The sequence below is a fragment of the Pipistrellus hanaki genome (assembly GCF_964339955.1).
Source record: "Pipistrellus hanaki genome assembly, chromosome: 5".
Lineage (NCBI taxonomy): Eukaryota > Metazoa > Chordata > Mammalia > Chiroptera > Vespertilionidae > Pipistrellus > Pipistrellus hanaki.
The window spans coordinates 91,871,593-92,013,829 of record NC_140507.1 but is presented as its reverse complement, the minus strand read 5'-3'; the positions used below and the strand labels follow the sequence as shown (position 1 = coordinate 92,013,829).

General features: G+C 49.0%; 2 protein-coding genes and 1 pseudogene across 11 annotated transcripts; 2 read left to right on the top strand and 1 right to left on the bottom strand.

Annotated features, from left to right (window-relative positions):
• The first annotated feature begins 26,505 nt into the window (after window positions 1-26,505).
• Window positions 26,506-66,862, top strand: GFPT2 (glutamine-fructose-6-phosphate transaminase 2). 3 transcript variants are annotated; one of them, XR_014795134.1, is made up of 20 exons: window positions 26,506-26,634; window positions 40,751-40,858; window positions 41,584-41,682; window positions 42,065-42,190; window positions 45,571-45,629; window positions 46,263-46,397; window positions 49,730-49,791; window positions 51,478-51,557; window positions 51,987-52,104; window positions 52,362-52,525; window positions 54,603-54,698; window positions 54,775-54,872; window positions 55,150-55,270; window positions 56,829-56,986; window positions 57,127-57,241; window positions 60,331-60,458; window positions 62,300-62,467; window positions 64,174-64,335; window positions 65,875-66,107; window positions 66,263-66,862. XR_014795134.1 is itself a non-coding variant. In XM_084885223.1 (19 exons), exons 1-19 carry the CDS (start codon window positions 26,628-26,630, stop codon window positions 65,917-65,919), a joined length of 2,049 nt encoding a protein of 682 aa, XP_084741349.1. In that variant the 5' UTR covers window positions 26,506-26,627; the 3' UTR covers window positions 65,920-66,862. The 3 variants fall into 3 exon arrangements, 1 of the variants encoding a protein (XP_084741349.1); XR_014795135.1 differs by having other exon boundaries at window positions 65,875-66,112; window positions 66,238-66,862; XM_084885223.1 differs by having other exon boundaries at window positions 65,875-66,862.
• A 5,850-nt stretch (window positions 66,863-72,712) lies between these two features.
• On the bottom strand, window positions 72,713-73,169 carry LOC311623404 (large ribosomal subunit protein P1-like; annotated as a pseudogene). Its single transcript has one exon. The product of its transcript is annotated as a large ribosomal subunit protein P1-like (transcript).
• A 6,714-nt stretch (window positions 73,170-79,883) lies between these two features.
• Window positions 79,884-133,948, top strand: MAPK9 (mitogen-activated protein kinase 9). Of its 7 annotated transcripts, none has more exons than XM_084885274.1 (12): window positions 79,884-80,093; window positions 92,697-92,862; window positions 104,727-104,856; window positions 107,396-107,454; window positions 109,787-109,925; window positions 120,427-120,592; window positions 121,499-121,570; window positions 125,640-125,822; window positions 126,791-126,915; window positions 128,532-128,595; window positions 129,822-129,893; window positions 131,137-133,948. In XM_084885274.1, the coding sequence occupies exons 2-12, from the start codon at window positions 92,741-92,743 to the stop codon at window positions 131,277-131,279; spliced, it is 1,275 nt and encodes a 424-aa protein (XP_084741400.1). In that variant the 5' UTR covers window positions 79,884-80,093; window positions 92,697-92,740; the 3' UTR covers window positions 131,280-133,948. The 7 variants fall into 7 exon arrangements, with proteins under 7 accessions (XP_084741400.1, XP_084741399.1, XP_084741403.1 ...); XM_084885273.1 differs by lacking the exon at window positions 121,499-121,570 and adding an exon at window positions 121,870-121,941 and having other exon boundaries at window positions 79,885-80,093; window positions 131,137-133,337; XM_084885277.1 differs by lacking the exon at window positions 121,499-121,570 and adding an exon at window positions 121,870-121,941 and having other exon boundaries at window positions 79,885-80,093; window positions 131,132-133,337.
• The last annotated feature ends 8,289 nt before the right edge of the window (window positions 133,949-142,237 follow it).

Below are 142,237 nucleotides of genomic sequence, written 5' to 3'. Positions count from 1 at the left end.
GGGAGGGAGTGAGGCGGCGGAGAAGGGAGCGAAGCCTGCCTTCTCTGCTTCACTCAGGCTGCAGGAAGCCCTATTCTTGCAGGAATCTTCCTGCAACAGGCCTCTAGTATAACATAACATAACATAACATAACATAACATAACATAACAATATAACATAATCCTATATAGTAAAAGAGTAATATGCAAATTGACCATCACTCAAACACACAAGATGGCTGCCCCATGTGGTCAAAGATGGCTGCCCCCATGTGGACATAAGATGGCTGCCCCCATATGGACACAAGATGGCTGCCACAAGATGGCCAGCAGGGGAGGGCAGTGGGAGGAACCAGGTCTGCAAGGAAGGACAGTTGGGGGCAATCAAGCTTGCAGGGTAGGGCAGTTAGGGGTAACTAGACTGGCAGAGGAGGGGAGTTGGGGGTAACCAGGCTTGCAGGGGAGGGCAGTTAGGGGTGACCAGGCCTTCAGGGGAGGGCAGTTAAGGGTGACCAGGCCTGCAGGGGAGAGCAGTTAGGGGTGACCAGGCCTGCAGAGGAGGGCAGTTAGGGGTAATCAGGTTGGCAGGAGAGCAGTTAGGCATCAATCAGGCTGGCAGGGGAGTGGATAGGGTGATCAGACTAGCAGGCAGAAGTGGTTAGGGACAATCAGGCAGCCAGGCAGGTGAGCAGTTGGGAGCCAGCAGTCCTGGTTTGTGAGAGGGATGTCTGACTGCCTGTTTAAATAGGCTGTCGGACATCCCTCCAGGGGTCCCAGATTGGAGAGGGTGCAGGCTGGGCTGAGGGACACCCCCCAACACATTTGCATGAATTTCGTGTACTGGGCCTCTAGTATAATATAATATAATTAATATAATATAATTTTAAAGGCGTGGTGCATAAAAATTTGTGCACTTAGGGGAGGGGGGCCCTCAGCCTGGCCTGTACCCTCTTGCAGCCCAGGACCCCTTGGAGGATGTCTACCTGGCAGCTTAGGCCTGCTCCCGGGGAATTGGGCCTAAGCTGGCAGTCAAACATCCTTCTGGTGCCCTGGGAGCTCTCGGGGATGTCTGACTGACGTGGGGAGTGGTTGGACACAGTTGGACATCCCTCCCACCACCACCGTTGCGCTCACAGCCATCAGCCCAGCTTGTGGCTGAGCAAAGCTTGCCCTGTGGGAGTGCACTGACTACCAAGGGGCAGCTCCTGCATTGAGCATCTGCTCTCTGGTGGTCAGTGCATGTCATAGCAAATAGTTGTTCCCAGTCATTCTGCTATTAGGGTCAATTTACATATTACCATAACATAATAATATATAATATAATATAATATAATATAATATAATATAATATAATATAATATAATATAATATAATGCAATACAATCTATAATAATAAAAGCATAATATACAAATCAACTGAATGGCTGAACTTTGGATGACCTTCCAGATGAAGCTAGGGCTGCAAGGGCCAAGCCCCTTGCACAAATTTCATGCATCGGGCCTCTAGTATAATATAATCTATACTAATAAAAGGGTAATGCCGAAACTGATTTAGCTCAGTGGATAGAGCGTCGGTCTGTGGACTGAAGGGTCCCAGATTTGATTCTGGTCAAGGGCATATACATTGGTTGTGAGCACATCCCTGGTAGGGGGTGTGCAGGAGGCAGCTGGTCAATGTTTCTCTCTCATCGATGTTTCTAGCTCTCTATTCCTTCCCCTTCCTCTCTGTAAAAAATTTAATAAAATATGTATTAAAAAAGGGTAATATGCTAATTAGACTGGACGTCTTCCAGATGTCCTTCTGGACAAAGCCACGGTGACGGGGGCTGAAGCAGAGGCAGTTAGGGGTGATCAGGCTGGCAGGGGAGGGCAGTTAGAGGCAATCAGGCCAGCAGGGGAGCAGTTAGGGGATGATCAGACTGGCAGGGAGAGGCAGCTAGGGGCAATCAGGCAGGCAGGCAGGCGAGTGGTTAGGAGCTAGCAGTCCCAGATTGTAAGAGGGATGTCTAACTGCTGGTTTAGGCCCGATCCCACAGGGCAGTCAGACATCCCCTGAGGGGTCCCAGATTGAAGAGAGTGCAGGCCGGGCTGAGAGACACCCCCACTCCCATGCACAAATTTTGTGCATCGGGCCTCTAGTCTATAATAATAAAGACGTAATATGCTAATTAGACTAGATATCCTTCCCGATGTCCTTCTGGGATGAAACCGGGGCTGCAGCTGCCACGGCTGCAAAGGAGGGATCCAGACAGCTGTGGCTGTGAAGCCTACTCTTGCATGAATTTTGTGTATCAGGCTTCTAGTATAGTATAGTATAATATAATATAATATAATATAATATAATATATGGCTGGTTTCAGTTTTTTATCAACTTTCTATAAATATAATCATAAAAATAAAGTAAAAACAAATTCTAATTCTGCATCATTGCTTCTGGAAGGCTGTGCAGTGTAGTAGTTAGAGAACAGACTTGAGAGCCAGCCTCCTGAGTTTGAATGCCAGCCCCACCAGCGGAGAAGCTACATTTCTCAGCTGCACTTGCAGATGGAAGTGGCCGAACGAGTGGAAGTCTGGGTGGGCCTTTGGTAAATCCTGCCCTCCCTCTCTCTCTCTCTCATCCTCACCCAAAGATATGTTTTTAATGGAGAGAGAAAGAGAGAGAGAAAGAGAGAGAGAAAGAGAGAGAGAGAGAGAGAGAGAGAGAGAGAGAGAGAGAGAGAGAGAGAGAGAAACATTGATGTGAGAAACATTGACTGGTTGGAGATCAAACTTGCAACCTGGGCATGTGCCCTGACAGGGAATTGAACCCGCAACCTTTTGGTGCATGGGATGACACTCCAATCAACTGAGCCACACCAGCCAGAGCAACACTGGCCTTTCATATGTCTGTTCCTTACCATCCTCCCATTTCTTTTGATCTAGACCCCAGGCATGACAGAGGCCTAGCAGCCATCTTGGGATCTTGAGGATGAATGGTACATGTTGACAATGGTGAGCCGGAAGAAGGGAGAAACCTGGATCGGGGTGCACCATGGAGCTGTCACCCCAAATGTAGCATACCTGGGTGTGGACTGCATTTTTGTGAGACAGAAATGCACATCTGTCTTGTTTACACCACCGTCGTTCCCTGGATGTAATCGCCAGCTGGGAGAAGTAACAGAGGATCCAGCTGGCTTTACTCCAGGGACAGAGAAGGCTGGGGAGCCTTGCACACCACACGTGCTGTGCCGGCACTGCCCGCTGTGGGCCAGCCCCCAGCAAGTGGAAGAGGCCTGTGCTGCCCAGCCATGTGGCCCTATGAAATGCAAGAGGCATCAGCATGTCCTGGGAGCCCCCAGGCTGACCAAGGAACCCGCTCATCTGCAGAATGTTCCAGACACCCCAAACCTAGCCTTCTTGGGATATAAAGGTCATGGATGTCTTCAAATTCATCAAGACCCAGCTCCCTTGTGGTCACATCCCTGCTGGCCAGCCAAGCCAGGGCCTCTGGCTCTGAAGTGGGCACCAAAGGTACCCTCTCCCAAAGCTTGGTAGCCTGTGCCGAGGTCCCAGGACAACACGTTAGCCAGGAGCGTCCAGAGCTGCTGGGCCCAGGAAGTCAAAGCAAGGGCTGCCTTATCTGAGTTCTTTGAATTTTCTTGTGCTCAGTGTTCAAAAGCACCAGCCAGCCCTTTCCCCCTAAACCGGAGGGTCCAGGGGCTTCTATATTCTTTTCTAATCCCAGATGCCCCACAGGCACGGTTGGCTGGGAGTCTGCCCAGTCTGCACTCTGAGGCACTAGGAACGCGGTGTCTCTCCCCTCGCCCGGTTTCCCGCAGCCCTGGGCCTGCCCTCCCTCTCTCAGTCAGAGCTCTGCGTCTGCACATCACGCTCCCACTGGGGCTCCCATTTGTCTCTTTATTGGGAGAGCAGGACCCCTGGGACGGAAACACATGGCACCAAACCATACCACATGGCTTTAACAGCAAAAGCGATGTGCTGGGTCAGGAAGCCGAAAGGCCAGCGATGGACTTCAGGTGAGGTTTGCTCCAGATGCTCAGCAGTCTCACTAAGAACCCGACTCTGCTCTGTGGCGATGGCATCCTCCTGGGCGCCTCAGTTCCTCCAGGCTCTTCCCTCACGTTAACAAACAGCTGCAGGAGTCCTGCACTCACATCCTCTCCCCACAGAGGTCTCGTCTTGCGTTCCCACAGAGAGAGCGTCACTCTACAAGAAATCTCAGCCAACGGTTCATGTTGCGTTGGCCCTGCTGGCCTTCCTTGGGGTGAAAGTCCTCCTGGCTTTCCTCTGGGGACCGCTCCTCTCTCTTGTGGCTCAAAGAGGGCTGACCTGAGAAACAGGTGAGCCAGTGGTCTGGGGCCCGGGATACTCAGCGGCTGCCCTTCTCCTCCACACCCCGGGTGCTCCCTCCCGGGAAGGCGGGGAGGCCTTGGGAAGTGGGGGCCCCAGCACAGGTGTGGTGGGCGGAGCTGATACTGGAGGGGTGAAAGGTCCCACTGACAAGTCCCCCGAGGGCCACAGCCTGGGACCAAACTAGCCTGCAGGTCAGAAGAGGAGGCCGCAGGAGACATTGTTAGGGCAGAACCTGGGGGCCCGATGGCCTTGGACACAGAGGGCTTCTCAGAGTAGGCCTTGAGGGAGGGGGGAGGGAGCAGGTTTCCCACAGAGGACACAGCCTGGAAAGCAAGGAATCAGAGACCCATTAGAGGGCCACATGGACCAACAGACGGTGTCGGCAGGGGAAGGGGTCCCGGTGCCCAGCCCTAGCTCCAGCAGGCCTGTGTGTCCTGACCATGTGGCCCTTTCTGCAGCTCCTTTTCCCTTCCAAGTGGCCTGCGCTCCCCCATCCCGGCCCCACCCCTGCCTGGTTTGCTGTTTAGCTCTGTATCAGCGGACAGCAGGACTGGCCTGCTGTCGGTACCCACCTAGGAGGCAAGCAGAACTGCAGCTAGGGGGCATGAAAGTGTGCCCATTCCAGGGCCAGGAAGGAGTGGGAGGATGTACAGATGGAGGCGAGCATCTTTGTAAAGGAGAAAGGGCTCTAAGGCAGCCCAGCAGGGAACAGATGGTGGGCCGGCATGACAAGGGTCCCCACAGGCTGAGTGGACAGAGATCTGTGAAGTGGACATGACCACCTGTCCCTCTCAGAGGAGGACACAGGGTTCAGAAAGGTTAAAGGGCTTCTCTAGGGGGACCTGGTAGGTGGAGCAAAGCTCCACAGCTTCCCGAGACCCCTCTGGGCATTTGGATTCCAAGTCATTGGGGAGGTGATCCACTGAGAGGAGGGAGCAGAGAGGGGCTGTGGGGTGGGACCCAGAGGGACAGGCTGAGAGGGGCCCTAAGGAGGAATGCTGAGGCCTGGCCTGCGGGGTTGCGGGCAGAGGGCGCTGCCCAGACCTCTAACTACTTGGACTTTATTGTTGCACAAGAAACTCAAAGGTTCTGGTTGCCAAACTTAGCTCGTGGTTAAAGGAATAAACAGGCTGGAGTGCCAGCCCGAGGTGCTATCGGTGCATTTTACAGATAGAAAGCTGTGTCTTAGAAATGAGGTCACCCACGAAAGTCACAAGCCAGCGACTCCAGCAGCCAGGGCTCTCCGCAGGCCCCCCAGTCCTGGGAAGGAGGGAGGGGCAGTGTGCTCCTGCAGAGCTTCCTCTGAGAACCCCGGGAGGCTGGGGAGGCCAGCCTGCAGGGCTGCGGAGTGGGGCGGAGTGGACAGCTTCACGGGGAGAGGCAGCCCATCCCTCCTGCCTCCCAGCCCCCACGGTGCTGGCTGATTCCTCCAGCACATTCTTGGCAGCACCTCCTTCAGTCCCCCCAGAGGCAGACCTTTCCCAGTGCCTTCCTGTTCAAGTTCACAGGCATGGGATGCAGACTCACAGTGGAAAGGTCCAGGTGGACAAACTTTGCTGAACAAAGTTTCCTTTCTTCCTCCTCAAGGAGAGGGAAGGCCAGACCTCAGTCCCCATACCAGTGAGGGAAGGGGTTTGGCCCAGCCCAGGGCTCCACTGGAGAAAAGGAGCACAGTGTTCTCAGAGGGCACGCCACTGCAGAAGCTCCTTGTTCCAAGGTTCAAACTAGACTCTGTGTTCATCTTCAAATTTTGGGCGAGGGCTGGCACCAAGATGGCTCTGGGATTCTCTGAGCTGCTCCCCTGGCTCACATAGTGCCCTGAGAACAGAAACACCCCCGGTGCTCACTGGCCTACCCTCTGGAAAAGAACTTTAAAAGTACTAGGTGTTTTGAACTCTGCACCTAGTAGATTGCTTGTCTCAATTTTGTTTAATTCCTTTTCTGGAGTTTTATTCTGTTGTTTCCTTGGGGTCATGCTTCTTTGTCTCCACATTTTGGCTGCCTCCCTGTGTTCATTTCCGTGTATTAGGCAGAGATTTTATTTCTCCCACGCTAGGTTGCATGGCCTTCTCAATCACCCCAGCTGGGCCCCTCATGTGGGCTGTACACCCTTCTGTTGTAGTTGAGTCTTGATTGCTGTTGGTGCATCCATGGGAGGGATTTACCCAGGCCTATCAGCTGTAAGGACTGGCTGAAACCACTGACCACTGATCTCCAACCACCTTGAAGGATCAGCTATGCAAGGACCCACTACATAAAGCAATACTTACTTCAGCAGGGCTCTGGTACCCACTAGTCCACCCTTGAGTATGTTGCTTATGAAAGTGGTTGGGTGGTGGTTCCTCTATGTGATATGAAATTGCCCACTGGACACGCTGGCTCTGGGGCTCTGGGACCTCCTGGTGGGTGCAGGCCAAGGTCAGCCACTGTCTGTGCTCTGCTCAGGGCCACCGGACATAAACTACAAAGTGATCTGCATATAGCTGCTTGTTGTACTGGACTTAGAGGTGCTCAGGTGAGTCCAAACTCTGAACTAATGTCGGCTGCTGCTAGTGGTGGGCCTGAGCCTACTTAGCTAGCAGTACAGGACATGCTGAGGCCAGACAGATGCTGCTTGTTTGAGAGATTTTAGGAAAATCGGAAGTATGAGCCAAGACAGGCCATTCCTATGCTAAAGTCACTGAATACTCAAGGAACTTACCGAGGACTTCAACAGCATGAAAAAGAACCAGTTAGAAATGAAGGGAACACTAACTGAAATAAAGAATAATTTATAGGGAATCAACAGTAGAGCAGATGAAGCTGAGAATCAAATCAGTGATTTGGAATATAAGGAAGCAAAAAACACGCCATCAGAGCAGCAAAAAGAAAAAAAGGATTTAAAAAAATGAAGATAGTATAAGGAGGCTCTGGGACAACTTCAAGTGCACCAACATTTGCATCATGAGGGTACTGGAAAGATAAGAGAGAGCACAAGAAATTAAAAACTTATTCAAAAAATAATTACAGAAAACTTCCCTAACTTGGTGAAGGAAACAAACATAAAGTCCAGGGTGCACAGAGAGTCCCAAACAAGATGCACCCAAAGAGGTCTACACCAAGACACATTATAATGAAAATACAAAAGACTAAAGACAAAGAGAGGATCTTAAAAGCAACAAGAGAAAAGCAATTCGTTACCTACAAGGGAGGTCCATAAGATTGTCAAAATAAAAGTAACTTTGCAGACCAGAAGAGAGTGGCAATAAATATTAAAAGTGATGAAAAGCAAGAACCTACAACCAAGATTAATCTACCCAGCAAAGCTATCATTTAGAATTGAAGGACAAATAAAGAGCTTCACAGATAACAAAAAGCTAACGGAGTTCATCACCACCAAACCAATATATATGAAACAGTTAAAGGATCTTGTTATTTTTTAATTAATATTTTTATTTTTATTGATTTCAGAGAAGAAGAGTGAGGGAGAGAGATAGAAACATCAATGATGAGAGAGAATCATTGATCGGCTGCCTCCTGCATGCCCACTATTGGGGATCGAGCCCGCAACTCAGGCATGTGCCCTTGATCAGAATTAAATCTAAAACCCTTCAGTCTGCAGGCCAACACTCTATCCACTAGAAGGGCTAAAGGGTCTTCTTGAAGAAGTAGTAGAAGATAAAAAACTATGAATAATAAAATGTTAATAAATACATATCTATTAACAATAAATACATATTTATCAACAGTTGAATCTACAAACAAAATGAACAAGCAGAACAGAAACAAAATTATATATATAGAGAACTTTTTGTTGATTGCCAGATGGGAGTGTGGTTGGGGGAATAAGTTAAAAAGGTGAAGGGATTAAGAAGTACACATTGGTTGTTACAGAATAGTTATGGGGACATAGAGCACAGCATAGGAAATATAATCAATAATATTCTAAAAACTAGGCATGGTGTTGGATGGGTGTGGGATTTAATGGGATGAACACATATGAAGTTATGTAATGTCTGGTCACTGGGGTGTACAAAAAATAAAAATAGATAATAAAAAATAAAAGTACTTGGTGATTTTTTTTCTTTGTTGTTTTTGTATAACTTTAATTGATTGCAGTGAATCATGCTTTTATAAAAAATAAAAAGAAAACAAAAAGTTATTTTCAGAAAAAAAAAAAGTTATTTTCAGGCATAATCCCTGTTTGTGTGTGTGTGTGTGTATGTGTGTGGTCTACCTAAAATGGAGCATGAAAAGTTTATACATTGAGAAATTTCTTAATGTATAAACAGACAGAATTTCTCTGTTTCTTCCATCTGAGAAAAATAAAAGAAGCAAGACTTAAGTCTCAAGTAAAAGGTAGACGAAGAGCCTGCTATAGGTCAACACAGGGATGAGGACAGTTAGACTTGGTGGCCAACAAGATGCTGCAGGTCCTAGATTTGATTCTCCACCCCTAGTGTTCAGGCTGGGTTAATCCCCAGGGGTCCTCAATCTCACTCTACCTTCTATCACAACACACCTTCCCCCAACTTCTTAGTCACCATGTTCATTAAGCAGCTACTACAAGTCAGGCACTATTCTAGAATCGCAGGCAGTGGACAAACTCACAGCACCTCCTTCCCTTGCAGAGCTGACGGAATCATGAGGGAGACAGAGTGCAGCTTGCTGACAAGAGGTCTGAAGGGAGTTAGAGCCGAGCGGAAGGGAGGGAGATGACCAGATGTGGGACAGAGCCACCACATCATTAAGCATGATGATCAGGGAGCAGTTTCATCAAGAAGGTAAAGGGAAGCAAAGACCTGAAGAAGTGAGAGAGGATCCTCTAATTCTGAGGGAGGAGACCTGCAGGCAGAGGGGAAAATGTGGGCAGGAATAAGCCCGCCATGTTCCAGAACCACCTAGGAGGCCGGTCCTTCTGCGTGGCTGCAGGGAAGTGATGTGAGAGTGGCAGGAAGGGGGGAAAGGGCTCAGAGGCTCTGAGCAGAGAAGGGACAGGACCCAGTTGCAGCAAGCTCCCCCAAAGAGAGGTCCATGTCCCAGAATCTGCGAGTGTGACTTTACTTGGAAAAAGAGTCTTTGCAGATGTCATCAAGGCTCTCAAGATGGGCCCTAAACACAATGAAAAGTGTCCTTCTCAGAAACCCACAGAGGAGAGACCCCAGAAGAGGAGAGGGCCACGTGAAGAGGGAGGCAGAGGTGAAAGGAAGGCCCCACAAGCTAAGGACGGCCAGAACCACCAGCAGTTGGAAGAGGCAAGGAAGCGGGATGGAGGAGGCAGAGAGAATAGCCAAAGAACACATATGTGTAGCCCATGGATACAGCTGCAGTGTGAGTAGGGCCGGAGGGCGGGGAGGGCGGGATCTGGGTGGAGGGAGTTAAAGGGAAGGGAAATGGGGACATCTGTAATAATGTCAACAATAAATATAAAATCTAACTAAAAAAATGAGTTAGCTCAGTGGGAGGAGGGAATCTTGTAAAATATATCTAAATTGTGCAAAACAAATCATGTTTATTTGAATAATTAAAAGGTACATTAATAAATATTTCTTCCAAAGGAAAAAAATGTTAAAGGAAAAGGGGCAAGGAAGGATCCACCCAGGAGCTTGGGAGAGTGTAGCCCTGACCACACACTGGTTTCAGCCCCGTAGGACTGATTTCAGACCTCAGGCCTCCAGAACTGCGTAGGAGTAAGTGTGTGTTGTTTTAAGTCACCCATTTTGTAGTGATCTGTTAAGTCTACCACAGGAAATGAATATACCACTGTGTGGGGCTGGAACGAAAGTGGGGAGACCAGCCTGGGGGTCATTCCAAGACACAGCCACTGAAGTGGCCCCAGGTCCATGGGCCTGCCCATATCCAGGTTTGACCAGTTTCCCACCTCCTGTTTTTTTTGGTGTGTTTTTTTGGTTGTTTTTTTGGTTGTTTTTATGTCTCTCCTTGTTTCAATTTAAATAAACTTTTAAAAAATTAAATATTAGATCACTATGTTAAATATGAAATTAGATTCATCTATATATATATATAAGAGCCTAATATGCAAAGTGTCCCCTTGGGAGTTTAACCAACCAGGAGTTTGATCACTCACTATGATGTGCGCTGACCGCCAGGGGGTGGCATGGAGGGAAGGAAGGCTCAGCCAGCAGCCATTAGGGATGCTACCCATGTATAGATTGCATGCACTGGGCCTCTAGTTCTCTATAAGTAGAAGGTAACCATGAAAATAAATTTAAGAAAAACGAAACTGTTACTACATTCTAATGACATGCCCCACTGCCAGCCAAGCTCGGGATCTGGCTCCTAGTTGTGTACAACGAGTTCGTGTCAGTGGGCACTCCCAGAGCGCCATTCCTGTCCCTGAGCCCGAGGAGAGTGTGGCTCTGCTTAGCACAGGCTGCAGGTGGCAAGCAGGGTCCTCACCACTCATATCCTCAAGCCCTGGTGTCCCAGCCACTGGAGGTGCTGGCTTTTGCTTCAGACCTGGCAGGTGGGGGAAAGGATTTCAGCGGTGGGGAGGGGGCAGGAGCTTGCTGCCCTAGGAAGGTTGGCAGACAAGGCATCTCAGAGGGAAACATGGGCAGGGCCACAGGAATCAGGCTAGAACCTGGGCCTGCCACAGGAGACCTCTGGGAATGAATGGTTTAAATTGGTGTGAGCCTCCCTTGGACAATAGACAGTTTTGGGATGAGCCAGTATTCCTAGTATTTTTACAAGCTGAGGTACGAGTGAAGTGCCCAGATATGTAGTAACAGATTGACTGTGCTTGCACAGTTTTTAAACCATGCGCACACAAAAGGATAACACCACGGTCACAATTTAAATACTCCCAGGTTCAGAAAAAGTCGTAGGAAACCCAAATCTCCAGCCAGGAGCTCAGAAGTGCAAGAAATGAGAGCTGGTGACTGTGATTTGCCCAGGTACCTGACCTCCAGGGTAAATCACACAGCAACAATCACACACAATCCCAGTGGAGAGCAAAGGGAAGGGCATTTTCTCCCAGGTCCCCTCCCGCAGAGTCATCCCAGTGGCTGGCCTTTGCCAGGGGCCTGGCTCCTGGCTGCTTCCTCCGTGCAGCCCCTCCCTCTCAGGTTTCTGATAAGAGCACTGCTCCCTCCCTGCACTTACCCTATTTGAATGTGCCTCATGAAACACATCCTGAAATGGTCTCTGGGGTTCAGTTGTTACATATTTGGGATCATACAGATCACCCTCTTTGTCAGGGGGAAGGACTTGGGATTCCTGGCATGCAGTGGCATTGTGCTTCTCCAAAGGATGGCTCATGGTGGCATGAAATAAGTGCAAGTGGAGGGCAAGACATTGAGTATCAGATGACTGTGACACTCAATTTCTATAGCAACCATGACCCGGGAATAGTAATGACCCTAGAGCAACATTTATTAAAACGTGGTACTCTGATCTTGGACTGTGCCATTTACTGCTGCTTGTTGCTTGCAGAGAGGGGATAAGTTCAGAAATGGAGCATGCTTGGAAACCTTTGTAGTGTTAGCTGAGCATGGCCCATGCATCCTCTTATTGCACAGGGCAGAGGTGTGTCTGGCATTGTGGAAGTCACACAGTGACTCACGGGTGGTGTAGGCGTGTCCTTGACATGCACAGCAGGACACACTATGTGTGAGGTTTTAAGTTTAGTCTTTACTGCAACACTAGTGTATTTAAAATATGGAATCGTTTCTTTCTTCGAAAGATCATGTAATTACAATTCAGAGAAGAAAGTGTTGGACTGCTACTAATGAAAAATTAGAGATGAATTTTAAAAAATGACATCACTTGCTTCATTTGAGACGAAAATTTAAAAAACAAATATCCTGAGTTTGCTGAAGTTACTTTAAAATCCCTGAGTTTATGCCCAGTTGGCGTCATGATGGAAGACCCAAGTGCCACATGAGCAGCAAGAGTCCCAGGAGATTCCTGGCCATCGTGGCTCCGTGGTTAAGCAGGAACCTGTGAACCAGGAGGTCATGGTTTGACTCCCAGTCAGGGCACATGCCTGGGTTGCAGGCTCAATCACAGTGTGGGGCATGCAGGAGACAGCTGGTCAATGATTTTCTCTCATCAGTGATGTTTCTATCTCTCTTTCCTTCTCCCTTCCTCTCTGAAATCTATCTATCTATCTATCTATCTATCTATCTATCTATCTATCTATCTATCTATGGTTTAATCAGTTGTTTCTCCACGGACCCACCGCCCACTCTTTTCCTGCTATCACACATGAAAAACACTGATGGTGGTGAGCATTTTAGGTTTACAGTATGACCAAACTGAAGACCCAACCCATCTATACTAATAAAAGCATAATATGCAAATAGACCAAATGACCAAACAGCAGAATGACTGTCCGGACAACCTTCCAGATGACCACACTATGACACGCACTGGTGCCAGGCGAGCCAAGGCAGGTGCTAAGCAATTGGTTGGGGGCCCTCCATCAAACCACAATCACCCAGCAGAGGGAGGCCCAGGCCAGCCAAGCGATCGTACCCCACGCCTGCCACCTGTAGAGGGAGGCCACTGGTGGCAGGGGAGAAGGGACAGCACCGCAGAGATGGCAAGCAATGGCAGCGGCCGGGGAAGGAAAGCCCCAATAGGCCCTGATTGCTGGCCAGGCCTAGGGACCCTACCGAAAGGGACCCGGATTGTGAGAGGGCCCAGGCCAGGCTGAAGGACACTCCCTCCTCCAGTGCATGAATTTCATCCACCAGGCCTCTAGACCATAATAATACTATAACTGACTGCTTGGCAAACTTTGGCCTATGAACCAAATCCACCCTGCCACCTGTTTTTGAGTCTGGCGCCTTAGACCACTCGGCCATCCTGACACCGCTGTGCCACCTGTTTTTTGTAAATAAGGTTTTATTGGGACACTGCCACACTCATTGTTTATGGATCATCTGTGGCTGCTGCAGCGGAGTGGAGTTGTAACAAAGATGGTATGGCTCACAAAGACTAAACATTTACTACCAGCCCTTGACAAGAAACGTTGTACTGGCGAGCATGTGGGGGAAAGGGAACCCTTGTGCACTGTTGGTGAGAATGTAAAATAGTGCAGTCACTTCAGAAAATAGTATGGAAGTTCCTCAAAACATTAAAAATAGAACTACCTTATGACCCAGGAATTCTACTTCTGGGTAAGAATGCAAAAAATGGGACCCCTAATTCAAAAAGATATGTGCACCGCCATGTTTACGGCAGCATTATTTACAGAAGCCAAAGCATGGGAGCAACCTAATCATCCCTCAACGGATGAATGGAAAAAAAGATGGGGCATATCTACATATATACATTTATACATGATATACACAGTGGAATGCTCTTCAGCCATAAAAAAAAATAAATTAGTAAATCTTGCTGTATGTGAGAACATGGATAGATCTGGAGGTGTTATGCTGAGTATAATAAATCAGACAATTACCCTAAGATCTTATTTATTTATGGTATCTACACAAACAAAACTGAATTATAGATGTAAAAAAACCAAAACACCAGATTGTGATTGTCAGAAGCAGGGGGTAGGAGGTGGGTGAAATAGGTGAAGGAGGTCAAAAGGCACAAACTTCCACTTAAAAATACGTAAGTCCTCGGGCGATAACGAACAGCATGGCGACTATCGCTAATAATGCCGGGTCTTAAAAAGGGGCTTCTGTCATGAGTGTCAAAATCGACACCAAGAGATTTAGGAAGCATGACATTTTGGAACTTGGGCATCTGGTGATCGTGGGTCCTGGTGCCCACAAAAATAAAATAAAATAAAATAATAAAAAAATAACACTGGGTCTTAAAAGTTCTTATCATAAGAGAAAGATATTGTAACCGTGTGTGGTAATGGGTGTAAAATGTATTGTGGGGATCATTTTTCAGTATCCACAAATACCAAATCATTATGTTATACACCTAAAACCAATATAATGTTATATGTCAATTATACCTCAATGTTTAAAAAAGAAGAAAAAGTTGGCCAATCCCTGCTGTCACTCCTGGGAGTTATGGGGCCCCTGTGGGGACACAAACTTCCCGGAGCGAATGGATGGTGAGGACTGAAGGGCAGGCTGAAGGGGCCTTCCTTTTGGCCATCTCTCCCTTCTCCATCCTGAGGACCCCAGGGGGACAGTCTGCAGGGCCCTCGAAGGGCCCGCCTTGCCTTTGACTTCCTTTGGGCTCAGCAATGGGAAGTTGAGCGGGAGGGCGGAAGGTGAGGGAAGGGTCACCTGCATCCCACAACCCAGGTCACAGCTTCTGGCCAACAGCCTTCCCCCAGCCCTTCCAGGGGGAGAGTTCCGGAAGCCCCGCCCTCCCCCTGCTCCTTCAGGCCCAGGCACAGCAAGGTTCTCTGTGCATTCAGCACCAGAGTGCACGGCAGTATGCCTACACCCTGACAACCTTCAAAAGGGCCCGTTTGTGAAAAGCTTCTCCAACTACCCAGCTCGGGCAGGAACCCTGACTGGTACAAAGTGTAAGTAACTTTGCTCATTTTTTCTACAGCTAAACTTCTTTTGAATCCACAGGATTGGGTTCAATTTTAGCAGCTTTCTAGTAACCTCTGTTAATTCAGGGTTTCACACACAGCTGCCCTGCCTCCCGGGGCTGAATGCAGCAGAATGACTTGTGAGGGATCGTCCCAATCGGCACCTGTGGCCTCAGCGGCATTGCTAGTGGTGCCCTCACTCTCAGAGCCGCTGAGTGAGCGGTTAAGGATCTGGTGGCCTCCACCTGGTGCTGGTGGTCCAGACCTCAGTCTGCCTGAGCTGTCCATCCTTGCCGTTCCTGGCACGACCCTCTTCCTCCTCTCTCTGGACCACAGAGCCTTCCTAATCTGTCTTTATCTTAGATTCTTCTGTCTGACCATCAGTGAACAAAACAGAAAAATGTCTAAACTTATCAAAAAATTCCATGAATGTTCCTTTGTTTTCTCACTCAATCCCTACAGCTCAATCACTCCAACTCACACGTGAGAACGGAGCCCGGACAGGGCCAGCAGTGAGGGTCTCAGGGGCAGAGCGAGGATTCCGCCCTCGCTCAGCAGGCACAAGGACGCTGCTTTCCGGCAGCGAGAGGGGCCCTGCGGGAACCGTCTCTGCTTCCCAGCCCCGGCCCGAGCTTTGCGTTTCGGCGGGTGATAGCAGAACAGGGTTGTCCAGGCAGGATGTGCAGCCACCCTCTGTGGCCTGAAACCCCAGAGGCAGCCCGGCCCATGGCCCTCTCTCCAGTGCAGCAGGGCGGCTGCCACAGCCTCGCTCACTCAGCCCCACCTCCCAGAGGCAGCAGGTGGCCAAAGCCAGGCTGGTCCACAGGGGGGCTGGGGAGGGGAGCACTGGAGTCAGGCTTTGCCTCTACCTGCCACTTTCAGGAGGGAGGCTTGTCTGGTGGGGAGAGGGGGGGAGGAGGGAAGGGGGGAAGGGGGGAAGAAGAGATGAGCCAGTCCTGCATGGCAATTGGGACAGGGGGCCTTCCAGGCTGAGGGAGCAGCAAGGACCAGGGCCTTGAAGAGGGAACAAGTGAGCTGTGTCTTCCACTCCGTGTTACTAGAGAATCAAGCTCACCCTTCTGTTCTTTCACACCATGTGCTAGCTCCAGCTTGTTCTTTGTTCACACACACACACACACACACACACACACACACACGTGCACATATACACACACGTGCACACATACACACACAACTGCCCAGAACATGCTGGACCCCTCTGATCACATGCTGAACCAGCGTGGCCATGGGTAGGTTTGGAGGGTGTTGCAAATGGGCCAGACCTGAGAGTGAGTCCCACCTGAAGAGCCAGTGTCAGCTCCAATGGTGGTCACTTGAGGGCCCCCCAACCAGCCAGATGACGACAGGATGCGCCCAGCCTCTCTTGCCGCGCCCCACCGGTCCAATGGCCAGGATGTCCCAGAGGGCTCCGAGCCCCCACCGCCCAGCATGGTCTGACTCAGCTCACTCTGCAAACAAGCAGCACGCGGCTCACGTTCTTGTCTGTTGATGACAAGACGATCTCCAACCCCCGGAGCTGGGAGGGATGACAGCAAGGTCATCTGGCCAGCACCCGTCGCCATGGCCAGTGGCCATTCATTTCCCAGCTGTGTTTTCGGGAGAAAATAATGAAGGCTCCAAACGCTGCCAGCAGGGTGGCTCTGTGGGCATCCTTAGCAGCGACCCCGCAGCAGACCTCAGTGGTCAGCCTCCCTTGCCCTGGCTGAGGTCCCAGCCGTCGTCCTTGCCAGGGGCGCTTTAGTGCAGCTCACGGGGCACCAGGAGCAGCGTCCCCTCTCCATGGATGGCGCAGCCCCTCCTGGCTGCAGCTCTCATACCCTCCTGGCCTCACCCCTGCCAGCACTTCCCGCTGTCCTCTGAGCACCTACAGTGTGCTTCAGGCTGCAGAGCCCATCCTTGGCTGCCTTAGAACTGCCTGGGAGCCAGTTCTAAGGCTTCCAGGTTTCACAGGTGAGGAAACGGAGGCTAAGAGAGATGAAGGGGCTTGTAAGGTCACAGGCCAGCCAGAGGGGAGCCAGACTCTGAGAAAGCCTCTGGACTCCTCAGCATGGTCCACCTCTTCAAATTCAGATTCCAACTCCAAACCCTGTCTTCAGCGCGGTCTCCGAGCTCCACACTCACATCCAACCGGACCGCCCACGGGAGCGGTTATCCACAGGCACGGGGAGTTCAGCAAGCCCACCGTCCCTCCCCCGAGCTGCTGGCATCGGGTTCCGAAGACCAGGAAGTGGCTCTCCTGTCACCCCCAGAGCTGGATCTGGGGCCAGGCCATGGCTCTCTTCCTCCCCACTGCCTCCTGGTAGACTGCAACCTTTTAGCAGCCCCTCCTACTGCCCCCACACCCCTCCCCCCCCTCCGCCCAGCCAGGCCTCCACCAAAGCCCTCTCTCCCCCTCCCACTGCCCCTCCCCCTGGGCTCCACCTGTCCCCCAACCTGAGGTTTGGTCTCACTGGGCGGTCTCCCCACAGGCCTCCCTCCGCCTGACCTGACCGTCCTGCCCATTTGTGGTGGACAAAAGGTTTTTACAACCCATCAGCCACGCCCTGAGCCTGATGGCAGCGCCTCAGATTTGACTCAGGAATGGCCCCTCATCGCCCCCGCGGTGGTCTGTCACAGCGACCTGTGAGGACATGCACGGGGCCGGACGACACCCTGAGACTTCTGCTGGGCTCTCTGGACAGGATGCTGCTGGGCCTGGAGTGGCCAAGTCAGCAAGAGGCGAGCTTGGCGCTGCCAGAGCCACCAGGGGAAGCAAGCCAATGGGAAACCCACCCAGAGAACAGCAGAGCTGAGGGACTGAAGAGATGGATGCATGCTCTGAGCATCTGGACGCACTGTGCCTGCACCGACCCCTGCCAAGATCGCAGGAGCGCTCAACTGGTGCATTTGCCATCCTGTACCAATGAGCTGCCTCTGTGGCTAGGGACAGAAACGTACCTACCCAGGCCAAGCCAAAAGTCCGCCCGCTCCCACCACTCCCCACATCCACAGAAGGTGCAGGTTATGGTAACAGTGGGCTCACGGTGAGATAAACAGGTGGCAGTGCTGCCCTCATCCTGTGAGGAACTCAGGCCTTTGCAAAGACAAGTGCATGGAGGACCCACCACCGCAGTTCACCGCACAGGGGGAATGTGTGCCTGCTCGGTGACTGGGCAGCTCCTGGAAGCCCCCAAACCTGGCCAAGCGAGGGGCAGCACGGCCAGGGAGAGCACTGTAAACAGTGCAGTAGCCCCTGGGGGGACGGGTCAACCAAACCAGGGAAGCCAGGACCCCACCCAAGCAAGGGCAAAATGCCCAAGAAGCCAGGCGTGCATGCTTTCCGGCAGGGCTGGTCCAGGAGCAGACCTGCTTTCCTCTGTTTACCTTCACTCCCAGATGCGCTCACTGTCAAGCTGGCCACGGTGACACCCAGTCTTACATTCGAATGCTTTAGTAACCTCACGAGGGAGAAAGCTCCTGCAGTATGACACTCATGGGCTCTCACCGGCCCTGCACAAACTCAGTTCCTATGTTCAGGGTTTCGTGTCCTCCTTGAGTAGGCCTGGGTCATGTACCCACCCCAGCAGCCAGGAAGCAAGCCAGCCCCATGTGACCCAACAGGTTGAGAGTAAAGAAGGGGTGATTCCACCGAGGAGTTCAGGCGTTCCCTCAGATGGGAGGGAAATGGGCCCAGATGGCCCCTCTGCCCAATGGTCACTCCAGAAGGCACCATTGTCTACGCCCCTCGACATCCAGCAGCCTCTTGGACGCCTCCTTCCTGAACCAGCGGGGCCTGGGAGGGTCTCGTGTCCCCACTGCCTCAACAAACATGGAAATGAGACCATGCATGAGGTGGGAGTGGCTCCAGGCAGGCCCTATGGTGCTGGGCTGACCCTTCAAAGGATCCCCTCCATCGCCCTGTCTGCGTGGCCCACCTCTCCATGGCCTGATGGAGACATCAGAAGAGTCCTGGGCCCCAAACACTTACCCTCTGTCCTTGTCCTTAGTTTGAAGAATCACAGATCACTTGGAGGGTAGATTCCTCCTCCTTCTCCTTCCCCAGAGATCCCTCTCCACCACCCTCAGGTCTGCAGGGTAGGGCAGCTCAGCTTCCTATGGGACCAGGCAGGAAGCCCCGGCTGGTAGGACAGGCAGTACCAGCCCAGGAGGGAGGACAGGAGAACATGGGGCAAGGCCCTCGAGGGACACAGCCACACTCAGCTCCAGGCAACTGTTGCCCCTCGGGTTGGGGCCAGTTCTTCTATTTGGTCCTGAGAACCGGAAGTCCAGGGCACAGCCCGGAACCTTCTTAACCTCAGATTAGTAGACAAGAAGGCAAGGAAATGTAGGACACAGTCTCTGCAGGAATCTACCCCAGTTTACCCAGGACTGAGAGGTTCAGGGAACATCGGTGCTAAAATCAGGACAGTCCCGGGCGGACTCAGCTGGTCACCCTGGCTGTGCCCTCAGACAGGGAGGCTGAGAGCACTTTCTGAAGGGAGTGTGCAGGGCTGAGAGACACCAGTGGGCTGGCTCCCCAGGCAGAGCATAGCCATCCTGAGACCTGAAGGGGCTGGAACCAGTCAGGGCAGCTGCAGGAGGCCACCAGGCAGACCTGAGGCCCGGGGAGTTGGCAGTCCTGCCTCCTCAGACCCGCTGCTGGTGCCCCCCACTGGCTGGAGCCAAGAAGTCCAGGACCCTAATGCAGACAGCTTCCTGGAGGAGGAGGGAAAGATAAGCGGACCTACAGGGGCAAAGGTTAAACACCTGGCCGAAGCACGAGGCTGGCCACAGGCTCCTCAGAAACAATGCAAACTGGCCCAGGCAGGGTCCACCTTTTATTTTTAATCTGTTTTATTTTTTGTTAATCCTCACCTGGGGATATTTCTCATTGGTTTTTAGAGAAAGTGGAAGGGAGGGGGAGAGACAGAGAGAAAAACATCGATGTGAGAGAGACACGTTGATTGGCTGCTTCCCACATGGCCTGGGCTGGGGATTGAGCCTGCAACTGAGGTACATGCCCTGGGCCTTGATCAAATTCGAACTCGAGACCCTTCAGTCTACAGGCTGACATTCTATCCATTGAGCCAAACCCGCTAGGGCCAGGCAGGGTCCATCTTGATCCCTGACGCCTACCTCTCCCCAACACATGGTAGTTCAAGTGCATGATCCAGGCAATTTCGTGCTCCCCCTGCCTGCTTCAGTGTTCCTCCCCAGAGGAGGTGCTCTGGGAAGACGTGGGTTACCCACACTTGGTGCTCTTTCCCCGGGGGGCCCGGACAGAGCCGCTCTGACTCCCCCTCTCAAATTGCCTACAGAGCGGGCCCAGTAGCATGCACCCCCCCTTCTTGGGAAAGCACCCAGACCTGGTCCTCTGCAGACCGAGGGAGCCCTGGTGCAGCCAGGAGTCCCCTGGCATGTTTGGGGGGACTAAAATAGCCTGCCCCCCCCCCCCCCGTCCCCCATGGATCCTGCTGGCTTCCTGAGTCCACTTTCTCTGACTTCTCACTGAGTGTGTATGCCTCACCCCACCACGAGCAGCTGCCATTGGGGTGGGCACACCACCACGCAGTGGACCAGCGCAACCTGGCTCTTCTGAGCTCTGCCCAGAGCAAGAGGCAGCTAACCGGCCCACAGGCTAAGCCGGCCCTGGCTTGTCTTCCTGCTCCCGTAAGCTATGAATGGTTCATATTTATAAAGCTGGGGCATAAACACACAAAACAAAAAGAACATGCAGCACAGAGAGGTCTCTGTGGCCCACAAAGCCCAACTCACTCGTACTTACCCAATGCACTCTCTGCTGTGTCACTGCACAGCACTGTCCTGGCCGCAGGGCAGCCCTCCCGCTGGGAATCCACAGGGAAACGCCTCAGTTGGGGAAAGCCCCAGAGGTCTAAATTCAGGATAGATCTGAAATAGCTGACATGGAGCCTTGTTCAAACTCATAAGAGCTTTAATAGGAGAAACTTACACATGGTCAATGCAGCTGCTCCCAGTGGTGGCGGCTGGGAACTACCTTCCCCCCACAGGACTGGGTCTTGTGTTTATGAGGGGTTAATAGTCCGGCCATATGGTGGGTAGTCCCACAGACCAGGAGAAGGAACAATGCATTGCTAGGTTAACAGCTAACATCAAGTTATCACACTCCATACATTCATTAACCTCCTTCTCGGGGGCTTGGCGGTTCATCTCTGAGCTACTTTCTGGGTAGTCAGCCAAGCCTGAGGCTGTGGAGAGTTTAACAGTCACAGAGGGTTAAACAGAGGGCCCAGCATTTCCCAGAAGCCTTTGCCACTGATGCCATATTGCATCTCTAAGTGAGTTCCCTGCAGTCCAACAGAGAAGAGGCTGTGGTGGGGCTGGGGCTAGCTTGCCCTGTGCCCACCACGCTCCATCTTTCTGAGTGTCAAACTGCAGGGCTTCCTGGCTGCTCCATGGGCCATCGCTTGCGCCAGAGCCCTGCTCCAGGAGCACCTGCTTCGGCCTCGCAGGAGAGACCTACTTATAAATAAAACTTGAAACACCTACCTTGAGTTATTTTAAAGAGTCTCTAATAAGATTTTGGGTCTTCCTTCCCCTAGTTCAGTGGTCGGCAAACTCATTCATCAACAGTACAATGATTGAAATTTCTTTTGAGAGCCAAATTTTTTAAACTTAAAATATATAGGTAGGTACATTGTTATTAACTTAATCAGGGTACTCCTAAGCTGGTCTTTGCTAAAAACTCAAGAGGCCAAAGAGCCGCATGTGGCTCGCGAGCTGCAGTTTGCTGACCGCTGCCCTAGTTAATCCCTGCTCCATGGCCAGTGTGAATGAAAAAGGGGCCACAAATCCTCGCCTGTTTGGCTCAGAGGATAGAGCATTGGTCTGCGGACTAAGGGTCTCGGGTCCGATTCCGGCCAAGGGCACATGCCTGGGTTGCAGGCTCGATCCTCCCCAGTGGGAGGCGTGCAGGAGGTGGCCGACCGGTGGTTCTCTTTCATCATTGATGTTTCTATCTCTCTCCCTTCCTCTCTGAAATTAATTAAAAAAAAAAAAATTAAAAAAAATAGTTTAAAAAAGAAGAAAAGAAAAAGGGGCCACAAACTAAATTTGACTAGCTCAGGGAAGGCTTGTGCGGTGAGCCCTACAAACTTGGAGACCTAAAGGAACCACATAGGCTGGTCTGAAATGAAAACTTCCCAACAAAAAACAAGCCATGGAGTAGCCATGTCCTAGGCCCGAACCTCCCCTGACAAAGGGATCTTTGCCTGTAGGAAGCCTGCCCGCCTCTCTCTGCATCTAGATCACATACTGCGGAATGCCGGGTGCTTCCCTTTGCCCAGACCCTCAGGCCATAGTCACTGTTCCAGAACACAGACCTGGGAACCCCGTGATGATGTTCATTGTTTTAACTGTTAACCATCCTGCACCTACGTAAGTACCGTGTTTCCCCGAAAATAAAACATCCTCCCAAAATAAGACCTACTTACAGGTTTCCTTCTGAGTGAAATATAAGGCATCTCCCCAAAAAAGAGGCCCCCCCCCCCCCCGAGGCTCTATCTCCGAATGAAAATTAATTTCCCGTAAACTGGTCACTAGGGCCGCCCCGACTGGCTTCTAGCAACCAGTGACATTACTCGGAGTCCTGACATCACTGCTGTGTGGAGGCGGAGCGGAGGTCAGAGTGAGCAGTGAGCGCTGGGTGGGAGAGAGGAGGAGACTTTCCCAGATGCGTGTAGAAGAACAGGAGGATTAGAGCGGACAGGACGCTGCAAAGGTGCTGAGTGCTGGTCTGTCTCTGGTGACACTACCTGATGCTCGCCCTGATGGCCGCCCTCATGATGACTGAAGGGTCTCAGTCAGTGGCAGACCCTGCTCCAGCCCAGATCCAAGCCCCAGCAAGCCCAGTGACAGTCCCCAGGCAGGCCCCAGGGCGTAAATGTCTGATAAAGGGGTACAGGGGATGTCTGCTGAAGGTGTTCAGTGGCACAGGGCTGGGGGGAGGGGGATCACTTAAAATGACACAGGAGCATCAGAGGGGGCAATCAAAATGACACAGGAGGATCAAAAGAGGTTACTAAAATGGTAATCCCCCCTCTGATTCTCCTGTGCCATTTTGATTCCCCCTTCTGATCCCCCCGTGTCATTCTAAGTGATCCCCCTCCCCCCACCTTGATACCCCAATTCCTTTTTTTTACCCCTAGAAATGAGCGCAAAAAGAAAAAGCTACTCCGTGGAGTACAAGAAAGGAATCGTGGAAGACTCTTGGGGCCAAAATCTTACTGCTTTCTGCAAAGAGAAGATGTTGAGTATCCGATTGGTCCGAAAATGGCGAGCAGAGTATGGTAACCTCATTGAACAAGTGGACAAGGGAAATGCTAAAAAGCGCAAGTGTGGATCAGGTTGGCAACCATTATTTTCTGAGCTGGAAGACCTGATCTGTGAATGGGCTGTTGACAGGAGAGCAAAGGCTTTGGTTGTGAATAGGGCTCAGATTCAAGAATTTGCCCTTGCAATGGCACCACAGTTTGAATAGCCCCCGAAGACTTCAAAGCATCACAACACTGGCTGGAAAATTTCCTTCAGCAAAGTGAACTGTCTTTAAGAAGATCTACAACATTGTTTAGGTTGGAAGATACTCAAGTTATTAAGTGAGCACTTGCATTCAAGTCCTTTATTGATGATGCTGACTTCTCTAAATACAATCTTTATTTTGACCTTTTTTGGCTACTTCCAGTTCCCTTGTCTTATGGAAAGACTCCTGTTGCTGCTTCCTTGTCTTATGTAAATAGCACTGTTGCTGCTCTTTTGTCTTGTGGGAATGAACCTTCTCCCCCTCAATAGCCCCACGTCTTTTCCCTGGACCCCAATTCTACAAATTCCCTACACCTGCCTCTGTTCCCCTGAAATTCCTGTTCCCCAGCAGGTCCTGTGTGCCTGTCTCCAGATGCCCAGGCTCACCCTCATGAAAGCATGAGTGTGGGGCCAGGCGGGGGAGACATTTACGCCAGGTCCCCTCTCCTCCTCCCCCTGACAGGGGCCTCCTGTCCAGACTAGCCCCCAACTTCCCAGCTGGGTGACTTTGGGCAGATTGTGTAATCTCCCCAAACCCCAGGGGCTGGGGCTGTACCCAGGCAGGAGGAAGCTTCAGCCTGCAGGACCTATGGTCTGGGCCACCAGTTGCTGACCACTCCTTGGACCTCAGCTTGCAGTTCCAGGTTGAAGTAATCAGGACTTTACTTGGCTGTAAATGGAAGAAGTCGCTTCAGAGTGCCCCAAGCAAACAGGAACTTTCTGAGAAGTTCAGGGATAGTCTTGGCTTCCAAACTGGCTGGATCGAGGGCCTCCAAAAATGACAAGAGGGTCCCCAGCATCACGTCCACCCTGCGGCCAGCTGCACCACCATGAAGGGGATCAACTCATCTCTCCTGGTTTCCCCATCAGGATGCTGCGTGGCCGGCCCAGGCCTCTGTCCTCCCCAGGAGCTCCCGGGGGCTGGCCTCCCTCGCAGTGGGGATGCTTCAGGTGCCTCCGCAGGGGTCCTAGCATTCCTGCTCTCCACAAAGGAGAGCTGTGAATCCCAGAGAAGGATGGGGGCAGAGCTGGACCCTGCTAGAAGCCCGGGGCTCCCTAACATCAGAGGGTCCGCTGACATCACCCGTCCTCACCTCAGTCACAGAGGGCGGAGGCTGGCCCGGGTAGAACGGCCTGGCCTACAGACTGGAGCTCTAGCCCCCCGCTGGGACCTTTGCACATGCCTGTTCCTGCCTCCCTCCTGGAATCTGTTCCCTTGGTTACTGCCCTGGCTCTCCATGGACCTGTACCAATCCCCTGCCAACCCCAGCCCAGTCCTGGCAGAGCCTGGCACCCTCCTCTTACCCCAACCGGAACTGTCTGGCTTAGTGTGACACTGGACACTGGAAAGTGCAGGAGGGCCGGGCTGGACCTGTTTCCACTCAGTGTTGAACCCCTAGCACCAGGACAGGCAGGAAGCGCTCAGGAATGAGGGCGACCCTGCAAGTGGAGGCTGAGGGGCGAGTGCAGAGGCTGCGCTACACCCATCAGGACGATCCAGCCAAACTCCCTCCGCCGGCCTCTGAGCCCCGTTCCCCACTGGGCAAATGTGGGCGGCCGACACCCCTCCCCTGGGGCTGCAGAGCCAGCGGGAGCTAAGGAGAGATCACATCGGAAACGCTCTAGACTGTGATGTAAAAAGTCTCATTTTGTTCTCCACCGTGACCGGGAGGGTCTGTTAAGAGTTTCAGGATTTTTCTTTTTTTCAGTAAAAAACACCAGATGACTTCAAAGTGCGCAAATGTTGGGCCAGTGCTCGAACCTCCCACGGGAGACCGCGGCAGGAGCGCATCGGGAGGGGAGGGGACAGCCGGGAAGCAGGGCGGGGAGCACGGCCGCGGTGAGTCACGGGCGGGATGGGCTCTGGGCTGGGCCAGGGGCGCAGACAGCGGTGGGACCGCCGCCGGCCGCTGGGGTGGGGGGGAGGGGAGGGGGGGAGGGGGGGCGGCTCCCCCGGCCCCGCTGCGCACGGACCCGGACGTCCTGGCCTCGGGTTCCAGCTGAGCAGCGGGACAGGGCGCGAACGCTGCCACCGCCGGCGCGGCCTAATTGTTTTGTTTGTTTGTTTTAAATGAAATGTAAGCCTCAGCCAAGGATATGTTTTTATTGAGTTTTGGAGAAAGGAGAGAGAGAGAGAGAGAGAGAGAGAGAGAGAGAGAGAGAGAGAGAGAGAGAGAGAGAGAGAGAGAGAGAGAGAGAGAGAGAGAGGCGCATCCATCAATTACTCCTGTAGGCGCCCGACCCGGAATGGAGCCGCGTCCTTTCGGAGTAGGAACTGCTCCCCCGCCCGCCCCCTGCTGCCCCCCGCCCGGGCTCTGCTCCCGGTTCGTCCCGTCCCTCTCCCCCCAGAGCCTCGGTCTCCTCCGCCGCTCGGGCCGCTCCCCCTCTGGGCGGGCGGGCCGGGCTGCGGGTTCCGTGTGCGCGTCCAGGTGCGCAAAGCGGAGTACCGGCCGCGGTCACCCCGACGGCTCCGAGCCTTCCACCCACGGTCCCGCTCCTCCCCGCGACAGGGGTCCACCGCCGCCGGTTTATCCACTGGGAAGCAGGCACCTGCCCCAGCCCCCTGCCCCAGCCCCCAGCCCGAGCCCCCAGCCCCAGCCCCAGCCCCGAGCCCCCAGCCCCAGCCCCAGCACTAGCCCCGAGCGCCCAGCCCCAGCCCCCAGCCCCGAGCCCCAGCCCCGAGCCCCCAGCCCCAAGCCCCGAGCTCCCAACCCCGAGCCCCGAGCCCCGAGCCCCCAGCCCCGAGCCCCCAGCCCCGAGCCCCCAACCCCCAGCCCTGAGCCCCGAGCCCCCAGCCCCAGCCCCGAGCCCCCAGCCTCCAGCCCCCAGCCCCGAGCCCCCAGCCCCCAGCCCCCAGCCCCGAGCCCCCAGCTCCCAGCCCCCAGCCCCCAGCCCCGAGCCCCCAGCTCCCAGCCCCGAGCCCCCAACCCCCAGCCCTGAGCCCCGAGCCCCCAGCCCCCAGCCCCGAGCCCCGAGCCCCGAGTCCCCAGCTCCCAGCCCCAACCCCAGCCCCCAGCTCCTCCCCAGGCCCCGGTGCCCACCGCCCGCTTTCCAGACGGGACTGGCGCCTGACCCCCTTCCTAGACTCCAGGGGACCCCATCCCACCGTTGTCACGACAACCGAAGGCCAATGGGGAGCAGGGAGGGAGGAGGCTCCGCCCCGCTCGGCCCCGCCCCGGCGGCGGCTCGGGCTATAAGGCGGCGGCGGAGCCCGGGAGCCCAGAGCGCGGGGCGCGGGGAGCAGTGAGCGGAGCGGAGCGGGGCCCGAGGAGAGCGGCGCCATGTGCGGTGAGTGCGGCCCGCGGCCCCGGCCTCCGCGCCCAGCCCGCCGTGGGCGCCGGGCCGGGAGGGGCGCGGCGCTGGTCTGGCCCCGGTGGCTGGGGGAGGGGATGCCCGGCCCCGGCTTGTGCTCGGAGAGGCAGCCGTCCGCTCCGAGGGCGCTCCTGGACGCCGCTCCCCGGCGGTCCGCACCCCTGCCCGGGAGGCGCTTCCTCTTCTTGCCCCCGGTCTCCCACAAGGGCGGCCGCGCCATCCCGGCGCGGGGTGCGGGCCCCGGAGACGCGCCCCACCGCCCCCTCCCCGCCCGCGGCAGAGCCACGCGGGGCTCCGGGTGCGCCCGCCCCGGCCCGCGCCCCACCCCGCGCCCCGTCGCGAACCTCTGGTCCCTGGAGGCGGGACTCGGCACGGCCGCCGCTCTGCTGGATGGAGCTCTGGGCGAGGCGCGGGGACGGGCACGACCGCCAGCTCAGCTGCGCCCGGAGGGAGGGCGGGCCGGAGGGCCGGGCTCAGGCGCCCTCGGTCCCGGCGCCCCGGGTCCCGGCGCCCCGCCGTCGGGCGAGGCGGCACCCCGAGGGGCGGGCATCCCCACTCCTCGCCCCCGGCCGCCGGGAGCTCCGCCGGACGGAAGGGCTCTGTGCCACTCCGGGGGTTCGGTCACCGCTCCGGCCCGGCGGTGGCGCCCGGGGGCTTTGGAAGCCGGGAAAGGCCTGTCTGACTGCGGAGGGCGGCGGGGTGCAGTCTGCGGACGCATCTCCCGGCCGGGCTCCCCTGGAAAAGCGGGAAGGGAGCCACCAGCTGGAGCGGGCGGTGGCCTGGGCGCAGCCTTCGGGGCCAAGCAGCACCGATTCAATGCCCAGTCCTCAGCGGAAACGTGTGGGTTCCCAGCGCCATAGGTAACGTGTGGGGCTGCCCGCGGGCAGGTCTGAGGAGAGAGCCGGGCCAAGGTGCCGTTTGGTGAGAAGCCATTGAGTTCCAAACCCGTCAGCGTGGCAGTCAAGGCCTGTGGCCAACTGTGGCCTTAGAGCCAAACTAGTGCTCCGAGACCCTGGCCCCGGGAGGTACCCTCCGCCCTCACCCTTCCACCGCACCGTCCTGGCCCTCCATCCTAACGCATCTGGCACCCCCTTTCTCCAGACTTGCCCTCCGACCCTGGGCTGGGGTGTCCCCCACCTTCTCCAGCTCGCAAATTACGAATTTTCGGCTTTACGGAAGGACTCCACGCTCTGTCCCCTGGAGAACGGACGAGCGGACAGTCCAAACTCGGACCTCACCTCAGGGCATGGCCTTCGCCACACCCCACGCTGCAGCCCTCAGGAAGTCGGGGAGCTCCCGTGGAACCCCCAAGGGGAAAGCTGTGCTTTTCCAGTGGCCGGGGAGCCTCCGCTGTGCTCGGTGTCTGCCTCTCTCTGACACCTGCCCTCAGTCACTGCGCGTCTGGCTGGAACTGAGCATACTGGTCTGGTTCTCTGGAGTCTGGTCCGTGTGTGTAAGGCAGATGATACAAGTTTTCCTTTTACGGCTGTTTTGTGTTGAATTCATTTTAGTTTTCAAAAGTATAGTCAATTTTACAGAAAAACATTAAAGAAATGTTTGTACATTTGGTACAAGGATGTGGCAGAAATTTCGAAGGTGCACCTGGAATGAGCTGCTGATGCTCTTCATTTTACATTTGGGGAAACTGAGGCCCAGAGAGGTCTGTGCACACCTGTGTCTGAGCAGGAGTTGCTTGAAGTCTTTTCTGTGGGCTGGCTGTGGCCTGCCGCCTCGGCAGTCAGCAGGCACCCTCCGCTGGCCTCCGTTAGGTGCTGGTGACCGGGCTCAGACTGGCCCTGCTTCTCCACAGAAAGCTGGACCCAGGACCGGTTGACCCCACACCAGTAAGCAGATGCTCACAGCTTCAGTGCTCTAAGCCTTCAGCTAGGTGGCACACAAGGGTGGTGTTATTGACATCTGGGAGGTGCTGGCATTTTGCTTACTTTCTGCCAATGGATAGGTTATTCATGGTATAGTCCCGCCCCACCTCCTTCCTTTCCCTCTGTCCTTTCTTCATGCAGCCACGAGTGGCTGAGACCCATGTTTTCCCAGCCCTGGGGAGACTTGTTTATAGAGAATTGGAGGATTCTTAGTTTTTGCGTGGATAAGGGGTCCATAGTTGGGCAGTCCAGAGGCAGATCCCGGACCAGGGACCAGGTAACTCCTGAGGTAAATGCCATCACAGAGAGCAGGATGGGCACAAGCTGCAGCCTGGCAGCCTCAGGCCAAACCAGCAGGCAGACATCTCCCTGTTTGGTGCACAGGATTTAAACTTTATTCTTTAAATTAGTTACCAAATTAGAAAATAGGGGAGATTGCTCATAAGGAGGTGGAATTTTTTACTTCTCTTGAAAAAAATCCAGAGATGAGTAACCCTGAGTCCATATTTCTGAATAGTGCATCGTGTCCCCTAGGCTGAGGTGTGCAAGCCCCCCAGTTTTCCCAGCCCCCACCAGCTGTTGGTGCCCATGTAGTCTGAGCTTCAGGGCGTACTGACTTGTCAGGAAGAGAGGGTACTGGGGCAGTGCCACAAGGTCCTGGCCTCAAGTGTGAGCTCTGCAGAGAGGAGGGGGTGAGAGGTATGCCAGGCTGAGGGCAGAGCATCTGCAAGGGCGTGGCAGCATGCACATGTACACATGGGGATCTTACTGCGAGGACGGCACTTCCTACCACGAGTTCTTAAATCTCGCCTCTCCTTCGCTGCTGGGCAGTGGGGAGGGGAGACTTGTTCATAGAGAATTGGAGGATTCTTAGTTTTTGCTAAAAGGTAAAGCCCTTACCCTGAATTCGTCCTTTGTCTTGGTTAATGTATTAGTTTCCTCTGGCTGCTGTAACAAGTTACCATAAACTTGGCTGGTTTCAAACAACATACATTTATTCTCTCACAGATCTGGAAACTGGAAGTTCAGAAATCAGTCTTACTGCGCTCTCCGTAGGCCCCCTTCCTCTGGAGGCCTAGAGGAGAATCTGTTCCTTCCTCTTCCGCTCTGCCTGCCAGTTTTTCTTGGCTTGTGTTCCTCACTCCGATCTCCGCCTCTGTGGTCACATCACTCCTCTTCCAGGAGAAGCTCCCTCTTAGAAGCATCCTGATGACTGCATTTAGGGTCCACTCAGATAATTCAGGATAAGCTTCCATCTCCAGACACTTAACTTAATCACCTTATTTATTATTTAAAAATATATATATATATATATATATATATATATATATATATATATATATATTGATTTCAGAGAGGAAGAAAGAGAGAGAAACATCAATGATGAGAGAGAATCATTGATCGACTGCCTCCTGCATGCCCCACACTGGGGACGGAGCCTGCAACCAGGGCATGTGCCCTGACCAGGAATTGAACTGTGACCTCCTGGTTCAACCACTGAGCCACACCAGTTGGACTAAATACCTTTTTTGATGAGAAATCAGGTGTCATCCTTATGGGAACTCCTTTGTAGGTCACAGTTTTCCTTTTTCTTGCTGCCTTTATGATTCTCTCTTTGTCTTTAATTTTTGGCATTTTAATTATGATGTGTCTGGGTGGGGGCCTGTTTGGGTTCTTCTTGTTTGGGGTTCTCTGTGCCTCCTGCACTGGTATGACTTTGTCCTCTTGAATTGCTCCCAGGCATTGTCTTCAGGGGCGGGGAGAGTTGTTTTTTTCAACAGGGAGGGGCAGTTGCTTCTGCCTGGAGGCTAATTATTATTTTTAATCTCTTAAGCAGCCAGGGCAAGGTGCTTTCCAATAGGGTACTTAGACTGTTTCCCCCAGACAAGGCAGATGTCTCTGTGGAGAGATGTCCTCTGCTGCAAGAGGGAATGACTCAGCCCAGGAAACTTGGGGTGTCTGCCTTCTGAGTTATATATCCCCCCCACCCCCCGCCACCCCCGGTCCCCTGTCCTGGCTTCTGCTCTCACAACCCCAGTCCGCTTCACCCTCCCTTTGCCGGAGCACAAGATATGTGGCTCCACAGGGAGTTAGTGTGTTGGCCCTTTAAGAGGGTGCCTGAATTTTCAGCTGTTATTCCCTGGCAGACAGCACCCCACTGCTTTTCACAGCCAGATGTTATGTGGATACCCTTCCAGTTTGGATGCTCTCTGCTTGGAGATTAGATCCCAGAGCTCTCAGTGGCACCCCCCCCCCCCCCCCCCAGCTGAGATATCTCTCCGGGACTTTGGTTGCTGTCTGTGGGTGCCCTGCCAGCCCTTTCGCGCTCCGCACCTCCTACCAGTCTCCATGCGGTCTCCACCTTGGTCCTCGGTATCAGGGTTCTCTCCTGCGAGTTTCCGTTGATATTCAGGAAGTGTTTTTGTATTTTAGTTGTAATTCCAGTTTGTTCCTGGGAGCTTGTCCGTGCAGCATCCACTTACTCTGAGATTCTCTTGTCCTATTCAATGTCCCTAAATACCCTTTTCAATAGGAAGACTCACAGAGAAATTCTAGCAGTCAGGACCTGATGTTTTTGAAGGCCGTTAATCATCCTGAGACAATTGGGTGTTGCTTTCAGGTGCCTTCCCCAAGAGAAGCCCAGTGCTGCCATCCTCGATGCCCACGCTGTGGCCACAAGGGTACTGCCCGCATCCCTCCCCACCCCACTCCACACACCAAGTGCCCTGGGTCCCTCCCCACCCCACTCCTCACACCAAGTGCCCTGGGCCCAGCACGCTCAGCCGGACTGCCACAGTCAGAGATGGACCTAGGCCTTTCCCTGGATGGTGTGACATGCCGTCTGACCAGACAGTTTTCGGTCCCTGTGCCATGTAAGCGTGGCCCTTCTTATAGGCACAAACCCTTCCCACTTATCCCTTCCTGGCGGAAAGCAGGCTTGGTCTTACCACCTGGATCCCTCGGGGCCAAGACACCCACACGCCGTCTGCTTGCTTGAGCTGGCACTTCGGGGCCCAGCGGAGGAAGCAGCAGTCCAGGGAGGTGCTGTGACTCAGGGCAGAGCTCACCCGTTTGTCGCCAGCTCCGTCCAGCCCAGGGCCCTTTCCTCCCGTCACAGTTCAGTGTGTGGACAGATGTCTCAGGGGGACTGGGCTGGAGTTGATGGGGCACAGACACTGGAGTCAGGTCCAGTGGCTTGTTACCTCTTAAGCCATAGGAGCCTCAGGAGCCCAGAACTCAGTGATGGCAGCTAAATACGTGACAACAATCCCTAGCTGGTGTGGCTCAGTGGATAGAGTGTCGGCCTGCAGACCAGAGGATCCCATGTTGGATTCCAGTCAAGGGCACATGCCCGGATTGTGAACTTGATCCCCGGTAGGGGGTGTGCAGGATGATTCTCTCATTGATGTTTCTATCTCTCCCTCTCCCTTCCTGTCTGAAATCAATAAAAAAAAATCAATGAAAAATACTTAACCAGCTCTCCAGTTTGCCAGTTTCTGTGGGGAAAACACTCGCCTGGCTAAGTTCAGGTCCTCAGCGAGCCCCTGAGCCCACGTTTGGGGAGAGGTGCCAGGGCTCTGGGGGCAGTCCGAGCCGCTCCCTCGTGCGGCCGCACGGAAGACCGGACTCCGTGGCGCCCTTTCCTCACCCCGAACCACGCCATTCCCCACTGCTCAGCCTTATTTATCAGGCCTCCCCAAGTTCTGAGAAACCTTCCGGAACTTGTGCGATATAGCATTAGTAAACAGTGCTTTTAAACTAAGGGATTATTTTTATATTTAGTAAAATTCACTTATAAAGGGAGATTAACTTGAGGTTATAAACATTATTGGAGAAAATGCTGAAAATTAGTTCAGTGCAGAAACAGTTAAGCAATTTGATCATCTGCCTCTTTCTCATTTTCAACAGAAGTATTTCTCTCACTGAAAATCAAGCCTGTGTGTTTTTTGTGTTTTTTTAAATAACCAAATGTTGGCAGTTTAAACAGGACTTCTCTTTTCTCTTTACAATGCAGAGTGTATGCTGCTTGCCCTTTGGTGCCTGTGAAATCCTAGCCTGTCAGGGACACCAGGCTTTTATTAGACACAGAAATGCCTCGCCTTTGCTCACTGCAGGGAGCACCCCTGCTCTCTCAGGGCTCCAGTGGGGGCACAGCTATAGCCCCTGCCGTCCACGGAGGCGTGAGGCGGTGCAAGGCTGTCTCCAGAGGGACAGCCCCCTCCTGACCCTGAGCCAGTGGGCGCCCCCCCATGGGGCCTCTGCTCCTCCCGCTCGGGAAGAGAGTGGCCTCCCCAGGCTGTGTGAGAGGACTGGGCGTCCGGGAGCCCTGCCGTCGGCCCAGGGAGCCCCTCCGGGGCCTCGCACTGAAGACTGGACAGCTCCCCCCATGCCACACACACACACTCTCACTCACACTCACACTCACACACAGATGTCTGCTTAGGAATTTCTGGCCATGTCCTCTGTCTGGGCAACGACTGATCCATTTGGAACTTAAAACATTAGCGTAATGATGTGGCTCATGGACCAAGAAGCTTCGACCCTTCAGTTCTAAGGCACGTTGGGTGGCAGTGGAAAGGGCGCCCTGTTTCTGGGGAGGGAGCCGCGGTGACTACCTCCCACAGTGCAACCCCATCTGTGTGTGGGACAGGCTGGCCCTCCAGCGGGACTGCCCACTCTCGGGCACAGCGGGCAGTGCTTTATTCATAGCTGATGCTCAGGGAGATGGAGTTTTGGACAGCCGCAGAATGAGGATGCGGCCCCAGCCAGCCCATGGTGAACTTGACCTCTCTCCTCATCCTCGAGGCCCCAAATAATCTCTCCCCCTGCAGCATCTGGAGCTCTCCAGGGTTTGTAGAGAAGATTCCAGGCGTTCGGCACTTCTGGTTCTGGCCAGGGGTCCTGATGTGGTCGTTGTCGTTACCTGTCACTTGGAGATTGAGGCGACTTCTTTGGGACACCAGGGGTTACAGTTCTGGGATGTTATGGGAGCCAGCCTTGTGTGGTTGCTGGCCCAGGGGGTGGGGGTGGGGGTGGGAGTGGTGGTGGGGGTGGGAGTGGGGGTGGAGGTGGGGGGGGGTGGGGGTGGGGGGGGTGTAGGGGTGGGGTGGGGTTGGGGGTAGGGTGGGTGTAGGGGTGGGAGTGGGGTGGGGGTGGGGTGGGTGTAGGGGTGGGGTGGGGTTGGGGGTAGGGTGGGTGTAGGGGTGGGAGTGGGGTGGGGGTAGGGGTGGGAGTGGTGGTGGGGGTGGGAGTGGGGGTGGAGGTGGGGGGGGTGGGGGGGGTGTAGGGGTGGGGTGGGGTTGGGGGTAGGGTGGGTGTAGGGGTGGGAGTGGGGTGGGGGTGGGGTGGGTGTAGGGGTGGGGTGGGGTTGGGGGTGGGGTGGGGGTAGGGGTGGGAGTGGGGGTGGGGGTGGGGGGCTGGATGGGAAGAGAAAGGCGGAGTCAGAAGCAGAAGTGTCCCATGGCTGGTGAGGGGGTGGGGTGGGCGGGAGGGTCTCCCAGGGGCCAGGGGAGATGTCATCGGGGCCTGAACCCGGCCAGGAGAGCTCAGAGGTGTGTCCATAGGAGCGGGCCAGGCCTCCTCTGTGCCAGCTGCTGCTCACCCCGGGGGGACGATTCTAAGACAGGTTTTAAAGACTGATTCTTTTTTTTTTTTTAAAGGAAGAGAGAGGGGTAGAGTTAGAAACATCAGTGAGAGAGAATCATTGATCAGCTGCCTCCTGCACACCCGCCCGCCCTTGACCAGAATCGAATCCGGGACCTTTGAGTCTGCAGGCCGACGCTCTATCCACTGAGCCAAACCGGTTTCGGCTTTAAAGACTGATTCTAAGACTGATTTGGGGCGGCAGCAGTGACGAGTGCCTGCAGTCTGACACCGGCTGGGAATGACTGAGTCTCGGGCCTTAGAGCCACACAGGCCCTGTCTGTCCCGGAGCCACAGGCTCGCAGGGCCCTGAGGCCCGGGTGAGGGAGGCTCCGGGAGAACTGGCCGTGGGAGCCGCCGTCGGTGCTGTGCCCTCGTCGGGTGTAGTTCCGGGGCTCTCGCAGGGGCAGTCACAGGCCTCTGGTGCTGGGGGCATCACACCTGGGGGCAGAGAGGGGGCAGTGTGGGGACATAAGCCTTGTGCTTGGGGGTCTTGGGATGACCCCTGGACACTGGGGTCCCGAGCTCAGCACTACCCCACCCTGCCTCTCTGTCTCATACTCACTCTGACGTTTCAGAGAGCAGTCTGCTGTGCACCATTGATCATGGCTGTCTTGGGCCCAACTCAAAGGTCACTTTCTCTAATCACCCTGCATCCATCCATCCATCCATTCATTTCTTCAACATATAGTTACAGAGCACCTAAGCTGTGCCAGGCTCTGGGCCAGGGGCACAGCGATGACTAAGACAGATAGACAGACAGATGTGTTCCATACTGTGAAGGTTACCGTCCCGCGGGAAGTCAGACAAAAGACAGGAAGCAAGTGCTCCGTCGGCGGTTAATATACAGGACCGCGTGTGCATTAGGCCCAGTGGGCGGTGACCAGCCAGCTACCACCTTGCAGAAGGAGTTGGGCCACCTGTGCACAGGCCACCCAGGAACTCTGCCCTCCCGCCCGCAGCCCCAGCCCTTGGCCTGCAAATCCCTGGAGGGGAGAAGAGGTTCCTAAGCATCATGCCCTCTCCACCCACCTGCCAGGTCCCTCCACCTCAGAACTCCCAGCAGTGGTGAGGCCTCCATGGGCCAGAGAAAGGTTTTGAGGATGAATTAAATCTTGACCAAGTTGCTGCTGGATCACCCACTGGTTTAACCATCACTTCCCTGAGTAGAAGGCCAAGGAGAAATACTGTAAACGAGTCTTCTCCCTGGTGTTAGCATCTGCTCATTCCTGCAGGGTTCTGAGGATGCCTCACGGGCTGCAGGCGGCCTCTCACCCAGGAGGGACGCTCTATGTCCTCGGGGCTTTGCAAAGGCTCCTAGGTGCTCAGCGACTTGCTGCAGGCCACACCGGAAGCGGCCGCTGGCGTTGGAGACGGTATTGGCGCAGGCTGCAGGTGTCAGTCGCTGCCCTCGGGGCTTGTGCTGCCCCAGACCGGTGATGGCCAGAAGCCTGAGGGAGGAGGCTCCCAGGGGGCCCTGGATGGAAAGGGTACTCACTCGGACGGTGCTTTCCCGGGGGTGGCTGTCCTCCTCCGGTGAGGGGCTGCAGCCACCGTGAGGTCAGTGAAGTGGGTTTGGGCGGATGGCCATCTGTGGCCGCACTGATGCAGAGCGGCCTGTGCTGCGCCGCACATGCAGGCCGTGTGCACGGGGAGCACACGCAGCGGGAGGACGTGTCTGCCCTCCGTCCAGTGCCCTCCCTGGAGGGAGCCCCCAGCCCTGCGTCTTGGGTGCCCTCCCAGTACTGTCTGCATCTCCCGCCCCCACCCCTCGCCCCCCATTCCTGCATAGTCCATGCATGTCCTACCGTCTGCGTGTTCCCCGGGCACTTCCTGGAGAGGCGCTGGTTCTCTTCCCGGGCTCCTGTGGACGGCTGCCTGCGCGGCTCCGCGGCCTGGGCGCTGCCACTTAGCCCGGCCCCTGCCAGGCCGCAGGCTGTCCACCACCAGCCCGGGGGGCTGCAGAGGTCTCTGTGGAGACAGTCCGAGAAGTGCGAGAGCTCTGGCTAGCAGGTGTGCGAACACCTCTAATGCTGCCACTGCCACTGCCCTCCCAAGACCTTGCATGGTTTCCCCTCCCCTTCACTGGCCAGCTAGTGGTTAGGGGTCTCACAGGTAGAACTGGATTCTCTAGCGTTTTTCATGGGGGGGAGGGACTCCAGTAGGGAATTCTGATGTGAATAGCACCGGAAATCCCTGGGGAGGCAGTTTTTTTACGTCATTATTTGTAAAAACAGCAAAAGCATGGTGTGCATGCTGGCTTCTTCACTTCAGCTCAGTCGAGTGCAGGGACAGCCAGGAGGCTGGCGGCACGGGGAGAGGCTGTGCTTGGTTAAGGACTTGCTGAATAGATGTTGAAAATTAGATTTATGCCTCCTTGCGCCAAGATCTTAAAAACCAGTCCTCGGCCCCTCACCACGATAACCTGCACACCCGTGCCCTCCTGGCTGCCAGGACTCCTGGCTGGGGTGGACACAGCTGGTGACCCCGCCAACCAGAAGCTTTCACTGTCCCAGCCCAGGTGGGGGCAGCCCCACCCCACCCACCACAGAGGCCGCTCTGGACCTGAGAGCCCAGCCCCTGGAAGAACCTCCGGCCCTGAGTCCCACAGAGTTCGGCCCTGAGTTCCACAGAGTTCGGCCCTGACTTCGGAGCAGAGTTCGGCCCCGAGTCCCACAGAGTTCGGCCCTGACTTCGGAGCAGAGTTCGGCCGAGGGGGGCACGGCCCGCAGAACTGTGAGCCCAGCCTGCGCCTCTGCAGAGTGCCTCCGTTAACTCCCGGGTTGGGGGCCTTGTGCACCTGCAGGGTCGGCTTCTCTTCGGGCGCGTGTCGCTGCAGGACAGCGAGATGCTTCGCTTAAAACCCTTCGGAAATGACCCGAGTTGCCCCAGTTCACGCGACCTCCTCCCAAAGCTGGGTGGCTTTCCACGGGACTGGAATTTGATCGTGTCCCCACAGCAAACTTTCTGAATTTTTGAAGAAAAACGAACGTTATGAAAGTTTCACCTAGACAGATTGAGCTGATAGCTGTACAACTCTGTAAATACACCAAACGCCGTAGCCTCTTGTCCTTTAAATAAGAAACCACTATGGCACGTGACCCAGGAACACTGTTAGCATTCTTTAAATGTTTGCATTGGAGGGTAGTTGTCATTTCTATAAGCGAGGTGACTGTGCCCCGCGCCCGGTGCCCCGGCTGGCGTGGAGGGAGGGCGCTCTGGGCTCCGCGGGCACCTCGCGGGGACTCGCCGGCTGCACACACAGCCTGCCATTCAGCACCGCACCCGCTCAGGCACCGGGAGGCAAAAATAGCGGCTGTCAACATCACCCTTGGCCATTTTTAACAGAAAACGCCTGTCACCGCTCAGAAAGCACAGAGTGCGGCTGTCCCTTAGGGTGCGAGTGGAAGCAGCCCGAGCACAGTGCTACAGTGCGCGGTTTGCAGGAGAGGGTGGTGCTGTGTAATTTTGTGACCTATTTTTGACGGAGTGTGTCTGGATGGAATTTTAGCAAGCTAAATATTATGAGATTGGACCCCACGTTTAATTGAAATTATATCATTCATTCAGATATACCGTATTGAATTAAATCAACTAAACACCAGGGGATATTACAGGTGGTTTGTGTATAATCGTGCTCAGCTCTCAGATATCCTCAGGCAGCTTATCTGAGGTTCATGTTTGGGAAAACTTTCTGGTTTTATTGAGATATTAGTGATATAACATGGTATAAGGCTAAGGTGTACAGCATGATTTCTATAGAGAGATAGATATATATGATGACATAATAAGACTACTTAACATTCATCACCTCACATAGGTAAGTTTTTTTCCTTATTATGAGAACTTTTAAGACCTACTCTGTGAGTAACTTGGGAATGTATGATGGAGTGTTAACTACAGTTGCCATGCTGTAAGTTACATCCCCAGAACTTACTTGTCTTGTAACTGGAAGTTTGTAATTTTTGACCACATTTACCTAATTTCTCCATCTCCCACCCCACCTGGCAGTCACCAGCCTGATCTCTGTGTCTGGAGTTCGTTTTTTTAGATCCCACATATACGTGTTTGTCTTTCTTCGTCTGACTTGTCTCATTTAGCATAACACTCGCCAGGCCCACCCCTGCTGTCACAATTGGCAGGACTTCCCTGTTCCTGGCCGAGTAACATTCCTTTGTGGAGGTGTACCGTGTCTTCTCTATCCGTCCACTGGTCAGGGGGCACTTGTGCCGTGGCCATTGTAAACGATGCTGTAATTTGGGGGCAGATATAGGGCAGGTCTTTAATCTTGGTCAGACTTTCCTGTCATCCAGGAAAATGTTAGAAAATAAAAGTAACGAAATAACCGTCAGCCAGTGGTTGTTGTCCCCAATCTGGGGCTGGGGGAGAAGGGAACGCCGTTCAGTGCATACAGCTCCATGTGATCGCACGCCATGGCACAGCTCTGAAGCAACGGCTGCGACGTGGCCCTGGGCAAGGCCCCTCTCGGGCCAGACGGCTCGGCTCTGCTCCGCCTCTTTGCTCCCCGCTGGTCTGTGCCAGTCTGAAAACTTGAGCCAGGGCAATGGTCGGCAAACTGCGGCTCGAGAGCCACATGCGGCTCTTTGGCCCCTTGAGTGTGGCTCTTCCACAAAATACCACGTGCGGGCACGCACGGACAGTGCGATCGAAACTTCGTGGCCCATGTGCAGAAGTTTTTGGCTCAAAAGAAATGTCAGTCGTACTGTGGATATTTGGTTCTGCAGGCTAATGAGTGTGCTGACCACTGAGCCAGGGGAACAGTCTCCAGGGGAAAGGGAAAGTGGCTCTCGGAGCCAGTGGGGAACTGACGGGCGTGGACAGAATCCCCGTCCTGGTCCCCGACTGGTCCATCCTTGTGCGAATGCGGACTCCAAAGCCTGGCGGTGGGTTGGCTCAGAAAGCACCGTCCTCGCTGGGCAGATGGAGCCGCTCTGACTGTGGCTGAAGGTGCGGGTGGGCAGGCAGCTGCGCAGTCTGACCGGACGGGAGGTTTCAGGCCTCTGGATCCGGCGCAGGCAGGCAGGGGTGCAGGGCAAGCTTCTCTGACGTGCAGCGTGCACGAGAGGCCCCGTTTGGAAACGGCTGCGAGGCTCCGCTTTATTTATTTTCACTTTGATCCCAGTGAGCCGCCGGAAGCTTCTTGGTAGGCATCTTCGTCCCCAAAATTAAAATTGGGAAAATAAGCCTTTTACCTCTACGGGTCCCGAGGCAGCGGTGCTCAGTGCTGGGAGCATTAACGTCCCCAGTCGGGTCTGCTTGTCTCCGCTCCTGGCTCTTGCCCAGTCACAGCCTCCGGGCTTCTGGGTGACGCAGCCTGACCTCTAAGGCTGCTGTGAGCTTTGATCGGCATCTGTGTGGGAGCGCGTGGCCATGCCGGATCCATGGTGAGCTCTCAGGAAGATGAGTTGCTATGAATATGCCTGAATGCTTTCAGGATCCATGCTGTCGCTTCCCTGATTAGTGCAGACTCTGTTTCACATCTACTGACCAAGGACTGTGCTGAGACAGTGATAATAGAAAGGCCCGGCAGGGGGATAGCTGTCCCGGACGGAAGGCCTCTGTGGTGGCTTGTGGGTGGGAGCACTGGGCCTGGACCAGGCTGCTCTGGGAGCGGGGCTGGAGCTGAGCTGTGAGGAGGGCAGGGCGGGAGCGAGGACGGAAGAATGGCTGGATGGGCACTCACAGGGCAGGACAGACAGACCAGGGGAGTGCAGGGTTTGGATAGAACCAGCATGGCAGCCGGTACTCCCTAGCTAGGAAAGTATCATTTTGCAATGTGAATACAGAACATAAAGCCAAACAGATTGTCTGGGCCTTCCTTAGAGAGGATTCTCCAGGCACCGGGAGATGGTTCCACTCTTGCTGCTGTAGAATGACACTTATTGATCAGGCAGCAGAGCCGAGTGGGAAGTGGGGCAGAGGCCACAGGGCCCGCTCTCACCTGCTGCCGGGGCTGCTGTGACTCCGTGTGACTCCCCAGGCGCCGCTGTGCCAGTCCAGGAGTCCACATGGGGGCCGCCCCAATGCCGTGGCTGGCTGGGTGGTTTGCTGGTCTTGGCTGTTATAGGCGTTGCTGCAGTGAATGCCTCAGTCCCTGGGAAACTTCTCCAAGGCCGGGGTGTGAGGGTGTTCTGCCTGCATCTGTGTCACGGACGGAGGGATGCCTCAACTCCGGCCAGAAACGGGGGGCGGGTGGCGCGCGTGGCTCTTCCTCTGCTCAGCCTGGACACCTCCTCAGTGCGGTCTGTCCACATGCCCAGACCGAGTTCTTTTTTAAAAATATATTTTTTTATTGATTTCAGAAAGTAAGGGAGAGAGAGGGAGAGAGATAAACATCCTTGATGAGAATCATTGATTGGCTGCCTCCTGCACGCCCCCTACTGGGGATCCAGCCTACAACCTGGGCATGCGCCCTTGACCGGAATCGAACCCAGGACCCTTCAGTCTGCAGGCTGATGCTCTATCCACTGAGCCCAACCAGCTAGGGCCAGACCGTGTTCTAAGCATGAACCGTGGCGTGTTTAACGTGCAGTGTCCGCTCTCCCCAGGAATCTTTGCCTACATGAACTACAGAGTGCCCCGCACCCGGAAGGAGATTTTTGAAACCCTCGTCAGGGGCCTGCAGCGGCTGGAGTACAGAGGCTACGACTCGGCAGGTGGGCCCGAGGCTTCTGCCTGAGACCTCACGCTGCTTGTTACACTTGAAACCGGAAAAGTCGAAAGAGGAGACAGGGAAAAGAGATCTGCATGCGAAGTGCCCCTTGGTATCTCTGTGTCCCCTCCAGTCATGTGGGGGCCGGGGGAGGGGGCAGTGCATAGACGTCCGTGGTCCCAGCTAGTCATGACGACAGGATTTTGTACTTTCATACTCTTCACTTAGTCAGCCTTTCCCGTCATCCTAACTTCCTCCTAACGGGCTCAGAGCTGCCCAGCCCTCCACTGGGTGGGCGTCTCGGGGCTCACTCCTCCCCAGCCCGGCCGGTGGACCCGCCTCTGTCCCCACGCTCCCCTCAGCCGCCGTGGGAGACAGAGAGCCAGATCCGCTCACATCCCTCCGTGCTGAGCAGAAGGCAAGGCGGGGAGATGGAGGGCCCTGAGCAGAGGTTCCATTGGAAGCAGCAGGATGTCAAGCGCACAGCAAGGCCAATGCCCTTAGGTGCCCGGGCCCCTGGTGGCGGGGTGGGTCCAGGCCCTCACTCCCTGCAGGCTGTTCCTGATGCCACAGGCACAGCCGCCTCTTTCCAAGTCAAACGCGCCAGGGGAGCGAGAACTAATAAATTGTGTAGCCCCCTTCGTCCCCGCCCCCCCCTCCGCCCACCCCGGAGCCTGTGACGCAGTGTGCGACAAGCCTTCACCGACACAGAAAACCGTGTCCCTGCAGGCGTGGCGATCGATGGGAACAACAATGAAGACAAAGAAAGGCACATCCGGCTGGTCAAGAAACGGGGGAAAGTCCAGGCTCTGGACCAGGAACTTTACAGTAAGTGGGGACATGACCCCGGCCGGCGTGGCTCCTTGGAAATCTTTATTCCAGCGGCATTGAAACTGAACGCGTGGCTTTCTGTGCATGGGACGTGAAGAAATACAGTTTCAAATACTTGGTACATTAGTATTTATTTTAATTTTTCTGGCAAGCGCTATTGCTTTTCCACGTGTAGTAGTGATACAGACTTGCTTTTTAAAGGTGGAGCGGATTAGGTGGGAAGGACTCGGTGACCCCAGCGGGGCCGGCAGGAGCCTGCGCGGTGCCCTGCGGCCCCGCGAGGCGGGCCGGCCCGTCTCCGGCAGCCGCCGCCGCGCAGAGCCGTGCTGTGCCCGTGCTGGCTTTGTCAGTGTGGCAACTGGATTTCTCTCTCGTCTAGACCAAGACAGCATGGACTTAGAGGTGGAGTTCGAAACCCACTTCGGCATCGCTCACACGCGCTGGGCCACCCACGGGGCCCCGAGTGCCATCAACAGCCACCCGCAGCGATCGGACAAAGGCAACGGTAGGTACCAGGCCTCTCTCCCGTCCGGGTTCCGCCTGGCCTGGCTGGCAGGCCGGCCCGCACCACCACCCCCCCCCCCCCGGTGGGCTCCTCTGCCAGCCCGTCTCCCTGAGGACCCAGCTGCTGGCGCCGGCCCCGGCCCGACAGGAGGCAGACCCCCTGCCCGGGCAGCGCTGCCCGCAGCACGCGAGGCGCCTCCTGTGCGGACTGCCAGCTGCGGGGAGCCCAGCCCGAGGGGACGAGGCAGGTGAGGGAGGCGGGCCCTGAGGGAAAGATAGCGTTCCTTCCTCAAACCCAAACCCCTGCCCCTGAAGAGAGCGGTCCTGGGCAAGGGCAGGGAGCGGGGTGCCCCGCAGGGAGGCCCCGGCAGCTGGCAGCCCAGGAGCGCCTCCCAGCAGCAGAGCCCTCCATCAGCTCCTTTGCTTTGGTAAGAATGAGAGTGATGGTGTGGGAAAGTCCCCACATCTGGCATCCCTGGGCAGAGTGGATGGACAGACAGCAGGCCAGGCCAGAGAGCGTGGGCACAGTCACTGCCCACGGCCGCCCCGCAGCAGCCCCACAGCACCAGGCCCTGTTTGGTGGGCTGGGCTCCCCACCCTCCCCAATGCCTCCGGTGCCAGCCCCAGCTCTTGGGGCCTCATCACGCGTCTGGCCCCCAGGACAGTTATCCTGCCTCGTACCCTCCCCCTTTCGTGGGTGGCCTGGGAGGTCCGGGGCTCCAGTGGGAGTTTGGGGTTCCGTGGTCAGCCCCCGGGGTGTCGGTGGGCATGTGAGGTGGGGGAAGCATGGCCCTCGGTCCCTCCAGGGCTCCGGAAAGTGCCTGAGACATCGCCTGGGCCCTCACATGGGTCCCCACTCGGGGTTGAGCCTGGTCAGGTCAGGGGCCCTGAAGACTCACACTGGGCATGATGGGCGAGGGTGCCGGTAGAGAACCATCTTTGGAGTCAGCCAGAACCCCCTCCGAGACATCGGCCCCCGTGCAGGGCCCCGCCATGCCCACGTCAGAGTGAGGCTCAGACACTTGGGGGGCTGTGGGGTGTTACCGGCAGCCTCACCGCAGGGCCTCCTCCTGGAAGGCGGGCTGCAGAGTGGCACCTCCCTGCCCTGTGCCTGCGGACACTGCAGTCCCCGAGGCAGCCGCCTGCCCGGCGAGGAAAAGAAGGCCTCCTCCGGCACAGGAGGGCCCAGCCCTCAGCGCAGCGGCAGCACAGGGGCCGGCTGCGCGTGCGCCCACCTGGTCCGAGTGCGGGGAGCGAGGCTTTTGCTGAGGACTTCTCCCCGGATCTGGCCCACGCCCCGGACCACAGGGCATCCCACTACTGCGGCAGGCACCCTGCACCCTGCACCCTGCACCCTGGACCACAGGGTGGGAGACAGCAGACCCCATAGCACACTGTGGACCTAGACGGCACATCCAGCCAGACCCACGCCAGACACGGTGGTCGCTGGGGCGGCAGTGCTGGCTGAGGAAACATTGCACCAGGCCCTTGTGCCCAGACACATGCCCAGCCACAGCCCTCTGCCCCCCGGTGAGGTGTGAACCCCTGCTTCAGAGCCATGACGGTTCTGCGCCCCAGAGCAGGCAGGCTCCCCGGAGACGCCCCCACACCCAGACTCGCAATGCCCGCTCTGACTCAGGATGAGTAATTAAAAACAAACAACATGGGAAGTAAGGGAAGATTCGTAACATTTCTTCAGCAACTCAGCTGTGATAGCTGGAGAGCACGCTTTTAAGGAAGGCTTACACCCAGCAAGGACATTGGGAAGAAAATTATGCAAAGGCGTTTTCTCAAAGAAAACAGATTCTCTGAAGCAAATTAACGCTGAGAATTCAGCAGAACGAGATGAAAGAGAAGTTACTGGTAAGAAAGGAGTGTAGGAAACGACGTCACAGGAGACACGAAAGCATCGGAGAAGGCATGGCCATGAGGCAGCTAACAGGAGAGGACCAGAAGTCCTGCTGGTGTAGCAAACACAGCGACACTGTAAGCCCGGTGTGCCGGGCTAGCTCTCCTGCTGAAATGGCTTTTTAAGAATTTGTTTTATTGATTTCAGAGAGAGGGAGGGAGGGAGGATGGGAGAACAGAGAGAGAGAGAGAAACATCAACAATAAGAGAGAATCATCCATCGGCTTCCTCTTGCACGCCCCCTGCTGGAGATGAAGCTCACAGCCCAGGCTGTGCCCGGACCGGGAATCGATTGTGACCTGGTTGAGGTTCAGCCGGGGAGCCACACTGGTCGGCGGAAAATGGCTGTTTTTATTCGAGCCATCTCATTTTTTGTGCTACCACACAAAAGTATACAACATATTGTAAGAAATATAGAGAAGAAAGTATGGTAAAAATGGAAACATTTTCCTGCTACATTTAAAAGATGTAGCAGGAAAAACATCTGTCCTGTACTGAAAAAAACTTGGGTTGGAGATCCAAACGTTCCCTGAATAATAGTCAATACTTATGACAAACGCCCCACATGTGGACACGTCCTCCTGGGATTGCTGACTCTCCAGGATGACAGCCTCTTCGTTCTCCAGACTGAGCGGGAAGAGGCCTGCTTGCCCGGGAAAACTTTCAGGTTGGCCTCAGACCTTCTTAGCTGTTGGCTGAGCTGTGCAGTGCAGCAAAGCCCCTCCCCCAGTTCAGCGGCTCTGGAGCCACCCAGCGGCCGGGCTGCTGCTGGGCCGAGGAAGGTGGGAACAGCAGGCAGACCCTGCAAAGGAGACGTGTGGTGGCCACGCAGGAGTGCCAGAACCTCTGGGGATTTTCCTAGAAGAAAACCAGGGTTTTAAAGTGAACCCTCAAAATTTTCAGCTAGCCGAAACCAGTTTGGCTCAGTGGATAGAGCGTCAGCCTGCAGACTGAAAGGTCCCAGGTTTGATTCCACATCCCCAGTAGGGGGTGTGCAGGAGGCAGCTGATCGATGATTCTCTCTCATCGATGTTTCTAACTCTCTATCCCTCTCCCTTCCTCTCTGTAAAAAAATCAATAAAATATATATTTTATTAAAAAAATTCAGCTCAGGCGTGGTCACACAGAAGCCTTTGTGAGGACCACTAGCGGGACCTGTTGGAGCGGTTGGGAATTCCTGGAATTGTTTCTGGGTAATGAAGGATTAATCAACCCTTCAACATAAATAGCAGCACTAATGGTGACCCTGCAGGCGACAAGCAGAGCTCTGCCCTGGTCCGATCAGGGGATGCTTCTCCTGGGAGAGGAACGTTTTCCTCAGGCTGGAGCTGTAGGCACCGCCGGCATCCGCGCTGACGGTGAATGACGTGCTCAGCAGGCAGCTGTAGGAGCCAGGCTTGTCGTTTCCCTTAAGGCACGTCTGACTGGATCCTCACGCCTTCATAGCATTTCTGTCTGAAACTTTTCTTCCAGAATTCGTTGTCATCCACAACGGGATCATCACAAATTACAAAGACCTGAAGAAATTTCTGGTAAGACCCTTCCCCTGGGTAACATCTAAGTCCAGTGCTCTTGGCCTCCCCCCGGAAACTTTCCAACCAGCTCGTTTCCCTCCGGAAACAAAAGCAGGAGCTGAGTGAGAGCCACTCTTGGCCACGTCAACGCATTGGACGCAAACCTCAGCCCAGCTCGGCGGCTCCTCAGATCTTGCTGGAGCAGATAGCTGGGCATGCACAGGGTCCGCTGCAGAGTCACAGAATCAAAAGAACACGGATTTCCTTTTATTAAAAGTGTCTGCACTCATACACCAAATGGAATGTGGGGCAGGAAGGCAGATGGCCAGTGTCTAAAGGTTGTGGTGTTGGCTGAGATGTGGGTGGATTTGACTCAACTCATTTGATTGCTCTGACTGCCGTTATTTTGCAATGTTCAGATTCATGGCAGGGACCGGCTTCGGAGGCGGGCGTTCTCAGGGAGTTCTGGATGACTCAGCCGTGTTTGCTGTGTGATTCTGGCAAACATTTCTCATCCCTTTCACATTTTCCTTGTCACTCTGACAGCTCCTTAAGTCACTCCGAGGGCAAGTCATAGGGAGGAGAGGGAGCTGGCCGGCCAGCATTTCGCAATGACCATTACCTGCCTCTGTGTCCAATCCAATATTCCAGGAAAGCAAAGGATATGAGTTTGAGTCAGAGACGGACACGGAGACTATCGCCAAGCTGATCAAATACGTGTTCGACAACCGAGAGGTCGAGGACATCTCATTTTCAACACTGGTGGAGAGAGTCATTCAGCAGTTGGTGAGTTACAGGTCACACCTTCTCAATCATCCCTTCATTTTGCATAAGCATTAGGCAAATACATGCCAAGTACCGAGAATTCAAGTTGGCTCACCTACAGCATCTGGCGTTGAGATATCAGATCCTTGTGAGATCCAGAAAAGTCCTGAGGTTTGAGTGGTGAACACCAAGTGGAAGTGCCTTGCCTCGTTTTAGTGCCTCAGATTGTGACTGGCCTTGGAACTGTGGCTGCTGCCCACTGCCGGTGCACACAGGACCTTGGTGGTGGGGTTCACATGGTCATCTTTTCGTCTGAGATATTTGTGCCATTAGATACATAACCTCGATGCATCTCATTGATGTTGACTTAGAATTGTCCCAGGAGAGAAATGGCCCAGCATCCTTCTGGGGGGGGGGGGGGGGGAGTGGGGAGGGAGGGGAAGTGAAGAGTTGGTGCAAATTGTCAGGAAGTTGGATTGGAGAGGAAGGGCGCAAAGATTTGGCCCAGTGGCCAGAGGGTTGCAGTTCCAAGGGAGTATTGTGCTCCGGGAATGGACGTCAGATCAGGTCTGTGCTGAAGGCAGAGACCCAGGAGAGAGATTCATGATGTCCCAGAGGGCTGGACCCACTGGACAGAGTCCCTGCTAAGGGAATTACCCAAGAGAGGCCCCTCCTTGGAGGAGGAGGTGGAGCAGACCGGGCCTGGGGGCTGGTCGGGGAGGAGGAGAGGTCTCCGGACGCCCAGGGCACCAGTGCCCCCGGCAGCGCCTCGGAGCGGGGCAGCCTGCAGACAGCGCTCAGGGCCGAGAAAGGGGAGTCCACCCCTCCCCCCGCGCCAGTCCGCGCTCGTGGCCACCACAACGTGATTTAAAACTCATCGCCCTTCGGTGCTTTCAGTCTTTTTAAAAAGGCCGTCTGTCGCAGAGCCCTTTGCTCCGTGACTCCCGTGTGGGCGAAGATGCAGAGGACGTTGATAAACGGGAGTTGGGCCGAACATAAAGTACAATGTGCTGCGCGTAAGGGGCAGGAAGGCGATTTGGCTTTGCAGCATGGTGCTCTCCCTTTGCCATTTGTAATTTTAAATTTCGGAAATACCTCCCCAGTGACGGCACTTTTAACTTTCAACGACGTCTCTCCACAACTCTTTAGGGCAGAGAATGAGAAGTGTATTCTATTCAGTCCTACGTGGTTGTAGACCAGCGATTTTCAACTTGTGAGCTGCAAGAATTTTTAAAACATGCAATACCTGATTGCTTAGTCAGGGGCACTGACTTCTTTCCTTAAAATGTCAAATAAAAGCATGATAACAGTGCAGCCACCGTGGAGAACAGTGTGGAGTTTCCTCAAAAAACTAAAAATGAAACTGCCATTTGACCCAGTGATCCCACTTCTAGGGCTCTTTCCCAAGAAATCAGAAACACCAATCGGAAAGGACATATGCACCCCTTTGTTCATAGCAGCACAATTTACAATAAGTAATATTTGGAGACAGAATAAGTGCTCATCAGCAGATGAGTGGATTAAAAACTTGTGGTACATCTACACAATGGAATACTACGCTGCTGTAAAAAAGAAAGAACTCTTACCATTTGTAACAGCATGGACGTACCTGGAGAGCATTATGCTAAGCGAAATAAGTCAGTCAGAGAAAGATAAATATCACATGATCTCACTCATTTGTGGACTGTGATGAACAACATAAACTAATAAACAAAAATAGACCCAGAGACAGAGAAGCATCAAACAGACTGTCCAACCTCAGAGAGACTTGTATGTGTGCATATAAGCATAACCAATGGACAGGCACTAGGGGGGTGAGGGCATGTGCTGGGGGATGGGGTGGCTGGGGAGAGGTCAATGGGGGGGAACAGGAGACATATGTGATACTATATGTAATTCTGTTTTTAAAATTTTTATGTTATTGTTTAAAGTATTACAAATAGTAGTACGTATATCTCCTTTTTGTATGTAATTCTTTAAACAATAAAGAATTTTAAAAAATGATAACAGCTGCCCTGGCTGGCATGGTTCAGTGGTTAGAACATTGGCTTGTGCACAAAGGTCACAGGTTCGATTCCAGCACATACCAGCACATACCTGGGTTACAGATTTAATCCCCAGCCCCAACAGCCCGCATGCAGGAGACAACCTATCTATTTATCCATCCCTCCCCCTCTCACTTTCCCCTTCTCTTCCTCCTTTCCCCTTTCCCCTCCCTCCTCCTTTTTCCTCCCTTCCACTCTCTCTAAAAAACAACAGCAGCAATGGAATAAAATGCCTTAAGGAACTGTCAATGGAATAAAATGACAACAGCCAACACAAAAATGGCCATCCAGTGTGAATGGATCAAAAATACACCTAATTTTTTTGGTCTGATTGGCAAAAATGTATTCTGTATGCTGCAGAATCATAGTAATTAGTTTACGTGTGTCATGAGATGAAAATCTCTGTTGTAGACAAAACCTGCAGGGTGCACATCGGGCTGCTTGGGTCTGCCTGGGGCCCTTCGTTTGGGGTGGTGTGAAAGGCCCTCAGAGGCGGGGGAGGGGGTGCGCTGACCTGGGGTCCCCTGGTTGTGTGACTGAGTCAGCAAACTGGTCATAGCACGCTGGCTGCAGGGGGCCTTAGTCTTCCCAGGGTTGCCAACCTTGGGGGATTTCACATGAAAGTCTAGATTTACAGCTGGTTATTTCTAACCAACGTCTACAAGAATTAGAGCAAAGTTGTGTAGGCGGGTAGAATGTAGAAGACAGAATTATGAACTAAGGACTTAAATGGAAAGAGCATTTGGAATCTTGAGTAAGGATAACTGGATTTTAGCTCTGGTTTAATTCCAATTATTACTTAATCCTCACCACAGAAATAATAATTGCATAATAGTAACTCATGCTTCTATTGGGTTCTCTATATGGCATTGGTTCCCAGAAGCCATACAAAGTCTTATTTTTGTTCACCTTGAGGAAAATGTGGCACCGCAGGGCGATGTGCGCTGAGCTAAGCACAGGTCCTGGAGCACTAGCCCCTTGGACCCTCCGGGTGCTCCCTGAGTCCTAGGAGATGCTGCTCCCGGGACAGGAGCCCTGGCCCTGGTTCTCACCAGCTCACCCGGTTCATCGCAGAGCTGGGACTTGTCCCCCGGGGCCTCGGCAGGTGTGGCTACAGGTCTGGTCTGTGTCACTTTCCTCCTGATGTCACCCTGCTGTCCTATGTCCGGAGCCCTGAGTGAGCACTGCCGGCCTGTGCCCAGGTCGCTCACAGGGAAGGGGGGCCCAGGGAGCCCGCCAGGGGCATCAGGCTGCAGCGGCCGGCTGAGCCGGTGAGCTGTTCCTCACTTCTCATCCCTGTGCTTTCAGGAAGGAGCATTCGCGTTGGTTTTCAAGAGCGTCCACTACCCGGGAGAGGCCGTTGCCACAAGGTAAGGCAAACACGTGACTATTTGCAGTAGCAAATAACTAGAATACAGTCACTCAGCTTGAGGCACAAGGGCCTAGGCCTCTGGACAAGTGGAAGGCACTTGCTCTATCCAGAGGACAGCTGTGGCTTAGCCACAGAGAATGCACCCCATCATCTCTTTGGCCAGAGCTTTGCCAGGTTAACAGAAAAAAGCAGAGTTGGATTTTTATTTGCAACCTCCATATTTTTAGAAGTTGACAACAAATTCAAATTTCAAACAAAATTATATAAAGGCACATTTAGCTTTATATATAACTAGAGGCCCGGTGCATGAAATCCATGCACGGGTAGGGTCCCTAGGCTTGGCCTGCGATCAGGACTGATTGGTGGGGCAATTGCCCACCTTGGCTGGCCTGGGGCCTGTGGGCTGGGGGCAACTCCTGTGTTGAACGTCTACCCCCTAGTGGTCAGTGCACATCATAGTGACTGGATGTTCCTCCGGTGATTCTGCCATTTGATTGATTTGCATATTAGGATAAAAGATGGTCCAAAATATTCAAGGCACTCACAGCACGTTCTGCAAAGACAAACTTTGTCTCCCTACTTGGAGAAATCAAAATGAGGTCCAAATAGGCAACAAGATCTATTACAAATGAAGAAATACTTAGGGCCTGTATTGCGTCAGGATAGCAGGCCAAGTGGATATATGTGGGGTGGACTCAGGCAGACTTAGTCATTTATGAGTTCATTGATCTAAGTTAGCAAGAAACTGGTTGATGTAAAATATTATCCCATTGTCTTCTAATTAATGTGTTCAAGACAGTGCTCTCTAATTGCCTTGTTAATACATCCCAGTGTTTCCTTCCTATTAGCCAGCTAGCATGCCGGAGGAAGGCATGTGTTCTTGGAAGGCCTGGGGTTCCTGAGTTCAGAAGTGAACACCCGCTGGGAGTTCGATTTGAGTGCTGTAATTTATAAGAACAAACAAACAATTGGGTTTTGGAGGCAGGATGCCATTCAATTCATGGAACAGTGCTTGTAAGCACATGGTCTGTAGAAGTTGTGAGCCAGAGAGGAATGCCATAAAGCACTTTGCTGAAGACCCTTCTGTGCCAGGGGCTGAGCTGGGCGGGGGACCGGGCCTTGAGTTGGGAGCCCTCACTCAGTGCACTGCAGGAATTGCCCATCACCTTTGGGAGGAGTCCCCTTGTGCAGGTTGGAGATTCCAAACTTCGCCAAGGTGTCCCTTAGGCAGGAACACACTGCCCTCGGAGGCACTGTAAGCGGCCCCCAAGGCTGAGCGGCCCAGAGCCAGCCGGATGCTCCCGAGGCCGGAGGACTCAGCGAGGCGGAAGGGGCAGAGAGTGTGTGTGCAGAGCGGGGCTCCCTCAGAGATGGGTGGGAGCAGAGGCAGGTGGAGACCCCCCAGCCTGCTGCCGTCGGGACCTACCAGGGACTTGGCTTCGGAGGCCAGCACCGAGTGGGGTCTCCTGGGCAGGGGGGTGGCACCACAGGGGCGAGCTGGGGCTCTGCCCTGGCCTGCTGGGCCTGCAGCGAGCCTGGGAGCATCCTTCTGTGGCCCGGCGTCCCCCGTGGGGCCTTTGCCACCGGGACAGGCGAGCTGTGGGGGCTGTCCTCAGTGCTCCGAGGACAGCCAGCCCCATCCAGGTGTCAAGGTGCGGCTAACCCGACCCCCTCGTCCCTGCAGGAGAGGCAGCCCCCTGCTCATCGGGGTGCGGAGCGAGCACAAGCTCTCCACCGAACAGGTCCCCGTCCTGTACACGACACGTAAGTCCCTCCAGGAGGACAGACAGTGCTGCTGCAGCCGGGGCCCTGCCCCGGAGGCTCGGTGCCCTCACCACGTCTAGGTGGCCCTCACGTGGCACCAGATCCAGAAGGTTCTCAGGCAACTGAGCCTCGGCTCCGTCTTTCCAAAAGCGTTTTGACTCTGGACCCTTCACACCATTCTCCCGCGCCCAGGGCTGGCGAGCTGCTCTGGTTCGCGCAGGAGCCTGCCCGGTTCCGGCCGCCCGGGGAGCTCTCTGCGGCAGCTTAAATGCTCTTGCTATTTGGGGATCTCTCACGCTGTTTGGCTGACGCAGCCGAAGCTAAAAATTGCACATTTCTCCCACTCGCATTCAAGGGGAAATGGGCCCTGTGCTCGTGGTATTCAAACCGAAGCGTTTACGGGGCGTGCGGTCCTCTCTGCATCCACAGGCAACATCGAGAACGTGAATACCATCCGCAAACCGAGGGTGCAGAGGCTGGACAGCTCCACCTGCCTGCACGCCGTGGGCAACAAGGCCGTGGAGTTCTTCTTCGCCTCCGACGCCAGGTAGCCGAGCCCCCCGTCCCTTCTGGGGCTGTGTGACCAGCATGACAGGCTGCTCCGCCGTTTCTGTTCACCCCACGTGAGCTGTTCCCCCCGCCAGCAGGGCGGGCTGCTGTCCCATCTCAGTCAGGGCGGCCTTCCCGGGCACTAAGCCAGTGCGCGATGCCCCTCCCTCCTGAAACGCCATCGGTGCCGACTGGACAGCGGGGAGGCGGCGGCCGGCCGCGAGCACAGCCCGGTGACGCGTCTGCCTTCCCCAGCGCCATCATCGAGCACACCAACCGCGTCATCTTCCTGGAGGACGATGACATCGCCGCCGCGGCCGACGGGAAGCTCTCCATCCACCGGGTCAAGCGCGCGGCCAGTGACGACCCGTCGCGAGCCATCCAGACGCTGCAGATGGAACTGCAGCAGATCATGAAAGGCAGGTGTCCTCGGAGAGGCGGCCGCAGCCTCGGGCAGGTGCTCCCTGGGCCCCCCTGAGCCCGCGCTGGCCCGTGGGCGCCACAGCGGGGCCTCCGCGAAGGGGCTCGGTGACCGCAAGGGTGGGGAGCCTGCCTGGGCCTGCCGGGGAGCCTCGGGTGTGTCCGGCGCCAGGTCCCCTGCTCAGTCTGACTGACCACCTGCTGCCTCCCTCCACTGCCTCCGGACCCGTCTGTGCCCCAGCTCCATTGCTTCTCTGCGCAGACCTGCGGGGACGAGGAAACTGGACCCCTTTCTCCTTTCGAGGACAGCCTCTCTTCCTGCACCCACACTGCCTCCTGCACCCACACTGCCTCCCGCACCCACACTGCCTCCCGCACCCACACTGCCTCCCGCACCCACACTGCCTCCCGCACCCACACTGCCTCCCGCACCCACACTGCCTCCCGCACCCACACTGCCTCCCGCACCCACACTGCCTCCCGCACCCACACTGCATCCCGCACCCACACTGCCTCCCGCACCCACACTGCCTCCCGCACCCACACTGCCTCCCGCACCCACACTGCCTCCCGCACCCACACTGCCTCCCGCACCCACACTGCCTCCCGCACCCACACTGCCTCCCGCACCCACACTGCCTCCCGCACCCACACTGCCTCCCGCACCCACACTGCATCCCGCACCCACACTGCATCCCGCACCCACACTGTCTCCCGCACCCACGCCTGCCTCCCGCACCCACGCCTGCCTCCCGCACCCACGCCTGCCTCCCTGCACCCACTCCGCCTCCCCCACCCACTCCGCCTCCCCGCACCCACTCCGCCTCCCCCACCCACACCTGCCTCCCCGCACCCACTCCACCTCCCCGCACCCACTCCGCCTCCCCCACCCACTCCGCCTCCCCGCACCCACGCCTGCCTCCCGCACCCACACTGCCTCCCCGCACCCACTCCACCTCCCTGCACCCACTCCGCCTCCCCCACCCACTCCGCCTCCCCGCACCCACTCCGCCTCCCCCACCCACACCTGCCTCCCCGCACCCACTCCACCTCCCCGCACCCACTCCGCCTCCCGCACCCACTCTGCCTCCCCCACCCACACCTGCCTCCCCCACCCACACCTGCCTCCCCGCACCCACTCCGCCTCCCCCACCCACGCCTGCCTCCCCGCACCCTCTGCTCCACAGGGCAGCCTGGGTAAACTTAAGAACATCAGAACTTTGTCCTGCTGCCTAACACCCTCCATGGCTTCCTACTGCTCTGAAAATAAAGTGTACCCCCCTCACACACATGCAGTCTGGCCGCACCTCACCTAGCCTTTCCCACGATGCCCTGCCACCCGTGCGGCCTGTTACTCAGACAGGCCCTGGGCTTGCCCTGTGGGCAAGTGACTGCACTTACTGCTCTCACAGGAGAGTTCTTTAGATCATGCCACGGAAATGTCAGGCCCTCCGAGAGCCCCCGACCCCGTGTCTGCAGTGGCCCACGCTCCTCCCTGTCTTACTTGCTTCGTGGCTTTTGGTACAGGTCTCTGCTGAAGGTGGCAGGCGGGGACACTGCAATGGCATGTCTGCACCCCGAGAACGCCCCCCCCCTGTCTATTCACCTGCAGCCAGCGGGCCAATGTACCGCAGCCACATGGTCACTCTGCCCTCGTCCAGCCCCATTCACATCGGGCCCCGCAAATGCATGTGTGACTGGAAAGGTTTTTCTTTAACCCGGAAGCTAGGAGGCATGTGTTTAAAAGAAAGTGGCCTGTTTCTTTGGGCCTGGCTAATTTGTACTTCCCTAGAGAAGTGAGCTTTTACTTCCTTCTGGCCTCGCAAAGGGGAGTGTGACCCCATAAGACCAGCCCCAGTTGGTTCCTCTCATCCCGCCCGCCCCCGTGAGGGCCGGTGTGTAACCGGAGGTCCGAGTGCTGCTTCCCCCTCACCTGCCACGAGCATCGCGAACAGCCTGCAGGGTCTTTACCTGGGTCATGCTGACTAACTGCAGAACAGCCTGGTCTTGATGACAAGTTAAGCCTGGACATAAAACTAAACGAAAGAGACCTGTCTTGTTGCTTTCACCGAGCAGGTAACTTCAGTGCATTCATGCAGAAGGAGATCTTCGAACAGCCGGAGTCCGTTTTCAACACTATGAGGGGGCGCGTGAACTTTGAGACCAGCCAAGGTAATCCATCCCTGGACCTCGCCCCAGCCCTGCGCAGCCCTGTTAGGGCTCAGGCTGACACCCGTGTGCCCCGCAGTGCTCCTGGGCGGCCTGAAGGCCCACTTGAAGGAGATCCGACGGTGCCGACGGCTCATCCTGATTGGCTGTGGAACCAGCTACCACGCTGCTGTGGCTGTAAGTGCCGAGCGTGGCCTCAACGGCCAGGGAGGTAGTGGCGGCCTAGGACTAGAGGCATCCTACGTGCTGCAGGCGTCCGGCCATCGGGATTTGGCTCCTGTGAGCCAGTGTGAGCGCGGGCAGCGTCCTTTCTCCTGCGGTTCTGCCCTGGGTGCCTGAGGGTCCCTCCCCACTGGATACGAAGGCTCCGGGTCACAAGTTCCTGTAGGAACCCAGCTGCCTGTGTCCCTGCGGTGTCATGACTGACTTGAGTCCCCATTGTCGTTGGCTTCAGACTCGGCAAGTTTTGGAGGAACTTACCGAACTCCCCGTGATGGTTGAACTTGCTAGCGACTTTCTGGACAGGAACACGCCCGTGTTCAGGGATGACGTTTGCTTCTTCATAAGCCAGTCAGGTAAGGGGTCCTGGCTGTTAGCTCGCCTCGGCTCTGTCCCCTCATGACCCACCGAAGTTCTCATGCTCCAGCCACATGCATCTGTCATTGCACCCTCAGCACCTTCGGTGACCGTCCCATTTTATGGAAGGACCGGCAGCAGGGCTTCTTCCTCCTCCTGGCATTTCAAGTCCAAGGCTTATGGGACCACCCATCAGGGCTCTGGTTTAATTGAGAAAGTTCTTCAAAATTCTGCCGGTTCAAAGGCTGTGTGGTTGCTCGGCAGTGGCCACACCACCAGCGGGGGATAGAGTTAGAAACATCAATGAGAGAGAAACATCGATCAGCTGCCTCCTGCACACCTCCTAACTGGGGATGTGCCCACAACCAAGGTACATGCCCTTGACCGGAATCTAATCTGGGACCCTTCAGTCCTCAGACCTTCACTCTATCCACTGAGCCAAACCGGTTAGGCCCATTTTGGAATCTTAATCCTACTCCTGTCTCAATGACAAACACTCACACCCACATCCAGCTGAGCACCACGTACCCAGGTCCTGCCATGTGACGTCAACTGCCAACATTGCTAGCTAATGGCTCCATCAAAATCCAAACGTGTTTCATGAGTTGGTGGGAGCCACACACCAAAGAACAGAAGTGGGTTTAGTGTGAAAAGAATGGAGGGGCAGCTCCTGAGTATCTTCACCAAAGGGTTTTAAAGTTCCCTTTTGTTTAGCCTTTTCCATTGAGTTGAAACATGCTACACCAGAAACGGGGGGGAGGGGGGGGGCAGAGCTAGTGAGGCTGGAGGCATCCTGCTCTCCCCTCTAAGCCCCGAGCCCGGTTGGCACTGGGGAAGGGCAGGTGACACCCCAGAGTGCTGGATGCGAGGTGGAGGGGAAAGGGAGAGAAGGGTCGGACCAGCCTGCACTGCGGGAGAGCTGGGAGGGGCACGGCCGAGAGCAGCGGCTGCGTGGACATCGGATGTGTTGGGTTGTATGGCCTGGCTCGTGCTGAATTCACTTGGACTTCTTTAGGATTTGCAAGCTTAGGGAGTTGGTGCTGGCTTATGTGTGAACCTATTTAAGTAGTTTTAGTGTAAAAATAATTTCTGTCCACACTGCAAGGCTGCTAGAAGTGCTTTTCTTTATAACAAGGTTTATTTGAGACATGCTGTTTGGGGGCATGCTTGCTTTTTTAAATGTCAAATCTGGGCACATTCTGAACAAGACGGCTCAGAGCTATTGACAGGGCACGGGGCCCAGGCCCACCCCGGTTGGTGCTGTCTCGTGGCCTTGAGCGAGCAGGCGTTGATGTCCTCTGCTGGTCCTCCAGGGGAGAGAGGACAGGGGCCTCACAGCACCGCCAGGAGAGGCGGTGGGAAGCGGGGAGAGAGCGCTTGCCACATAAAGAGCAGTGGAAGCTCGGATCTAAGAACCAACCAGCAAAACTGTGGAGCATGCATTTCCTTTCTGGGCGCAAGCGGGCGTGTCTGGACACTGTGTCGGAGCGGGGAGTGAACGGTGGGGGCAGAGCCTTGCGCCCGTGAACACAGCTGAGAGGAGGGTCTGTGTGGCAGGCGAGACGGCGGACACCCTCCTGGCACTGCGTTACTGCAAGGACCGCGGGGCCCTGACCGTGGGCGTCACCAACACCGTGGGCAGCTCCATCTCTCGAGAGACCGACTGCGGGGTGCACATCAACGCGGGCCCGGAGGTCGGCGTGGCCAGCACCAAGGTAAAGGAGCCGCCTGGCCTGAGGGAGGCCTCGGCTCGGCTGCGGGCGGACGGGGCCGAGAAGGGCCCGGTGATCTGCCCCCTCACGTGGCTGCCACCCGCTCATTCGCCCCCTCGGTCAGCACTGCCGTCTGTCCGCAGGCTTACACCAGCCAGTTCATCTCCCTGGTGATGTTTGGCCTGATGATGTCGGAAGACCGCGTTTCACTGCAAGATCGTCGGTGTGAGATCATCCGTGGCCTGCAGTCGCTACCTGGTATGGCCCTTCAAGTCCGTGGGCTGTTCTTGGTGCTTTCTTCCCACCTCCCGCTGCTGTTAGTGATGCTGTTATTCACACCCGCCCTTCTCCTCCAACTCCCTCCTCCCCACTGCATGCCTGCAGCTCCCACAGGGCCAAGAGCAAAGCCACACTCCTCACCCATCTCTGAGCCCTGCCTGCTGGGCCCCTGCTGCCTCTGACCTCACAGAATGCCCTTCTCCAGCCCCCTCTTTTGGGAGCGGGTCTCACAGACCTTGATCCTCAGCAATGGAAAGCTCTTTTCACCCCAGGGTCTTTGCATTCTCTTTCCTTTAGAAACCTTCCTCCATCTCTTTAAGTGGCCAATGGCTTCTCATTACAAGTCACAACTCAAATGTCACTTCCTGGGTCCCTCCCTGGCCACCCTGAGGGTCTACTCTCCCGCCCCAGCTCGCTATGAAATGTTAGCCTGTTTCATTTCTTTTTTTAATCCTCCCCTGAGGACATGCTTAGAGAGAGGAAGAAGGGTGTGGGAGGAGGGGGGGGGGGAGAGAGAGAGAGAAATGAGAGAAACATCAATGTGAGAGGAACATTGATCGATTGCCTTCCATATGTTCCCTGACTGGGGATTGAACCTGCAACCCAGGTATGTGCCCCGACCATGAATCAAACTGGCAGCTCTTCAGTGCATAGGACAATGGTCAGACAGCTGAGCCACTCCAGCCAGGCCAGCCAGTTTCTTTTTGGTATAGCTCATGCTGTGATCCAAATTTACCTGCTCACCTATGTACTGGCTTGTCTTCCCAACTAACACGTCAGCTCAGTGAGCACACAGTCAGCCTTGTCAGTCACTGCTGGGCACCAGGTGCCAAGCACACAGTAGGTGCGCGGGAAATGCCTGAGAAAGAACAGAGCTGAGTCTCTTCCTGTCCCGACAGCTCCTTTACAGCCTCACCAAACTCCTCTTTTGCTAGGTCCCATCTTTCGCTGTTGGTGAGATATGGTGTCTGTCGCACAAAATTCCAAGCTCTTTGGTTTCAATCACTCACTCATCCACAGCAGCTCCTTTCCCTCAGCCACTTACACGCCAGGGAAGGAAAGAGACCTCTTAGGTTTGCTTTGTGCAGGCCTCAGAATAGGAAATGGAAAGACCTCACCCCATGGATGCCATGCGGCTGGGCAGCCCCTTTAAGAGATGGGCAGTCCTGGGTCCTCCCCGAGAGCCAGGGGCCAATCCCAGAGAAGGCAATGAGGGAAGCCACCATCTGTCTGTACAAAGCCTAGGGATCTGAATCTGCCCAACACAACATGCTGGAAATTTATTGCCAAGAAAAACACTCTTAACTTTAAGCAGGTAATAACCCTGGAAAAGCAGGACCTTATCCTGACGACTAAGTCCGCAGTTCCTAAGATGTGGTCCACGGGCCCTAGGCATCTGCAAGGCCCTTGCAGTCAAAACTATATTCATTAGTGATGCCTTCTTTACACTGATAAAAGAAAAAGGTGCAAATTGACCATACCTTTGTGAAGCCCATCAGCCAATCAGGAGTGAGTATGCAAATTAACCAAACAAAGATAGCAGGTTAATTTGCATATGCAGGCAGCTCCATGCCCCTAGGCAGCATGGGAAGACAGAAAGGCAGCTCTTGCAAGAGCAAAGGCAGTGCTGGCAGCCAGGAGAAGGAAGGCCCATTCTTGCACGAATCTTCGTGCATCGGGCTCTAGTCATAAATAAGACATGTTTGCCTTCTGCCACGTGGACATTTGAAAGGCAGCAGTACCACCCCTGGCCCCTCAGCGCACCTCCCTGCAGAGGCGCCATGCTCTCAGCCACCGCGCACCCGCTTCACTTACGGTTGCCCTTGATGGCGCAGGAGAGTGCATCAGTCTTCTTAAAGCGCAGTGCTTTTTAATGTGCTGTGTAGCCACACGGAAGGATGCGCTAAGTACTTCTACTGGGCCCTGAAGCACGAGGTTTGTCTCAAAGACACATGGTTGTTGGAGCAGCAAGCTGACTTGGGTATGTGGCAGGCATTCTCTCAAAAAGGAACAAAGGTGGCCCGACATGCTGGGAAAACTGACTGCATCGTTACCAATGATAAACTTCCAGCTTTCAACCGTACTTCAGATTTTGGAAAAAACGGATAGCTTGACTCCATTTCTTGCACTTGTACCAATGCATGATGGTACAAGATTATGCATGTGTAAAAGACCCATTAAAAGAAATGCAAGTTTTAATATAGCAAGGGAGGAAAAGTTTATTGATATGATTTCAGATTCCACTCTGCAAGCACTTTTTTTAGGAAGTTGTTCCTTCTTGAGTTTAGTATAGTATGAAAGAACATTCACAATGATTTGGAAAAGCTATTTAAACATTCCTCCCTTTCCCAACTACAAATTTCATTCTTTTCCTATACTTTAACCAAAAGATTATCACAACAGGTTGAATGAGGAAGGAGATATGAGAACCTGTTTTTTATTTCAAAGTCAAATACTAAGATTTGCAGAAAACAATGCTACTATTCTTACTGATGTGTGTGTGTGTGTTTTGTGTTTTTATATAAGTGAATAAATACCTTTAATTTTACCAGTTTCTAATCTGACAAATATTGATAGATATAGCTCACAAAAACAAAGGCTCTTAGGGATTTGCAATAATTTTTAAGTGTTTACAGGAATTCTAAGACCAAAAAGTTTGAGAGCCGTTGATACAACTTACACTGGCTTTGTCTTGAGACGTGACATGGGGCCGGACGAAGGCCTTGATTTGGAGTGTCAGCTCTGCAACCGGCAGCTGGGAATTAGCCTCTCTGACCTCCGCTGCCTTACCTGTGAAATGGAGCCAGAAGTACACTCACTTTCTTGCTTATCTTATATGCTCAGGAAAGAGTGATCACAGATATGGATCATCATCCCAACAAAACCCTGGCCAATAATCCAACTTATATATTACATTCTAAGTTTAAACCCTTTTTAATTAATGAATGCAAAGAAGCCAAGTGTACTAAGTGATGTGAGTTCCTAAACCTTGTCTTCCGCACTCTACGTTATGATTGCGAATCTTGTCTAAAATCGGTGTAACTGGCTCCCTCTGCTGTGCACGACAGAGCTGATCAAGGAGGTGTTGTCGCTGGACCAGAAGATCCACGACCTGGCCCTGGAGCTCTACACGCAGAGGTCGCTCCTGGTCATGGGGCGGGGCTACAACTATGCCACATGCCTGGAAGGAGCCCTGGTGAGCACCCTCGGCCCAGCCCTGACACCACCACCCCTGCAGAGGGCACCGCCACCCGGAGACACCAGCAAGGAGGACAGGGCACTGAGCAAGGATAGGGGCCGCTGAGGCCTGCTGTCCGCGTGTGAGGCTGCATTGAGCACCTGCCCACTACCACGTGTTCTAGCGCTGGGGATACAGAGAGAGGGGCTCCCACTCTTTATTCTCCCAGGATAAACGTGTAGGACACCCCTGGTGAGCCCCAGAGCTGCCAGCCTGTGCGGGCCTCATCTAGATTAGCCCATTTATACCTCACCAGAGTCTTCTGAGAGGAGACAGCCTCCAAAAAATTCATCTTGCTGAGAGTCACACAGCAGAAGTGATCAGCCTGAGATTCGAACCCAGGTCCACATCAACTTTGCTTTTCTTTCCCTACTACAAGCAGTCTGCATGGGAGGGTGTGGGCAGACCAGGACCGCAGGGTGGGGCCTCTGCAGAATTTCCCTGTTACCCCTCTAACTTTCAAGGGGAGCTGCAGATCTTGCAGAAATGAGCCAGGCAGGCCCTGCACTGTTTAAACCAGCAAAGAGCCATACTGGCTGGTGGGAGAGAGCTGGTGGCGTGGGGCGAGGTGCAGGACGCGGACACGGGGCTGTGGAGAGGGTGGGCATTCTTGCCCAAGGACCTGGGCCCAGAGCTCGCCCTTGACTCACTGTCTGCTGCTGTTTATGTTCAACTGAGGTAAATGGGACAAGTCAGTGTCAATCAATCTGTCACAGCTAAGGCAGCACATGGTACCCAGACAAGGGCCTCATGCAAGACCAGCTGGCTGCCCTCTTCCTAGGGGAGCAAGTGGCTACTTCTTTCCTACCACCTCTCCCCCCATTTTACAGACAATGCAATTCCCAATACGTTCACAAGAAACATTCACAGAATAGTGGGGGTGGGGGTGGGACTGGGTGCGAGCTATAAGGAGCCTGACCGCAGTGTGCTCCAGCTTCCACACCTGCCCCTGGAGGCTCCGGCCCTTGCAAAGGCAGGAAGGCACGCTGCTCTCGGCACAGGACGGCAGGGCCCGGGAGGGTGTGCCTTCAGTCTGCCGCCACGCCTCTGCCGTCTGGGGGCTCGGCTGCAGGCGGAGGGTGCTGGTGAGCGGTGTGTATTCAGCTGCACCTCAGCTTAGTGTTTGAGGGGAAGGGAGCTTTCATGCTGCTGCTGGCCCCAGCCGGTGACCCCTCTGACCCCGTGGGGGCCGGCACGCAGATGTCCATGGCATTCAGGATGGAGCCAGTCTTCCTACAGCATTTCCCGACCCGAAGGAGTGGGTGAGAAAGGAATTCTCGATCACGCTCACCGGTCCAGTGACCGGGCGTGAGTGTAACGGGACAGAATGGGTCTTCCCAAACACAGGCAGATTCCAGTGACAGCCCCATTGTGTGTGATGCTGTTGATGGAGCAACCCTTTGCAGTTTATTAATGGTCTAGGACTGGGGAAATGATTAACCAGATAATTGAATGGAGGCGTATCTAGACAGAATACAAATCCATCATTATAAACCCTCATTGTGGGAGGGCCTGGGGCCTGGGGAGAGCTAGATTGACACTGACTTGTCCATCCCAGGGGGCTGACTGCCCAGGGGCTGGTCGGGAACACAGCTGCATGCTGGGCTTTGTATTTGCTCTGGATAGCTGCCGCCCCCTCCCTCGGACCTGACCTTGCCGTTGCCCTCTGTGCTGTTGACTGCTCCTTGTGTCCATCTGCCTTGTGGCCTCAACTCCTTGCCTCCCAGCTGATTCTCCCTCTGGTTGGTGTGTTCTAGCCCCGTGTCTGCCTAGTGTGACTGATCCCTCCTTCTCCCCAGAAAATTAAAGAGATAACCTACATGCACTCAGAAGGCATCCTGGCCGGGGAGCTGAAGCACGGGCCCCTGGCTCTGATCGACAAGCAGATGCCCATCATCATGGTCATCATGAAGGACCCTTGCTTTGCCAAATGCCAGAACGCCCTGCAGCAGATCACGGCCCGCCAGGTGAGGGCTCTCCGTGGGGCTGGGCCACCTGGCTGCTCCTCTCCCAGGCCTGCCGCCGCAGCCGCCAGCAGCAGCTGTGCTGGGTCCTGCCAGTGAGCAGGGGTGACCACAGTCTCCTCAGTCCCCTCATGAGTGGCACACACATTCAGAAAGGGACTGGCCAGCTTTCGGTCATGCCCTCAACAGCTCCTTAGTGAGGGCCAGTGACCCAGAGCGCCGGCAGCTGTGCTGGTCCCAGGCCCGGAGACCAGAGGGGGTACTCCTGGCGGGGAGTGCTGAGGGCAGTCCTGGCACTGCCCACCTGCCTTTAGGTCCTATTTCACAGCTGGAGGGCGCTGCAAGTTCAGGGGTTCTCAGATTACCCCCACTTCAGGATTTCCTGGTAGCCGCTCAGTTCAGTAATTCCCCGGAATGACTCACAGAACTCAGGAAAACATTATATCCTATTGCAGTTTTATTATGCAGGATACGAACCAGGGCCAGCAAAGGAAGAGACTGGGGCAAGGGCCCAAAACACAAAGCTCACACGTCCTCAGGGCGCTTCCCCTCCCACACAGCAGGGGGCACTGCAGCCCGGGAGCCTGAGCTTCTGCCCCAGGGCCCGGAGTTTTTATTGGGGTTTCATTACATAGACACATAGATTGCATCATTGGCACGTGATTGAACTCAATTTCCAGCACCTCTTCTGTTCCTGGAACTCAGACTGGTATCACTTGGCTCAAAGCCCCAATTCTCTAACTACATGGCCTGTCTTCCCGCACGGTCATCCCCCATCCTGAAGCTATCCTCGGGCCCATCCTGTGTCACCTCATTAGCATAAACTCAGAGTCAACGCACCAGGTGAAAACCAACGGTCTGTCACTCAGGAAAGCCCAAGAGGGTAGAGGTCCCCTCCCAGGAGCCAGGGACAGATCAGCGAAGTCTGTTAGACCGCAGCTGTCCGGAGTGGGAGGGTGGAACCTCCACACATCCATCCTGGAAGCCTAGGGACTTACAGGAGGTAAAATCCGGCAGGGCACTGAGCCAGCTGCTGCCACTCCTGGCTCAGCGTGGTGGTCAGAAGTTCTAGAACACCTCGTTGCTTAAAACCTTCCAGTGGCTTCCAAAAGCTATCGTGACCACGAACCTGCATTACCCAGCTTCTTCCCTTTGTTTCTCACTCATGCCAGCTCCTTCCTGCCTTAGCCTTGGCGTTGGCAGTTCCCTCTGCCCCACATGTTCTTTCCACACACCGTCAGCTGGCTCTCGTCATCCAGGTCTCAACCCAATGTCCCCTGTTAGAGGCCATCCCAGACTTCAGCCTCCCCCAAGCACACCCCCTTTTTTATCGCCTTTGCGAGCCTCCTGAAGTTCAGTGTTACTTACTGGCTTCTTGTCTGCTTTTGGTTCCCACCGCTCCCCGTGAGCCCCATTAGAGCAAGGAGTGGACGAGCTCTGCCCTTTGCAAGGCGCGTGGGAGTCACACAGAAATGGGCGCTGAGTGAAGCAGGAGGACCATCACCGGGCCAGGGAGGGGAAGGAAACTCACCAAAAAGCATCAGAAACACTTGGTCCTTTACAGGAATCATACATAGCACTCACCCAGAATTCCAGCAAACACCCAGGGTGACTGTCTTCATTGCAATAATGTGGATCTCAGAAACATAATGCGAGGGATGCTTCTTTCAGGGACGAGCTGCATTTGTGACCGCCTCTCTCTGCTTCAGGGTCGCCCGATTATCCTGTGCTCCAAGGATGACACTGAGAGTTCCAAGTTTGCGTATAAGATGATCGAGCTGCCCCCCACAGTGGACTGCCTGCAGGGCATCCTCAGCGTGATCCCCCTGCAGCTCCTGTCCTTCCACCTGGCCGTTCTCCGAGGATATGACGTACGTCTGGAAGCTGCCTAACCCCGCCAGGGCAGGATGGAACCCCAGAATTCCCTTTTGTTTTTACATACTTATTTGGCATGTCTCCTAAAATAATAATATCGACTAGGTGTTACATCACCAAGCAGGATTTACTTGGGGAGGAAGGAATGGTTGCCCCTCTGTGCATGCAGGCATGGCAGTCTAGGCTGTGCGCCACGATGGATGAGTGTTTGTGTAAGGGAAAACAGAAATTAAGGGAAAGGGAAGCTAGAACCATCATTTTATTAGCACAGAGTTCCCCCTGTAGGGTTCTCATGATTACATAAGAGTGCAAAACTGCCATAAGCCCTAGCTCCTCCCACAGACCCTCCCAATTGATACATTTTCTTAAAGTTCCAGTTCGTCTTTATCAAGTATAAATATTGATAGGACAAATACATTCATTTTTTCAAATAACTATTTTTAAAGTAACGTATCCCTGAAAAGAAGCTTGGGAACTGCAAGATGTGTAAAGACCATATCGTTAAACAATAAGCTCATCATCAGTCAATGCTAAAGCAAATTCAGTATCTCATTCCAGTTTTCCTGTGGATGTGAGTTTTTTTGTTTGTTTGTTTTTTGTTTTAATTTTCCAAGATTATATCAAAGGTGAAATTTTTATTTTCCTTTTGATATATTGTATTTTCTTACATTTTGAACTTGTTGCAAGCAACATTTAATCACTGCATAATATTCCACCACAATCTTATAGCATGGGTTTTAACAATTACTAAGCCAATCTTCTATTATTTGAAGTGTTTCTAATTTTTCAGAACATTTGCATAAATAACACTTGCAGTGAACATCTTTGTACACACAATTTCACCCCACGTTTAAGACTTGTCCTCAGCCTAGCATATGAGTTAACATTTTGGGACCCTTAACATCGATTGTCTTCTTATGTTCCAGAAAGAACCAATTTATGATCTCACCAGCAAGTGTAAGAACACAATTTTTTGTGCAAAGGAATAGAAGTTTGATTATAATTTATCTTAAGAAGCTTTAAAAAATACAAAACATGAAATACACATTAAGAAACACCTGATGGTGTCATTCAGAAGTGACATATGCTAACATTTTGTCATAGTTCTTAAAAAAACAAAACATTATTATAAACAAAATAAGACATCGCAAATAAAGGTGAAGTTATTTATCCGCCAGCCTGTCACATTTCCTTCCCAACCCCCACCCTGTACTAACAAGTCTCATGGGTGTAGTGCGGATCCTCTCAAGAAAAGTATTTCACAGTACAATTTGGGCTGTCTTTAATAGCGTTGGATTGTGTCCTGTTACTGGTGCCACCGCTTGAAACATAGCAGGTGCCCTGTAAGTGTTTATTGAGTCAACTAAACAGTCTACAGCTGAAGTTTCTGGAGCAACCACTTCCAGGATGCAAGCATCACGGGAGCTCTGACCAGAAACACAGTCTCCTTTCCAGGTTCTCTGGTCCGAGGTTTTACAATACAGCACGCTGCTGAGGTCTGCAGGATCCTGAGCGCCTGCTTTCTGTTCCTGTAGGTTGACTTCCCTAGAAATCTGGCCAAGTCTGTAACTGTGGAGTGAGAAGGCGAGGCGACCATCACCACGTCCGATCTGGTTCAAGACCCAGCGACGCCACCTCCATCTCCTCAATTCCAGCAGAGCTTGGCAGCCTCCACGTGCCTTGTACCCAAGTGCTTCGCTTCCAGCAGATCCTGTTTCTCCGAGTCCTGAGGTCGCCGGAGGAGAAGGGACTCATTGTTTACACATAGGTAAGGTGACCAGATGTCCCGCTTTTGGCGGGACAGTCCCGATTTTTAACCATTTGTCCCGTGTCCCACGGTGTTTTGAAAAAGTCCTGGGGCAAATTGTTAAAAATCAGGACTGTCCCGCCAAAAGCAGGACGTCTGGTCGCCTTACACATGAGAATCTGAGCAAACGTGTCCACCGCCGTGCAATATACAGCTCTCTCCGAGTAACTGTGAACCTTTTTAACCAGCACTAGTTAGTTTAAAAGACAAAATATTTATAATGAAGATTGTATAGCTTTAAGTTATTTTTCTAGTATATAGCTTTCTGTAGCCAGGGTCATGCCCAGACTGCCCCTGGCTACCCAGTGCACCCAGTCTCCTGTCGGGGGGCATTCATCTCAGATTTGAGCACAGGCACTGCCTCTTGACTCCTTCCTCCTTCCTCCTCCTCGCTGGCCGCTCCTGAATCCAGTCTCCATGTCAGGGAAACTCCGGCAGCTCCCCTTGCCTCCTACCAGTCCTGTCGGATGGAATCGCAGCTTCCTTCAATGGTTCCCTCTGGTCTAATTCCTCTAACTCTACAACTTCTTTTTCATCTGATCGTGGTTCTTTTTAAGCCCAAGCAGCATTTTGGTCCCTGCTCTTGCCGTAGTAAAAAAGCTTGAAATACCCCCTGCAAGAAAGTAGTTTTCAAGTGGGTTCCCTTGTCCCCTATTTAAAAGTGTGCACAATCAAAGAACTATGCAATTTTAAGACAATAAAGACAGTATACTTTCCTTATCTTGTGCGTTTGGATTTGTTCATCACTTTCTTTGTCCTGAGATTTTGAGGGCTCCTCCAAACAGGGCTCAGCGGTGTCTGGCGGGAGCAGCCTGTTTGCTGGTACCTGTACTCATGACCTTCGTGCTTCCAGCATGGGAATGGGGACTGTTGTACAGGATGTAACAACATGTGGGAGATGTGAGACTCTCCTGAGAGTCTACTGAGCAGTTGGTGGACAGGGTGGACCACGTGCTGTCGCTTGAGATGGCTGCCCAGAGCCTGAAGGCAGCAGACGGGAGTGCTCCCCCCGACCCCTCCCCTCCATGAGTCACCCTGTTCCACTCATGGATTCTGTTGGTATAATCAGATGGGAACGCAGAAAGCCAAAGATAGGGTTCTGAAGGTTTGTAGGGTCAAAGTTTAGACTCTCCCTGGAAGTGCTGCCGCAGGGGCTTGCATGGTGTCTTCAGGATAGCTAGCGAGTGTGCGCTCGAGTACCGCATCCAACCTTTCTTCTGGGTCCCCTGTGAGCCACTGAGCAGCCTTCCCGTTCCTCTGTGTGCTCCGCTGTGTCAGGGTCCGGGAGCCGAATCTCCAGGTTAAAGCCCGCCAGTGAATGCACTCCTGGCACATCTGGAAGGTAGTTTAGAAATTATATTATTCGCCGAAACCGGTTTGGCTCAGCGGTAGAGCGTCGGTCTGCGGACTGAAAGGTCCCAGGTTTGATTCCGGTCAAGGGCATGTACATTGGTTGCGGGCACATCCCCGGTAGGGAGTGTGCAAGAGGCAGCTGGTCGATGATTCTCTCTCATTGACGTTTCTAGCTCTCTATCACTCTCCCTTCCACTCTGTAAAAAATCAATAAAATATATTTTTTTTAAAAAAGAAATTATATTATTCATTGAGAAATCATTTGCTTCTCTGGCAGAGCAAGCAGAAGCTTTAGCAGACAGGAGGTCCCACTATGGTGGTGCTCCCCAAACTCACCCGCCACTCAGTGCTCCAGGCGGCGGGGGCCACTGCAGAGGTTTCCTGCACTCCCAAGTCCCAGTCCTGAGAGCTGGCAGGGACGCAGGGTGGCGGTGGCCCTGCCTGACCTCCATTCGCCTGCTCTTCTCCCAGATTTACCAGGTGTGAGTCCTGCTGGGACTGGCCACCCTGGTTTCTGTCTTCCTGACCAAACCACAGCCAACATGACTCCTGGTGTTAGGAAATTTTTTACAACAAGCCAGAATATTGTTATTGGACAGGAACCAGAAAAATGAATTTTATCCTTATGTCCGAGAGGTGATGACCATCCTGACTTTTGTATTTGTTTTTATTTATTTTCCTACCACCCTCGTGTAATCTACCCCAAGCAATAAACCACAAGGTCTTGAAGGTGGAGGGCAAGAGCACACCAGCAGTGCAAGGAGAGGGCAGCACTGTCCCTGCTGGACAGAGGGTCCAGGGAGAGGCCAGAGGCCGTGGTCTGACTTCTGCTTCTCTGGGAGGTGATGAGATCCCTCCGGGGAAGACATGAGCAAGGTCATGGGTGAGTCTTGGGAAACAGGGTTGTCCAGTCAGATGCCTGACAAGACAGCCATGTGGACCAGGCACTGGACGTGCAGCAGAATGGTGTTAGCAGGAGTGGGCTGCTCAGCACTCCCCACTCCCAGCCCATCTTTCCTACCTCCAGCCACCAGGGAGAACTGAGGACTCCTGTGAGTGACGTGTGTCCTCAGTAGAGCACGAGGGGAGAGACCCTCGACAGGAAGTGGTTACAGTGAGCTAACTACTGATGGGGATCTGGGCATAGTTCTCCTGGGCATCAGTCCTCAGGTTAAGAAGACAGCCCGATGGAAGTGGGGTTCTTGGCGGTTACAGTCCATCTCTGGGTGACACTGCTGCAGTGTGCTCAGTTGCCCTCCAGTCTGCAGGGATATGTTGGGGTCACCTTTTACCATCCGCTAAAGGATCCCTTGTCATCTCTCATGTTGGTCTCCCACTTCCTGTCTCTCATGTCTTCCTTCTGAGTTGCACTTTTGTTTTGGGGGAGTACATCCTTCTAGAGCAGTGTTTCCCAAAGTGTGGAAGAGTTTGGTGGGGGTACGCGTTGCACCGAAGTTTGGTGGGGATATGCAGTGCACCGTGCTTAGCTGCGCCTAATTCTACGTTCTCATGAGTACAAGGGGTACTCAGCATTATGAAAATTATGGAAGGGGTACACATATGTCAAAAGTTTGGGAAACACTGTTCTAGAGTAATGGTGATTGAAGTAAGGTTTTTGAGACCCTGTATGTCTGGAAATGACTTTATTTCTCACACTTGAGGGTTTAGCTAAATATATAGAGTTCAAGGTCAAAACATTTTTTTACTTCAGAATTGTAAAGGTAGTGCTCCCTTTCCTTGTTTGCAGTGCTGCAGTCAAGGGGTGCAAAGTCTCTCCGATGTGCCTTTGTCGGTGACCTTTCATTGTCTTTTGTTCTCTGTGTTCTGAAATATCCCAGTGAGGTGTCTAGTCTCTTTTCAGTGAATATTGGTTTCAGTTTGGTAACCCATGGTCTTTAGGCCTCGGACATTTCCTTTTTGTGCTTTTAAAAAATTAGGTGCACAACTAAGTCAGAGATTAGATATTATAAAATTTATTAAATGATCATCCCTAAGTTCATTGAGCATCCTTAGAGCCAGTATTCTGAACTCTCTTTGCATCAAGTAGATTGTTTGTCTCCATAATGTTTAGTTCTTTTTCTGGAGTTTTATTCTATTTGGCTGTCTCCCTGTGTTTGTTTCTATGTATAGGTAGAGCTGCTACCTCTCCCGGTCTTATGTAGTAGGTGTCTTGTAGGGCCCGGTGGCCCATCCTCCCCAATCACCAAGATGGGTACTCCAGGTTTGCCCCCATCCCATGTGGGCTGTATGCACACTCTTGTTGTAGTTGAGCCTTGATTGCTATTGGCACATCAATGGAGGAACTTCCCCCCAGGACAATTTGCTGGAAGAACTGGCTGTGACCACGGTGGAGCATCAGCTGTGCCAGGACTGATCCCATGGAGCAGGACTTACTTTAGGGGGGCTCTGGTGCCTCTAAATCCGCCCCATGAGTGTGTCTCTAGTGGAGGATGTTGAACGGTTCTTCAACAGTCTGAAGCTGTCCACAGGGCGTGCTGGCTCTGGGGCCTCCCAGAAGGTGCAGGCCAAGACAAGCCACCCACCTGTACCCTGCCTCAGGCCACCTGGCATGAGCTACAAAGCAATCTGCAGATGGCTGCTGCTTGTCCTGGGCTTAGGAGAGGCCAAACTGCGAAGTGAGGTCAGCTGCTGCTAGTGCTGGGCCTGGGGCCACTTAATGAGAAGTATATAGCACACTGAAGCCATGAGTCCAGATGAGCTGTTTTTATGGAAAAGCCACTGGATGGGGCAGGGACTCAGGGAATCCCAAGGGCAGGGAAAACAATGTTAGGCAGGTTGATGAAGACTCAGATATGGTGCCCGCCTGCTGGCTCTGTGGGGAGAAGGCCTGAAAAAGGAACAGTAGTCTCTACCAGGACTTCTGTATGGGAGAAAGTTTCCCCTACAGCTTTCGTCCTGATACCAGACAATCTAGTTCTTCCTCTTATGTCCCTGGTGCCCAGCGCTGGATTTCAGAGCCAGTGAGTCTAAATCCACGCACAGGCCCTTTAAAGGGCCAGGGACTCCAGTAGCCCTCTGTCTCACTCAGCCACCATCCAAGCTGGCTTTCGCAGCCAGAAGTTATGGGGACTTCTCTTCCTGGCACAGGAACCAGGGCATGGGGGACCTCTGCACTGAGATATCCCTCCCAATTTTTGTCTGACCCAAGTGAGTGTGGAACTAGTCCATTCTGCCTTTCCACCCCTCCTTCCAGTTTCGATGTGGCTTCTTTATGTTGTTAGTTGCAGGACTTGTCTTAATGTGTCTTCTTTATAGCCTTAGTTGTAGGACTTCAGCTAGATTTCAGGTGGTTCTGAATGGTTGTTGTTCTGTAGTTTCAGAGAGGAAGAGAGAGGGAGAGATAGAAACATCAATGATGAGAATCATTGATCGGCTGCCTCCTGTACACCCCCTACTGGGGATCAAGCCTACAACCCGGGCATGTGTCCTTGACTGGAATTGAATCTGGGACCCTTCAGTCTGCAGGTTGTCACTTTATCCACTGACCCAAACCAGCTAGGGCTAGTTGTACTTTTGATGTGGTTGTGGGAGAATTTTAGGACAGCATTTACCTACGCCACCATCTTGATGGGAAATTCTTGAATTACTTTTTGGTGGATTTCTTTTCCCGTTTTTCTGGCATCACTGTTATTCAGATTTCAAAGCTGCTGGAATGACCTTTTAATTTCTTATATTTTCTATTGCACATCTTGTTGTCTTTTCACTCTATCAAGTGGGAGGTTGCATGTTTCAATTTTCTCTCCCAACCTGTCCACTACAAATATATATATATTTTTTCTTTTTTTAAAAAAATATTTTATTGATTTTTTACAGAGAGGAGGAGAGAGGGATAGAGAGCCCGAAACATCGATGAGAGAGAAACATCGATCAGTCGCCCCCTGCTCACCCTCCACTGGGGATGCGCCCGCAACCAAGGCACATGCCCCTGACCGGAATCGAACCCAGGACCCTCCAGTCTGCAGGCCGACACTCTATCTGCCGAGCCAAACCTGTCTTGGCCAAATATATTTCTTTTTTCATTTTTGCCACCATAATTTACTTTCCAAGAGTCCTTTCTTATTCTCTAAGTATATAAATACTAGAGGCCTGGTGCATGAAATTTGTGCATGGGTAGGGTTCCTGGGTCTGGCCTGCATTCAGGGCCATCTTCCCAGGCTGCTGGCAGTTGGCCCCACCCCCCACTGCCAGTTGCCCTCTGTGTGTGGGGCAACCGAGGGCCCCGCTGGCTCACACCTGCCTTGGCCTGGAGCTGTCTGCATCTGGTGCCACCTTCCCCTGGCTCCCCATTCCCCATTGGGCAATTAGGGCCTATGGACAGCTCCTGTGTTGAGCATCTGCCCACCCCTGGTGGTCAGTGTGCATCATAGCAACCAGTCATTCCACTGTCCGGTCAATTTGCATATATGTAGACTAGAGGCCCAGTGCACAAAATTTGTGTATGGATAGGACCCTAGGTTTGACCGGCAATCAGGCCTGACGTGTGGGGTGACTGGCAGGGTAATCAGGGGGCTCCCACTGACACCAGCCTTAGCTGGCCTGGGGCCTGCAGACTGGGGGCAGCTCCTGCATTGAGTGTCTGCCCCCTGGTGGTCAGTGTGCATCATAGCAACTAGTCATTCTGCCCTTCAGTTAATTTGCACATTGGGCTTTCATTATATAGGATGTGTTTTATAATACATATATTCGTGTCCATACTTTATTCATATTTTCTTAGTTTGTATCTAATGCCCTTTTTCTATTCTAGGACACCACATTACATGTCTCCTTGGATTTTTCTAGGCTCTGCCAGTTTCTCAGACTTTCTTTGCTTTTTTTTATAACTTTGACTGTTTTTAGGATTATTGGTAGCTGTTTTATAGACTGCCCCACATTTGGGTTTGATGCCTTTTTTTTTTTATATTAGCAACAATCACACCTCAGATAAACCTCATTAGCTACGATACTGCCATTGTGCAAAGCTTGATGCTTTTTAAAATTTTTTAATATATTTTTATTTATTTCAGAGGTAGAGAGAGAAACAATAATGAGAGAGAATCATTATTCTGCTACTTCCTGCACACCCCTTACTGTGGATTGAGCCCACAACCTGGGCATGTGCCCTTGACCAGAATCAAACCCAGGACCCTTCAGTCCTCTGGCAGACACTCTATCCACTGAGCCAAACCATCTAGAACTGCTTTTTTTTTTTTTTTTTAGTTCAGCTTTTTATTGACTGTGTTACAAAAGAGGTTTAGTAAAAAAAGCCCAAAGTCCAAGTCATCATCAGACTCCTCAGATTCTTCCTTCTTAGCTTCCACTTTCTTCTCTTCAGCTCTGGCAGCAGTCGTGGAGGGGACAGCACCTCCTGGGGCAGCACCAGCTGCTGGGCAGGTCCCCCAGCCCCTACATTGCAGATGCGACTCCCAGTGCTGACACTGGCCAGAGCCTGTGCAAACAAGCCTGGCCAGAAGGGTTCAGCATTCATACCAGGTGCTTTAAAGGGGGCTTTGATCTTATTCTCCATCACTGTCACTCCATTGTTGTGCAGAAGGGCCGGCAGATGCAGGTGAGCTCGGAGATGGAGGCCATGGTGAGGGCCAGTCCTGGCGAAGGGTGCTAGCTGCTGAATGAAGTGAGGGCCTCACCCCAAAGCGGCTTAGCTTCATGAGGACCGAGCACCTTACTCGGCAGCTGGGGAAGGAAAGCTGTCTGATGCCTTTTAATTGATTTCAGAGACAGGAATGGAGATAAAAACATTGATCAACTGCCTCCTGCACACCCCCTAGTTGGGCTCAAGCACACAAACTGAGCATAAACTGGGAATTAAACTTGCAATCTCCTGGTGCATGGGTTGATGCTCGACCATTGAGCCACACCAGCCTGGCTATCTGATGCTTTTCTCAGGTTAGACTAGGGTTATGTTTTTTAAGAAGGAAGACTAAGAAATAGAGTGCCCCTCTCATCACTTTATATCAGGGAGCATACCATCTACATGCCTTATCACTATGGTAAGTGGTTGCCTGACTTACCATATAAGTCAATCCTGACTTACCTGACTGAGGTTGTGTTGTCAGGATTCTATTCCCTGCCCCCTTCCCATGCTTATCCTCCACATACAGGGAGAGCTATGCTTCATCTCTAAAGGAGAGTATCGCCATTAGTTATTTGGAATTTGGTACAGATATTTTGTTCTCCATTTATTTATTTTACTATGAACTCTCAGATATTTTATATTGAGTCATAACCCAACACTGTTATTTTGTTGCTCAAAATGTTCCAGTTCTTTCAGTTGGCTCTTGTCCCTATGACGTGCCCCGGATTGCCCGTGTGTCCTTTATAAGCTCACCCTGACTTCTGGCATTACAGGAGCCCGGCTCATCTTGTACACCCCGTCCTGAGTCTGGAGTCAGCCATTTCCTTTATTGGGGATACACCTGGGCTTGAGCTGCACTTTTGCTACTGGGATGTGATTGCTTTTAGGCCACATCAGTTGAGAGAGCAAGGACATCATTTGTGTGCCGAGTAATTTAAAAAAATATATTTTTTATTGATTTCAGAGAGGAAGGGAGAGGAAGAGAGAGATGGAAACATCAATGATGAGAATCACTGATTGGCTGCCTCCTGCACGCCCCACACTGGGGATCAAGCCCACAACCTGGGCATATGCCCTGACTGGGAATCGAACTGGTGATCTCTTGGTTCCTGGGTCAACACTCAACCGCTGAGCCACACCCAGCTGGGCATGAGTAATTTTTTAATGGCTGGTTCTCGTTCCAAGGACACACCAGTTTTTCATTCTCTCTGGAGCCTTCGGTGATTCCCACCGCCACCCCCTTTGGGAATTTTCATCGCCACATGGTCTGTTTCTTTCCAGATGCAGTTTTCTGTTCAGTTCTCTTGGCTCTCTTCGCCACGTCACCTTGGGCTGTCGTCAGATTCAAGGTGCAGGGACAGTTCTGAGCACACAGGTGGGCCTATTGACGGTGAGATTCATGCTGAGCCATGAGTTAGGGGCTGGCTTGTTTTTGTTTTGTTGGGAGGGAGGTAGAGGCCTTTTCCTTGGGCTTCCAGAGAGCAGCAAGGGTCCAGAGCTGGTGCTCCGTGAGCTGCCTGGAGGAGGCAGGCTGGGAGCCACAGAAGTCAGCATTTGCTCACAGAGCCACCCTACAGGCCTGTTTTCATAGTTCGCAGGCCCTCAGCTGTGCCCGTGGCTCAGTCACTCTATTTCCTATCACCAGAAAATACCCCTGACTCCTGCCTTTCCCAACTGTTTCCGCCTTTTCTCCTGCCACGTCCTTCCTGAGCCTGACTGCCAGGCCCAGGAGTAGAAGCCCTACCCAGGTGGCCAGCTGAGCCCTTCCCCGGGACTTTCAAACTTGATTTGGGACAGAGGACCCATCCCCTGTGGGCGGTGGAAGAGCAGATGAAACAGGAAGAAGGAAGACAACACAGAGAGGAGCAGAACATATGGATAGTTTGCCCATGACCTCCAAGGTCCTGGGCTGGTCCTCCAGCCTGCAGTCCTGTGGCCAGCTCCACCCCGCCTCCCACCCCACCCATCCTGTGCGACAAACCTCAAAAAGGGTCCCCACTGGTGGAAGCGCAGTGTGGCCTCTATAACACACCACTGAAACTGTCATGACTTGAACCCCTTCCTAGTAAAGACTTCAGGAAGAAACTGGGGGAGGCCAGTATGAGGACACCCATCCCACTGCATGCATGATCTGCACCCCACTCCCCGAGTCCTAGCAGCACCCCCATAAGGCCGAGACCGCCACTCACACCCTCCTCACAAGGCTGAGACTTGGAGAAGTGAATGCTTTGGCCACAAGAGCATGACTAAGCGGGAGCCCTGTTGGAACCCCGCCTGTGAAGGGGGAATGATGGACACCTGTCAGCCCTTGGCACTCCCCTCCCCTCTTCCTTCCTCCCGCACGCTCTTCTCCCGGGTATCGGCCCCTGTGCGTGGGGAGGTGGCCTCTGACACTGTGCAATCAAGGAGCCAAGTCCAGGCGAGGAGAGGGACAGGGAGGGATCAGAAGGGAAGGGCCAGTGCTTTCGTCCGGAGGGTCCACAGCCGGGACCACAAGGGGAAGGTGGGTGGCAGCTGGGGTGCAGGCTGGAAAAGGTCATCTCAGCAGAAGGCTGAGCAGGCTAAGGCAGAGGGCCCACACTGAAAACCGAGGCAGGGGCCCTGGTGTCCTTGTTGACCTGTCCTCCCTCACCTTACCCCTAACACTTGACAATTCCACCTCTTAAAACAATTTTTTTCCTTTATATCACTTTAGTATAATTTCACATACATTAACCTGTTAACTGGGGAGTTCCCTTTTTAATGACGCAACCTGTAACGGGCGCGTACTCTTTCACTAGGACGTGTCAGTACGTCACGCCCGGAGGACGTGATTTCATATTATTTTTTTTATTTATACTTAATGAAAATAAATGAAATATATATTTTATCATTTATTTATATATATAAAGCACAAAGGAAAATACAAAATTACAAAAAAAATAGGAAAGAATACCGACAAAAAAAAATGGACACGTCGAATTAAAAAATTATAAATTTTACAAACAATGATAAAGATTACAAAAAATAGCTGAAACCGGTTTGGCTCAGTGGTAGAGCGTCGGTCTGCAGACTGAAAGGTCCCGGGTTCGATTCCGGTCAAGGGCATGTACCTTGGTTGCCGGCACATCCCCAGTGGAGGGTGTGCAAGAGGCAGCTGATCGATGTTTCTCTCATCTCATCGATATTTCTAACTCTCTATCCTTCCCCTTTCCTTCCTCTCTGTAAAAAATCAATAAAATATTTTAAAAAAAAGATTACAAAAAATATATACCGTCCCTCTCGGGGTGCAACATATATTTCAAGGACGTATTCATTTGTCCTACCTGTTCCCGATATTGTTTACGTTTGACGTATTTATAGGTCCCGCTCGGTTAAGAGGTTAAAAGTCACCTTTTTATATACACAGCTCTGAATTTTGATGAGTATGTAGTCCTATAACCACCATCATAATCAGAATATAGAGTACACTCACCTTCCCAGAAAATTCCCATGTGGCCCCTGGCAGTCATTCCTCTGCTCCCACTTGACCTTGGGCAACCACTGATCTGATTTTGCTTTTCCAGAAAGTCACCTGAGTGGACTAATAGACAATGCAGCCTAACGTTTGACTGCTTTCACTCAGCATGATGTTTTTGTCACTTCTCCATTTGTGTTCTTGTCAGCAGGCCAGCCTTCCCGTTGTCAGATAATTGCCCACTGGATGGCAGTACCAGTTCATCCACTCACTGGATTATGGACACACGGGAGCAGAACAGGAGTGTTTATGGCAGCTTTAGGAGCCACTGAAAGGCCTTCGAAAGAGAAGGTGAGGCGTGGCCTGGGCCATGGCAGCGGGTGTCAAGAGGAAGGGACTGATTTTAAAACAATTTCAAGAGTTTAGGGAAATCAAAATCTCAAAGAGCGACCACTCCACACCCACTAGGATGGCTACAATGGAAAGGACAGACAGTGCCAGTGGCGATGATGTGCAGCGACTGGAAGTCTTACACACTATTGGTGGCAAAGCTGCCAGAAACATTCCCGTACCGCTGTGTGCTTTTCCTCTCAGACAACAACCAGGACTAGGAGAGCTGTGGGGTATAACTGGTGTGTGTCTAATGTCATCAGAAACTGCCACCGCTTCCCAAGGTGGATATACCGTTTGGCTTTGCCACCAATTGAGTATGAGACTTCCAGTCGCTGCACATCACCGCCACTGGCACTGTCTGTCCTTTCCATTGTAGCCATCCTAGTGGGTGTGGAGTGGTCGCTCTTTGAGATTTTGATTTCCCTAAACTCTTGAAATTGTTTTAAAATCAGTCCCTTCCTCTTGACACCCGCTGCCACGGCCCAGGCCAAGCCTCACCTTCTCTTACAAAGGCCTTTCCGTAGCTGCCTCACTGGTCTTGTGGCCTTAAGCCCTTATCCCTGCAACTTAATGAGGCCTAGTAATCTCCACAACTCACACCACTCACTTCCTTTCTTAGCACTCCTCACCAGCAGTCCTTCCCTCCACAGCCAGGCCCCCAGCGCCAGCAGAGAGGGGTGTGGGAGGTTGCAGCCAGGTGTGGGTAATAGGGAGTGGTGGGCACTGTGGTAAACTGGGAGCTTTACCGAAATGACAGCTGCCACTCAGTTCCAGCTGACCACTGCCTCTGGGAATGCAGGCCCCATGTTGACAGAGCGTCTAATTATCAAGTGAAAGCAACAGTTGAGATATTTCAAGTGGAAGCGATAAAAACAACTCTCTGGGCTAATCAAACCATTTCAGTGAGTTGAAGCCAGCTCAGTGCTGTCCACCCCCTCAAGGTCCTCATAACTCTCCTACCTCCAGTACGACAGGTGATATGTGGTTCCCTGAATGCAGGTCCTCACTTCTTTTTTTTTTTTTAAACTATATTTTATTGATTTAAAAATATATATATATTCTATTGATTTTTTTTTTTTTTTTTTTTACAGAGAGGAAGGGAGAAGGATAGAGAGTTAGAACATCGATGAGAGAGAAACATCGATCAGATGCCTTCTGCACACCCCCCACCAGGGATGTGCCCGCAACCAAGGTACATGCCCTAGACCGGAATCGAACCTGGGATCTTTCGGTCCACAGGCCGACACTCTATCCACCATCAGCATGGTCCTCACTTCTGAACCTTTGGTGCTGAGTGCTCTTTCCATCTAAACTACTGGCCCAGCTCCCTCTGGGCTTCCTCCTGACCGAGGCCTTCCTCACCTGCTCCTCCCCACCTGGCAGGCTATGTCAGCTGTCAGCCTGGCTCATGTGGCCTCCCCAAATTCTCATCGCACTTGCGGCAGGATCCCCTCAGGTCTTGGCCTTTCACAAAGTTCTGTACACTCTTCCGAGCATGGACCAGTGCCTGGCCTGTCTCCTCAGTTCTGTTCACTGTATTTCATAAACAAAAAAAAGCAGAATTCTTTCAGAAAACTCAACATGAAATACGTACAGGTGTGTGTGTACACTGGTTTTTGGTGCTCACTTTGCTGGGGGTGAGTGCTGTGGACTCAGGGCTGGGGTGTTTGGGAATGGGTGTCCCCTTCCTATTCTGAAGGAAGCTCCCACAAGTGCTTCCTGGTAAAACCACCACAGTTCTGGCAGCCAGACTCATTGGCTTCCCATGAGCCTGATGGTGGAAACGCTGCGTCCCGTTTTCTGTTTGCACCTGCAGCAGGTGGCTGGTGAGGCGGAGCGGAGGGGTAGGAGCTGCGATTTCCAGCAGGACCGAGGCCATGCTCAAGTTCAGGAAACGCCCTCTGGTGGCCAAGGTGTGTGTAGCCTAAGAGGGATACCACGCCGGATGCCTTCCTCTCCTCTACCCCACCCTTCCGTAGAGGTTCTGGTGCCCCCCCAGCCTGGCTCTGGATCACAGGCTTGGCGCCCTCCCCAAATTCTGCCACCACTTTCCATATCCTCCTGCCCCCTGACCTCCCCGCATGCAGAATCCTGCTCCTTTCCCCCATTTTGGCCCCCACTTGGCCACCCTGTAGGACCAGGCGTCCTGTGACAGCTGCTCCTTCCCCACAGCCCGCCCACGCCACTAACGGACCTCTGCGCCCCACCCCCAGCTCTTCTCACGCCGTGCGCCCAGCCTCCGAGCCTCTCTCCCACCCTCGCTTATCCAAACGATCCGGAGTTTATCCAAAAGAAGCGGCAACACCCAGTACTCCGGCCTTCCCCACCTTTTCATAGGATCCCAGGCCTGCTGGAGCCTGATCGAGGGAACGGAGGGCTGCGGCCCCAGCCCCAGGGAGCCCTGGGCACGGCACTCCTTCCTCCCACTTATGACCCTGCCCTTCCTTCTCCGAGGCTGGTCTGACCCCGGCCCAAGTGCCCCAGCCTATTCCTGCTTCCCCTCCGCCTCTGGCCGACAAGGAACACCCGTCTGCACTCGGCCATCCCCAGAGCACCCCCTTTCCCAGGCCCGATTTCTGGCCGCACCCCTAGAAGCCCGTTCAGAGAGGGCAGCGGAGTCCGGGGCCCCGCCTCGGCTCTCCACTCCCTCGCCGTCCGCCTCCCGGAGGCCGTCACACGCCGAGCCCTGGCTCTTCCCCATAACGGGCCTGCTCCGTCCCCGTTCAGACCTCCCGCCTTTGCACCTGCAGCCTCGAGGCCCGCTCTCCGCCCCGCGGGGCACCCCCGCCGGCTCCGCGCCCGGCCGCGCGCCGGACCACAGGGACCGCGGGCTCCGCACCGCACCTGAGGCCGCGGACCCCCAGCGCCCCAGCCGGTGCTCCGCCCTCGCCCCCAGCGGCCCGCCCCCGGGCGCCATTGGCCGCGCCAGCCCGGGTCCCTGCGCGCTGATTGGTTGGCGTGAGGGTCGCTCAGGCCGGGCGCCGCGGCGGCGGCGAAGGGAGCCGGACCGGAAGGGTCGAAGCGCCCCCGCGCCCCTCACACCCACGGCGGCGGCTGCGGCGGCGGCGGCGGCGGGGCTGAGCGGCGGGGCGGCTGGCCGAGCCCGGGCAGGAGCCGCCAGCGCCGCCAGTCGCCCGCCCTCCCTGTCCCCGGCGCAGCGGCGGGAGGCGAGGTGAGCCCGGCGGCAGTCTAGGCCCGTGGGGGCTGCGTGGGCCTTGCCCCGCCCGCCAGGGAGGGCGCCGGAGGCCTCGCGGCCCGGGTCCGCCGGTGGGGTCCGCTGTGGGGGCGGGCGCGGGACCCGGCTCTGCGGTGCGGCCGACGCCCCAGGCTCCGGCTGCCGCAGTCGCCCCGCCCGCGGCTGTCGGCCCGCCTGGCCCGGCCGGGCCCGGGGACCTGCGTGGGCTGCTGGGGGCCCGCAGCTGCACCCGCGCTGGGATGCTCAGGGGCCGGGACCTGGTCCCCGCGACGTTGGCGGAGGCACTGGCTCGGTGCTCCTCTCGGGAAAGCGGGGGAATGCCTGCCCTTTGGGACGGGCCCAGTGAGCGTGTGGGCAGGCGCCTGGCCGGAGCCCGGGCTCAGATGCGGGAAGCTGGGCTGCAACTGCCTCTTGCCGGTGTGAATGTGGCAGGAACCCCCTCTTCACCGCCCGGGTCCCCATCAGGTCCCCTCCAGTGCCTTGTCATTGCCGCTCTGGGCCCTGGGCCCACGCCAGCCAGGGCGGGCCCTGCCCACCTCCGCTCGCACCCAGCACCGCTGTCCCCTCCCCTCCCGGGCTTCTCACCGGCTGGGACCTGGCAGCCCGCTCCTTTGCCTTGGCACCTTTGCGCTTGCTGTGTCCGGGGCTTGCAGCTGTCTCTGGGTTTGGGCACAGCTGGCTCCTTCTGGTTCTTCTGTGGCCAGAGGTCTCCTTTAACACCAGGCCTTCCTCGACGACCCTCTTTCATCCCTTAGGCTTTCAATAATTATTTTGTTTAAATCCCCTCCCTCCCCCCAGCATTCCCCAGCGTTCTGTTTATTTCCTGTTTGTTTTTTGTCTCCAGTACTAGGATGCAGCTGAGTGAAAACAGGTAGCTGTCTGCTTTGTCCCCAGTGCTTAGAAAGCATCAGTTCGGAGGATGACTGACCCTGCCTGCCTGTTGTCTGCTTTATCTGTTCACGTAGTGGCTTCTGACTAACTTGTGAAACATGGAAGCAGGTGGATGCTTGTTCTCATTTTTGAAACATGTTAATGTCCTTGACCCCTTTATTTGGTAACACTCAGAACAAGCTGTGATATAAAAATCTTACATTTTAATAACGCGTTAGCTTTAATTTCCTTCCACCCTTCAGGAGACATTTTCTGAAGTCTCCATTATTTAGGTCAGCTTTCTGCTGAGCCTTGGGGACAGAAATATGATAGCAACGGGGCCCCTTCCTCCAGAGGGCCCGAGCGCCCGCGGTGAAGGCGGACACACCCAGTCAGCGTGGGGAGTGTGGTCCGAGCTCGGCAGTGGAGGGGCTGTGCGTGAGAGGATGGCAGTTGGTGCTGTAGTTGGCCTTGAAGGGTGTGAGAAATTGCCAGGGAGGCCGAGGCCCAGAGTGGGAAAGGGCAGGGTGCAGCACAGACCTTAGCCAGCCTGGGGTTCGGAGTCAGCCTGCTGAGCCAGGTGGAAGAGACGGCGGCCAGAAGCCTGGAGAAGCAGTCCTCACCTAGCAGTTCCAAAAAGATGTCTGAACTCCATATTTGTTAACTTCCCTCTCTGGGTTTTTAAACGTTGGCAGTGGCTAATTAAAAAAAAAATTTAATGTTGTGAGCCAAGCAAAATACAGACCTGATCCAGCTTGGTTGCGGGTAGTAGGCCTCCGGGCCGGGCAGCAGAGGGAGGACGGATGCAGAGGGGAGGGCAGCCTGAGGCGGGGAGCTGGCTGGGCCGGTGCCTCAGGGTCACAGCCCTGAGGGCTCCGCAGCTGCACAGCAGCACTGGGGGGCCCCCGGTCAGTGTGCGTTCTTGAGTCCCTCAACTCCAAGTATTCTCTTTTGACTTTTAATTTGTTCTGGAAAAACAATATTTGATCTAGACAGTGTTTTTCATTTAACCTTTTTTTTCCCTGTCAGAAGGATCCATGGGGTTAAACATAATCCTATTTGGCATAGTATCATTTTTGGAGAGTTTTGATTTTTTTTTTTTTTTTTTTTTTTTTTTTTTTTTTTTTAGGATTTAATTTTCAGGATACCAGGATTTTAAATAATTTGTTGATAGATTAGAGTGTGTTTATTTGCCCCCCCCCCCATAATGTTAGAGGGTACACTTCAATTTGTCTATTTAAAATAAATTTTAATTTTTTAGATAAAGAAAAAGTGCCAGATGAAGCAAGTAATAGTGAATAAAACATTTATTTTCATGATGTATAAGGTAAAACAGAAAGCACATTATTTTCTTTTCTTTTCTTTTTTTTTTTTAAATATATTGTATTGATTTTTTACAGAGAAGAAGGGAGAGGATAGAGAGAAACATTGATGAGAGAGAAACTTCAATCAGCTGCCTTTTGCACCCCTCTATTGGGGATGTGCCCGAAACCAAGGTACATGCCCTTGACCAGAATCGAACCTGGGAGCTTTCATTCCACAGGCCGACGCTCTGTCCACTGAGCCAAACTGGTTCGGCATGGCACCACTTCTGAACCTTTGGTTCTGAGTGCTCTTTCCACCTAAACCACTGCCAAACCGGTTAGGGCTGCACATTTTTTTCTTAACACTGTTGTTTCAGCAGTAGGGCAGCTATGTTTGGTCTAAATATATAGTTAACTCATAGCTAAGAAGTGACATTTTTACATAATTTCCTTTGAGAATAATTAAATTTGTGCTTAGCCTTTTGTGATTGTGTGAACTAATTTCAATATCAGTCTTTATATCAGCTGTTTATTATGATTACCTTCAAACATGTATTTAAAAAACAGCAGAATAGCATCCAGCTTCAACAATTATAAACTCCTAGCCAATCTTGTATTATCCCTAACCTCATCTACTTATACTCTCACCCCCTCATATTATTTTCAAGCAAATCCTAAATATGTAATTTCATTCATGAATTTTTCAGTATGTCTCTAAAAGTGAATGACTTTTAAACTTGGAAAACCAATACTTTCTTTTCTTTTTTAAAATATATTTTTGTTGATTTCAGAGTGTAAGGAAGAGCTAGAGAGAGATAGAAACATCAATAATGAGAGAGAATCATTGACTGGTTGCCTCCTGCACTCCCCCCACTGGGGATCCAGCCTGTAACCAGGCCTATGCCCTCACCAGGAATTGAACCATGACCTCCTGGTTCATAGGTAGATGCTCAACCACAGAGCCATGCCAGTTGGGCACTAATCTTCTATAATGATAAAAGTGTAGTATGCTAATTAGACCGGATGTCCTTCCTTCCGGACAAAGCCGCAGCAGGGGTGGGGGGTGGAGGGGTGCTAAGACAGAGGTGGCAGAGGCCCCCGGCTGTGGTGGTGGCAGGTGGGGCCAGAGTCAAGGCCATTGCACGAATTTCATGCATCGGGCCTCTATTTCTATACAATAAATGGGTACTATGGAAATTGACCCTAAGGGCAGAGCAACTGCTCGACCAGTCACTGTGAGACACACTGACCACTTCTTGGTCCTTCCCCCCAGTGGGCTCCATGGCAAACGGAACTGGGGGGGGGGGGGGGGGCGGAAATGCAGGTGGCACCAGGCCAAGGCCCCCTTCCCATTGTTTGCCCCACACACAGAGGGCGACCTGCGGTGGGGGCGGGAACAGGCTACCTCTTTGTCCCTCCCCCCAGCTGGCAGGCTCCAATCGCCCAATGGAGAATGGGGAACTGGGGATGGGTGGCAGCGGGGGGTGGGGCCAGCTATGGGCAACCAGGAAATATGGCGGTGATCACAGGCCAGGCCTAGGGACCTTACCCATGCACAAATTTCATGCTCCGGGCCTCTGTTGGTCTTAATATAACCAATGACCAGTCAATACTCAGATTTCCCATTGTCCCATACATTTTATAGTTTCTTTAATTGTTTATTTATTGGAATCAGGATCCAGATAAGGTCCATACTTTGTGATTGGTTGATAGGTCTTTTAAGTGACTTTCAACCCGTATATCTCCCCTCTAAGTTTTTGTTTGTTTTCTTTGTAGTTTACTTTTTGAAGCGATTAGGTTGTTGTATAGCATTTCCATGATTGGGTGTTACAGATTGCATCTCTACAGTGTAATTTAATGTGTTTCTCTGTATAGTTCCTGAAAATTTATAATTGGATGTAGATGAGGTTTGGTCAGATTCAGGGTGCCTTCCCGAGTGAGGTGTGGTCTCCTGTCTGGTCACATCGCTTGGCTCCCTGAGATACTAACAGCAGCTGATGCTCAGTACTAGACCCACTGAGTCATTAGGAGGATGTATTATTTGGGAGGCAAGTATGTATATCTTTTGTCCAATAAGAACTAATATAAAAAAAAAGAACTGTGGATCTCCAATTTTATATAGGCCTTTGAATTGACACTTAAAATATTTTTATTTCATTGATGCCTCAAATCCTCTTTGGAAAACATTGGGGTATAAATTAGTAGATACAAAAACATTGAGTGAGTATAATCACCATTTTAACATAGGAATTCCTTAGAGCTAAGGAAGTTCACTAAATGTTTGAAGGTAAAATTGATAAATTTAATTAATTTGCTTTTTTGTTTGTTGTTTGGTTTTTTGTTTTGTTTTTTTGTCCTATAAAATATTCCACTACCATCAGTAGGCCCCTTCCAGCTAATTTTACCTTAGTATCTTTCTTAAGCAAAGACTACATACTCTAAAACATTTCAGAAATAGTAAATATAGTTTCTAAGAATAAATGGATTTAAAATGAGGGGTGTTTTTTTTTCCTTAAAAATGAGGCATTAATATTAACTTCTTTATATTAAACTAAACTGAAGCATGAAATTTGTGCACAGAGGGGCAGGGTCCCCTCAGCCCAGCCTGCACTCTCTCCAATCCGGGACCCTTTGGGGGATGTCTGACCGCTGGGCCTAAACAAACAGTCGGACATCCCTCTCACAATCCAGGATCTCTGGTTCCTAATTGTTGTCACCTAACCGCTTCTGCCTGCCAGCCTGATCACACACTAACCACTCCCCTGCCAGCCTGATCAACACCTAACTGCTCCCCTGCCGGCCTGATTGCCCCCAACTGTCCTCCCCTGCCTGTCTAGTTGCTCCCAACTTCCCTCCCCTGCCAGTCTCGTCGCCCCTAACTGTCCTCTGCTGGCCTGGTCACCCCTAACTGCCCTCCCCTGCTGGCCTGATTGCCAACAATTGCCCTCACCAGCCACCCATCTTGTGGTGGCCAGCTTGTGACCACATGGGGGCGGCCATCATGTGAGAGGGCAGGATGTTCAATTTGCATATTACTTCTTTAATATATAGGAAGATTTCTATGAAAAGTGCCATGGGAATTTTTATAGGGATTGCATTTGCATTGAATTTGTAGATTGCTTTGGGTAGTATGGACGTTACTTAACAATACTGAGTCTTCCAGTACATGAGAATGGACTCTTTTCATTTGTTTGTTTTCTTTAATTTCTTTCATTAATATAATAAATACCACAGATATTTAACTTTTTTGGTTAAATTTATTCCTAAGTATTTTAGTCTTTTTGATGCAATTGTAAATGGGATTGTTATTTTAATTTCTGTTTCTCATAGCTTATTGCTATACATGAAAACAATAGTCTTTTATGTATTGATTTTGTATACTACAGCTGTACTGATTTCTGAATTAGTTATAACAATTTTTTTGAAGGAATCTGCCCTCTAGCTCCATAGACCTGATCTTAACCACTCTTCCCACACTGACCTATCCATTATTCTCCCACTTAGTTTTGCCTTTAACAAATGGTTACTGGGCACCCACTATGTAATTAGTAGGAGATTGAAAAATGAATCAGACACATTTTCTTCCCTCAAGGCACGCACAGCATAGAAGTAGAGATCGACTTGAAATGCAAAATATGATTAACACAGGTGGTGGTGGCAAAAAAGAAGGCATGCCTGGCACAGTTTGAAGGGGAAAATTAGAGGGCAAAACTTGTAGATTTTGAAGGAGGCTGAAAGTTGGCCGGAAAAAGGACAGGGAAGTCATTGCAGGCCGTCTGCCCAGCTCAGGCAGAGGCGGGAAGGGGTGCAGTAGTCAGCGTGTCTGCGGGTCCCAGTGGATTGGCAGAGGGCCTGCAGACCATGCTGGCTAAGTATTAGAATTCTACTCTCCAAGCCCCGGGCAGGTTAGATAGAGCATTGTCCCAGTACGCCTACGTTGCAGGTTCAGTCCCCAGTCAGCACTCATACAAGAATCAGTCAGTGAATGCATAGATAAATGGAGCAACACATTGATGTTTCTCTCACTCTCTCCTTTCTCCTTCCTCCTCCCCCTCCCCCTCTCCATTCCTTTCTCTCTCTAAAAAAATATACTTTTACGCTTAAGGCAGTTGGCACTATTGAAGGAATTTAAATGGAGAGCAGTATGATCACTGCATATTTTCAGCAGATCTCTTTTTTCTTTTTTAATTCCTTATTTTGAAATATAGACTCACGAAAAGTTGCAAAAATAGTAGAGGTCCCTGCACCTGTCACCCAATTTCCCTCAATGGTTGTATATTTGCATAACAATATATCGATAGAACTTCAAAACCAGGAAAGTGGCATTGATACAATGAGCACTTACAATACCGCCATTTTATCACATGTGGAGATTTGTATAATCACACCACAATCGGGATACAAAACTGTTTCATCATCCCAAAGGTCTTCCGTGTACCACCCCTTTATAATCACACCACCCTCTTCCCCCTCGCCATCCATAACCTCTGGCAATTGCTAATCTATTCTGCAGCTCTACTTTTGTCATTTTAAGAATGTTGTATAAATGGAATTACACAGTATGATCTTTTGCGATTGGCTTTTTTGCTAAGTATAGCCTTAAGGTCCACCCAAGTTGCATTTTTCAGTAGTTTGCCCATTTGATTGCTGAGCGGTGTGCCATGGTGTGGATGCACAGCACCCTGGTTAACCATTCACCCACTGATGGACACCGGGATTGTTTCCAGTGTTGAGTTATTACAAATACAGCTGCTATGAGCATTTGTGTACAGGTTTTCATGTGGATGTGTGTCTCTTCATGTGGACAGAGGGTAATTGTGAAAATTTGCTTTTAATCACAGCAGTCAGTCAGTTTATATATTGCATGTTCTGGGTATTCTAAAGCCTTCGTGTGATCAGAGGTCTAATTGAGTCTGTGAGTGACAGTTGTCTTCCTCAGAAGAAAAAGTGGCTAAGTGGAGTGAAGCCAACAGGATGAAATGTGAAGACCTGTGTTTTTCTGGCCTGGTCCTGACCAGTCCTTGGACATATCACTCTATTTTCTAACTAAAATTAGAGATATTAGAGTGATGTACTGGAAAAAACACAAATATTATAGTCAAACACACCTAACTTCACACCCAGGCCATGCCACTTGGAGCTCTCCAGGCTGTTTCCTCGTTTGCAGAGGGGGTAGCACTGCACACAACCAATGCTGATAGGAGAGCGTTTGTAACTGCGAGCTCAGAGCCTCCAGTCTCACCTGTCTTCACCTGTCTCCACCCCATCCTCCCCAAACTGTCAAAGTGACCCTTCTGCAGCTTTTCATTTTTAAATTGAACTTTCATGATTAAATTATTTAACTAGTGTTTTTTTAAAATGTGAAATATGTTCAAGGCTACCAAAAAACCCACATCAGCAGAACAATAAGTTACCATTATAAGTGAAAGAATCATTTCCCTCTATGTCTGTACACTTGCTAGCATGTTGTGTGTGTGTGTGTGTGTGTGTGTGTGTGTGTATTTCTCTGTAGATTGACATTTACTAGTGTATTCTGCTTGAATTTGCCTTATTTCCTTTATTTTAGGTGTCATTTCATATCAATACACAATTTTCCTACATTGTTTATAATGGCTTTATTTTACTTTCATGCCATAATTCAATCTTTCTTAAATTCATGTTTATAAGAAGTGCTGCAAACATCTTTGAATATTTGTGCACATATTTGTGGAATATATTTGTAGAATTGTAGTTGACAGGTTAAGAGTCATGTGCATTTCAAATTTTCATTAGATATTATCTTATTAGATATTTTCTTCCCCAAAAAATCTTTTGCCAGTTTATACTTCCCACCGGCGTGTATGAAAGTACCCTTCCCTCAGACCGGGGCTGATGCTGTGAACAGACTTGCTTTCAAGTGTTGCCTCCTTCAGAGCCTCCTGCACACCCACCTCTCTCTCGTACAGTCCACCCACCCGCGCACACCGTTCTGCCTGCGGCCTGTGCACACAGACCCTCGGGCGCAGTGCGGTAATGCTGCTGCTGGTGGCTGAGGGAGGGACTGTCTGGTTAGTGCTCGCTCTCACAGCCCCTACCTCATACTTAGCACAAGCGTGTTTGCTGGGAGAGCTCCGTGGATGGCACATGACGTCCCCACAAGATGGGACTGTATGCTCTGCACTGTTCTTTCCCACTTTAAGATTTGAGAACCATGTAAAGCTGTAGTTGGAGCAATTTTTAAATTTTATTAAAAGTAACCAGGGATTTAATATTTGCAATACCTAAATTGCTTATATTTAGAGGCTATAGTTAGATTTTTTTAAAGGAGTTCTTACTCTCGGTTCGGTTCTAAGCAGGTAGGAATGTTCTTCCCCACCAGGATTTATGGAGTGGGTATTTATGGAATGGGTAGTATTTATGGAATGGGTAGTTTGCTCCAGTATTTGAAGGGGGTCCTACAGGGGCCTCAGTCTTAGAGAAATAGAGAGTTTAGATGAGAGCATTTCATTCAGCAAGCATTCGGGAAGCAGCATGGCAGGCAGGAAGGCCATGGGCGGGAGCCAGGCGCCTTTAGCAAAGGCCATGCTTACTCCTTTCCTCTAGGCGTCCACTGACCACATGGGTCTGAGGAGTCCCAGAAGCAGAGCAGAGTGTGTCCCCAGGAGCGTTGTCAGTGGGTCATTGGAGGGCTTTAGACATTCCCTTACGTTTACCAGGCAGTGCTGTGCGAGAGGGCAGACAGGCCGCCCGGCTTGGGCGGAGCTCCTGCTGTGGGCACCAGGTCTCCCTGCCAGGAGCAGGGCGAGGAGCCAGCACCCACCTGGAGGGACGGCGGAGGCGACCACAGCTCCATTGTGCTGGAATGTGGTTTCACGAGGAATGCCTGTGCTCCCCCTTTTGTGAACTTTTCTGAAACCCAGCTGAGATCCATTTTGTTGACATATAATCGCAGGAGTTGATTTAATTAATTACTAAATTATATGTTTTCTCAGGTTGCCTGGAGGCTTTTTCTCCTGCTCTGGAGGCCCAAGCTTGACAGAGAAGGTAGCTTTGACAGGTTTTTTCTTAGGTGCTTTGTTCTCTGCGTAATAAGGACAACTTATTTGAATTATTTTAAATCTTTAGATGAAATTATATGAATAATTTGAACCTAATGATGTAATGTAGCATATGACTCAAATTTACAAAAGCTATATTATGTACAATATTATGTACAATCGAACTATAAGTTGCAGCAGCTGTAGCAAAGGGAGTCCCCAACTTGCTCAACAAGGTTGGGATTAACTTGTGCCAGTCTCATTGTGGGCATGGGGACCAGATTGGCGCGTCTGTGCCACCAGATCATTCAGGATGCTGGCTGGTGGGGGGCTTTAGCATGTGGCTTCCATCTGTGGATCTGTGTCAGCTCATCCCCCAGCCAGCAGCAAGGAAAAAAGGTAGATTGGATAGCAAGTGGCTTTCTGTTGAAAAAAAAAAAAAAAAAAAAAAAAAAAAGATCTGGAAGTAGCATGGCATCTATTACTTCTGTTCACATCTCATTAGCCGGAAGTTCTTGGTCATCTGGCCACACCTGGCCCCGGGGGAGTAGGCAGATGTCATCCCTAGCTGGGCAGCTGGAACAGGAAGGAAGGCTTCTGTTACTGAAACAAAGAAGGGAGGAGGGTCCTGGGTGCATTAGGAGCCCGGGCCTTTCATGCTGCTTGTCCCTTCGCACTTCAGACTCAGAGCTGACCTCACTGACTCAGCATGGGTCTCCAGACGTCTCACCTCCCTTCTGTCTCCTCTGAGGGCTGTGAGCTGTCTGTGTACTTCTTCCTCCAAACCATGCCTCTTTCCCCCCACCTGCCATGATGCAGTCATTTTTGCCAGGTCCCTTCGTCTTCAGTCCTTCCCACTTAAATCTACCCCTTTTGCAGCTTCCCAGATGAGCTCTCCGACTAGCAGGTCCGCGCACATGCCTCCCACGCTGTGATGGCTCCACAGCCCTCCAGCTCAGGCCCAGGCGGCCCTAGTGGCTGATGGGCCTGTGGTGATCTGGCCTCATTTCCTCCCTCCAGCTGCTTTCCCTCAGCGTTCAGGAGACTAAATCTCAAATGATTTGTCATGCTCAGAGGCACCTCCAGCTCTCTGACATGCTGCTTTCCTTCCCTGCACCCCAAACCTCCTCTGGGTTTAGGGCATTCCCGGCCTGGGTCTCTTCCTGAGTGTGCCCACCGGCCGTGCTCTCACACCAACTGCTCTGGCAGGCCCTTGCCCACAGTGGTGCTCAGGACATGCTTCATGAGCGGCCAGCATTGCTAACACATTCCAGTGTGGCAAAGAAACAGCAGTTTGCAGGCTCCCCGCCTCTTTGCCACGCCTGTCTCTTCTCCTTGTATTTGTACCCCACTAGCCCAGCTGAGCAATTCACCGTGTTTGAGCAGTCAGCTTGAGCTCTGTGCCTCTACTGTCTGTCTCTGGCAAAACAGTCCAGGTCAGATGCCGTCTCCTCCAGGAAGCTTTCCTTGTCTTCTTCACTCCTGCTCATGGGTAGGATCTCTTTTGGTTTTGTTTACATTTTGCTTATGGCCCTTACTTCATTGTAACTTGTACTATAGTATAGATAGCGGGTACATTCCTCACACTTCTTCCCCAAATGGTGAACTACATGCTGCTTCAAGACTGCTGTATCTCCTGTTGTCACTTTCTTGTACAAAGGCACCCCAAAAATGTTGAGTACAATTGCCTATAAACAAATCAATCTTTAGAAAAGGATATTCTTTCAGATGTTAGTAAAATGGAGAAGCGTTGTGAGGAAATCATTAGATGCTGTATTAAGGGTTAGATCAACAAAGTCTATTGAATGACTGTTGTCCCAGGGGCCAGACTCCCTTTCCTCCTATCCTATGAGTGTGGGATGCCACGATGAGTTTGACAGACCTATCCCCGCCGAGGCATTGGCCCCCTCCTCAAGCAGCACGGACACGTTAGCACAGTGCCACCTGGGCTGGCCGTCCTGCGTGCTGTCATGAGCAGTGTGATGGTTCATGTCATGCGGTGCTGGCCTTCCCGACGCACACCTTGGGGGGTGCATAGCTGTCAGGCGCAATGGCTGGAGATGCTGACAGCTGTGCTCAGCCTCTGCCTGAAAACAGAAAATGTGAAGCAATGGTCAGTTGGAGAAACTATTCATTTGACTTAAGTTTTTTGTTTAGGCTTCTTATTAATCAATACATTTCCATGTTTAATGGAAATCCTAGACATCACTGTATTGAAATACAAATCATCACTCCAAAAAACTCAGTGGATAGACATTAAGTATTAGATGATAGAACAAACAGGCGGGATTATGCTGGTAGTGTAGATTAAAATTTAAATTCTGTGTTTTTAAACAGTATAAAATGTTAATACCTCTATGATTTAAAAGTTGACTTATTTTTTAAAAAAAGACAAACTTAAATATCCTTTTAAAAAATATTTTATTGATTTTTACAGAGAGGAAGGGAGAGGGATAGAGGTTTAGAAACTGATGAGAGAGAAACATCAATAAGCTGCGTCTGCACATCCCCACTGGGGATGTGCCCGCAACCAAGGTACATGCCCGTGAGCAGAATCAAACCTGGGACACTTGAGTCCACAGACCAATGCTCTATCCACTGAGCCAAACTGGTTAGGGCAACAAATTTAAATACCTTGCTGACCTTCTGAAAACATCATCAAACAAGAGCCAGGGAACCATGTGACTAAGGGTGGCTGCCTGACAGTTTTCTGTGCGCTTGTCTTTCGTACAGTTATGTGGGCTCCTGCGGTGGGCATCCCCTGTGGGGAGGCTGCTTCAAGGCTGCCAGCTTACACTCAGACCTCATGAGAGAACATCATGGCTTCCATGTTATTGACTGCCATCAGTGATTGGGGTGCAGGGACACGGCTGGCTCCAGGACCGCTCTCACCAGCCTCTACCAGCCGCTCTTTAACTCCCCTTCTTCCCCTTTGACATAGGACTTGCTTTCTGGTTCGCCACTTTAACCTGCATTTGTGGACTTGAAAGAAGACTGGTCCATTTGTTTCTCTGCGGGAATTGTGGCGTGATGGTCTGAAACAGTGTGTTCTCTCTGGCTGAGACAGCTTTCTGTAAGCTGGTCCCACAGGCAGCAGCTAATGAGAATCATGTAGGGACATAATCTATTCATAGCTAGAAAAAAGTGTGCAGTTACTTTTCTCCAAAGGATGTTATTTTTACTCCAGTCATGTAAAATGTGGTCATGCAGGCCTCAAATTGTCTTCCTTTCATAATAGTCTCATCCCATTTCATATTTCACGTGTTGCTTAAGTTTAGAACTTGGTCAAACTGAGTTTATGAACTACAGCCACATTGTCTTGTATACCAATCAACTTGAAACACTATGTAATTTTAGTAAGAATGCATATTCATTGTGTTTCTTTTAAGGATCTGACGACTACAGCCTTTGGAATATCACATGACACTACACCATGAGTGACAGTAAATGTGATAGTCAGTTTTACAGTGTGCAAGTGGCAGACTCAACTTTCACTGTCCTAAAGCGTTACCAGCAATTGAAACCAATTGGCTCGGGAGCCCAAGGAATTGTTTGGTGAGTACAGTCTATTTCAATAGCATGGACTGAGTTGTTTTGGTAATAAAAATGAAATAAAACTATATCATCAGGTTTTAGAAATGCTGATGATGAAAATACTATTTTCTTTGCTATCGGTTTATGAGCTAAATTGAGTTCCCCTCTTGCTCTATTTATATGTAGTCAGATTGTAGGATACGAACCCACATTCTTAGGATGTTGCGTAAGTTAAATAGGTAGCAGGTTTTCTCTCTTTCTCCCTCTCTCTCTCTCTCTCTCTCTCTCTTTCCCCCCCCCCCCCCATTGCCCCTGTCATTACGATATTAGAGTAATAGGCATGACAGTGAGTTGTAACAGAAATTTGGAGTTTTATTCATTTCTTCATCCTGGCCACCTTCCCCCTCCCCTTTTATTCCCATTCACTCCTATTCATTTCTAGGCGCCGCCATTGCAGTGCTTTGCCTTCATTGGCAGGATGAGGCCAGTCAGTGTCATTATCATCTCATGGATTAACCAGGAAGGGATGCTGTGTGAGGGGTTGGGCTGGCCATCTCTTCCTTGGTGTCTCACTTCAACTGTGCGTCCAGCCCAGGACGTCAGAACCGTTGGTCTGACCCTGAACCTTAGTCTCTTGCATGGTAAGACAGTCAGCTGCAGCGACATCACTGGCCAGCTCAAGGTAAAGTTTTTCACATGTTTTCTAGATTACCCTTCTCAGCACTTCCCAAACTTTTTATCCCTTAGTTTTCTGGGCTAAACTTTTTTCCCCCTTATTTGGGGCAGTAAAAACAAAATTGTCTTGCATATAAAAGAAACTGCGATGAAGCTAAGCACCCAGTGTTTATATCGGGGTTCAAGATGAAAGAGAACTCTTGGGTATTGTGGTAGGGGAGTTCGTTTTTCTTAGAGGTTTTGGGTTTAGAGAATCTTCACCAGCGTTTGTAACTAATTCTGTATTGTAGAGACATGACCAAAGAAATCAGCTCTTTTCTTTGGACTAGGTGGCTGGAAGCCCTGCAGGCTAAGAGGAGATGCAGGCAGTTCAGAGCTTCCTGGTCAAACTGACGTGGGAGAAGAGGCCGTTTGGAAGGAATGCCCAATTGTATCTAAAATAGTGGTGATGCCACACTATACTGGGACTGAAATCCAGTGGGTCAAGAAAAATCATAAAGTCAATGGATGGTTCCTATTGGGACACTTTGATGTTAATACAAAATTCTAGACGATAAAACCTATTTTTCTTTAATATGTTTTTATTGATTTTTTGAGAGAGAGGAAGGAAAAGGGATAGAGATAGAAATATTGATTGGCTGCCTCCTGCATGCCTCCTATTGGGGATCAAGCCCACAACCCAGGCATGTGCCTTGACCAGGAATTGAACTGATGACCTTTTGGTTTATGGGTCAAAGCTCAACCATTGAACCACCCTGGCCAGTCAATAAAGCATTCTTTTGTTATAAAATCCATCTCTTATTTGGAATTGGACCGTAATTTAACACAGGTAATTCCTCAAGACTGATATCAAGGACATTTAATGTGATACCTACATTAAGAGCTGACTAGAAGTTTATAATTAAGTGTAAAACAGAAGGCTGTATAAAGGGTATGCAATTAAAATTAATGATTTCTTTTAAAAAAATATATTTTATTGATTTTTTACAGAGAGGAAGGGAGAGAGAGAGAGAGCTAGAAACGTCAATGAGAGAGAAACATCTATCAGCTGCCTCCTGCACACCACCTATTGGGGATGTGCCTGCAACCAATGTACATGCCCTTGACCAGAATTGAACCTGGGTCCTTTCAGTCTGCAGGCCGACGCTCTAGTCCCTGAGCCAAACTGGTTAGGGCTACACATTAATCTAATAACAATAAAATCACATGCTACTTTACAAAATAGGATTTTGCAGAGATTGGTTTTGATTTTCAGTTTGCATATGCTACTTCTCATTTTTATTTTTTAAAGAATGTTTAATAAGGAAATTATATATGTTCATTATGGATATATATTTCTTATTTAAAAATTCTAGTTTTGAAACAAAAGTTTCTAATATGCCATTATAAACTAAATCTTCTCTGATGAAAGCAGTGATAGAATTATAAGATGGGAAGTTAATGAATTTATAAAAAATTTTAAATAAACCCATACATCCATGGCCCAATTTTTAAAAAGGGTCCTGAGATTATTCATTGGGGAAAAAAGTCTCTTCAAGAAATGATGTTGGGATGACATGCAAAAGAATGAAGATGGTCTCTTACCTCACATTGTGTTAAAGGTAACTCAGAATGGGTCAGTGATGCCCGGCTGGCATGGCTGAGTAGTTGAGTGTCAGCTTATGAACCAGGAGGATTCCAGTCAGGCACTTGCTCGGTTTGCAGGTTCAATCCCCTAATCCTCTGAATAGGCAGACGATCAATGATTCTCTCTCTTCATAGATGTGTGTTGTTTTTTTTAAAAAAATACATAATTTTAAAATTTATTTTAGAGAGAAAGAATCATCACTGAGCCACACTGGCCGAATCATCGTTGTTGTTCTTTCTCTCCCTCTTCCTTCCTCTCTGAAATAAATTTTTAAAATATATATATTTTAAAAATGGGTCAATGACCTAAATATAAGGGCTAAAACTATAAAGTTCTTAGAAGAAAGCATATGGGGAAAACTTCATGACTTTGAATCCTTCGAAATGATACCAAAAGTGTGAGCCATAAAGTTTAGAAATTGGCCTTCATCAAATTGTACATCAAAGATACTATTAGAAGAGTGAAAAAACAACAATAACCTATAAAATGGGAGAAGAGTTGCAAGTAATATATCTGATAAGAGTCTAGTATCCAGAATACATACAGAACTTTTACAACTCAGCAACAAGAACAAAAATACAATTTAAAAAAATATAGGCAAAGAATTTGAATAGACCTTTCCCCAAAGAAGATATATAAATGGTCAATATGAAATGATGCTCAGCATTAGTCATTTGGGAAATGTAAACCAAAACCACAATGAGAGACCACCTCACACCCATTGGGATGATCATAATCAAAACCAAAAATAATAAATGTTGATAAGGATGTGAAGAAATTGGAACCCTGTACATCGCTGGTGAGAATGTAAAATGGTGCAGCCACTTACGGAAAATATTTTAAAGTTCTTCAATGTATTAAACATAGGATTACCATATAACTTATTAAATACTCCTAGATAAATACCCAAAAGACTTAAAAACAAATGTTCAAAACTAAGACTTGTACACAAATGTTTATAGCAGCACTATTTGCAATAGTCAGAAGGTGGAACTAGCTCACATATTCACCAATGAATGAATGGATACAGAAATTATGTAATGTACATACATGGAATCCTATATAATAAAAGCATAATATGCAAATCGACCAAAAGGAGGAACAACTGATCACTATGACATGCACTGACCACCAGGGGGCAGATGCTCAACACAGGAGCTGCCCCTAGTAATCAGTGCGCTCCCACAGGGGGAGTGCTGCTCAGCCAGAAGCCATGCTCACAACTGGCGAGCACAGCGGTGGTGATGGGAGTCTCTCCTGCCTCTGCTGCAGGTGAGCGGTGAGGAGCGAGGGGTCCTGAACTGTAAGAGAGTGCAGGCCGGGCTGAGGGCCCCCCCCCCTTCTAGTGCACAAATCTCATGCACCGGGCCTCTAGTGTTATTTATAAAGAGGAATGAAGCACTGATGCATGCTACAAATGGGTAATCCTAAGAAACATGCTGAGTGAAAGAAGCCAGACATAAGGTAGCACATGAGTCTATGTGAAATATCCAAAGTTGGTAAATCCATAGAGATAGACACAGATTGGTAGTTAACAAGGGCAAGGGGGAAGGAGTAGTGGGTAGCAACTGCTTCATGGGCATGGGGTTTTATTTTGAGGTGATGAACACCTTTTGAAATTACATAGACATGATGATTGTTTAACATTGTGAATGTACTTTAAAATGCTTAATTTTATGTCTGTGGGAATCTTAGCTCCATAAAAATTATTTTTAATAAAAGTAAACTGGAAAGATATTGGTCATTTTAATGGATACTTAACTCCTAATACTATTGTATTGCATATAATGATATTTTTGTTAATATTATGTATAAAATATGTTGTAATTTTCTTATAGTAGCTTGTTATATAGACATTGACAGAATCTTAATAGTAATTTCACTTAACTCTTAATATTTTTATTTAAATGATTTTATGACAATTTTGTTAGTATTTGTAGGAGCAGTTTTCATCTCACATACAGAAAGGTAGGAAAAAAGAAATATGTGGAACTGAAACCGGTTTGGCTCAATGGATAGAGCGTCGGCTTGGGGACTGAAAGGTCCCGGGTTCGATTCCGGTCAAGGGCATGTACCTTTGTTGCGGGCATATCCCCAGTAGGGTGTGTGCAAGAGGCAGCTGATCGATGACTCTCTCTCATCGATGTTTCTAACTCTCTATCTTTCTCCCTTCCTCTCTGTAAAAAATCAATAAAATATATTTTAAAAAAAAAGAAAAGAAAGAAATATGTAGAGACTAAAATTTTTATACCATCCTAAGTCTCATCTCATCTTAAGTTCATACCCTAAGTTTTGATTCTAAGGAAAGGTCAAAAAATATGTTTTGCTCTTTTCTGCTCAAGAAAGAAGTTATTACTTTAAATTGATTATGACAGTCCTTTACGAACCCATGCACAGCTAACAGTCATGATCTTTAATGCCAGTAGTTAACTTTGTGACCCAAGCCAGTTATTCATTACCAAATTAAAATGTTTTTGCTTGGTTTATTTTTACTGGATACATGGAAAAGAAACTAGTTAGTTAACTTGATTCACATTATTGATATTTCCTTTTAGAGATGTTTATACAATTATGAAAATTACTAGAGGCCCAGTGCACAAAATTCATGCATGGCAGGTTGTCCCTCAGCCCCATTTGTACCCTCTCCAATCTGGGATTCCTCGAAGGATGTCCTACTGCTAGTTTACAGGGATCAAGTCTAAACCGGCAGTCGGATATCCCTCTCACAACTAGGAATGCTGGCTCCTAACCACTAACCTGCCTGCCTGTCTGATTGCCCCTAACCACTCTGCCTGCCGGCCTGCTCACCCCCAACTGGCCCCTCCCCCGCCGGCCTGATCACCCCCAACTGCCCACCGTGCCATTGTGCTCACCCCCAACTGTCCCCCCTGCTAGCCTGCTTGCCCTCACCCTCCCTTCCACTGGCCTGCTTCCCCAACTGCCCCCCCTGCTGGCCTGCTCACTCCAGTCTGCCCCCTGTCACTGTCTTGTTCACCTTCAACTGACCCCTACTGATAGCGAGAGGATCTGATGGCTGTTTTCAGGCTGGCCACACCCCCCAGTGGGGACCCTTACCCCATGGGAGTGTGGCCAGCCTAGGTGAGGAGCTGAGGCAATCCAGGTCCCATCCCCTCCTTTTTTTTCTTTTCTTTTTTTTCAGCGCCTCCTTGAGCGGAGGCCAGAGCTGGCTGGAAGCAGGTATCTGGGATTTATTTATTTTCTACAATTGAAACTTTGTAGCCTTGAGCGGAGGCCAGGGTCGGCCAGGGCAGGCGGGAAGCTTGGCTTCCTCCATTGCTGGGGGTAACCCAAACCTCCTGCTTGCTCCAGCTCTGTGGCTGCCGCCATTTTGGTTGGGCTAATATGCATACTGGCTCCCGATTGGCTGTGTGTGTAGGGGAGTGATGGTTAATTTGTATGTTTCTCTTTTACTAGTGTAGATTCTTAGACTCTTGGGATGTTTCATCTTTTGGTCTTTTGATGAAGTGCCATCACAGAAGATGGTCTTAGATGGTTGGAGACCTGGTCTCCATGATTAATTACTTTATTACCCCCTTTCCCTGGAGCCTGTGCTGGCTGTGGGGAGCTGGGCAATTGGCTGCTTGTCTGCCGTCTGGCCTTGAGGCTTTGTCGGCCTGCTGAGTGCAGCAGAGGTGGTGTGGGGACTGGTAGTCCTTGGGTTGACAGGAGAGAAACCTTTCCCATGATACTCCCCCCCCCACGTGTCCTCTGAGGATTTTTTTCCTGGCTCTGTTTTGCACAGCATCTCGGATATTAGCATTATGTGCTGAGTTTCTAGTAAGAAAAGTATTTTGTGCATGGAGCAAGAAGGAGGTCTGTTATTACCTCCTCCTGCTGTTTGGATAGAGTAAGAAACTCCACTGGTGCCAGCCACACCCTTTCCTTCCCCTCAGTGTCCCTGTCATCCAGCCTTAACTTTCAGTAACCTTTTCTCTTTAGTGATCCCTTCCCTGCAGGTATGGCAGGTTTTTCCTGGGTCCCCCTGTGGTAATCTGTTACAGCAGCAATAGGAAAGTTTTACGTTTTTGAGGAATATAGTAGCAATAATAACTTGTTTACAAAACTTGTTAATCATCTATTTAAACCAAAGCTTTATAAAGTCTTAGGGACAGTGTTTAAGTAAACCAAAATACAGATACAAAATATAGGATTTAATGGAAGAGCTGGAATTAGAATAAAGTATTTCAGTCCTAATTTTGAATTGTTTTTATAATTGTCTTTGATTTATTGTTTCTGTTGTTCATTAAACTGTTAGTAAAATTAATTAGGAAATAAGTTTTAAAATGTTTATCATTTTCAAATACTCATAAATATCAGCAAGCCATACAATAAAATTAAGTAATTCCAAGACTTTGCAGCTTTAGTGGGGAAAATGTGTCTACATTTCTTTCATATATATTCAGTTTTCCTTTTGCCTTCTAAAATCTCGATCAACCAAAATAATAAAGATTATTTATTTTAGGAAATAATCCTATGAAGTATTGAACATTTTTTGTATACATTTTTATTGATTTTAGAGAAAGAGGAAGGGAGAAGGATAGAGAGATAGAAACATCAAAGAGAGAGAAACATCATCGATTGATTGTCTCCTGCACACCCCCCATTGGGGACTGAGCCCTCAACCCGGGCATGTGCCCTGATTGGGGATCGAACCAGCAATGGTTCTGTGCTCAACCACTAAGCCTGGGTGTATTGACTTTTTTTTAAAAATGTCTTTAATTTTAGAGCTAGCACCATTTAAAACCTTAACATGGAGTGGTTGATAGAGCTCTTTTATTTTTTTGCTTTTTCTAGTTCTGTACAGCAGGAATGTTTTATTTTCTCTGTATTAATATAAATAAAAACAATGTCTATAGTAAAATTTCTGTGAATAAAGAAGATGTGTGGTATAAGGCATAGAAAGGCTGTGATTCAAGAGACTTGAGTTCTAAATTTAGCTCTGATCCTCATAGTGGTAGTTTTTGGTGACCTTGGTAAATAATGTGTCTTTTGGGGCCTTAATAGTTTCACCCCTGAAATGAGTGGTTTGGAACTTCGGATTTAAGATAGTGGATTACACACCTAAACGAGAACAAGAGGACAGTAATCGGTGGATGAGAGCCTTTAACCAGTTTCTGAAATAATATGATAAGTAATTAGAAACTTGTGCAGATAGAACAGCAGAGGAAGAGAGAATAAGTGGATGGGACATTTGCAACAAGGAAGAGAACCTGTCTGTAGTGGAGCACCAAAGAGACGCTGGATACAGCGATGACAGATACAGCAATGAAGGTGAAACGAAATAGGGGTGTTAATTACTATCCCTCTCTCTTCCTCTCTGTAAAAAATCAATAAAATATATATTTAAAAAAAAAATAAAATAAAGTGCGTCTCTGACACATTGTGTTGGTTGGCTCTTAACATCCTCATCCTCACTCCAAACCCAGTGTTCAGCATTTGCCCTAGAGAGTGTGTAGGTGAGTGAAGAAGTATTAGGCCAGGATTTGTGGAAGGACAGAAGTCTAAAGAGGGGAGCCAGGATTTGGGCTGTCTTTCCCTAGAGGGCAATTGAAAATTCGGCAGTGGGCCACTGCGAGATTGAGTGGTGCTTTGGACTATCTGTGTGGTGTGGAGACAGGATTTGAGAGAACACAACATATAACACAAGACAGTCTAAAGGGGTGCAGTGAACTTCCTTTGCTTTGAATTGGGACCAATAAAGGGCTGCATCCTAGAAATAAGAATGAGCCAGAGAGAAAGAGGCGCTTGCGGGTACTACCACTCTTCTCACTTGTGATCTTGAACTTAAGGTGACCTCCAGCAGAAGTAAATGTAAATTCTCTCTGGAGGAAGATAGCATCATACTACATATCAAATTACTTCTTGATGGCAAACCGTTTACAGTACTAAGTGCGAGCTTCAGCACACAATCAAAGACAAGGAGATAGACAACAGCACAAACAACAGAGAAAAGAACCAGATCCACGGGGGTACTGGGATTATTGGATCCAAACTTTAAAATAGATATGATGTTATGTTCAGGATAGTAAAAGGCAAGATGAAAAAATTTTGATGGGAAACTGAAAACTTAAAAAAACTTAATAGAAATTTTAGAATTGAAAGATACAGTAACCCAATTATGAAGTTAATTGATAGGCTTAACAGCATATTAGACATAACTGAAGAAAGAATTAATGGTCTGAAAGATAGGTAGAAAAAAATAGAGTAAAGAGTAGAAAAATACATAAGAGAAGATGTATTAGCTTTCTGTTGCTACATAACAAATTACCACAAACTCGTGGTTTAAAACAGCACCCAGTTCTGTAGACCAGAAATCTGTGGGCGTGCCCAGGTTCCCTGCTCAGCATCACACAGCTGAGCCGGAGGTCCCGGCCTGGGCTGTAAGCTGCAGGCTCTTGGGGAAGAATCTGCTTTCCGGTTATTGGCAGCTGTAGGCCTGAGCCCCCATTCCCTTGCTGTCCGTTAGCAGGGGCCACTCTGCTCCTGGAGACCCCACATTCCTTCTCACATGACCATTTAAAGGTAGCAATGCACAGCTAGTCCTTCTCAAGAGTCAAATCTTTCTGACCCCTCTTCTCACCAGCCACAACAAACTTCTTCTAAAGAGCTCTTGGGATTAAATTAGCTCTCTTGTAGGACACAGGATCAGTATACAGAAAAATAATAATGAAATGCCTAGAAATTGGTAGAACGAACCACTTTGAAAAATAGCTTAGTATTATCTACTAAACTAAAATATATGCAGTTCCACTGTTAGCTATCTACTCATCAAAAATGCATGCATAGGGGCTCAGAGCCATGTATGAGAATATTTATGACTGTGTTTTTTGTAATTCCTTGCAAACTGAAAACAGCAGCAGTATGTCATATAGTCATGTAAAGGAATATACAGCAATGATGCAGAATGAATTATAGCTGTGGAAAACAACAGTGGATGAATCTCACAAATATAATATTGAGTGAAAGAAGTCAGACACAGATGATTTCAAAATCCAGGCTAAAATAAACCATGGGGTGGGGCTCAAAGATGCTTGTTTAACTGGTAAAAGCAAGCAGTGATTATCATAAAAGTCAAAGCAGTTAAGGGAAGAGAGGGACAGTGATCAGTAGGAGGTGTGGGACGATTCAGGAATGCTGACAAAGCATGCTGTTTGTGATAAACCATTGAGTTAAGGAACAAAAAAGGAAGCAAAGGAATGATATCAGACTGGCATAATCTTGTCTCCAATAGCGCTTAAATCTGGGGAGTTCCGGGAGGAAATTTGTTTTGGATTTAGAAGACAAGCTTCATGGATACGGCAGAGGAAGATTATCTATCTCCCGTAGCCTTTTCCTGAGGAAATGTCTTTCTAAGAAAGAGAACACAACATGTAACACAAGACACAGTGACGGTCATTGAGAAGTCCCCGGTGATAGCTGTGCAGCAGGCCTTGAAAGAAACTCAAGACAATGTCTTCAGAAAGAATGGAATAGATTCCAAACAATAGATAATGTGAGTGATAAGGTAGGAAGTACTGGTAATAGGCTTAAAACGGTATGTTTTTCTTCTCTTAATAAGGAAAAAACACATGTATTAGAAATGTACAGTGGAAAAGCTAAAAAAGTTCATGGTCTAAATATAAAACAGATTTAAAAGAACATGATGTTTGAGCAATTGGTGGAATGTAAGAAAAGAGGTCCATTTGACCTCAATGCTGGAAACAACCTCACTCTTTTATGACCAGCAACAAGTTATGTGCTCTTTAGAAAATGAAATGTAATCCCAGCTCTGCAGTCAGTAATACTTAAATGCACATACTCTGTCTTGATTTTCAACTTTCAGTCACATCCTAAGTAAGAAACACGGAAGACTTAGTTGTAGAAGTCATAGAGTGTGTTATCAGGCTTGACCGAGTAAGAAGTTTGGAGGGAAGAGAGAAAAGAGTTGGAGGAAAAAGGACATGAATCTAATAATCTAATTTTACATATGGGGGAGTGAAGAGGGTTCTTTGGAAGTTGATGGAGCATAAGTTTGGAAATGTTATTTAAAGTTCGTGGATAATCAAGGGAAAGTTAAAGATAACATGAGAGCAAAAAACTAGGAGGAGTTGAGGTTTCAATAAGTGACCAAGTTATCAGTTTTTATAATGGGAAGTGAATAGATAATTTCTAAAGTTTATAAATGAGGAAATAGTAATAAAAGTATGTTCTTGGAGTTGAAAAGTAACTGCAAGAAGTAAAACCTGGAAGGTAGTCACTCCTAGAGTGGGGAAGTATGTGTCTGCTGAGATGCTCAGAATTGGTCTATTTGGCTCATTTTGGACAAAAACTATTAAAGCCAAAAAAGATGTGTTTATTTTTCACATTCCTAGACAGAAATATATGTAGGTACAAATACATATGTATGTAGTAGTACATTAATTAATGATTCACTTCACAAATGGATTTCTCTAACATTTTATAATTTATATGAATGGTACATTTACATATGAACATGTGAATTTACATGTGTGTAAACATGTATACATAATGTGAACAGAATTAGATAAGAAAAAGAATTCCAAAGGGACACGAAATTTCTAATCATTCTTAACCAAATGCTGTTCTCGCCTTAAATTTAAAAGCAGGTTGAGTTAAGTTAGGGTTGTTTGGCAGAAAACATTATTCACAGGAGTGACTAAGTATAAGCCATGCTGTAAACTGAAGAGGATAAAGACAAGAAACAATGTTTTAGGCAGTGCCTGGGTTTGCAGGTGGTCTTTAGCAGCTGTGAGCCCCTGGAGGGTAGCCGAAGGATAATAACATGAATGTACTATTGGTACTTGTTTGAAATTAGTTCAAAATGTGCAATCAGGCTACTCAGGTTTTTCTGTTTTTCTGGAAGAAAATGAACCATAAATTTTAACTAGGAACTTGGGATGCTGGAAACACAGGCTCTGGAAGATTCTATTCTTACTACCCTAGTATGATGTGGTGTTTCTAGTGGAATTTTATACGTAGCGATTGTTTACATTAGAGTTTTGTATCTTGGGGATTTACCCTGAGCTGAGATTTTGGTTTCTGTTTTCTTTTTAGATATTTCGTCTGGGAAAAACACTCAATCAAAACTTAGATTTATTATATTCTTCCATGAGCTCAACTATTTCCTCCTCTTTGTTGCTCCAAAATATACTTACATTTTATCCTGTGATAACCAGTGACTTTCCCCTCACTTACTGGCATGTTTAAACTGAAGATTTCATTTCTTGACCTGTGTTACATGCTGTATGTTAAATTACTTGGTTCTGAATATAATAATCTCAACTAATGTAATGAGAAGTCAACATGCCCGGGATGGCTGACCCCCATCCCACCTGCAGCGGCCTCGGCCGCACCTCTGCAGAGGAGTCCAGGCAGCCTGCACCTCAGCCAGCTCCCCGGCTCTGCAGGTGCACAAGCACCTCACGTGGAAGCAAGCAGGAAGATTTTTCTTATTGTTACTCAGTTAAAAGGATTGTACTTTGTACATTTTGCATTGCTATATTTTCCAAAATCATTCTAATGGGTTGCTTATTATAGCACTTATTCTATTTCCTAATTTTAGTGCTGCTTTTGATACAGTTCTTGGGATAAATGTTGCAGTCAAGAAACTCAGCCGGCCTTTTCAAAATCAGACGCATGCAAAGAGAGCTTATCGTGAACTCGTGCTCCTGAAATGTGTCAATCATAAAAATGTGAGTTCGTGTGTTTCCTCAGTGTATGTGAATGTTGTCAGTGACATGGTAATCTTGTGGGTCACACTGAGTTCAGACCTAGAGTAACCTAATGATTAATATAACTATTTAAATGGTTATAGTTTATTGATAAAATTCTTCTCAACATTTGGGAAATTGAAGTCAGCAAGAGGCATCAGGTCCATAGGAACTTGGGTCACTCAGCAGGGATAGGAATGTCCATTAACCCTGCTTCAATACGGTGATATCAGCACTGACCTAGCAAATTGAGAAACAGCTAAATATTTATAAAACATCATTCTCTAAGTAGCTTTTTACCTTATAATACAGACATTGCAGTTTTAAAAAAATGTTGGATGATGTTACATTTATGATAGCTGTGCTTGGCATCTCCACAGAAATCAAAGCACTGTACATTTTAAGGAGAAAAAGCCTCTCTAGAAAAGGTTTACATTCCATTCTTGGTCTCTGAGCATCTTTTATAACCTTACCACATTATGAACCCACCAAAGGTTCAGTCAGGAAGAGCCTTTGGAGATGCCCCCATGTGACCTGACCTCTTTTTGTTAGGATTGGGAGGTGGTGATTAAGATGACACTTAACTCTATATGGCTCCCTTCGTTTTAACACTTATTCTGGGTCTTTCTGGCATGCACAACTGAGATAGTTTTTCTTCTGAGTCTGTGCTTTGAGTTTTTAATTTTTTCGATGCATGCTTTATTTTACTTTTTGTTTTTAAAAATTATTTTCAGGTTACAAAAAAGTATGGTTATTTTTTTTTAATATATATTTTATTGGTTTTGTACAGAGAGGAAGGGAGGGAGATACAGAGTTAGAAACATCGATGAGAGAGAGTCATCGATCAGCTGCCTCTTGCACACTCCCTATCGGGGATATGCCTGCAACCAAGGTACATGCCCTTGACCAGAATCGAACCCGGGACCCTTCAGTCCCGAGCTGACGCTCTATCCATTGAGCCAAACCAGTTTCGGCTATTTTTTTTTTTTTTTTAATTTAAACAATGTAAACAAGAAAGTGAAAATCCTTGATTACCACCCACAGATCACTGTCTTTAACATTTGGTGAGCATCCTCATGCATATGTGAACATACACACACTCTTAAACAAGATCAGCCGTGCTATCACGCATCCTGCTTTTTTCCTCATGGAAAGTTGCTAGGTCTCATACACATTAGGAACATAGATATAATCCATTTTAATATAGCTGCATAGTACAGATGTGCAGTAATTTATTTGACCAATCACCTATTATTGAATAGTTAGGTGGTCTCCAGTTTTCCCCTATTATAAACAGTACTGCAGTGAACATCCTTCTCCACACATCTGTATACATTGTCCAGCTGAATTTTTTGACCAAGATTGTTGGGTCAGAGAGTATGCACACTTCTGACAAATTGACCTCAAGGAAGACTGTCAGTTTTACGCTTTCATTAGGAGCATCTGAGAATGCCTCTATTTCAAAATTCCCCTGCACTGCATACTACTGATCCTGTGTTTTACTTTATTAGTCTGACAGATGACAAATGAAATGTTATTTGTGAGGTTGAGTATCTCTATTAGCCATTTATTTTTATTTCTTGAGAATTTTTATTCTTTGCCCTTTTTTTTTCCCCTCTTGAACTGTTGGTCTCTTCCTTATGGATTTACAGAAAATCTTTTGTATGTTAGAGCTATCAACCCTCCCTTCTTTCCACTTGACCTTATTTAGGTTGTTGTTGCCCTACTGATTTTATTTTTGTTGGGTTGATTTTGGTTTTGGTTTAATGGTTTAAACCTCCTAGGTTCTCTGTCATGCTTAGAAAAGGCTTTTCTACACCACGATTATATAAATGTTTACCCATATTTTAACGTTTCATGTTTTAGATTTAAATATTCTATTTCAAGTTTATCTTGGTATAAATAAGATTGAAGTGTTGATCCAGTTTTCTTTTTTACTTGGCTAGCCAGCCACCCCAATTCTGTCTATACTGAATCATTTCCCTTTCTCTCAGTCATTTGAAATGATTGAGGCTGTGTGTTTGATGCTCAAGCAGCCTTAGACTGCAGGACCAAAGCCTACAGTGGGGTCCATTCCAGAACACTCTTTAAGTAAATACATAATGCTACAAGGCATTTCATCTTTATCATACCAAAAATGCAAACATAGCCTTCATTTAAAACCTTTTTAGAAATTTGTACATAGAATTTAAGTTTTCAGAGTTAATATATTGCTTTATTTAGTGTGGTGTTCCCCCCCCCATTTCTACTTTTTTATGTTCAGAGTTAGAAAGACATTTAATGTTAGAATTCTTTAATAATAAATTACGAGGAACACATAGAAGTGAATTATGAAAAGTACATTCTATTTTTAAGGTAAGAATCCTAATCATTTAACTTTTTTCAAATACCATGTAATATGTTTTTAGTAAAAATACTGAGCTCTGCTGTGATTCCCCCCCCCCCATTTTTGATATGTTAATGTTAAACTTAATTTTTAGTCATCTGAAATTCTGAGGTTTAAATAATTTTCTCTTTTCAGATAATTAGTTTGTTAAATGTGTTTACACCACAAAAAACTCTAGAAGAATTTCAAGATGTGTAAGTACCATTTTTATTCAGTAATGTACTATGCATCAAAGACTGAATATTTAGAAAAGAAAATAACTGCATGTTTGTTTGTTTTTTTATTTAGGAAAGTAACTGCTTTTTTTTTTTTCACTTAAGATGACAATACATTTTTAATTATATCTTAGCCAGTTTTCTCTGTGGAAGAGAAATATTAAGAAATTGAATAATAATTGATAATAATATTCAACTATTTTTATACCTAGATGATTATAATCTCTATAACAGATAAAAAATAACTGGAAATAATTCTTCAGAGCAGACAGTGGCCATTAATGCTAGTAATTTGCTTTACTGAAATAGAAAACATTTTCTATAGTCCCTTGAAAGCCAGAATTATAAGGTTCAGGTGTTTACAGTTATTATTTGAAATGGTTAAATTATTGGATATTGTGTGTTTCCAAAATCTGAAATAGAATTATCTTACTAACAATGAAATGAAATATTAATTTATTATATTGAGATATAATACCCAACATTATCCTAAATGTATTGTATTCACTCATTCAACAAGTATTTGATGGCTAGCCCTCTCTTGGACTTGACATACCTTAGTGACCAAAACAAACAAAAATCCTTTTATTATTTAAGAATTGCTGGTGGGCATCCTCCTTCCTAGAGCTTGCAGGAAAGCCTGGGAAAAGAGAGAATCAACATAAGAAATAGGAAATGATGTCATTCTTTAGGATGAGGCCAGTGCTGTGGGAGAAGTGGAGCTGTGTGGGGGTCTGGAGTGCTGGGTGTTAGGAGTCAGGTTGCAGTTTTAAGTGGGATGTTTGGTGTTGGAGAAAGACCTCCCTGGATTGGTGAAGTTTGAAGAAAGGCTTGAAGGAGGTAAGAAGGTTAGTCTGCAGAAATCTACAGGAAGAATGAATGAAATGGAAGGAACAGGCAGCACAAAGGAGTGGAAGTGGGAGGATGGATGATGTGCTCAAGAACAGCAAGAGGTCAGTGTGGCTGGAGCTCAAACAGCAGAGGAGAGAGGAAGTCTATTGTAAGGATTTCCTTTTATTCTAAGGCACTTCAGTAAGACTTTGATCAGAGGAGTGAGCTCACCTGACTTTCATTTTAAAAGAATAATTGGTTTCTGGGTTGAGAATCCGCCATAAGATGTGGGCATCCAGAAGACCAGTTGGGAGGTGATTGTACAGTTCAGGTGAGAGGTCATGGTGCTTACTTAGACCAGAAGGGAATGATGAGGGGAAGGGGTGAGCCTGGGGCTGAAACTGTCTTGAAGGTAGAACCACGGTGTTTGCGGAGGGTGATGTGCGGAGGGTGCTGCCTGGAATTCTGCCTGATCCCCGAAGGTGAAAGTGCTCTCACCTGAGACGAGGAAGGCTGCAGGGAGAGGTATCAGAGGCAGGTATGAGAGGGATCAGGAGCAGATTTTTGGACATGACTTGGAGTTGTCTGTTGGACACCCAAGTGGAACTGTGCAGTGGGAAGTTAGGATAGAGGTCTGAGTTGAAGGTAAGAATTTGTAGTTGATGGTCTTGAAACCAGAGGCCAGAGATCACCCAGACGGTGACAGAGACAGGAAGGACAGGAAGTGAGCGGGAGCGAGGAGGGCACTGGCAGCTGGGATTTCGCAGCAGGGAAGTCTGGGGCCTTGAGGACAGTGTCCGCAGAGGGATGAGCAAGTGGGATTAGGATAAAATGGGAAAGAATTGGAAATGGTGAGTCTAAGACACCTCTTTGGGGAGTTTTGCTTACAAAGCGGATAAAGATAAGGGCAGAAGATCCTGGGGGAAGTGAGGTGAAGTTATTTTATTAAAAAGTTATTCCCAATTTCAGATGACATACAATGTTATATTAATCTTAGGTATATAATATAGAATCAGACACTTATATACCTCATGAGTAATGACCCTGCCCACCTGGCACCCTATGTAGTTATTGAAATATTATTGACCATTTTCCTTTTATATCCCTGGGGATCAAGTTTCCTTAAGATGAGAGAAATAATAGCATGGCTTCTAGACTGATAAGAATGATTCCATAGCAAAAAAATTAAGATGTAGGAGAAGTAGGATGTTTGAGATTCTATTTACTATGATATATATAAATTGTTTTATTTTTAACTTGAAAAACATTAGTTTAAAAAAAAAACTCATAAAGTTCCATTATATGTTTACTTCAAGATACCTTATAAAATGTTTAGAGAAAAACAAATTATTGTTTTACCTCAGCCAGTACATTGAGTTGGTAGTAAGTTATTACTGTTTCATAAAATTTCTGGTTTAATATCCACAAAGGAATTTTGGATGCTTTTCATGTGTACATGGCTGGTCTTTTTCCCCCTCAGGTATTTAGTTATGGAATTAATGGATGCTAACTTATGTCAGGTTATTCATATGGAGTTGGACCATGAGAGAATGTCCTATCTTCTTTACCAGATGCTCTGTGGTATTAAACACCTTCATTCAGCCGGTATCATTCATCGAGTAAGTAGTGATGCCATATTAATTTTATTTTAAAAATCATAATAATTTTGTTGCCAGAATCCTCCAGATCAATTTTTTTTTAATTTGTCAATGTTGAAAATCCAAATAAAGTATAGGGTTGTGTTGAGTTTCCAAACATTGTTAGATCAGAAGACATCTGGGGAATGCCTGGTCGGCCAGGTGCTCAGCTGGATTCCGCAGAAGAGCAGGACAGAGAACGCCCTGGTACTGTTTATCACCTGCTGTCGGTATTTTTGCCATATTTGAAATCCCATTTTTAGTGAATCAAGGGATTAGATTTGGGGTGGGAGAAATTGGAGACCAAGTGGAAAATAATATAGTATTTGTTTGAGAAATCTTACATGAATTATAACCTAAACATTTGTTTCTTCTATTGTAAAATTCTGCCATCCAGCATCCTGGCCCTACTGGGAGAGCTTCTGGAATGGCCTGTGATGGGCCTCTGGACTGGATTAAGACTGGGATTTGAATGACAGATTCCTGTACTATTGAGAAGATACAGTGTAATACTCTAAGCTAGTTGTATGAGTTTTTACTTTTTTTTTTTTAATTTGAACTACTGTATGAATAGAACATCATGATAGAATTTTTTGAAACAACTAAAATGTTGAGTGAGATTAGAGGCAGAAATAATGTAATTTTATTGGGATAATTCATAGCATTCTCTGAATTATTACCATACTAATATTGTTCACAGATTATTTTTAGGTACTGTGTTTCAACATCAATAAGTTATTTTCTTGGAACTAAATCTGTACGGAGGGGAAGATAGTGAGACTAGAACAATGCAGCCTATTGGTAACAGAAAAGTAGATTTCCAGTGACATAGCAGATCCATCAGGTGCCAGGAGAGGTTGATTCCATCACAGCTGCTGAATGAAGGTCTCCGTGGGCCCAGCCCTTGCCCCTTTCATGACCCTCAGGTCTGCCGCCCGAGGCCAGGAGGCGGGCGGCATCCATGGCCTGACCTGTTGGCTGATGAGCACTTGGCTCCAGACCAGTGAGTTGTTACAGCCTTTGCTGCCACCAAGTGTTCAGTTACAATAATACAAATTCTGTTGACAAATTTGCTTTAAAAATAGTAATTTTTTAAAAATTAAAAATGAAGATTTTCCAACATACTGTTCTATTTCTCTTTCTAAAATTTTTACAGTTTTATATAAACTAAGACACTTTTAATGTCTCCTAAGTACATCTTATATTCACACTTTAGTAAGTGCCAGATTCTGTGAAGCCTTATGAACTGTGTAAAGGGAAATGGTTTACCGTGTTTGTCCCTTCCCTCCGGAGCCCGGAGATTTGCAGGGCAGCGGCTCTCCCGGCACCCGGTGAGGGCTGCGGCCGGCACAGTGTGGCCCTTCCTGGCCTTGGCCCGTGTACAGATACACACTTGCAGTTTTGCTCATGAAGATAGTTTTGTACTTCGCATAAAATGTTAATTATTTAAAATAAAACACCCACAATCTCACCACTTTTTACTTTATATAATTCAAGAAATTAAAAGAAATGAGAGTCCCCCAGCTCTCCACTGCCACCTGGAGGTGGCCGGTGAGCAACTGGGGTGTCTCCTTCGCTTTCCAAGGACACAGACTCTACTTAAGCTGATTCCAGCATGTCTGTTTATTCTTATGTCCTTTTTTTTTATTTTATTCTTATGTCCTTTTAACTTACATTTTTAAAAACAAGATCCTCTCGCACATAATTGTCCTGCAACTTGCTGAAGGAGCTGGTTGATTTGTTTTTTATTTAATCAGGATCAAATAGTTCTACAAATATTTATTTACAAAGCAGAGTCCCCAACTCCTCCCTCTTACTTCTCTCTCCTCAGAAGCAAACTTTTTCAGTTCTTTTAGTGTTCATTTCCATTTCTTGAAATATATGATTAGATCTCTGTTCGATGATCTTTTTTGATTTGGGGCTTAAGGTACTGACTTAGTTCTTTCACTTTCCACCACCCTCACCTATCCTGTTCCGCAGTGTCCATATTGTGTTTTATGTTATTGTGACTTGTCAGTGCTTTTCACAAGCTGGGCCTCTCCCCCTGCCTCCCTGGCCTCACACTGGTGGTCTGTTGGTCTTGAGTCTGAAGCCGTGTCTGGAGAGTTTATTTCTGTTTATCAGATAATGAGCCAGTGGGAGTGAGGAAGGAGCAGAAGCCGCTCTTGGAGAAGCTTGCTTTTCCCTGCCCAGTGTCTCCCTTCCTGCGTCGCCCTGCCCTGCCCGGGACCTGTCACTCCCTTCCGAGCCATCCAGGGCGCTGGTCCGTGCGGGCCACTCATACTCGCCTGGTGGCTGCCAGGAGGCCACGCTTTCTGGACATCCCTACACTGCGGGGGTCAGGCCCCACGTTCAGGTGTCATTTGTATTTTGACGTGTGTTTCCGTTTTCCTTGTTTTGGATGGTTTTTAAATTTTAAAGAGGCAGAACTGTCTTTACTCTGCTACATTGAAACCTAAGTCCAGTCTGTGTTGGAAAGCTGCCCCTGGCGGCGTGTGGAGCTAATGGGAGGGAGGTAGTTGTGGACGTGAGGAGCCCTCCAGGGCCTGGGACTTCTTTACAGCGGCCCAGCTGTCCATGCCATCTTCATTTTACCACCGTTCTCCAGCAGATGGCAGTAAAGTGTGTTGTTTCCCTTCACCCCTCTCTTGTCCCTGCGCGCCCCCCCCCCCCCCAAAAAAAAAAAAAAAAAAATCAGTACCAGATGACAAAGTTCTGATGGGAGGAAGTGGCCGGAGGTGGTCCTGGTTTCCACTTCACTCAGTGCAGGCTGGCGGCGCTGTTCTGGTCTTACTCATTCATGCGGCTCTTGCTTTAGTTCAGGACCAGATTGGATTGCAGGGGCTGCTGGATGGTAAAACAGAGACATTTCAATAAAAATTCAGCCTCCTAAGAAAGCCCCGCCCTGTGTCCGGAGAGGTCCCCGCTCTGTGGATTCCTCTCCTCACCGCCCAGGAGAGGCTAACACTGCTGCCTCATCACTCAGCCCCTAAAAATACTTGTTTTGTGAAGCTGAGCATTATTTTATCTCTTAGTGACTTGTATTCTGAAATGCCTATTCTTGCCACATTCTTTGGTTCTTGAAAAAGAAAACTAGAAACAAATGGGTTTGTTTTATTTCAGCTGCTTCCCCGGGGTCTGTGGCAGGGCCGTGTGGCTGGGGGTGGCTGCGTGTCCCCGGCTGCCCTCGCGCAGAGCAGTGGCCGCGGCCGGGGCAGCCACGCTCGCCAGGACACGCGGCGGACACCAGGCTCTGGCACAGCGGGGGGCTGGGCCCTCTGCATGGGCTTGTTGGGAATTTCACTGCATTTATTAGAAATTATATGTTTGTCACTTCTGTTTTCCTGGATCGGGAGGTTGAGAGGGTATTTGACAGTAATGAAGCGGAATGTTAGCTATTGTAGTTTTAAAAGGTTCTCTACTTACAGCCATGTTCTGTAGCCGCAGGTGCTGGTGGCTACACCTGGACAGCACGGGGCCAAGATTCCCTTGCCCTGGCATCTTCCCATGGCTCTTCCTTCCTTTGGTGAAAGAATTCCATGATCACCGAGCCCCATCCCCTGCTCTGCCTACGTGGCTATAATTGGTGACAGTGCCAAAAAAAAAAAAAATGTAAAATATCTCATTAATAATTCTTATGGTGGTTACATTTTGAAATGATAAATCACACTTCACAGTGTCATGTGCCCATTTGCGGCACATCGATTGGAAAGTTCCAAGTCAGGTTCTAGACCTGAAGCTTCTCACTAAGTACTCCCAGGTCCTTCCGTGGGTGTGCGGGGCAGTTTGATGTTGCAGCTGCATGTTGGAAGCTCTTGTGAGTAGAGTAGTTGTGGATTGTTCAGAAGTCACCGTGTCTACCGTGAGTCTGCAGGCTGGCATCCCCAGGCAAAAGTCAGGGTCCTGTGGCCTGAGGAAGGCGCTGCGTGTGGGAGGTCAGCAGTAAGGAAGGCCTAGAGCTGAGAGGGAGAATGACAGAAGCCTGCGAAAGCATTGAGAGCGGTGGGCAGGGGCATGTGTGTCCACCCGGCAGACTTTCTGTTCTCAGAGCAGAGCGCACGGCCTCGCCTCCAGAGCCTGCCCTTGGCGGTGGGAGAGGTGAGGCACACAGCTGTGCAGGGGTGGCGGGGGCGGTGGTGGGGCTCGGTGATCACGGAATTCTTACCAAAGAAAGAAAGAGCCATGGGAGGATGCCAGGGCAAGGGAACCCTGGTCCCGGGCTGTCCAGGTGGTAGTGCCAGTCCCCTGAGGCTCAGAATGGGGCTGTACTTGGATGTGACAGTGCCACAAAAAGAGCGTAAAATATCTCAATAATAATTCTCATGTTGGTTACATTTTGAAATGATAAATAATACTGTCAGACAAATACAAAAAAGCTTTGGAGGCTTTGGCTAGAAATATATATATATATATTTTATTGATTTTTGTACAGAGAGGAAGGGAGAGAGATAGAGACTTAGAAACATCGATGAGAGAGAATCATCGATCAGCTGCCTCTTGCACACCCCCTACTGGGGATGTGCCCGCAACCAAGGTACATGCCCTTGACCGGAATCGAACCCGGGACCCTTCAGTCCCCAAGCCGACACTCTATCCATTGAGCCAAACCGGTCTCGGCTGGCAAGAAATAAATGATAGATTTATTCAAGGGTCTTAGAGTTTGCACACTGGAAACACAGCGAAGCAAAAACCAAGAAGAGTTCTGAAGAATAAAAAAAAGTTAGGAGTACTTACAGTGGAAGTGCATTCTGGAGAGAAGTCAGCCCTGCACTCTTAGCCCTAGGAGTGGTCAGGCGGTGCCGGTCAGATGTCCGGCTGTCTGGACGATGGGTGCCAGGGGGTCTAGAGGATGGGAACCAGGGGTCTTGTCACATTGATGGTCTCTCTGGATAATAGATATCAGGTGACCTGGATATGTGGGTCCTTCAGGGGGTAATCAGAGTGTTATCTGGAGGTCTGGTGTCTGTCCAGATGTATCCAGAGGCATCAACTCAGGACTGGAAAGTTCAAAAAGTTTAAGTTCCCAGGCTGTTTAAGAAGAACAAGAATAGCGTCCTTCATGTCTCCATCTTCATAATGTTAATAATTTTAGCAGCTTGGTTAAAGTGATTCCTTTTATATTCCCTACCTTCAATCTTTTCTCAATATTATGGATATATTGGATTAAGTAAAATGTATTATTAAAATTAATTTTACATGCTTCTATTCACTCTCTTTTAAAAAAATTTTTTTAAATTAAATTATCTTTGTACATATACCGTTGTCTCCCCCCCACCCCCCATACATGCCCTCCCTCCCCAGTCTATTCACTCTCTTTAAGGTGGCTATGAGAAAATGACAATTATATCTGTTGGAGAGCAGGGAAGAGCCAGAGTGTTAGGAACTGAAGAATGACCAGGCATGGAGGAAGCGAGGGAGGGAGGGAGGGAGGGAGGGAGGGGAAGCCCTCTGAAGGGTTGTGGGTTTTTTTGTTTGTTTGTTTTACTGAATTGCCGAAAATAATGAGATGGTAAATCATCTGAGCATGCACATTTCTTTCACATACAAAGTTTGATTTAGTACCAAGAACTACAGAGAGAATCCAAAAAGTGCACTGCAAACTGAATGAATTTCTTGGGATCTAGATTTTAAAATAATCACCAGTCACACAATTTACCTTCTAAGGAAACTTACTTATGGAGACAGACTACTTTGGGAAGATAAATGTAAGAAGCAAGAGGAGGAAATTAAGGGAAATGACCACTACATATTGCAGGAGCAAAAACTGTTGAAAGCAGATTGTAAAACTAATGCCCTGCTCCAAGATCAACAACTTGAACAACCTTGCCCAGTCCCGGGTCAGGGAGGGACGCCAGGAAAGAGCTGTGTTAGCGGAGCTCCTAAGAGTACTCAGGAACATGTCTTTCTGAGGACCAAATGCTTTGGGGCTTGTTCCGGAAACATGGGGCACGCCTGGAGCATGTAGACCAGCAGCGTGCACACCCTGCGCTCATTCCCTCATCCCACTGAGGTCCATGCTAATTTTAGGTCTCTCACTCCTGGCTAGAAACTTGGGGTTACTTCTTCTTTGCCAACCACAGGGAAACCCAATTTCTTCTTTTTTTTAATTTAATAAATCTTTATTGTTCAGATTATTACTATTGTTCCTCTTTTTCCCCTCCATAGCTCCCTCCACCAGGCTCCTACCCCACCCTCTGTCCTTTCCCCACCCCCCACTGTCCTCACCCATAGGTGCACAGTTTTTGTTCAGTCTCTTCCCGCACCCCCCACTCTGCTTTTCCCCGAGAATCATCAGTCCACTCCCTTTCTATACCCCTGATTCTATTATATTCACCAGTTAATACTGTCCATTAGATTTTTTATTCCCTTGGTTTTTAGATTCAGTTGTTGATAGTTACGTATTTGTTGTTCATAATTTTTATCTTTATCTTCTTCCTCTTCTTAAAGAATATCTTTCAGCATTTCATATAATTCTGGTTTGGCAGTGATGAACTCCTTTAGCTTTTTTTTTTGTGTGTGTGTGAAGCTCTTTATCTGGCCTTTAATTCATGATAGCTTTGCTGGATAGAGTAATCTTGGTTGTAGGTTCTTTCTATTCACCACTTTGAATATTTCTTGCCATTCATGGTTTCTGTTGAGAAATCAGCTGACAATCCTATGGGTGCTCCCTTATAGGTAGCTAACTGCTTTTCTCTTGCTGCTTTTAATATTCTCTCTTTCTCTTTTGCTCTTGGAATTTTAATTATGATGTGTCTTGGTGTGGTCCTCTTTGGATTCCTCTTGTTTGGGGTTCTGTGTGCTTCCTGGACTTGTAAGTGTATTTCACCAGGTGGGGGAAGTTTTCTGTCACTATTTCTTCAAATAGGTTTTCAGTATCTTGCACATTCTCTTCTTCTGGGACCCCCATAATTCTGATGTTAGTATGCTTGAAGTTGTCCCAGAGGTTTCTTACACTATCTTCAACTTTCTGGATTCTCTTCTCTTCTTGCTTCTCCAGAGGAGTGTCCTCTGGCTCTTTGTGTTCCAAATCTTTGACTTGATTCTTGCAATCTTCCAGTCTGTTTTTAGGACTCTGTATAATATTTTTTATTTCAGACAATGTATTCTTTATTTCTAGTTGATCCCTTTTCATATCCTCAAAGGTCTCATTTATTTTATCGAACTTTTCTAGGAAATTCTTGAAAAACCTTATAACTGTGGTTTTTTAACTCAATGTCCACTCTTTTACTTTCCTCCATTTCCTTCCTTTGTGTCCTGCCTCTTCTCTGCATTTTAGCTGCTTTCCTGGTTTGATGGAATAGTTTTGTGTGCTAGGTATCCTGGCAGAGCCCAGTAGCACAGCCTTTCCAGTTACCTGAGGTGGACAGTCTTGGTGTAGCCCTTTGTGGGCTGTGTGTGCAATCTTGTTGTTAAGCCTTGCTTCTTGTTGGTATCACTGGGAAGCGTTGATCTCCAAGCCAATTGCCTATGAGGCTCAGCAGTGTCTCAGCTAGGAGGGCTTCTGTGCTCAGCTTGGATGGGACGGAGTCTCAGGGTGGTGCAGACAAGCTTTGGTTTCCCGTCAGCCCCGCCCTAAGAGGGTCATGTGCTCAGAGTCCCACAGCAATGGCTTCTGGCCGCACGCACCTCTGAGAGAAGACTGCTCTCGAGTTTTGACCACTGCCTGACAGCCCAATTTCTCCCCGGCCAGAGCTGTATCAGTACAATAGGGAGGTTTTGTTTTCCTCCCGAACGAAAAAGCTAGCCGTGCGTTAGCTGCCCGCCCTCTCCGTGTGCACTGCGAGTAAGCCAGCAGCATATTCAGCTACCAGCCCTTTCCGTGCTCACGGATCTCTGCACCTCCACAACTCCTGAGGCTCAGCGTCCCTTTCTCTTTTTTTTTCTGGATGATGTTCGCTCTGTTTTCCAGTTGTAATTTTAAAATTGTTGTGGTGGGCTACATTTAGGTGTTTACCTCATGCCACCATCTTGGTTTCTCTGGGAAACCCAATTTCTGTACCTGTTACATCTGGAAGTAATGAAGGATGAACCCCCCTTATAGCCAGTGGCTAGATGTATCTCCATTGAGGCATCCCCTTAACATGGGATTTCCATGATGGGAGAGAGGAGGCTCCCCTGGACCATGGCTGAGCAGACCAGTCACTTCACAGGAAATGAGAACAAAGTCTTTCAGGACAATGAGTCAGAATTTCTGTTTAAAATGGTGCTCGTGCACAGGCATACAGGTATCCCAGACGCCCTAGCAGCAGTCTGACAGCACATGATGCAGGCTGCTGGAACTTGTCATCAGATTAGAATGGAAAGGTATCTTAGAGTTTTTAGGCAATTTCATATGGCAGCATAAGGTGTTCAGGGCCCTCTCTTGAAGATGCTGTTAAAACCCAAAATAACCACCTTGAGAGAACATGCACATTCTAAGAGGCCAAACATTTTCTGTGGTGAAGGGATGACTTAACTCATGAAACTCAAGAAAACAACAAGAATTTCCTTGAATATATTCAGTGTATCAGGGAAGGCATTTTCCTGTATGAAGCAATTTCCCACACAAAGAAACCCACTGAAGAACCATACAGTGAAGGCCCCGACGAGCCCTGATGACTGGGTCCCCGCACGGCTGCAAGGCTGGAGGGGCCCAAAGCACCAGCTCTTTTCTTTTTCGAATGTGACTTATGGTGTTTCGGGCTGCGTCACAGAACAGCCCCACCTGGAGTGAAGCCAAAGCGTACACACAAGCAGCAGCCAAAGCCAAGGTTCCCACCACACCCTCTTCCAGGGACTAGGACTGAGGCCCGGCTTCGGCTGCCAGTGCTCCAGCGCAGTGTGCGAGCAAGTCTCCTAGGAGGCTCTCTCCATGGGAGTGTTTTTGCTGTGAGATCCCTGTAGAGGTTCTAGTGCTGCGTGCACTGGGATTATGCCCTGCATTTAGCCAAACAGTTCAATGCACAACCCGGAGGAGGCTGCGGCAGGAGGAGGCTCCCCAGGAGGAGGCTGCCCCCGGAGGAGGCTCCCCAGGAGGAGGCTCCCCAGGAGGAGGCTGCCCCCGGAGGAGGCTCCCCAGGAGGAGGCTGCCCCCGGAGGAGGCTGTCCCCGGAGGAGGCTGCCCCCGGAGGAGGCTCCCCAGGAGGAGGCTCCCCAGGAGGAGGCTCCCCAGGAGGAGGCTGTCCCAGGAGGAGGCTCCCCAGGAGGAGGCTCCCCAGGAGGAGGCTGCCCCCGGAGGAGGCTCCCCAGGAGGAGGCTCCCCAGGAGGAGGCTCCCCAGGAGGAGGCTCCCCAGGAGGAGGCTGCCCCCGGAGGAGGCTCCCCAGGAGGAGGCTCCCCAGGAGGAGGCTCCCCAGGAGGAGGCTCCCCAGGAGGAGGCTGTCCCAGGAGGAGGCTGTCCCAGGAGGAGGCTCCCCAGGAGGAGGCTCCCCAGGAGGAGGCTGTCCCAGGAGGAGGCTCCCCAGGAGGAGGCTGTCCCAGGAGGAGGCTCCCCAGGAGGAGGCTGTCCCCGGAGGAGGCTCCCCAGGAGGAGGCTCCCCCGGAGGAGGCTCCCCAGGAGGAGGCTCCCCAGGAGGAGGCTGTCCCCGGAGGAGGCTCCCCAGGAGGAGGCTCCCCAGGAGGAGGCTCCCCAGGAGGAGGCTGCCCCCGGAGGAGGCTGTCCCAGGAGGAGGCTGCCCCAGGAGGAGGCTGCCCCCGGAGGAGGCTGTCCCAGGAGGAGGCTGCCCCAGGAGGAGGCTGCCCCTGGAGGAGGCTGCCCCCGGAGGAGGCTGCCCCAGGAGGAGGCTGCCCCCGGAGGAGGCTGTCCCAGGAGGAGGCTGCCCCAGGAAGCGGCAGCGCAGGGCTGCAGGCAGCAGGGAACGCAGTGCTCTCGCTGTGCAGTGCTGCTTGGTGGATGATGCTACAGCAGCCACCCACCAGCAAGTCCTTCCTCGTTTGTCCGTGACGAGGTGCTTCCCTGGAGTGGAATTCTGGCGCCGGCTACTGGGCCGGGCACTGTTGCCCATTTAAGCTGTGCTTTCCACAGAATGGGCTGGTCAAGGGCTTGAACCTGGGGAGGTTCCCATCTCACTGCCCTCTCCACATGGTGAGCCGGGCACACCGCGGCCTCAGCATGGTGCAGGGTGTGGCGGTCGGGGCATCATGGAACAGGGCAGCATGGACCCTACCCGAGTGGCAGGCTCATTCCTCACACCGGGCACCAGCCCCTTGCCCCTCAGCCCGGCCAGCTCCCCCCTCAGAAAGTTTTAGTAAAGGTCATGAGCATTTCCACATGGGGGTGAGGGCAACCACCTGACTTCTTCAGGCTTATTCGTATCGTTTCTGGTTGAGAATAGGATTTTCCAAAATTGTTCCAAATGCCAGGGTTCCATTCTAACTTGCCTCCCCTGCCAGCACTCATGCACCTCGGCAGTCACTGACCTCTCAGCTCCCTGCCAGCGTGCGGTTGTTTCTTTACTGGCAGCGAGCTTTGGGCATTTTATTCACTTAAACCGTTTCTGTCCTAGGATTTGAAACCTAGCAACATCGTAGTAAAGTCAGACTGCACGCTTAAGATCCTGGACTTCGGCCTAGCCCGGACAGCCTGCACCAACTTCATGATGACCCCCTACGTGGTGACACGGTATTACCGGGCGCCGGAAGTCATCCTGGGTATGGGCTACAAGGAGAACGGTGAGTGCAGATGGAACCGGAGGGGCTGAGATGTTTAAAATGGTGCCGTTCGTCATCACGGTGTTGTCTCTTTTCTGTGATTGTATGAAATACAACATGGGGACTGTGTTACACAGATCATCACAGTCCACAAATAAACAAACGTTACTCTTATATTCCTGTTAGTTAAAATCATTCACTTTTGAAGCTGAATGTTTATCGAAGTGTAACGTCCTTACAGGAAAGAATATAAATCGCAGGTGTGCCCTCGCTGGGAGCGCGCCCACACCCCCAGCCCCACCCGGCTCTCCGGCCCGCCGGCCTGGTCCCCACGGGAAGCCATCTGCCTAACTCCCAGCAGCACTGATGGCTTACTTATTTCTGAGCTCGGTATAAATGGAATAATATGTACTCTTTTTTGCATAGAAAAGTTGCTTACTAGTAACATCAAAACTTAACTTACTCTAGCAATAACAGAATAACAGAGCTCTTTCAAACTTAGCTTTTGACAAATTCGCCAAAAAGAATGAAATCACACTTACTTGTTTTAAAAATCCTGAAAGTTTGCCCAGCCCTCTGAAGTGGACTTTGCCTCAGATTTATTTACATGTTCCATAAGCTGTGCTCCCACTGGACTCCGCTCTGGGGCTCTGTTTCCTGCGGAGGGAGAGAGCGAGATTCCCGCTTACCCGCCCCCCGCCCCCGCAGCAAGGGCACTAGATAGCCCCTGCCCGGCTCAGCTGGCCCACCAGGAGAGGGTGAGCAGCTGGAAGTCAGGGCGCCTGGCAGGCCTCCCCTGAGCGGCCCTGCAGTTTAGGAACGGCCCCTTCAGGAGGCGGGTCGTGTTCCCAGCTGCGTTTGTCGCTGTGGGAGGGAGTGGAGGCGGATGTGGGTCTCTGCTGGCGTTAATCACCTGATGTTTGGTAGTGGACATCTGGTCTGTCGGGTGCATCATGGCAGAAATGGTTCTCCATAAAGTCCTGTTCCCAGGAAGAGACTGTATCCTTCACACGGAGACCTGCATGGCCACAGGGCGGGCGGGCGTGGGCACAGGCACTTCTGCTGCTGGGTTTTGTCTGTCTTTTCCGCTGGAAAGTATTGGGATCTTTGCCACTGAAACTCCAGGGTGTTGTGCTCTGGTGGCTGCAATGGAGGCCGCCACCATTCACATTATGTGAAGTTCACCCTTAGCAACTCATCCTGCCATGTCTGTGTGTGTAGCACACTGTTAGAATTCCTTTCCTCACCTTTGTTTTGTCATGGCACTTTATAATTTTATCATTTCATTTTATTTTCAGTTGATATCTGGTCAGTGGGTTGCATCATGGGCGAGCTGGTGAAAGGTTGTGTGATATTCCAAGGCACTGACCGTATCCTTCCCGGACCTTCCGGCCATGCTTCCCTTAAGCACACAAGCAGCCGGAGCTCCCAGGAAAATGCCATAGCTCCAGCCTGGGTGTAAGGGCTGCTGTGTCTGTTAAATTAGCGTCACAAACCAAGCGGTTCAGTTTTACCTTTTCTTTTTTACTTGACTACCTTTCATGATTTTATTGAGGCTTGGAGTTAAGTTAAACTAATTATATTACTATAAAAAGTAGCTTATTAGAAATTTATTTACTATTTGATGAATATATTCTGATATAAATGAAAATGTTATTTATTTAGTTCATTTAGTTAATTTAACTAGGCAAGTTGCTGTCTAGATTTAATAGGTCAGTAAGTATGTCTGCATAATTTAACCTGTTAACCGGGGAGTTCCCTTTTTAATGACGCAACCTGTAACGGGCTTTCACTAGGACGTAATTTCATATTATTTTTTTAATTTATACTTAATGAAAATAAATGAAACATATATATATATATATATATATATATATATATATATATATTCGTTTACTTATATATATAAAGCACAAAGGAAAATACAAAATTACAAAAAAAATAGAAAAGAATACCGACAAAAAAAATGGACACGTCGAATTAAAAAATTATAAATTTTACAAACAATGATAAAGATTATAAAAAATAGCTGAAACCGGTTTGGCTCAGTGGATAGAGCGTCAGCCTTCGGACCTAAAGGTCCCGGGTTCGATTCCGGTCAAGGGCATGTACCTTGGTTGCCGGCACATCCCCATTGGGGGGTGTGCAAGAGGCAGCTGATCGATGTTTCTCTCACATCTCATTGATATTTCTAACTCTCTATCCCTCCCCTTTCCTTCCTCTCTGTAAAAAATCAATAAAATATTAAAAAAAAAAAAAAAGATTACAAAAAATATATACCGTCCCTCTCGGGGCGCAACATATATTTCAAGGACATATTCATATGTCCTACCCGTTCCCCATATTGTTTACGTTTGACGTATTTATAAGTCCTGCTCGGTTAACAGGTTAATTAACCCTTTGCACTCCGCTGTCCCCTCTCAGGGGACATCGGAATTCTAGCATATCACTCGGATGTCCCCTCTCAGGGGACATTGCAGTTTATTAGTGATTACGGGGAATTGAGTTATTTCAACGCACATTTCCGCCGCAAAGTAGCGTCGAGTAGCTGGTAGCCAATGTCCAGAATGGTTCGGAGTGCAAAGGGTTAATATCCTATTTTGTTAGTTATTAGTACGCATTAAAATACTTTCCTCCAAAGAACGGGAGCACACTACATAACAGCTAAATGAAAAAGATCAAAGTGAAAGTTGGTGAGGAACAACATGTGGTGAATTTCTTGTTTGTTACTCTGCTGACATTTTGTAGAAAATTTTTAAAAACCTGCTTAAAGGTATTTTTGAGACACTGGGAAGTCTAAAATAAATATAAAATGCAAAGATTAACTTATCCTGTGCTCAGGAAATCATATTAATACAAAGTAAATAGATAATATAGCTTTTTTTCCTCATATTCCTCATGTTCTTCCATCTCTAATATGTTTTATGCAAACATGGTTCTTCACATATTCCCTTTTTCATTTGTGTTCTAACCACCTAATATTTTCATTAATCTTTGATTTTGTTTCTTGTTATGAAATCTTTAAGTGTCTTTGTTCATTGGCAAACAGATGTTGTTGTTGTTTTTTTTTAAAGGAAATCAAGCTGTGTAATCAGTGTTTGTATTTTGTTAATTTTCGTTTTTTATAATTTTATGAGGGCGGTTTTTGTATTATAAATTATTCACAACTTGGAATGAAAAGGTTTTATTCCTGTCATTTACCATATCTCAGATGTTATGTGAGGTTAAATGTAGCATTTTATTTTGTTCTAGAAATTTTTCTACTAGTTTCCCATAATCTACCTTAGATTCACTTGTTTTAAACTGTAAGAAAGGGGGTCAATTAAATAAAGTCAATTAAAAAGAGAAAAATTGATATACTCTAAAGATAAATCATTTAAAAGTATCTAATTAACATTCAGTTTGTCTCAATTCTTATTCATTTTATGCCTTCCCTTTTTGTATTAAGAAATGTTTTCTTCATAAAGTACAAAAATGAAAAATGTGAGTTCTTTTTGGAGCATTAAGTAATTTAAAATTCCTACTTTACATATTAACATCTTGCCGTGTCCACAATTAATAAGTGTATATATGAGATTACCTAATGTAATTTTCAGAACACACATGGAGATTAACATCACTTTCAAAGATAATTTTGCCAGTTTTTCAAACATTAAAAATTACTGGGCTAGAAATGATTCAGACAACTAGTCTGCAGTTCTTATAGATCTGCTTTAGATTTGTGACGTGCGGTAGAAAACTCCTGTCCCAGCACGGTCCATGAGAAAGAGAAAGCTTTAGCCGGACTAGGTTCTGACTCTCACATGGTGTCTGAATCCTGGAAGAGTCGGAGCCTCTCTGAGCCTCGTTCCTCTGTGGTGAGAGCTCAGTGGTACCTTCACACACAGGACGTCAGCCAGGCTTTGGGGACTGGCCCCCTGTCGCCTCTCCCTCTGTAGTCTATAGACATCAACTCAGGAGCGTTTGTTGAGCACCCACTCTCTCCTAGGCTCTCAGCTGACTTAAAATGGAAAAGGATGGCCCACCTGCTGAACTAAGGGTAGACCTGCAAGGTCAAGGGCTATCGCAAGGAAGCCACCAGATGGTAGGGAAGGCGGCTGAAACGCTGTCTTTGTTTTGAAGGTCAGCCTTGTTAGAGTTCTGAGACATGTCAGACCCTGGCGATATCAAGAGCTGAGCTTGGGAGAGAGGTTTGGGCTGGAGAAACAAAGATGGACGGTCAGACTGCCATGCTGCATAAAGGCAGGACACTGGTAGTGAATGCTGAGAGGGAACAAAGGAGGAGGACCAGGCCCCCCGGGTGGCAGAGAAAAGAGAAGCCGAGGAGGTAACAGGCCCTCCTAGAGAGAAGCCTAGAAGCCAGGGGGAGTTGCTGCGGGGACGCTGGGCGGCACTGTTAAAAAGGTAAGGGTTGGCAATTGACCCTGGAGAGGGATGGCCACCAGCAGCCTGGCTGGGCTAGACTTCCTGGGGTGATGGAAAGCCTGACAAGAGGACAGTTAAGGTAGAGCAAGAGACTGGGAATCAGAGAGGCAAGTATTGACAACTTTTTTTTTTTTTTTTTTTTTTTTTTTAAGTGAAAATGGTAGCAAGCTCCCTCACAGGGCTGTGTTCCCCAGCTGTGAATTGAGAAGTCCCATAGGGCTTCCAGTGTAGGGAGCTTTATATCTCACTTAGCGTTAGTATGAAAACTGGTTTCAGTTTGCCTATGTAATTACTGTCTCATTTCATAGATAAGCATTTCTGTCATAGGTATTCTTCAGTTACAAGATATCTTTATTTCGATCTAGAATGGGAAGGCACATAGAACTCATTGATTTAATAAAATGTGATCATAGTTTATAAAGAGCTTAAGAGTTTTTTTGTTGTTTGTTTTTTAATGATTTAAACTTGGAAACTCAAACCTTATTTGAATATTATTTCAAAATGCTTCTTTTGGCCCCATAGAGTGGCATAGTTAATTACTGTCAACAGGTATAAATATAATTTATTTTTCTTCGAATGGTACTACTTCATGTAATAGGAATATAAGGCATTTCAGTTGTATTTTCCTCAAGAGACTCCTTAGATATTGATCAGTGGAATAAAGTGATTGAGCAGCTAGGAACACCGTCTGCAGATTTTATGAAGAAACTTCAGCCAACGGTGAGGAATTATGTAGAAAACAGACCAAAGTATCCTGGAATCAAATTTGAAGAACTCTTTCCAGATTGGATATTCCCATCAGAATCGGAACGAGATAAAATTAAAAGTAAGATAGCTTTTCTTGTTTTCATAATCTGGGTGAAGCGTTCATTTTTTTTATGTTTGTGTTCTAAAACTTGTGAATATTGGGAAATAAAATAGTTGAAACCCTCAAGTAAAGCCATTTACAAGCTAGAGCGAAGGCATTGGGAAGAGAAAGCTTCAAGTTCAATTCAAAAGAAGCTCCTTCTCCCTTTTCTGTGCCCATCATTAAAATGTGATTTAAGGGAGAAGAAGAGATTTGTTTCTCCATATCAAGGTAAATTGCCTGTCAATCAGAAAAGCCCCATCTCTCTTTTGCCTATAGATGTCAACTTTAATTGCCAAAACCTTGGTGAGCCTTGTATTTAAGTTATTGAAGGTTTTGGGTTTTTTTTTTTAGCTACTATTAATCTCTAGATTTTTTACAAGTGTATGTTGACAACATTGTATACAGGTAGGCAAAGCAGAGGCATCTGGGAAGTGTCCTATCCTGTGCAAACGTGAGGGTATTGTGTGGCTTTGAAGGTCAGTTCTGGCTTCACTTTGGAATGACATCAGAAATACATGCTCGCCTGTGCTTCGTGTCTGCACAGCGGGCAGTGCCACCGCTCAGCTCGGCGCCCTCCCTGCCAGAGGCTCCCTGGGGCTCTGTCTCCCTCTTCCAGACCCAGAGGCTGAAACCACTTTCAAAGCCTGGTTTTTAGTGAAAGAGGCTGATAGTTTTAAGCTCTTGATCTTGAACCTATCAAAAATTTTTCAAAGTTAATACATTAAAAAAAACCTTTATTGATTTTAGAGGAGGGGAGAGATAGAACATTGATGTGCATCGATCAGCTGCCTCCTGCACCTCCTACCAAGGTGCATGTGACAACCAACTGAGCCACACCAGCCAGGCCCATTTTTGTTCTGTCTGTGCTGTCACAGTTAGTTCTTCATGGTGCAGTTTCAGATAAACAGCATTGGTTACTAATCTAATATTTGTATTTACTCTAGCAAGTCAAGCCAGAGATCTGTTATCCAAAATGTTAGTGATAGACCCTGACAAGCGAATCTCTGTGGACGAGGCTTTGCGTCACCCGTACATTACTGTGTGGTATGACCCCGCTGAAGCCGAAGCGGTAAGCAGCTCTCGTGAAGAGACGTGTTCAGGGACTTAGTTTCCTAGGGTCCTCTGTCCGGTCTGCAGTGTCTGCATAAAGGGAGCAGGGCCTACATCAAGAGGATCACAGAGGCCTGTGATGGGCCCAGCCCCTTTGGAGCACTTGTCGCTCGGCTCTAGCTCAGAGTACTGAGGAAGGGAACGTGCTTATGCTGCAGCCAGACTCATCTTGGATGCGGATGCTGGCGTGTGGTCATCGCATCGCCATTTTTAAGCTCCATGTGTACCTCACATTGTGTCTTGTGCTTTGGTTACATCATCTTGTTTAGGCACCCAGCCAGGCTAAGGAACTTGCTGAAAATTGCAAGTTTGTTTGTCCTTCCCGGGAGCACCGGCTAGAGGCGTCCGCTCTGAGCCGGTGCTGTGTGCGTGTTTCCACCCTGGGGGCGATCCTCAGCGGTGAGTGAAAGAAGCGCGTAGTGGATGCTGACTGGGTGCCAGCAGTGGAACTCATTTTTATGTCTTGGCCTCTGGATTTAACCTCCATTTTATTTTTATTTTTATGTATTATTCTTTTTAAAACCTCCATTTTAAACATTGTTTTATATGAAGAATCTGCTATATAAGCATGTGATTTTTAAGCAAGTTTTTGGATCAGTGCACTGATGGGTGGGGGTGGGATGGGGGTGGAAGTGACTGTCAATCTGGACTGCGTTCTCCCCCTTCTGTTTCCTACCAATGTGCCTTGTCCCGAGGGTCTCTAGGAAGTAGCCTTTGACGACTTGTTTTATAATTACACTAAAGGCCCAATGCATGAAATTTATGCACACAGAGTCGCTAGGCCTGGCCAGCGACCAGGGCCGATCAGGGTCTTCCAGCTGCCAGCTAGGGCCTTCCTTCCCCGGCTGCTGGCTGCCTGCCAGCCAGGGCCTTCCTTCATCCCATGCTTCCCCCTGGTGGTCAGCGCACACTGTAGCAAGCTATCCAAGGGGAAACTTGCATATTAGGCTTTAAATACATACTAGAGGCCCATTGCAGGAAGATTCCTGCAAGGATAGAGCTTCCTGCGGCCTTCTCCGCCACCCCGCCTGCCTCTCTCCCTTCTCCGCGGCCCTGCCTGCTTCTGCCCCGCCTGCTTCCCTCCTATTACTGCCTCCCGCTTGCTTCTCTGCAGCTTCAGTCCCTTCTGCAGCTCTTGGCTTACTTCTACACTGTCTTCAATCTTTGCTTTGCGCCTGGATATGCTAATTTACCGCCATCTTGGTTGTGTTGATTTGCATACTTGCTCCTAATTGGCTGTTGGGTGTGGCTTGTGGGTGTAGCAGAGGTACACTCAATTTGCATGTTTCTCTTTTATTAGATAGGATATAGATTTGAGCAGATAGCTTTAAAGTTTTTTGAGGTCATGTGATTATAAAGAGGACAATAAGAGCTTTATTTTATTGGTTATTTTTTTCTTAATTATTTTGATTCTTAAACTGATATATATCACACTTATGAAGAAATCTTTCATAAGCTATGTTTGAAAGAAATTACATTCATATCATAAATATATTAGAAGTCCTCCAGTTATTCTACCCTTAATGCCTCATTATTTTATAAATTAATTGACTTTATGTGTAACTTAATTTTTAGCCACCACCTCAAATTTATGATGCTCAGTTAGAAGAAAGAGAACATGCGATTGAAGAATGGAAAGGTAATGGGGAGCTTATTTTGATCCATACTTATGACATTTCTTGAAGTCCTGTGAAGGGGCACTTCTCACCTGTCAATAATAGCCTTTGGGGCAGGAACAAGAAACCCTACGGGCCATTACCCTCCCTCTTCCCCCTTCCCAGGAGAAAAGGAACTTGAAGGTAACAGAGGTAAGGAGGAACATGTATGAATTGTGTATTAATGGCTTTAAAAGAGAAAAATAAGGGCTTTTTCACATGACCTTACATTATCAAATCCTGGTTTGTCAAATAAACGCTCTAATTATATCATACCTTGATGACATGTTGCAAAATGTTGGGTAGCCCCAGTTTATAAACCCTGTAAAGCAGGCATGGGGGACTTGAGATGGGGTCATTTGAATGTATGCTGAATTCATAAATCATGTGATTGTATATGTGTTTTAAAATAGAATTTGGGCAAAATAGCAGGTCACAAATATGCAGATAATTTTTATTCCACTATGAGATTAACCAAACAACTCACAACAAACTAAACCAGCAATAAAGAGGCTGAACTAACGATTTTTTATTAAAAGTTAGAGTCACTAGTAATTGAGAACCATGGTTAGCACAAGTCAAAACAGGTGACATGGGTGCCTCCCCAGGGAGCCTGGAGAGCTAGTGACCGCGTGCATACACACAGCAGGGCCTCACACACAGCCACACTTTGTGGCGAAGGCAGGCTCATTTTATTTCACGAATACTAAAATTTTAGAATCCCCTAATAGATTAATTAATGGTTAATTGTTTTTCTTACCAAGGAAAACCGAGTTGAAGCCAAGAAAAAGTTAGGTATTTGGATTAATTTCTGGCCAGTCTGGAGGTGCTTCTAGTTCACATGTGGATGCTGGTCCTGTCTGGAGAACCACAGTAATGACAAAGAAACACACAAACACGTGTGAGAGCATCCAACAGTTTAAATGTTCTGTGAGAGCCACTTTGATAGCTTTGTCTTTCTCTCTTGTTTATCTCTCTCTCTTTCTTGTCTACCTGTCCCCTTTTTACCTCCTCATGGACCCAGAACCACCTGCATTTCTGGTGCCTTAATAATTGGGTCGAAAAGATGTAATCTATCAAAACATGGATAGTTTGATGTTTTTCTGAATTAACTGAACAGCACACTAAACATAACACATCACAGTGCCCTCGGAGTAGTTCCAGTTGGCCTGGAAGAGGGTTAAAAGCTGTAACCCTCTTCTGTTTGCAGAGCTAATTTACAAAGAAGTCATGGACTGGGAAGAGAGAAGCAAGAACGGTGTTGTCAAAGACCAGCCTTCAGGTTAGTCATTGCTTTAATAGTTGGATCACGTTTTTCCTTTCCCTGGTCAACTTCTACAGACGCGGGAGTGTATCACGTGCCAGCTTGACCAGCACTGGATTTGAAAATTCGTGTGTGCATTAGCCTCCCATCTGGGTTTGTCCTGGGGTGGCAGCTAGCGTTAGACTGAGGAGCCAAGCAGTGAACGGCCTCAGTATGAACATTCTTGTCCCATCCTTGCCGCACTGCCATCGGCTCCGTTTACAGATGAGGAAACTGAGTGTAAGGCCTTTTTAATGTACTGGCCCCACCCAGTTAAAAAGAAAACCAATGTGAATCTAATTAAAATGAATTTGGTTTTCTTTTGAGAAAATTTTTCATATGGCCTACCTAACAGCAGTAGGGAGCAGCCTAACACCGAGGTAATTGTATGATCGCTAGAGACATAGCATGTGCTGTTCTTATGTCTGTGGGGTGCTACCTGTTTTTCTCACGGAAACTCTTCAGTTATAGAAATTTTCTCTCCCCACTTCTGTGGCTTGTGTGCACTACTTACCTCTTATTCCTGAATTTTATATTCAGCAAGACAGATGGTCAGGCATCTAGAGGTTGTGTAACTTCAGCATAAGGTTAGGTGCTTTTTGTTAAGTAAGCCCAAATTTAAGACACTCACCTCTGAGAGCCTGAATATGTTATTTTTGCTCAGACCAGACCAAAGTATGGATAGAAGCAAGAAGGATAATTTCATTTGCCTTAATATGTCAATTTTGGAGATTTCTAAAACAAAAAATGAGCAAGAGGACACCGCATCCCCCCCTTTCTTGCCGATTTGTTTTAGAAGATATTTTTATTGCAAAAGAATTATTCAAAGGCTGCTGCTTTTGTCCTTGGATCAAGTGTTTGCGATTTAAATGAAATGTCTGATGGCATTTGAATCCCATTTGAGCTTAAGCCATTCAAGATACTGATAAGTTTTGGATACATTCAGCAATTTTCTTTAATATCCTTTTTAAACCAGCAGGTATATTCATACATGAATACATATATGATGCTTAGTCACTAGGAGAAAAAGGAGAATGTTGCTTCTATCCATACTTTGGATTCTGGGCCTAAAGAAAGCTCAGAATGTACAGTCAACTAACTTCTCACTTACCCTGACAATTAGGACAGGACCCACAGGGCCGAGCGCGGGGGCCGCTGCTCTGCCTGGGAGTGCAGCTGTGGTGTGCCTCAGGTTTTATTATGCTTGGTTTTCTTAGCACAGATGCAGCAGTAAGCAGCAACGCCACTCCTTCTCAGTCATCATCTATCAATGACATTTCATCCATGTCCACTGAGCAGACGCTGGCCTCAGACACAGACAGCAGCCTCGATGCCTCCACAGGACCCCTTGAAGGTTGTCGATGATGAGTTCGAAATAGCAAGCTTGTTGTCAGTGAGGAGCTCTCGCTCCCATGGGCCTGAAATGCCTGGGAGTTGAAGGAACCAAATAGAAAAGTCCATGTTCTGCATGTAAGAGACATGATGCCTTGCCCTGCTCAGGCCTGATAGCAGTGCCTGCCTAGATGAGAGTGAAGCAGGTATGCCTGAAGAAAGCAGTGCAAGCCACACTTTTAGAGATTTTGTTCAAGGTCATTTCAGGTGAGCAATTAGAATGAATGAATTTGTTTCTTTAATTGTACGGTAATTCTAGTGACAATTTCTCATCCTCAATAACTGTTGGGATTTATATGCATGTGACCACAGTGCTTGCTCTTACTTGCCATCTACAATAGAACTTTGGAAATCAATATTTAAATGCCAAATAGTCTTCCAGGTAGTGCTGTTTCTAGACTTACCTCTTAATCTTAAGTACTTTGGTGTCTGTGCAGAAAAAAATAGATTTATGTTATTAATTGGCCACCATGATATTATCATATATCACCTTCTTTTATGGTATGATTTATTCTATCTTTTGTATTTCAGAAGAAGCATAATTAAATCTATTTAATAAATAAAAAATAGAACTTTAAAAAAAATTGTCATGTTTGGGGCTGAGAATTATCTCTGCTAAAACACTTACATGCACATTAGTCTGGTGGCTGCACATTCAGCTTTACTGCATGACAAAGTTCCAAGTTGTATCTTGTGCTGCTTAGACATGTATACCTTTAAAATCTTGTCGAGCCTAACTCTTTTTTTCCTGGTCTTACGAACTTACTATTAGTTTAAAATGCTACCTAGAAATTCACCATCTTTAGCCCCAACAGTCCATTTCAATAATGTGATGGCACCTAACTCCTTGAGTCTATCACTGCTTTAGAGTGGGGCTCTCCAAAGGACTGCTACGGGCATCACAGGCACTTCCTGAGCGCTCGCTCCGCCCGCAGCAAGGTGGGTCCCTTCTTCACATTCAAGGTCCCCTTTTCCAGCACCGCAGGCCGCGGGGCTTCTTTCCCGAGAGAAGCTCATTAGTCTCCCGCGGTCTGTGTGAGGAGCCAGGCACTGCCCAGCGCCCGCCGCGGTTTCCCACCTCGTGGTGGCATCTGCTCCCCGGGGACATGGTGCGTGTTCTGGGAAAACTGCAGACGGGGTGGAGGAGACCCTGAGAGAGGAGTGGTTAACTATTGAATATTTCCCGACTTAACTGCTCACCTGAAATGGATACTTTCAGACGTTTGCATGTGGAAATTATTCAGAATTCACTGAGATGCTGAGTATTGCAGTGTCACTGCAGAAATGGAGCTACCGATGGTCATGTTTTGGCTGCCTGTGTGCATAATGCTTTTCCCCAGAGCTTATTCTGTACGGATTCCTGTCTCATGTTCAATTATTTTGGAAGCTGTTGGGTCAACATTTTATGAAATTGTTCTGAGGAGGAACTTGGATAAGACAGTTATTATAAATATTACCTACATTTGATTTTCTCTGCACCAGTTGTATTTTATTGGTTGGTATTATTACTGGAAAGTAGAACCTTTGATGAGCAAATTTAATATTGAAATCAGTTTTATATTGTGAGATTTAAACACACGCAAGTACAAGATGGAAGTACTAACTTGGACTGAAGCAAAAACACCTTTTGTGGGGCTTGGGGTGATTTTTGCTTTTGGAGGCCTAATGGTAGAGTGAAGACAGTTATCACTGTACCTGTAAAAACATCTTTAAATGCCTTCTCTCTGATCTACATTCTTTTAAAAGCTTTACTGAAGGCAGTCCGCTTAACCGGGCATCCCACAGATGGACTTCCTGCTCACGCACTGCTTTGTGTTCCCGGATGGAACCCACCTTGTGCCAAGCCCCCTTCCATCAGGTGGTGGGGAGTGCACGTAGGACAGGCCACAGGTTGCAGACTGCAGAGCTTACAGGAATACCTCACCCCCTGTGGGTCCCCTCCGAGGGAGGTGTGCCAGGGCCTGGTGCAATGCCAGGGTTTCACACTGGTCACTATGGATGAATGCTAATAAGATCTGAAAATGTGCTCAACTTTTTGTCGTCTCTATTTTATTTTTGTAATTTATATTGTACACAACCCTGGAAGTAACTATTTTGGACACATATTTTTATAAACCGGGTAATTTGTTGTTAGCCTGGAATTTGGACTAGGTTTGTTTTGTTTGTTTTCAGTTAAAACCAAAATGACTGCCTCCCCTTGTCAGGTCTTGATTTCAAGTGCAGGTTCCAGAGAGCAGAGTCTGTCCGAGCAAGAGAGCATTCTAGAAGCACACGCTGCTCAGTGCTGACCAGCTGTGGTCTGGAGATGCTAGTGTGGCTCTGTTCTTACCTTTGGGAGGCAAACTCAGAGCCACAGTGCCGAGGGAGAAACCTTCAGCAGGGCCTTGCCGGCCGCCAGAGTCCCTCGTGGAAAGGTTGAGTGGGATGCTGGTTTCATCCGGATTTGATGCTGTATCAGTCGTGGTAAGGATTACGAGGTCGTCTGCTTGTTGCTAATGTAACGCCTCTGATGTTTCATACTGGTAGTAAATACAGGTGTGACCTCTCAGATTGCATATCTCCAAAGTAATATTGCCTAATGTTTTATAATAAAATATGTGTTTTGATTGGTGAAAATAATACAGATATGTTTTAAAAGAGGAGTGTATAGCATGTTCAATTTTTGTGTGTTTTTAAGTGACAATTGACTGTATATTTCTACATCACCATCTCTGATTACAGATTTAAGGTAAACACAGGTGGATGTTGAAGTGTCGTCATTTCAATCAACACTAGCAAATGTTTTTAAATTGAAAGAGAAAACATTTCTGTTAGATCACTTGCTGAAAATATTCTGCAAATTCCTGAATCTGTTTTCAAAACTATGTGGTACAAAATCAATTATTCAGAGCCGTGGTGTGATTGTCTGCTCATAGGTGTGGCCAGGGCACTCTGCCAGCTGGTCTGCCCTTGTATCAGCCACACCGTGTCCCGATGGCACCCATGTGCTGTGGTTTGTGCACGGGATGAGCCCTTGGGTTTTGAGTCACTTCAGTTGTTCTCAACTTAAAGACAGCAGGAGTAGAAGGGCCCTCAATGGCTCGCTTCTTTCTCTGCCATTTCAGAGAGATGAGGATCAGTCTTATTTTTAAAGGCCTCTGGAGAAGGAAAACATTTCTCTTGATATTGGTCTGGGTTCCATTTCTCTATCTTACCACCTTCCCATTTTAATGTAGACAATACTGGAATACTTTTTATTAATTGACAAATGGCACATGGTGGTGGGTGGGGGAAGAGGTAATATTTCAAAATAACGACTTCGTCATGAAGATTCATTCTGTGCCTCCTTGTGCAACTTTGAGCATAAGGTTATCTTTGACAGTAAGGCACAGATGGACTTCCTGCTCACGCACTGCTTTGTGTTCCCGGATGGAACCCACCTTGTGCCAAGCCCCCTTCCATCAGGTGGTGGGGAGTGCACGTAGGACAGGCCACAGATTGCAGACTGCAGAGCTTACAGGAATACCTCACCCCCTGTGAGTCCCCTCCGAGGGAGGTGTGCCATTGCCTGGTGCAATGCCAGGGTTTCACACTGGTCACTATGGATGAATGTTAATAAGAACTGAAAATGTGCTCAACTTTTTGTCGTCTCTATTTTATTTTTGTAATTTATATTGTACACAACCCTGGAAGTAACTATTTTGGACACATATTTTTATAAACCAGGTAATTGGTTGTTATATGTTGTTATATGTTTTGTTTTTAATCAGGAAAGTTGGTAACTAAATTAGTGATAACAGTGACAGTGTGGCCAGTCATGTCCCCTTGAGTCTTTACATGGCCATGATTAAGATGTACCTGTCAAGCCATTGGAACTTGTCATTCGCTGTGTCCTAAGGCTCAGGGCCACACACGCCTTCATGTGAGCAAGGGTGTTTGCAACCACAGTTTCTCTGCCTTGGTGCTTTAGAGTTGGAGACTATTCAGAATCAGCTTTCTAACTCCCAACCCCTACCCCTCACAGCAGTGAGAATGTTGCAGCCCCAGAGAAGGGGGTGCAAGTGTGCCCTGAATATAGATCTCAATCTTTTAGTCATAAACACCTCTGAGATGTGGATGGAGACTTAGACCCTCTCCTCACAAGTGCCATGAGCACAGCATTTTGCCAAGTTTTCCGAGAATCCTGGTGGATGCTGTGGTAAGAGCTCCTTTCTAGGAGCAGCTGCTAGACACCGAGTTCTTAATGGGAAGCAGAGCGGCAGGAGGGTTCGGGGGCTTTTCTGCTCCTCCTGCCTCTGACACTGTGCACATAGGTCTTGGGTGTATATAGGGACACACTCACTCTGATTTCCAGCACCAGTCAGTGTTCTTGCTAAGTGCCAAAAGGAGAACATAGGGGTTTAGCTGCGGTGAAATGAACACAGTGCATGATGAAAGGGAGAAGCTGGAGGCTTGTGATACAGACTCATGGAAACATAGAAGTCGTGATGTACAAGTACCTTAATGAAATAAACTCGACTTAACTCCATATTTTAAATAGTTGATTCTCCAATAATATCTTCTCCCCTCCTCTTACAACTTCACTGTATCTTTCTTAGAATTTTTATAAGTGTGCTTTAAAATAATTATATTTACATACCTAGATGTCATATGTGTAGAGAAAAGTCAGGGAATTTCTCTGGTTCACACCGCCATTCAGAGCAGGGATCGATCTGGAGGGCTCACCTTGCCTCTACTTAGATGATTTTAATCAGGGAATACTGTTCCTACTGATTTTTTTTTTTTTTTTGTAGTTTTGACTGTTAGAAATTTCTTTCTTAAAATGAACTGAAATCTGTCTCCCATGGGTCATAGGCATTTCCCTGTGTGAAAGAGTGAGTTGGACCCATCTGATGAGAGGCTTTAAGATGTTAGTTGGAAAGAGAAGCTCCAAGTCTTCTGGTTTCCAACCCTCTGATGAAAAAGCCCCCAGAGTCTCTCCACTTACGTGTACTCTAAAAAAAACTTTAGTGCCCAGACAAGAAAAGTTAAAGGGCTCCATCACCACTAAATCAGCATTATAGAAAGTGTTAAAGGAACGAATAAGAACAGGAAGAAATATAAAAATATGAATAATAAAATGGTAATAACTACCTACCTATCAATTACTTTAAATGTAAATGGGTTAAATACTTCAATCAAAAGACATAGGGTTGAAAACTGCACTATCTTGCAAGGGAAAGTGGATTTTATTGGAGAACTGAAAATCCACAGCCGTGGAAACCACCAAACAGCTGTGAGCCCCAGAACACCAGTTTCCAATCGGCGCAAACATGCAGATTCAATGGAGCTCTTCACTCCACAGAAAGGAAAGAACTACATACCCAGACATCCTGAGAAGAGAGACCATGGGAGACAAGAAAGAAAAGCATCACCAGAAAAGGAAGTAAACAAATTACAGTGGTGCCTCGCATAAAGAACGCCTCGCACAGCGAACGCTGCACACAACGAACTTCATTTCATGATTCATACAACGAACTTCGTTTCACACAACGAAGTCGCCCGAGCTTCCATGACCGCTTTGCCCGAGCTTCCACGATCGCTGCCGATGTATTGCATCCTTCCGCGCAGGCACTGCAGGCAGTCGTTAGTCACTGCGCTTAACTTAAGCACGTATCGCGGCAATCGTTCTTCATTACGAATTAAATCACGCACATATCACGGCAGTCGTCCTTTTAAGTTAAACTCAATATTTTTTTTATATCATGGCTTCTAAAAAAAGCAGGAAGGTGATTTCTGTTGAAATGAAACAGGAAATAATTAGAAAGAGTGAATGTGGGGTAAAACAGTGTGACCTCGTCAAAGAGTTTGGCCTCAGCAAGACCACCATTTTCACCATTTTGACAAATAAGGATGCAATCAAATAAGCCAAAGTAGCCAAAGGAGTATCAAAACTATTTCATGAAAAACATAGGTCTTTTTTTTTTTTTTTTAATATATTTTATTGATTTTGTACAGAGAGGAAGGGAGAGAGATAGAGAGTTAGAAACATCGATGAGAGAGAGTCATCGATCAGCTGCCTCTTGCACACCCCCTACTGGGGATATGCCCGCAACCAAGGTACATGCCCTTGACCGGAATCGAACCCGGGACCCTTTGGTCCCCAAGCCGACGCTCTATCTATTGAGCCAAACCGGTCTCGGCGAAAAACATAGGTCTTCAATCCACGAGGAAATGGAGAGGCTATTAGCGATTTGGATTAAGGACAGGCAGGTGAAAGGTGACGTAACAACCCAAGATATTATCTGTCACAAAGCCAAGAGAATTTATGACGATCTAAAGAAAAACGTCCCTGGAAGTAGCAGCAATCAAGATAATGAAGAAGAATTCAAAGCCAGCAGGGGGTGGTTTTTTAGATTTAAGAAAAGGTGTGGAATCCACAGCGTTACTATGCATGGTGAGGCTGGCAGTGCTGACAAGAAAGAAGCAGAAAAGTTCTCTATTAACTTTCAAAAATGTATTAAGGATGAAGGATACTGCCCACAACAAGTGTTCAATGCCGACGAAACGGGTCTTTTCTGGAAAAGAATGCCGAGCAGAACCTTCATTACAAAAGAGGAGAAGAAATTGCCAGGACACAAAGCCATGAAGGACAGACTTACCCTTATGTTTTCGTCTAATGCCAGCGGAGACCTCAAGATCAAACCTCTATTGGTTTATCACTCTGAAAATCCAAGAATTTTCAAGAAAAATAACGTTATTAAGTCCAAACTGCCCGTCCATTGGAAGTCCAATCAAAAAGCCTGGGTGACCCAAGTTGTCTTCAACGAATGGATTCTGGAAACCTTTGCTCCTGCCGTGAAGAAATTCTTGCTGGAAAAAGAACTGCCGCTCAAAGCCCTTCTGATACTTGACAATGCCCCTTCTCACCCAAAAGACCTAGAGGAAATATTGCAGGAAAATTATCCTTTTATCAAGGTGCAGTATTTGCCACCAAACACCACATCCATTCTTCAGCCAATGGATCAGCAAGTTATTGCGAACTTTAAAAAAACTCTACACTAGAGCCCTCTTTAATAAGGTGTTTGAAGAATGCGAATTTGGTGGAGACAATATGACTGTCCGAAAGTTTTGGAAGGAGAAATTTGATGTCCTTATGGCAATACGACTTATACAGAAGGCCTGGGAAGAAGTGTCACAAAGGACCCTCATTTCTGCTTGGAAGATGCTTGTGCCTTCGTGGACCCAGGAAGAAGCAGTAGTTGATGACACAGAAGTGGTGAAGGACATCATCACAGTGGCCCAAAGGTTGGAATTAGAGGTAGAGGAAGAGGATGTAGAGGAGCTTATTGAGGAACACGAAGAAGAGCTGACAACTGAAGAGCTCCAAGCACTTCTGGTCCAGCAACAGGACAATGCTCAAAGGGAAGCGTCATCTGATAACGAGGAGCAACAATCAAACAATCAGCCAATCCCAACTGCTGACATCAAGAACATCCTGGTCAAATGGAAAGCAGTTCAGGAGTTTACCAATGCCCACTATCCGGATTCAGCTGAAGCAAACAGGATCAACGATCTTTACTCCGATACTCTTGTCCGTTATTTCCGGCAGATGTTGGAGAAAAGAGAAAAGCAAACGACTTTGGACAGGTTTTTCATGAAACCATCGGCCAAAAAGCAGAAAATGGATGAAGATGTGCAAGATTCGGTAGACTCTACTTAGTCTGTCTTAAAATTTAAAAAAATGTGTTTTTTTTTTTTTTAATTATGTTTTTAGATGTATCTAAATAAAAATAATAACAAAAAATTTATCTTTTTTTATGTCATCTTAGCATATTTTATGCTACAGAACGAATTATTTTTTTAACATGTATTGTTATGGGAAAACGCGTTTCACATAACGAACTTTTCGCATAACAAACTTGCTCCTGGAACGAATTAAGTTCGTTGTGTGAGGCACCACTGCAGAGGCAAGCAGCCTATCAGAGCAAGAATTCAGAGAAATAGTCATAAGGTGGCTAAAAAGAATGGAAGACAAATTTGACAATATGAGTAAGAACCACCAGGAAATGAAGAAGAACCAAGAAGAAAGGAAAAATGGCATTGCTACTGTAAAGAACTCAATAGAAAGCATCAAGAGTAGACTAGAAGAAGCAGAGGACCACATCAGTGAGCTAAAAGACAAGATGGAAAAAAATATCCAAGTAGAGCAGCTTCTAGAAAAAAAAAAATTAAATTAAAAAGCAGGAGGAGAGCTAAGGGAACTTTGGGATAGTACGAAACAAAACAATATTCACATAATAGGGGTTCCAGAAGGAAAGGAAACTAAGCAAGGAATAGAAAACCTGTTTCAAGAAATAATGACAGAAAACTTTCCTGTTATAGGGAAGAAAAAAACCATACAAATCTAAGAAGCTTGCAGAGTCCCAAGCAAAATGAACCCCAAAAGACCAACACCAAGGCACATTATAATTAAATTGCCAAACACCAGTGACAAAGTAAAAAGCTTAAAAGCAGCCAGAGAGAGAGAGAAAGTTACATACAAAGAAACCCCCATCAGACTAGCAACTGATTTCTCAACAGAATCTCATCAGGCCAGAAGGGAATTTAATGAAATATACAAAGTTATGCAAAGGAAGGGTCTGAATCCAAGAATACTGTACCCAGCAAGACTATCAATCAAAATTGAAGGTGAGATCAGGAGCTTCATAGACAAAAAAAGACTAAGGGAATTTATCACCACCAAATCAGCAATGCAATAAATACTAAAGGGTCTGCTGTAAAAAGAAATAGAAAGTGAAAGTGAAGAAGGAACACATGGGGTATAGAATAAAAATGGTGACAAATAAGTATCTATCAATATTAACTTTAAATGTAAATGGATTAAATGCCCCAATCAAAAGACATAGGGTAACAGATTGGATAAGAAAACAAGATCCATATATCTGCTGTCTACAAGAAACCCATTTCAGAAAAAAAGATGCACACAGACTGAGGGTGAAGGGATGGAAAAAGGTTTTCCAGGCGAATGGAAATGAAAAAAAAAAAAAAAAAAAAAGGTGGGGTAGCAATACTTATATTTGACAAATTAGATCTCAAAGTGAAGGACATAAGAGATAAGGAAGGCCACTTCATAATACTAAAGGGAGCAACCAAACAAGAAGAAATACTGGTAAACATGTACACACCCAATACAGGAGAAGCCAAATACATTAAAAAAAAAAACAAAACTGGAGGATATCAAGGGAGAGATTAATAGTAATACAATCATAGTAGGAGACTTTAATACCCCACTATCACCATTGGACAACTCCTCTAAACAAATAATCAGCAAAGAAACATCAATTCTAAATGACTCACTATACCAAATGGAATTAATTGACATCTTCAGAACATTTCACCCCAAAACCACAGAATATACATTCTTCTCAAGTGCACATGTGTCATTTTCAAAGATAGACCACATGTTGGGACATAGGCAAAGTCTCTTCAAATTCAAGAAGATAGAAATAATATCAAGGATCTTCTCAGATTACAGTGGCATAAAACTGGGAATTAACTACAATAAAAACAATCCAAAGAAATCAAACACATGGAGACTAAACAGCATGCTATTAAACAATGACTGGGTTACCAGAGAAATCAAGGAAGAAATAAAAAACATCATAGCAACAAATGACAATGAAAACACAACAATCCAAAATCTATGGGACATAGAGAAAGCAGTCACTAGAGGGAACTTCATATCTCTACAAGCCTACTGCAAAAAAAAAAAAAAAACACAAGAAACAATGGTAATAAATCACCTAACCCTACAACTCAGAAAGAGCAACAAAGTTAGGGAAAAAGCCCAGTGTAAGCAGAAGGAAGGAAATAATAAAAATCAGAGTGGAGGTAAATGACATAGAGACCAAAGAAACAATAAGAAAGATCAACAAAACCAAGAGCTGGTTCTTTGAAAGGATAAACAATATTGATGAACCTTTAGCCAGGCTCACCAAGAAGCAAAGAGAGAGGACCCAAATAAAAATTAGAAATGAAAGAGGTGAAATAACAGACCCCACTGAAATACAAAGGATTGTAACAAAATACTACAAACAACTCTATTCCAACAAACTGGACAACCTGGAGGAAATGGACATATTCCTAGAAAAATATAAACTTCCAAAATTCAATCAGGAAGAATCTAAATAGCTCAATAGGCCAGTAACTATGGAAGAAATTGAAGCAGTCATCAAAAAGCTTCCAGCAGACCGGTTTGGCTCAAGTGGATAGAGCGTCGGCCTGGGGACTGAAAGGTCCTGGGTTCGATTCCGGTCAAGGGCATGTACCTTGGTTGCGGGCACATCCCCAGTAGGGGGTGTGCAAGAGGCAGCTGATCGATGATTCTCTCTCATCGATGTTTCTAACTCTCTCTCTCTCTCTCTCTTCCTCTCTGTGAAAAATCAATAAAATATATTTAAAAAAAAAAAAAAAAAAAAAAAAAAAAGCTTCCAGCAAACAAAAGCCCAGGGCCAGACGGCTTCACAGGAGAGTTTTACCAAACATTCAAGGAAGAACTAAAACCTATACTCCTCAGACTATTCAAAAAAATTAAAGAGGAAGGAACACTTCCAAACTCCTTCTATAAAGCCAGCATCACCCTAATACCAAAACCAGATAAAGACAACACAATGAAAGAGAATTACAGGCCAATATCCCTCATGAACATAGATGCCAAAATCCTCAACAAAATTCTAGCAAATCGGCCCCAGCAGTACATCAGAAAGATAATACACCATGACCAAGTAGGACTTATCCTGGGAATGCAAGGATGGTACAATATCCGCAAATCAATAAATATGATACATCACATAAACAAATTGAGAGATAAAAATCACATAGTCATATCAATTGATGCAGAAAAAGCATTTGATAAAATCCAACACCCTTTCCTGATAAAAACTCTCAAAAGGTGGGAATAGAAGGATCAT

Excerpts from the sequence above, each read along its gene's own strand:
- MAPK9 (XM_084885274.1), top strand. The coding sequence starts at position 92,741 with ATGAGTGACAGTAAATGTGATAGTCAGTTTTACAGTGTGCAAGTGGCA. Across the intron at positions 107,455-109,786 it reads CTAGAAGAATTTCAAGATGT|GTATTTAGTTATGGAATTAA; the intron begins GTAAGTACCATT and ends TTTCCCCCTCAG. Across the intron at positions 126,916-128,531 it reads ACCCCGCTGAAGCCGAAGCG|CCACCACCTCAAATTTATGA; the intron begins GTAAGCAGCTCT and ends CTTAATTTTTAG.
- GFPT2 (XM_084885223.1), top strand. Across the intron at positions 41,683-42,064 it reads TCTGGACCAGGAACTTTACA|ACCAAGACAGCATGGACTTA; the intron begins GTAAGTGGGGAC and ends TCTCTCGTCTAG. Across the intron at positions 56,987-57,126 it reads TCGGCGTGGCCAGCACCAAG|GCTTACACCAGCCAGTTCAT; the intron begins GTAAAGGAGCCG and ends GTCTGTCCGCAG.